A 142,913-nucleotide genomic window follows, 5' to 3' on the forward strand; every position below is an offset into this window, starting at 1 on the left:
AAGTGGCTGCTCCGCCCGGTAACACATAATACATTACCGCTAAATTAAACCCCCCCAAGCTAGCAAAATGAACAAAAAACAACACAGTGGATTCACGTTTATTATTATATTTAGAAAATAACAATGCCGGTTGTATCATTTAATTTTGTTGTATTTATTCGCCAAACCTTAAAGGCCGGTCCGTAAAAATATTGTCTGACATTAACCGGTCCTTGGCACAAAAAAGGTAGGGGATTGCTGATGTAGAGGTTTTCCAAAACGGGTTTCACTTTGAACAGACCTTGCAAGGATTCATCAAAGAAGTTAAGTCCTCGTGCTGTGCGTCATGTGCAGACGCTTCCTTCAAAATGAGACGCGTGAGTGCTGCCAGCATTGCTTTTGAGGTTGCAGAAGCGGAAGATCCGCTTGTCAGCGCTCAGACTATACACCGCACACTGCAACAAGCCGGTTTGCATGGCCATCACCCCAGAAGAAAGCTTCTTCTGAAGCTGGTTCGCAAGAAAGCCCACAAAAAGTTTGCTGAAGACACCCGTTTTAAGAACATGAATTAATGTGTACGAATGTCCTGTGGTCTGATCAGACTAAAATACACTTGTTTGGCTCAGATGGTGTCCAGCATGTGTGGTTTTCTTTTTTGAGGAGCACCAAGAAAATTGTGTCTTGCCTAAAGTCAAGCATGGTGGAGGTAGCTGCAGTTAATTGAGGGAAACCTGGATTCCAACATGTACTGTGATATTCTGACGCACAACATGATGCCCTCCCTTCAGAAACTGGGGCGAACAGCAGTTTTCTAACTTAATAACAAGCCCAAACACACCTCCAAGATGACAACTGCCTTGCTGAGGAAGCTGGAGGTGAAGGTGATGGAGAGTCTACAGACCCAAACCCTATTGAGCACATGTGGGGTATCCTCAAGGGGATGGATCCCAGCAACAACCTGTGCAGCTAGATAATGTTGCTCACACAAAATATTGACACTTTGGACACATTGTAACATTTTCACGAGGTGTGCGACTTTTGTTGCCAGTGATGTTGACAATAATGACTGCATTTTGAGTTATTTTTAGAGGACAGTGAATATGTACTGCTATACAAGCTGCACATTGACTACTCTAAAGTATATCCAATTTTTATTTCCTTAGTATTGTCCCTTGAAATAAAATGGTTGCTGAAATGTGAGTTGTGTACGCACTAATATGAGATACCGTAGCTCCTTACTCATGCATTCATTCTATCTGGCATTTTTCTCACTGTTTTAATAACTTTTTTCTGTAAAGTCGATTAAATTTTATTGAATTTTATACTGATCCACTAAAACAAAATCATTTCAAGAAATTTCTCCATATTAACTGCTTCAAAGGCCTTTTTATGTCCAAACAGACGCATTGTTACAAACTGTCCTGTTATCTATGCCTAGATGGTCATGTGTATGATGGCTTCCATGTTTAAAACAAAGCAAAGTTGCACTTATTTTGCTAACTTCCCCAAACCTATAATATTCTCTTACCATCATTACGCTGAAAAAACAAAAGCAGAAACTTGTATGTGCGTGTGCGCTCAAGTGTGTGTTTGTGTGTGAGTGTGTAATGCATGTATACAAATAGATTCTGAAAGATAATCCTGTCTAGATTCATTCTATCTTTTTTTTTTATATTTTTATCCAACTAGGAAGAAGCCCTTGCACAGTATGCCTGTATTAGGGAGACTGCATTTCCATAGTTGTATGAGTGAGTTCACCATGATTAAGTCCACTCAGCTCATTGCACTCTGGTCAGTGAACCTTATCATTGATTAAGTGTCCACACTGGGCTTAGCTCCCTGGTGTCAGCCCCAGTGAAGCTAGTAGTTTTACAGGCTGCTCCACATTACCAGGAAACGGTTGCCAGGGCTACCACTTATTAATATCTATCATTAACTTTGAGCACTGGGCTCATTTAAGGAAATAATGAAGGCATACACTGGCTCCTGGAAAGAATATGCTGACATTTGGGCACTAGAGCATGTCTGGGCTGTGTATGCATGTGTTTTGTTTCCTGGGACTGAAGGTTATCAATGTCATATCAAGGCATTGCCTGAAAAGGAAATATGCTAATACTATATTTATGAATTAACTAGGTTGCATTTAGGGAAATGATAGAATCATGTCACATTACTTTAGAAAGATTCTAAATGGATTTTCTCGGACAAAGAAACATGGTCTGTTCTTACATATCCTTACATGTGCAAAATGTTATATTGTTTTCTTTTATTTGTGAACCTAATCTTCTTTTCAGTTTTCTTTTTTCATGAAGATGCACAGTGGTACAGTAAGTAGTGGCTACTGTTTTTGTGAAGTTTGACTGTTCTTCCCATGTCCATGTTTCCTCTGCCCAAAGATGGTTTGGTGTACTCTAATGTCTTCCAGAGTGTGATTCCACCTTATATAGAGTGTTCCCATGAAAGTTGTTACTAACAATTAATGAATAAATAAATGAGCCTCATTCTCTTTATAAGAACATACATTGGACAACCCCAGGACAGAATTTAGCTAATTTCAAACTACTAAAAACATGTAGTCCCAAAATTAATATAAATAAATAAATAAATAAATAAATAAATAAATAAATAAATAAATAAATAAATAAATAAATAAATAAATAAATAAATGAGCACATTCGAATACTGCGGGACCAATTTGTTTTTAAACATATATTTAATAAGGTGTAGCCTTATTAGATACATTATGACACAGGACAGTGAACTGTACTATATATATCAGTGTAGACTGGCTTTGCTGCTCTAGTGAAAACATTGTCAATGTCGCTCTCTGTTGTTTACTTGTGTGTACTGCAGCTTCACCATTCCTGTTATTCTGTTTGCTCTAATCTCATCTTCCTAAACTGATCAAATGTAAACCACTAACCATCTCTATACACTTAATAATACCCCCACCTTTTCGTGGCATCATTCCACTTTACAGTATTTTTTACTAATTAATGTATATTCCCTGGGCTTAACCTCTCATTAGTGTTCAAGACGTTTGCGTAATGATATACACCATATTTTAATAACAGACATATAGAGTGGAATATTTATGGAACAAGCGTGCCCTCTGCTGGTGGATCCATGACACATTTGTGGTGAGAGGTTGAATCAGTTATAAAGCGGTCTTCGGTGTTCAGTCTTTCATGTCCTGTTTCTAGTCCTGTCATAGGTCACATACTAAGTCCTACAGAGAAATCTCCATAAATGCCATCACCAAGCAAAACTGTTAAATACAAAAGAGGGTTGAATGCAACCTTAATGATCTACTTTAAAGTTCTTAACTCAGTAACAAGCCACCGTTTTCTCTCCTGGCACCGCTACAGCTAGAGAAAACCCATACTTGTGTCTCAGATGTTCAGCAGCTATTGCTGTAATCTGTTTGTGCCACTACAATAAACTCTCCAGAGGCAGAGTCGAGAAGTGTAGATGAAAAGAAATGTATAACTGCTTCTCTTTTGAGAGCAATCATACATTTTCCTTTAGATTATTACTGAGCAGAGATGGCAAAAGTACAGACATTTTTCACTCAAGTAGAAGTACAGATACTCATGTTTTAAAATACTCTAGTAAAAGTTAAAGTACTGACTACACTTTTTCACTCAATTTAAAGTAAAGAAGTCTGGGCTCTGACATGTACTTAAAAAGTGGCAATTACTACTCCCTGTTTTAGTGTCATGCTGGTAACTGGACCCCACATCATATTAATATTAGGGCTGTCAATCGAGTAAAATATTTAATTGCGATTATTCAAATGATTGTCATGAGTAAACTCACGTTTAATCGCAACTTAATCGCACATTTTTTATCTGTTCCTAATGTACCTTAAATTAATACTTTCCAAGTTTTAAATGTTTTTAATCAACATGGGCATGGACAAATATTGATGCTTTACGCAAATGTATGTTTAATATTCCTGAAACCAAACTTAACATAGAGCATAAAGACAAAATATTCTTGTAAGCGTTTTAAAGTAATTATGTTTTTAATTATGTAAATGTTTTTAATTATGTAAATTATCAGGACACCAAACGGAACCTTTGCTATGTTTTCACACGGATGGTTCAAGAGATGACAGCAGAGAAACTGTACCTCTTTTAACTTTCATAAGGATTACATAATCAGAGAATATTTGTATTTGAACTTAAATGTCTACTTAAAAGTAGACTTCTCAAGCTTTCTATACATATATTTATTATGTCTGTGTGGCGAGTATTCACTGAGATTCAGGTTGTTTTATTTGTGTGTCTGTGAAGAGAGTAGACAGAGAGGCATAAAGCACACCCTGTCTGTTTGCTTTATTTTACAAAAGCACAGCATTTTGATTTTATTATAAGTATATATAAAAGAAAGTAGACCCTTTACACATTAGAATGATGTATTGCTTTAATCTGTACGATAAAAAAAAACAAGAGTCATTTAAGTTCGTTCCGGCGAAAAAATGCCACAAAACGCGGCGGCACGTTTGTCGACCCCCAAAGGGATAATTGTGTTCATCATGGCGGATTTTGGTGCGGATTTGAGACTCGGCGCATCAGTAAAATAAAAAGAAAGAAAGGATGTCGTTAAATAAATGTGTGTTGCGCCAAAGGTTTTAATTCTTTTATATTTTTATTTATTTATATTTTTAACACAAATGGTCAAACAAAAATGCCAGTACCAAACCAGTACCGTTAAATTAAAATGAATTTGCATTTTGACAGCCTTAATTAATATATTTATACAAAACTAATAAAAAATGTTGTAACCTAATGGCTGTATCCAGGCTGAACATCCATATAGAAAACAAGCAGAAAAAACAAGATGATGATGATGATGATCAGGTGATCAGGAATGTCTCTGTTCTCATTCATGTTTACATCACTGACTCCTTCTGTCTCATCCACATTAACACCATACTCCTTGTTGCCTTCTGCCTTGCTTGTTGTTGGCTTTGTAAACTAGTCTACACTACGTCTGTGGTGTGTGATAGCCAGGAAATAATACAGCAGTGGTAAGTTGAAAAAGCTGTGCAATGACAGGAAATCAGTTAATGGGCTGAAAACAGCGTGCAATAAGAAGGAAAAATATCAATATTTCACCAAATAGATTAAAAATAAAGTAACAAGCCTGTTCAAATATGTAAGAAGTAGAAACTACAGATATTTCTGTAAAAATGTAATGAGTAAAAGTAAAAAGTTGTCCAAAAAATAAATAGTGAAATAAAGTATTGATATCAGAAAAATCTACTTAAGTACAGTAACGAAGTATTTGTACGTCGTTACTTCCCACCTCTGTTACTGAGAGTGTGTTAAATAAGACTAATCATTTTTATCTGACTCTACATCAGGATCACTAAGATATAGCAGTTGTGCATTCTGCAGTGCGCATTGTAGCATTGGTTTTTTATTGCCTCCTAGCCCAAATATATGGAGGGTATAGTGCAGATGTGGCTGAGCGGGACAAAGTCCAGGATAATTCAACAACTCAACACTTCAACAACAGGAGCAAAGATGATATTAAGGAAATCACCAAACTACAGTGGACTGCAGACATGCAAGGCCACAGTTGGTCACTCTCCATGGCATGAAACCATGAAACAAGAATAAAATTCACTGCATTGCATGCATATATTTTGCTACACCCTTGGGCACTGTTAAACCTGGCAGCATAGAGAGAGAGAGAGAGAGAGAGAGAGAGAGAGAGAGAGAGAGAGAGAGAGAGAGAGAGAGAGAGAGAGAGAGAGAGAGAGAGAGAGAGAGAGAGAGAGAGAGCATGCTTTATATTGCAGACATGAAGTGGCAAAGTTCCACCCCCTCATCTATTACACATTATTCCTATCAAAAGACTCCTCGGAGTGCAGATAATATGTGTGGTGTCAATAGTATATAAATATATACACACTCACACCCTCACACAGAGAGACACTCCTGCCCTGCTGTCACTCTGTGTGTGGTTTTGCTTGGAGCAGATGGTCAAAAATGACATTCTCTGGATGGATTCTGGCTTTATGTCTGGTGGCGTTAAAAGGTAAAAAGAAAAAGTTATTAGTTTCAGTCATTTAGGCTTGACTGGAATTGGCAAATATGTGAAATGTAGTGTTTTTGGCTCTTCTGTATTTCTTTATGGTGTCCTGTCTTAAATAAATTTTTGTCTTAATTGTATTTTTTTTCCGCAAAGGCAGGATCCAGACTTTGCGTACTGACTTTGTGTATCTTTTTGACTGAGTTTTAACTTGTTGATTTTGCATTGTTGTTTAGAGTGTTTCTATGATTATTCATTCATGCAGGCGGTATTTCAAGAGTAGATTCAATCTCTCTTAAGGTGTGCATTTTTTATCTATTGGCTGTAAAAGGTCAAAAGAGAGATTTTGCACAAAATTGTTCATTAACGCATCTTGAAATTTTGCCATCTGTTGTCTGTCTTATATTTGTTGATTTATTCAGGCAAATAAATTTCTATGCCTTTAACTGGAGGATTTGTTTTTCACCAAGATAAACACTCTGCACACTGATGTTTCATAACAAATTCCACAAATTATTTTGAGGTCAGCAGATTCTAATTCTTAAATGTAATTGAAAATTGCAAAAATGTAATATGAAGGATTTTGAACATTCTTTCTGTTCTTCCAAAACATGATTAGTTCACTGAAAACTGCCCTGGCTTTGTCTAACGGTGAATAACGGTGTAATAGTGCAGCTGCTTGTATTTGTCACTGTTCTTTGCTACAATACAGGCCACTGGAGGCCCCTACTGAACCTAACTGCAGACCAAGTTGCACACAAGCCAGAGAAGGAAATAGAACGATGTAGCTAATTGCATTAGATGGCAGGATTTATATTGGTTTGACATAAGAGTGCTGCTTAGATTTTGCCACTGGTATTGACAATCTGTCAATACTCTTTTTAAAATAATTGCACTGTCAAATGATAGGAAGAGACTGTCTGTGCACATTCCAGATGTTTTCGTGAAACCTATTTATGAAAGAAAGGTATTCCATTTTAATGAGATTTAAAGTCTGACATTTACTAAGATGGTTATAAATATATTTATTCACGCTTTATACTACAATCATTATACAGTGCCAACCCTTTCTAAATACCGAGCAGCACTAACCAATATTTAATTTGTTTAGCGGTTCCCAATCACAGTTTTTGCTATATAAACAAGAACCAAATTAATTCAACCATTGCATGAGCCATCAATAATCTACTGATGACTGATGAATGGCTGAATAGATGAGTTGCAGTCAATGAATACAATTTTACCTTGAATGTTTATTGTGCTACTGAAAAGAATTATAATAATCAGCTGCCTTATACAGAGATACTGAAATGAGCAAAATTCTATGACTAAAGTGTTATATTTTCCTTCTTTTTTATCCTGTTTTGCTCCCAGAAAGTTGAGAGTGGGAATATGTACTAGACCAGCAGTCCAGAAAAGAAAATTATTACAGTCGCTATCGTCAAATATTGCATCAACTACAGAAAGTTATTCTTGAATTTCAGCAGTAGAACACTTCTATTTCTGTGGCTAAATATAACAATGCATGGATACATCAGTTAGGAAGAGGACACGGTATCTGATTAAATGTGTAACTGCGTATGAGTGGTAACGTTGGAAAAAATACCCAATTTGTCATCACTTCCTAAATTACTCACAAAATTCATTATCCTAAGCAAATAGAAACAATATACAAAAGTCTGAACCAGTCCTTATGACCAAAGCGGGTGTAGCAGTACAGGATTTTAGATGTTGATGCAGCTTTACTATGTTCATTCGTCCACACTAGGGTGCACTGTAAAAGGTTTACCAGACAGCATAATTTAGTTGGCAATAATGATAAACCAGTTAATTCTCTGACAATGTGTGTATCTACGTATGAATTTTTGTTAAAATTATTAGTAGATTCCTGACCCCTGTCAGTCCCGTTTTTATCTCCATGATGCACACAATAATCAGTAGCATTTACACCAACCACTTCATGTAATCAGTTTTAGATCAGATATTAATATATTATTATCACATAGATCAGCAAAACTTTCCTAAAAGGATATCTACAAATTACGCATTGGCTAGATGCCAGACTTCTTTTATTTATTGAAGGGGTGTTGGATGTCAGTGCTTTGTAAGTGTCAGTCAATGGATGAACCACTGTTATTTAAAGTGAAACCCACAGAAGCGGAAACAGCCGCAAGTACTGGCTAAGAACATTTATTGATATAAATGGCAAAGCAAACAATTAAAAATGGCAGGCAGGCCATTTGTGAAAGCGTCTTACATAGGGCAATTCATAAACAGCAATACCAGGGTAATTAGCATTATGGTAGTAGTATTTTTAAAAACAGAAATTGGCTACATAAATGCGGTTAAATTATTTTTCATAATATTGCCAACCTGTAGAAAGCCCCTTTTTAAAGTTTACCTGGGAGGGGGTTACTGGGGTATTTATTAATTCAAAAGGAACTAATAAATATGTGTTGTTGATGTGTGTCCCTCTTCATCCCATCACAGAGCAAAGCCATGCAACAAAAGCAGAGGGGAGAGCAGGCAGTGAAAGAAACTGCTCCGCAGTGCCTCCGGTATGCTTTCGCTCTCTTTGTGTTTCTCGTAATCTCTCTCATATATCATAGCACACAGTCTTTATCAGTGAAGCTGAATCTGACACAGTGAAGATAGGATCAATACACAATTTTAGCATTTAGCTGTAAGGTTCTCTGTAATGATTGAAATGGTTTTCTTTGCTGTCACTACAGTGTTTAGGAATATTTATATACTGAAGCTTTGCATTCTTCTGTGAGTTTTCAGGCAGTTCCTGACAATACATTTGGAGCACAACATTATAAAATAAATTATAATAGAATTTTAACAAAAGCTTGTATTCCACATATTGGTTTTCTACACTTTTTAGAGAGGAAATCGATTAATTCATGGCTCATAAATGTGTTTTATTTCATCCCAACCACTTTCCACTTGCCAGGGAAAAGGCATTTTTTTTCTAAGCTGAGAGATGACCAGGTTCAGGAGAAGAAAAGGCTCCATAGGCCAGCATGTGGACTACAACCTAAAATTTGCCTAAAAGTTTTATACAAAAAAAAAACAAATCCACCTCTAACCCATATTGGGTAGAACAAGTTAGGGATGTGTATTCTCTTTAATGCTGGTAATAGTGGCCATAGCTTGGAATTCCGATCCATCAATACCATCTGAGGTGCTTGAGCCATGTCCTAAGGATGCCAGTAGAAAGATTTAAACACTAAAACACGATTAAAAACTGTATTTGTAGTCCTAGGCAAAAAAGGACTCTCAGAAGGCATAGCACAGGTAGCCCAAAACAGAGATAGAGGATGATGTCCCAATGAAAGAATTAGTACATAAGCATACACTGATGACTAGATAAAGGAGTGACTGAGGACTTCGGACTGCAATTAACATGAACAGTTTTGCACTGATTGATACTTAAATATTGATTGACTTTATTTTTGGCTTGGGTCTGCCATGCTCATTTTTAAAGATAAATCTATTCAATTAAAATATATATCCTGAGGCTATTCATTTTTATAAAACTGGTTGAAATTGTTAAAATCCATTGTTCATTGTTAAAATCACTATACAAATTGAATTGAATTAAACTATGTATCTCTTAGAACCTGGTGACTGATGTTCTTAATGCAAAGGGTCAGCTGTACACTGTTTGTCACCATGTCTAATACATATGACCCACACAATGGCTAATTGGTCATAGAGCCAATAGAAGGGGTGATAAAGAATAAAAGTTTAGATATGTAACCATGTTCTATGAACACCAGATTACTCGTATTTCACTAAGTATTAAAATGTATTTAAAGTGCATCCGGAAAGTTTTAACAGCGCTTCACTTTTTCCACATTTTGTTATGTTACAGCGTTATTCCAAAATCAATTATTTCATTATTTTCCTTAAAATTTCACAAACAATACCCCATAATGACAACGTGAAAGAAGTTTTAAATCTTTGCAAATATATTACAAAATTTGGAAAAGCAAATGTAGAAGAAGATGAATGCAGCAATGTACAAAGACATACTTGATGAACACTTGCACCAGAGCCTTCTGGGATGACGGTTCATCTTCCAACAGGACAACGACTCTAAGCACACAGCCAAAATAACAAAGAAGTGGCTACAGGACGACTCTGTAAATGTTCTTGAGTGGGCCAGCCAGTGCCCAGACATGTCATTAATTATTTATTTATTTTAATAAAAATAAACCATATTTATTAATTTGTATAAAAAATAGAAAAGACGTTTCTGAAAAAAATGTAGTACACCTTTACTGTTTCCATTTAATTTAAGAGGCTTAGTTGTAGCCAATTGTTTCTAATCAAATGCCCCTTATTAACTGATCATCAGCAAGACTGCCCACCTCTATAAATCAATTGTTGCTGCCCATCAATCTGGCAAGAGATATAAGGAAATTTTTCAACAATTTAAAGCTCACAAACTACAGTAAAAACTTTCTTTCGGCTTCTCCCATTAGGGGTCGCCACAGCGGATCATCCGTATACGTGATCTGCAGGTCCAATCGGCACGTTTTTACGCTGGATGATCTTCCTAACGCAACCCTCCCCAATTATCCGGGCTTGGGACCGGCACTAAGAGTGCACTGCCTTGTGCAACCTTAATGGCCGGGTTAAAGCTCACATCCTACAGTAAGGAACATAATTTAAAAGTGAAATAATTTCAAGACAGTTGCCAATCTCTTAAGGAATAGATGTTCCAGCAAATTAACACCAGGGTCAGACCAATTTCTTAAAGAAAAAAAAAAGTTAAATAGTTACAACTCAGACGCTACATTCCTTAATTAGCATGTTAAAGGTGAAAGTCTATGACAGTACACTTAAAAACAGGATGAAAATAATAGTTTGTTTAAAAGGGTTAATATGTCGTTAACAGAACCTAGTTAGGTCTACATCTTATAATACATCTTATGGATTGCATGAAGGTTTTTTGAAGGCCATTTATTTATAGGATCAGAGATTAAATACTTCAAGTCAAGTTTATCTCTATAGCGCTTTTTAAAATGGACATTGTCTCAAAGCAGCTTTACAGAATTTAAGAATTATGGTGAATGATCTAACGTAAGCACTGGAATGTAAGATTGTGAGTAATGTCCTTTCTACAGTATTCTACAGTCAGTTGACGTTATGGAACCAGGAGCTACTGAGCAACTCATAAAATAGTTTAACATTTGAGATCATCATAGATCCAACACCAGTTTCTCTATGCCAGAGCCTTTAAACACTCAAAGAGGTCCAATGTTCAAACTCTACATAATGTGAAATCCAAATGGCGCTGGTACGTCCCTAGATGGTCGGGGTTGTTTGCGGGGTCGGCATCAACTTCTTTAAAGGTCCATAATCTTCATGAGGTGGGACATGACTGGAGCTGGTGGAACCTCAGAATGTTGGGTAGAGAAAGAGAAGCAGTGGAGAGAAATTAGCATAGCTGCTGTTCATAATATTAACAAGTTGATGATGTGCATGTGATCAGATGTACTGGAGCACAAGATTATAATATGTGATATGTGTTATGTATAGGACTCGCTAAAAATATATATATTTAAGGTTTTTAATCTGCACTTAAACTAGGAGAGTGTGTCTGAGCCCCGAACACAGTCAGGAAGCCTTTTCCAAAGTTAAGGAGCTAAATATGACAATGCTTTACCACCTTTAGTGCACTTTGCTATTCTAGGAACTACTAGAAGTTCAGAGTTGTGAGATATCAAGGAGTGTGATGGATTGTAGCATGTTAGAAGACTGGATAGATACATGGGAGCCAAACCAATTAGGGCTTTGTACTTAAGTAGCAATAGTTTGTAGTTGATTTTAAACTTAACAGGTAGCCAGTGTAGGGATTTAAAATATGTAGGTTATATGGTTATAACTCTGGCTGCTGCTTTCTGGACTAACTGTAGCTTGTTTATTAATGATGCAAGACAAACACCTAGTAATTCATTACAATAGTCCAGTCTGAAGGTCATGAATGCATGGACAAGTTTTTCTGCATAAGATATAGATACCCTAAGAAACATGTTATCTATATCTTATGCAGAAACATGTTATCTATTTCTGCATAAGATATAGATAACATGTTTCTTAGGGTATAGCAATATTTATAAAATGTCAAAAGGCTGTTTTTGTAATATGATTTTCAAAAGGTGATATGATTTTCAAAAGACAAGTTGCTGTCTAAAATAACTCCCATGTCTTTTACTATTAAACTAGTAACTACTTCACCAAACATTAATATTTTAGAATGATTTTTAAATGTCATATGTCAATTCATTGTCTTTTTCGTTGCAGTATTTACCTCCAACAGCTATTAACACAACTAGACGGCTATATGATCTTAGAGAGGCCATGAAAACACAAAACATCTCTGCCTATATTATACCTGGAACAGATGCCCACCTGGTAACCAAAGTTATCTCTTCTACTTTCTTTCTAATCTCTTCTTTTCTGCTTTTCTTTCTCATCTTTCTTTACTAATCTTTTCCTTCCTGTGTGTCTTTTAAAATTCCCATAAGAATCTATTTTTATAATAATCTGTTAATTATTAATAACGTTTGTTTTAGGGTTTTTTATATTGTGTTGTTTTGCTTTGTTTTTTCAGAGTGAGTACATTTCCCAGCGAGATGCCAGATTGGCCTGGATGTCTGGTTTCACTGGTTCTTCAGGTGTGTTCCTGTACAAGTTCTCTAGTTTTCACATTATGTTCTTCTCTTTACATAATTCCTGCTGTTTTGATCTTTAAGAGATATTAGATGGAAGAATTTGTTCATGGACTGAAGGGAGTGTCAATGCTGCAAGCAGCTCTGAATAGTATTCAGAGTTTCAGTGCTTTGTTACTTATAGACCAAGGATGTAATCAATAACAAACGCATTGTAATTATACTGCACGTGTCTGGTCCTAACTGGGACTAACACAAAATTTTTAAGATTAGTGTCATGGAAATATATCAATCTCATCAAGTAAGACTCAGGCTTGAATGAAATCAAACACTCTGTGAGTGTGAAAATTCCATTACACTAGCTAAAGCATACAAGTGAAGATATTTCAAAAGCTAAAAATAGATAATAATGTGAAATTACTGAAACCCTTAAATTAGACATTTAAGTGACAACTTTTTTTACTCAAAACAATAAACATTTACCTGAAGTACCGTATCCAGACGTGTATTATGATCTGGTTGAGATTAAGTGCGTCTACACGTGACAACCGGTAAAAACTGATCAAAATCTGGATGCCTACAATTACTTCCTTAGCGGAAAAGTCTAAAACATTTGGTCATACTATGTGCATGATGTTTAGCTTGTGTTTGGTGAGGGTTGGAGCAAGTTAATGGTAACCAGGGAGGTTATTAGTGTGCAATGCACTTGCATTGCCAGGTAAGACTGTATGTCTATGTTAATAATAAACTACATTGCTAACTGAATTAATGATGTAGGGAGTAAAATTCAAGGTTATAAATGGTGTACAACTTTTAAAAAATACTGGAGATAATACCAAAAAAAAACAGTGATTTGGAATCTTGGGAAAGAAGAGTCTGTGCGGGAGTTGTGAGAGTGTAGAGTGGGGATGAGATGTACTGTTTAAACCACTGTGGTTAATGTATTAGTTTAACTTCCGATATTCAATATTTAATAATATTACATTTTATGTTAAGGCGAAATTCAAAACGTTAACGGACACCATACAAAAAATCAAACAAACCACAGTTATTTAACTGTTAAAATTTGTCCGAAAAGCTGATCTAAACAGATGAGTTTTAAGGTATGATTTAAAAGTGGTCAAAGAGTCACTTTCTCGTATTGATTGTGGAATAGAATTCCAGAGATGAGGAGCAGCCCAGCTAAACCCCATACAGAAGCAGAATCTTGTACACTGTTTGATATTTGACAGGAAGCCAGTGTACATGATAAAGAACAGGGGAGATATGTTCGATGGAGGAGGTTCTAGTAATTAAATGGGCAGCTGAGTTCTGGACCCATTGAAGTTTATGAAGGAGTTTGTGAGGTAACCCAAACAGAAGAGAGTTACAATAATCAATGCATGAGGTAACTAGAGCATGCACAAGAATAGCTGTTGAATTAGTTGTGAGGAACGGACTAGGACAGTTAATGTTCCAAAAATGGAATTACACAGACCAAGTAATATTGTTCAAATGCTTTTCAAAAGACAATGTACTATAAAGGAGATTAGATCAATAGAAAGTAAGAAACTATTGAATTCTGACAAATTGGACTTGGTGCCAACCAGAAGAACCTTTCATTCATTCATTCATTTTCTCCCACTTATCCGTAATTCGGGTCGCGGGGGCAGCAGTCTAAGCAGGCCCCCGCCTTCGACTGCTGCCCAATCCTCACAGCACCGTCCCTTACGGTCCCTCCTGCAGGTGGTGAGCCCACAGGAAGCCAGAAGATCCTCTGTTTTTTAAATTGTAATCTTGAGATAATTTAAGATTAAATATTTAATATTAAATATCAAAAATATTTTATCTCTTTTATCTCTTTTAAACAATTCAAAAGAGAGGAGGAAAGACAAAAATTTGGGAATGAATCTGAGAAGCAACAACCTCTTTCAAAAGATTTTGAGAAAAAGGGTAAATTGGAAATTGGGCAAAATTATCAATAATTAAGTCTTGGCGTTATTACAGCAGCTTTCAAAGATAAAGGAACCACACCAGAGGTTAGAGAAGATTGTATGATAGCATTTACTATACTAAATCGAGAAGATAAGCAGGCTTTGACCAAGTGAGATTGAAGAAGATCTAAATGACAGGTGTAAGACTTAGATTGGCAAATAAGACCTGATATTTCATCAAAAGTTTGAGGTTCAAAACTATAAAATTAAGACAGAAGATACAGATACAGATACAGATAGATACAACAGATCACATGCTTTATTATTTTGTGACGAGTCAATTGTTGATAATGTCAATTTTATTATTAAAGAAAGTCATGAATTTATTGCAAAAATTAGAGTATAGATGATTTAAGATGATTTAAGCTGTCATGCTGTTGTAACCCAAGGTTCAGAATGAGTAAATTAGGCAGTCTGAGTTTTTAAAGGAGCAAGTGTATCAAGCACAATGTGTAATCCATCGTTATAAAGAAAGACCAAATCATCCAGAGTAGAAAAGGCTGATGAAATTCCATACGAGAGAGCAGATAAAGCAATGTTTCTAATATTCCGAAATAAAATGGAACGACCCATGTTATATTTTGCAACTATTAAGTTATCACTGAATGATATTAGCTTACGATCTGATATTGGCAAGTCCAAAGCAAGGCAGTTGGAAGGAGTTACAGCAGAGCAGCAAATAAGGTCAAGAATATGACCTTTACAATGAGTTGCAAATAAAGCATTTTTATACAATTTTTCTATGTGTATAATAAAGTCACCCAATATGATAACATTGTGAGATGTAAAACTCAGTTAAGTTAAGAAAACGGAAAAATCATCAAAAAACTAGTATTGCTCCTGGGTGAACGATTAACAGTGGCTACAACAGTAGGAACAGGCCCGTTAGTTTGTAGAACAGTATACTCGAATGATTTATACAGGGGCACGGTTATGGGAAAAGCTTTCCACTTCTTATTGTAAAGTATTGCAAGCCCTCCACCTCAGCCAGACGCACGAGGTTGATGGGTGTAAGCAAAGGGACAAATTAATTAAGCTGCAAAAAGTCATGTGGGTGTTGCCATGTTTCTGTCAGACAGAGGAAATCAAGCATATTGTTATTCAAAAGATCATAAATGAGGGATCCTTTGTTAAAACTAAGTGGTGATACCCCGAGCTCCTTGTCGGTGTCCGAACTGCAGTGATGATAAACCGATTGCATACATCATTATTTCCTACGTTTTTAAATGTTTGTCGATAGATTAGGTGAAATGTGTAGCCACAGTGCAGTGGAAGAGTGTGTAAGAGAGGGTTTTAACTTGTTTTTATATCATTCATATTAAATTCTAATTCACTGGTTTTAGATAACAGAATATCCTAGAGTTACTAGTCAGTATTCTGCATTCAGTGCTTTAATCCAAGCATCATGTTGTGGGTTTTTTTTTACATTTAAACACTTTAACTGTTAACACTTTAGCTAACCGGAAACATCCTAAGACCAAAGATGTCACTTCCCCAAATAAACGAATTAGTCTATAAACAGTGTCTTTTTCAATCTCAAGGCACAGCAGTTGTGACCCGAAACAAAGCAATGTTATGGACTGACAGTCGCTATTGGGTTCAGGCTGAGCGCCAGATGGACTGTAACTGGGAACTGGAACGAGACAGTAAGTTAAAGCAGTAACAAAACACAAGGTATTACAAGGGACTTTGTAACACAAAACAATGTGCTCTTATATGGTGTTCGTAATTAGAACTTGAGTCTTGCTTAACTGTACTGGAATACAGATTCTATCTCCAGGATCAGCAGCTGGCTTATCAAAAATCTCAATGATAAAGATTTTGTGGGCTTTGATCCATTTCTGTTCTCTGTATGTAAGTAACAACAAGCATACTTCTTCTTTGCTATACAATTTACATTCTTAAAAAGTGCACTACATGTACAAAATGCCACCTAATCAACCACTGCCTTTTGTCAACACAGACACATTTGATGCCTACAACAGTAACCTGGCTCCAGCTGCACTGGTGCTTACATCTATTTCTGATAACCTGGTGGACAAAATATGGGATACACGATCACCTCTTCCTCCTGATAACCTCACGCGCCTGCCTGATGACTTCACTGGTGTGTTTGTGTGTGTTTTGTGCTTACTATAATTGGGCGCTAAAGCACAGATAAATACTTGCAAACAATAAATCATATACTTTGCAAACACAGCAATAAAACTTGCTGCACACTATTATTCAATGTAACTATGTGAAATGGCTTTAAAGATAAGAGATATTATACTAGGGATATTGTTTATTGGTGCCTCTGTCTGGACCTTTAATTCTGAATAGACAGTAAGGTAATAAAGTGGCTGTAAAACAGTGTGCATTTTTAATGTTTGTGGACAGAGAGAACCTGGCAGATGAAGGTGGATCAGATACGGGCTCATATAATGAAAAATCCTTACAAGCCGACAGCTGTCCTGCTCTCAGCTCTGGATGAAACAGCATGTAAGAGATAGTTTATCTTAGTTTTACACTCCTTTTGCTGCTTTACACTCCCACTGCTGCAGTGCAAGAAGACTTTTTGTCTTTTCAGGGCTCTTAAATATGCGCGGTAATGACATTCCCTTCAATCCATTCTTCTACTCCTACACACTGCTGACTTTGGATGAGATATGGTAAATCTATTTCATTCCTATTGCTATTTCCATTCAGACCTTAATATTTCCTACATAACCTTTGCCCACGCTGCTGTTTTTTTTTCTCAAGGCTCTTTGTCCATACTAAAAGGCTGACAGAAGAAATTAGGGTCTACCTAAACTCATCTTGCACCTTGTCTCACTGCGTGCAGCTGTTTGAATATGAGACTGTCCAAGAGCATCTTGAGAAGTATCTCACTAAGCCCAATGTAAGAGTGTGGGTGGGCACAGAGTACACTAACCAGGCACTGTATGGGCTCATCACTCCAGAGGTAAGACAAGGCTCTGGGTGTGTCCAAGATTATCCACAGCATTACACACATACACAGATGCCCATTATATAGTTTGGGGAGAAGTTTATTAAATTCAGAATCTGAATCAGAAAGCCTTTTATTGATTAATTAGTATTTCATTACAAGGAATTAGACTTGCTAAATTTGCAAACACCACATTGCACATATCTCAAAACCTTTGATAAATCTAACTGCACTGACAAACACACTTTAAACAGGTTTCTTGTCAATTTAATTGCTTTCCCTATTTTGTCCTTAACCCTGTCCAGTGTGTTTATTCATCTATTAGATTTACACAGTATATCTATACTTGCATTTAAAATCCCTGAGTCTAACAGAAGATTTTACCAACAACAATTGGACAAAGTTTCTAACCTCTAGTGGCAAATAGCTCTCATTTTAGTTGCGACAAGTCAGAGGCCTGGAAAAGGTAGCCAGAGTCGTATCATTAGGAATGGGTACCTGTACCTAATTGGGTCAATACTAGACTACCGATAAGATTCAGGTACTGTTATTGATACTTATATTGTTTTATCTCTGTATACATGAACTCTGTATTCATGAACGATTTGTTCATTTAGAATGAGTCTTTGTGTGACTCAGAAGAACAATTAGTCTCAAAGAGTGATTTGTTAATTTTCTACTAGACACGCATAAGCATCGCAAAATCTCCATAGGTTTTGTACAGGAAACAGAACTGAGTAGTTCACACTCGACTCTTCTAATCCGAGTCGTTCTTTCATCACGTGATTTCCATATACGCTATGCAGTGCATTAAACAGGAAACAGAATGGAGTAGTTTATCTCGAGTCCACTGGTCCAATTTGTTCGTTCTTTTATCATGTGACTCCCATAGCCACAACACAATGCAATAGATTGTGGTTTTTTTAGTTCATTGTTAGAATACCTATGGTAGTTCTGTGAAAAAGAACTAAAGATACAAACCAGAAGATATAAGAAGTGAGCTACTCATTCTGTTTATCATAATTTGTCCTTAGCATTGTCATATTTGGAACTAGTCAAAGTTGGTGTATTTAGACGTGTTTGGAGATCTGCTTATTTAAAATGTAACATTTCAAATTATTTTTGATTAAAAGAAACAAAATGAACTAAATTACTTAAGAAAGGATCATTTTAATCAACGGATTTCAAAGAACCAAGTCACTAAACTGATCCTATCTTGTGTGATATCCATACGCTTTTGTGTGTGTGTGTGTGTGTGTGTGTGTGTGTGTGTGTGTGTGTGTGTGTGTGTGTGTGTGTGTGTGTGTGTTGAAACGTAAAAAAGTGTGGGCTCACTTTACAAAACTAAGCGACACCAGCGTCAGATGCAATATATGCAGTAGTGTATTAGTAAAAAAAAGAAGGCAACACGAGCGGCCTCTAGAGGCACCACGTGCTGTTTGGTTTTACACGTGAGACGGCGCGCTTGCGTGGAGAGCACTATATTATATTTATTATTTATATAATTATATTGATTAAATCATATATTTATAAATATTTCTTTTGATCACATTTAATTCAATTTTGTAACAAAGTTCAGTACTATTTTACATAAAGTGTTATGTTTGTTCTTTTTAATCCAGTATATCCATTTGAAAAAAACTATCGGGTGATTAATCGGTTATTAGCAAGTACGATCCAATTTAGCTATCGGTATCGGTAAAATCCACTATCGGTTGACCTCTAATTAAAATATGTTGTGCTGTGGTATGATGAGAAAATCTTTCTCTCTCTCTCTCTCTCTCTCTCTCTCTCTCTCTCTCTCTCTCTCTCTCTCTGTCTGTCTTTTTTAAATGTGCATTTGTAAACTGCAGTAATAAAATACCTTGCAATTTCAAAACTTTTTTACATTGTGTACTTTTGCAACAAATTATAGAAGGTAGTATCGATTAATACCGGTATCGATAAGCATTATCGGTATCTACCGTGTTGATAAAATAGAAAAAGATGCCCATTGCTAAGTATAATTGTCACTTATTTCAATGTTTTCAATTTTTTTTTTTATCTCAGGATTACTCCTCTTTTAGTACTCCTTTGCTAGATTAATATAGAAATGATTTTGTTCTGACTAAACTAGCATGTCAAGACAGACACTTCTTGCTCACACTGACCTAGAAATTCTCATAGTTAAGTAACCAAGAGAATTCCCATTTCTTAATTCCCAAGTTCACCTTCTTCAGAAAATGAGCATCACTCTGAGCGCTTGCACATTGGCCATCAAATTTCATTAACTATGTTTCCTGCTGGGCACACAATATGTCCACATTAAATAATTGTGCAAAAATATGTGCAGTCGGCTAGTAAACAATGCATTCCATCAGGAATCATGGCATTCCCCAGTTGTGGGCCTTCAGTGTTGTCCTGTATGAATCACATTTTGACATTGTACCATTTATTTTAAGCAAGGGCTTCCACTTACAGATTCTGGCATGCATGTATTGCATGGTTATGTTTATAGTACCATGTGACACTACAATTTACTTAAATTAAATTTTCACTTCCAGGAGAAGCTCCTACAAAGTGATTACTCTCCAGTGCTGACCACAAAAGCAGTGAAAGATGAGACAGAGCAAAGAATCCTCAGAGAAGCGCATGTAAGAGCATACATACTTACTCCTTACATTTTTATATAGTTTGCTCCTACGTTGTACGCACACTCCATCTGAATGTGTTTAGATACATTACTGCCTTTACATTGCAGAGAAATGTTTTATTGTGCTATAAAGCATAGCCTAATAGTTCTTTCAGATTGAACGCAGCAGAGCACAGCCTGAATAAATGCGCTTCTTATCAAATAACTTCTACCTTATGTCTTTTATGGCGATGTGCTGTGTTTTATATTCCAGGTATTTTATGACTGTTTTATCTCATAAAGGCAAAATTCCATTTGCCATTTTGAGATGACTGGCCAGCTGTACACTATTACTTTTTTAACCTGAAATCACTAACCGCATTCAAATGAATCGTTTTAATATAACTGCTGTGTATAATCTCATGATTGTATATTTCCTGTATTTTGTGGAAACTCGTATCTTTTGAAAGCAGTATGCTGTTGCATGCACATTTTGTGTTTTCTGGTCTGAGTGTCCTCACTGGCATGCTGTAGATAAGAGATGCTGTAGCAGTCATGCAGCTCCTTCAGCAACTTGAGAGAACTGTCCCTGAGGGCAAGGAGACAGAGCTTACTGCAGCACATCTCATCAATGAGTACCGCAGGTAAAATAACAGTTGGCAACAGCAGAATATAAAAGAAAATGCCATAGTTTCACACTGTGAAGGGTTTGAGTTCAAGGCTTTGAGCATTTCTTGCACTCCAGCCTTGTCAAATTATGTCTTCATGCACATCAGTCTTCAAGAACTGGTTTTGTGCCTTTTTGTTCAAGTAAAGGGAAGTAGTAAGCTTCAGCATACAAATACATCATATATTTGAGGTAACAGTTTAAGGAACACTCAAAAATCATATGAATTTGATAGTAAGGTGTACACAAACATTTCACAATTTGCATGTATGGCAAGAAAAGTGTTTAATTAGCACACATTTATATTTATTGCACCAGGAAGCAGAAATTCAGCAAGGGGCCAAGCTTTGAGACCATTTCTGCAAGTGGGCCGAATGCAGCTCTTGCCCATTATAGGTACAGAATTCACTGCAATGTTTTTAAATTATTATATTTAAATTATTTCTGTTTCCTTATTAAGCAACATTTATACTGAGATAAAATCCATTGTTTCTATTTCAGTCCATCGAATGAAACGGCAAGAAAGTTAACCATTGATGAGATGTACCTCATTGACTCTGGAGGACAGTACCTGTGAGTAAGCCTATAGCATATATAGCCATAATCCTGTTAATGTAACCAAACTGGGATACATATACAGTATATAATGTGTCCTTATTGTGTTATAGTGATGGTACAACTGACATTACCCGCACCGTGCACTGGGGTTCACCCACTGCTTTTCAGAAGGTATTATTTTTTAAGCTTTTAGAGAATCATTAGTTTTGTAAGCTACTATTAACACACAGAATAAACCTTTCCTCTGTTTATTCTATTTTTAAAGGAGGCTTTCACAAGAGTGCTTATGGGAAACATTGAAATATCAAGGACAATTTTTCCAGCAGGAACTAAAGGCAAGATTCTGTCATTTTAGTAAACTACTTGCTTTTCTCGCAAATATATCTGAATTTTTTCCAGTGCTCTCACTGATCTTAGAGAAACATCAAAAGAATGTTGCTCATCAGCGTTTTTTTTTTTAAGGTGTCAATATGGAGATGCTAGGGCGCAGAGCATTGTGGGAAGTTGGTCTGAATTATGGTCATGGTACAGGCCATGGTGTGGGAAATTACTTTGGAGTTCATGAATGTAAGACTTCTGCTTTTATTCATTCCAACTGTAAGATTACAGAGTGATTTCTGGGCTTTAAGGATTAAAATATGTGGCAAATATAAGAGCATTTTTTTATTTGGGTTAAAATGGCTTAACCTTAAAGCTGCCAATGCACGCATATACTAAGGTGTCTGAGAGAGAGAGTATAAAATTGTCAATCTTATTTTTGTACCTCTCTTCTACGTTTGACTGCCATGTTAACCTCCTAAATTTGCCTAAATGTCTAAATTTATAGTGCAATGATGTTTGTCTTATCTGAGCTATTTTGGATCTAACATCTCTGACACAGTGCTTAGTGTGAATTCCTATAACTGTTTGTCAGCTTAAAGGCAATATATTATTCATTATATATGTCCCATGACTATATATTAATTTTTGTATATCTAAAACTATGATGTAATATGTGATATTTATCACATTTATTTTGGTATATTATTAAAGTTTGCCATGTATGCTGCTTCATTGAGTACTAATTCCTGTCTGTATTTTTTATATGCTTTTTTTAATGCTTTTTGTTTAGGGCCTGTTGGTTTTCAGTCCAATAATATTCCCTTCCAGCAAGGCATGTTCACATCTATTGGTAAGGCATCAGAATAAACATCATCAGAGATCTGATATGAGATTAAAAAAATTTACTAAAATCCAAAAAACAGACCTCAAAGACAAAACTGGCATGTCATTGAAAAAATTACACTCATTGTCACAGAGTTTAGTTTTTTTCACTGTGGTTTTGAATCTTTTGCAGAACCTGGCTATTACAAAGTAGATGAATTTGGAATAAGGATCGAGGATGTTGCTGTCATTGTTCCAGCGAAAACAAAGGTAAGTTTCAAAGTCAAAATTGCAAATTAGTTAAAGAGAGGACATAAAATAGAACTGCTTGTTCAGATTTTAACAGCTTTGTTTTCTGTTGTTTTGTTGTTGTTGTTTTTGTCCAACTTTCCCAGTATGGCAATAATTATCTGACATTCGACACAGTGTCACTGGTCCCCTACGACAGAAAATTGATTGATACTCATATTCTCAGCACTGAACAGGTAACAAATCACTTGCCACTAATGATTAAGTTGTGTCAGTCAGATCTTTATTTTGTTGTTGCAAAGGCTGGCTTCCTTTGAAAGTCCCTTCTGACATCCTTCCCCAGCAAAGTATCTCAAGCATGACTGTAGAGAAGTGTATCTCCTGTTTGTCTTCTGACTCAACATTGGTGTCAAATGATTTTAAGGAAATATGTGTATTTATTTAGAATCTTATGAATACCTCATACAACATCAAGACAGAGGGAGGATAGATTTGGTAGAAGAATGTTGTAGGCTCTTTTAATTATAACTTAAAGCTACAAATCAATAAAATAGTATACTTTTTATGCTTAGACATCAGTCATTATTTATAAATTAATATTAGATTTTTTTTGTAACTCAATTACAAGATTTGGGATTCTGTGTGAAATATAAATAAAAAACAGAATGCAATGAACATAAACTCATATTCGAAATAGAACATGGAATACATTTCAATTGTTTATAATGAGGTAATATGTAATTGGACGGCTGCTACACATCTCAGAATGGTTGGGGTTGTGGCCATGTGTTTACCAGTGTGTAGCATCCCCTTTTCTTTGAACAAAAGTCTGTATATATCTGGAGACAAAGGAAGAGGAATGCTGTCATATTCATGTCTGATACATTTCATTAAGCAGGAAATGTTTTTTAATTGGTGAAAGATCTAGATTGCAGACAGGCCAGTTCAGCACCTAGACTCTTGAACTACAAAGCCAGGCCTTATGCAGTTTAGCATTTTTACTGAAATATGCAAGGCTAAAAAAGACGTCATCTGGATAAAAGCGAATGTTGCTGTTTTCAACACTGATACTCTTTTTAAACAGAATAATGTTACTGACCAGTAACCACTTAACCATATTGGTTGCAAAATGTTCCCCCAGCAGTTTCTTTTTAGAAACACATTTTTGAGACCTGTTGCAGCCACCAAATTCAAAATTACCTTGTTTTTTCCCTTACAATGTTACAATTCCTTTCCTTACTTTTGTATATGTTTTCTATGTTCTATCGTGAATCAAATATGGGTTGCAAACCTTTTTTTAATTGGGGATGTAAGTCAAAGAATATAAGAAAAATGTAGCTCACTATTTCTTCTGTATTCCTGTATAGCTCCAATGGCTAGATACATACTACCTAAGCATCCGGAATACGATGGGTCCAGAGCTGAAGAAGCAGGGCCTGACAGGGGTCTATAATTGGATGATGGACAATACAAAGCCATTCCTGAACACAGTGTCTTCGGCTTCCATCCCCATGATCTCGCTACTGCTGCTATTTCTGCCTATAACTCTACTGTAGAGTCACCTTCAAATATCGCACAGCTTTATTTTGCAATCTCTGAAGAATGTCACAAGAATTTACTGTAGAATCTGTAAAAATAAAGAATTACTCATACTATATACCACCAGTCTGTCCTAACATTTCTACTAGTGTGTCCATTAGTCACAGTGCTCCATCTTGCTCACTCCCAGTTCTTTATCACTTTTTGTATTACATTTTTTGTAGTTAGCATCAGTAAATGATCACTAAGGATAAATGAAAAAACATTTTACATATGCTTTTAAATGGACATTCATCTATATTCACTGTTCAGTGCCAGGAGGCATGCAAAACTGATGAGTCATAGTCGAAAAAGTTAATTCAGTATCTCCTGAGTATTTTTAGCACTTAACCTACCAACCTAAAATGAACAGAAATGTTTGTGCATGTTGGATATTTTCCAGTGCAGCAGAGCTTTTTGGTGTTGGTGTTCAAATCTAAAATTAATTGGGATTCTGATTATGTGTGTAATGAAGCTGTTTGCAATTCATATGTACAGAGGTGTACACCTACTAATCACTTAGGATTTGATTTTTATTAAAAAATGCATTTTTAAAATCTGCAGTGTCCACATCTGTGAATTGTTTGTGTTTGGTCTTTATATACATATTTCAAATCAAACACTTTTAGAAAAATAAAGTTTAGATCTAGATTCGTTGTTATGTTTAACCGTATAACCGTATTATGTTTGATCATACAACAATGTTACAAACTAGAATCTTAAATTAAAACCCATGTAGCTAAGAATACTTAAGAAGAAAGAAAGAAAGTCTTTACAAAGATCCTCTTAAAGAACCATTTTATATAATACATCTTACATGGAGATCTGCTGGCCTGTGTTCAGTAAAACACAACAGTGCCACTGAAGGCTGTGATTAACACTATGGCATTTATACATGCAGTAGATATGTCTAATCATGTGTTAGATATTATGGTGTGTAGGGTCTGCATTCTGAATATTTCCTGATCTACTCAACTCATTATTAAGTTCTTTATGATTATATCCATTGAGTCGTGTCAAGGAATTTTTTTATTTTTTTTAATTATGCAACACCTTGTGTCCCCAGCACTGATTTGAAAGTCCCCGCTGTAATGTAATGTAAACTATATTCATCAGACAGAGCGATTCAGTAGTCATATTTAAATGTTTGTTAGTGCTTTAATTAATGGGATGTGGGTACTGGACTCTGCAGGGCAGCAGATCCCCCGGAGCAGGATTAGGGACCAATATTATGTGGTGTTTGAAGTATAATTAAGATTGTAATCGAACGCAAAAACATTGATAAAGATAATGAAAGCTTTCTTGGAAATTAACATTTGAAATTAACATCTGAACCTAAATATAGCACATAAGACAATAGTAGAGACAGATATTATCTTAAATTTTCATGTATGTAAATTTTCTTGTGCCGGGCCTTCTCCAAGGCTCACACTGTAAGCTTTTTTTTTTTGCCTTTGCCTTTGCCACAAGTAAAGCACAAATACCACGGAAGGCCTTGTTGCTTGGCAACATTTCTACCAGAGTTGCAGGAAAGTGTAAATGTGGTTTTGAGCACGTCCGCTCTTCTTATGTTCCTCTCTTGCTTTCTTTCTTTATCTCAATCCTTTGTGCATGCTTCACTTGGCTTTGAACAACAGGATGAGATTGAATGTTTTACATGTCTTATATAAAGGCCATTAAGGTCAACAAATGCAACTTGTGTCACTATGCTGTTGTTGCAATTCTTTGTATACTGTACAAAGAAAGAGGAACTTTTGTTAGCCAAAAGGAGATGTTGAGATCAATGAGGTCATCCAGTTGTGCTCATTGTTGAAAAATTATCCACTGTCATGTAGGGTTTTTTTGTTTTTTGTCTTTTTAGTTTTTACTTTGCATATAGATAAAATATGTGCTTTATTGCCTATTGTTTACACATCAGATGTGTATGTGGATGACTATAAACAACCACTCATCCTGACATCATGTGGCCAGCCAACACAAAAATAACTGTACTAATTCTCACACACACACACACACACACACACACACACACACACACACACACACACACACACACACACACACACACACACACACACACACACACACACATATGTACTTCCTCTGTAGTTCACTTACACAGTTCTGTTCGCTATTTACCAAAAGGCAAAGCTCACACTGGAAAGGAGAGAATTGACAATACTTCTTTTGAATTAGTTTGTTCCATACTTAATTTTAGAAGTAGTTTTCACAATTCACAATGGCCTCACCGAACATATTTATTGAAAAGGGTGGTTTTAATGGGTCATATATTGTTCAGGTTACACTTTCTGTGGATGTGGAGGACACAAATTTTGCAAAGTTTTGAAAGGTAGTTTTCAATGCACAAGAATGACTCATCTCCAAACTTTTAGATTACCCGACGCTTCTTTTGTAATATGAATGCAAGCACTTTTCTTGTTCTGCTTTTCAAGCTTTAAGATACAGTATTTATTATATGAGCCTAAAAAGGTCTGTTTTGAGCAGATTAGGAGCAGAAATACTTTAATAACAGAAATACTATTTATTTCTAAAATAATTATCAACAATTAAACAAAATAAATACAAAATTATACCAGACTGTATAAGCAATCAACTTTCAATAGAGTGTTCCCAAACCCTTCCAGGTGCTGTGAATTAGATTTTTCTGTAAACCGATATAAACAACCTGTTTAACCAAATTAAACATATAGAAAAAACTAGTTCCTGTCTGGTCATGTGACTTCCCCTCATTCAGTGTTCTTCACTCAGCAGAGCAGAGCAGAGAGAAAGAAAAGAGCTTTCTGTGTTTCTTCCTCCTCTTGGCTTTGTTATTGGGTGACAGTAGAACTGGCAGGCGTTGGTGTAGCTGAGAAAAGTTTCTTACCGCTACAGCTAGAATTGTTCTCCTTAAGTAAAATCATCAACCTCTGAGCACAATGTTACGGCGGAGACCTTCAAATGCTTCAGAGAAGGAACAGGGTCAGGTGCAGAAAAAGAAGGTGAGAATGTGTCTTTTTGTTCAAGTAGTGTATCTCTGCTGGGGAGGCGGTTAATAATAAAATGATGCTCCACTCGAGATCCAACCTGGAGTTTTAAATGATCTGAATTGAATTTATAATAGTATACACTGCACATTGTATAATTGTATGATTACATTAAGTGAGAATTGGTAAAAAAGCAAACCGTGAAAATCTCCTGAATTTTAAGTGATCTTTACTTGAAATATCATATAAAGAGAAATTATGGTTTCATACTTTCTGAATGTCCTTGATGTGACCTTTAAAATAATTATGCAAGAGTTGAGCATCTTGCTTGGGTCAAAGGACTAAAGTACGACTAGAGAGTTTTTCTCATCACCATATTATTGTTCAGGTTGAGTTGCAATGGCCGTGCAGCATTTCCTGTAGAGACACAGAACGTCATCATACATCCTGAATTTATTCTTATCTCATAAGCTTCAGAGTAAGTTACTTTTGAGATTCATGAAAAGGTTTCAAAGTGACATTTACATTTCTGCTTAGAGCCGGCGTACTTTTATCTTTTTCATTTACTGGGAATCTTCACCTCCTACACGTAGTTCCACTAACCCTGTTTTTTTCTTTTTTTTTGTATTTAACCTCTTTTGTTTATCAACCACAAGTTTCAGTAAATAAAGACAACTGACAAAGCCCTGTATATATCTCCCTAACAACACTAAATATACATGTGCAAAAAGAAAACTATTTAAATTCACAGGATTTCAGCAGTAAATATCATTAAGTGGATAGAAGCATTATATGATAATTATAATAATTATAGTTTAGACATAATTCATATATATATATATATATATATATATATATATATATATATATATATATATATATATATATATATATATATATATATATATATATACACATAAAATGTTAACAAATGGCCTTAAATAAATAATCTAACATAAATATTTAAAACATAGTAATGCTTTCTGAGAACAGGATCGGCAGTTGTTCTGGTTTAGCATAGCGTGGTTTGGTTGAGATAGTGCCAGGCTTCATTTTCTTAGTACAATGTGACTTTGTCTCATATCTCCACCCAGCATTTTGTGCCACTTTTTTCTCAGTACAGGAAGTGTCAACGTCACTGCTTTTGCAAAACGTTTGCAGACCCATCCTGGAAACATTTTGCTCTGTATTGAAAGCAGGCTATGGCTTGCTTACTTTCTCACTTTGGCTTTGAAAATACACAATGTATATTCAAAGTTTTATGAGTTATTCCAAATAATGCAATGTACAGAATATGGCCCTTAATATAAACATGAACACAGGATATTTAAGCTTATCTGTCATCATTCTAAGAAATACACTTGACTTACCTCAGTGCTATTAATAAAGTGTCGAGCCACAGACTAAATGTTGCTATCATTAAAGTAATAGCTGTTGTGAGAAGAAAAGCCTCTCATAGCAGGTATGAAGCATTGAGTATACTTATTACAATCACTCCCATCTGAGTAAAATTTGTGTGTGTCAACAGTTGACACTCCAGAGGTCCAGTAGCTTTAAAGATTTCATGAAGCCAAAGCCATCCTCACCTGTGGTGAATCCTGAGCTCACACTGGAGGAGTCGGTAAGATTGCTTACAGATTAACTTTACAAAATAATTACATGGGTTTCCCAGATATAGATATATATATATATATATATATATATATATATATATATATATATATATATATATATATATATATATATATATATATATATATATATAGTAAATGTGATACAATATTAAAAAGAAAATGTGTGAAATGTGCATAAAATTAATGTAATTGTTAAAAAGTGAAATTCATGTCATTGTCATTCATTTCATCATGGTAGACCTGCGTGTTTGTTTGTTTTTAATAATTTTTTTAACTGAAATCAGCAAAACTCTTTGGAAAATGTTTTCAGCTTTGTTTTTAGTTTTTTAATCGGTTGTATACAGACACCAGAGACCCAATCACTCCTGTTATACAAACAAATACACATTCTTGTAATTGGACAAATAGTCTACAATAAGATTCAGGTTTTTTTGCAAATAGTTCAGTTGCACTTCAAAACGTACAGAAGAGTGGTCCCGTGTTGGGAGACCGAAACCATAAAAAAAAATGACATATAAACCACAATGACAATTTGAATTTTACTCAGGATATCATTCGCATTTTGAGCTAGCCAAGCATAGAGCCTGAGCAAGCTTCTGAGAAAAACATGAAAATCTAACACCCGATAGACAACTCTGCATATTGCATACTGAAGGGTTCATTTTAATGTATGATTCATCTTCAAACACAAAGCCACCTGGGCAGCAACTGTTTCAACAAACACTAGCATCTACAGCATTCACTTATTGCTCATAACGTCCAAAGAGAAGGTGACATACAGAAGAGCACATGCTTGTCACTGTGGTAATGATTTACTGGAAATGTGGCTCAGTTGAAACCGGTGAATCTTTCATCTGAATTGAGAAATGCGTATTTCTCAGTGCTTTGGAAAAGCAATGGTAAACCTCCTGAAAATGTAATAAGGACTGACAGTTCTAAATGGTATTATTAAATTTTACTGTAAAATTACAGCTGTGTCTTAGTCAGTGCGTTTAATGTTGATAAAGAACAAAAGTGCAATTTTTGATTGATAAAGACCAAAGGCATTTTGTCCTGTTTTATGTCATACACTTTGTTATAATTACATGCAATGGCAAAAAAAATATGAAAGGGGAAAAAAGTCAAATACAAAGTCAGGATGCTGTGAATATGCATATGAGACATGAAGGGATGAGTGGGCAGAAAGCGATCATGGTATTGATCACTCAATACCATGTGACCACTCTGACAACAGTTTAATTGTGTAATGTAAATTTGTAACAGTGACCCAAATGATTTCCCCGCTTAATTACAAAATACTTTTTACGTTGTTTTACATTTTTACATTTTTAAACTTGTGAAACTGACATAGTAAGATGATAGATAGATTTTTTTTCTACAAAAAAAAAAGTTTTTACCTGAAAAAGAATGACTATTTTGTGGAAGTAGGGTTGGAGTTATGGTTATAGACACAGTGAAAGTTTAGATTATTTGTTAAGGCTAGGTTAAACATCTACAAACTATCTTACAGAATAACCCTAAACATGTGTTGCCAAATTCCCCTTAGCTGCCAGAGAGTGAAGTCCACGAGAACTCAGAAAAAAACGGTGGGAAGCTGGCAAAGAAATGGAGGAACGTCATCAGTCGCACAATGACTCGGAAGACATCCAAGATGGTACAGAAAGTTCTTGCAGAGGAAGGGGTGAGTTTATTAAAGGCACAAATTAAATTGTCTGAATAGGTACATCTGTCCATTAGAAATAGGGAAGTCATATTAATAGCTAATGGGAAAAAAAAACATGCAAATTATTGATTATGTCTCCCCCTTGTGGAGGATCATAGAAAGTCCGAAGCAACCTGTATTAAAATATGTTGTAATACGTTTTAATTTTTAAATAAAGGTAATGTTCTTTTCTGCAGATTGAGAGTGGAGAAGATAGCTCAATGTCTCCAATATCCCCTAATGACTGGATTCCAGATCTGAGTGCTGGAAACCGGATATCTATGTGTTCCAATAGTTCAGAAGACACCACACATTATCCCCTGTGTCGTCAGTTGTCTGGGTGTAAGTCCTCACCACATTTTTATGACAAAATGTTACTGCTTTTCGTGATGCAGTGCTTCATGTTCTTCCAGGAACTAAATGTCACTATTATGAGTAGTATTTCCATTGAAAAAAAATTCTGCTGTTTGTACATAGGTGGGGACAGGCAAAGTTTGGACAGTGGCTTCAGTCAGAGGGACAGTATGGACAACACTTATAATGGACCATTTTGTGGCAGGGCCCGTGTGCACACTGACTTCACCCCCAGTCCCTATGACATTGACTGCCTCAAATTGCAGGTTGTTTTATCAAATAACAAACACTGGATAACAAATTTAATATAAATATATTAAACATTCTTTTGAATTCTACAAACTTGCACATAAATGTGATGAGTGTCTTTGCATTAAACAATATATTGTGCTCCCAAAAGAACCTCAAAGGTTCTTTAAATTGATAATACTAGTTTTTGGAAAAGGTTCATGTTGACTATATAACATTGAAGGAAATTCCAAATAAAAAAGCAAGCAGAAAAAGCATTTAAAGTGCTAAATGTAGCATTTTTCTTTCTGTGTATTATAATAATAAATTGTTTTTTTCTATTTTTTTATCACAGAAAGGTGATATCATCCAAATCATTGAGAAGCCACCAGTAGGCACTTGGACTGGAAAGCTCAATAACAAAGTGGGCTCCTTTAAGTTCATATATGTCGAAGTGCTCCCAGAAGAGAACACACCACCTCGGAGGAAGCGTTGCCACAGTCAGGGACAGTTCAATAAGCCCAAGCCGAAAAGGCTGGATGAAGTTTTGGAAAGGATTGGCCTTAAAGTAAGCGTCAACTAGCTGTGTGCGTGTGTGTGTACATAATTTCAAAAACGCCCTCATACTTACAGACTCAAGATAAGATAAACGTTCAAAAAAGAACTAAAACATGAAGGAGAAGCTGTCAATTATTATACATGTTGTTTCAAAGTACTTATATAAGTAGTAGTCTTTGTAATAGAAGTTTTCTTTTTTTTTGTCTAGGACCTTGAATCTCTTCTATCCATGCATGGCTTCCAAAGTTTGGAGGACTTTAGTGGACTGAAGGAATCCCACCTGAATGAGTTGAACATCACAGATCCTGAACAGCGCACCAAGATATTGACAGCAGCTGAACTGCTTCATGATTGTATGTCATTTCAGTTTCTTACTTCCTGTTATGTTTATTCCACCTTGAGGTTTTCCGAGTAAGCAACTCGCTGTTAACCATTAGCAGTCTTTCTAAAGAGTTGTGATGACATTCAAACGAGCTGAGAAATTAAGCAGAATCAAGAAGGCAACACCACAGATGTTAAGTTTTATAGCAGACACTTCCACAAAATAATCAGCTTAATTTTACTCTTCCCATTCATGTACATCATTAGCTCTTATTTAAATAGCCACATTTCAAGCTCTTCTAATTGAGCACACAGTTGGCCTGAAGCAAAGTGGTCATGTACATCTTATCACATTGTTAACTGCACAACAATTGCTGTTAATAATGACCACACTTACTCAAGAATTTATAGATGATCAACATTTAGGAACTGTTTTGGTGTGGTTATTGCAATAATCGGGTTTAAATCCAAAACCAGTTAATAAAGTCTATTGTCTCTTCTGCAGCTGAGGGAGAGTCTGATGAAGAGGCGGAGAAAGCTGAGGAGAAGGTTGACATGCCGCGGGACTCTGGTTGCTATGAGAGCACAGAAAACCTGACAAATGGGCGCGAGGAGAGTGAAACGGAGGCCAAAACAGGACCTGGTGAAGATAAAGATGCGGAAACAGAGACACAGCTTGACACAGTTGAGAAGAAGCTGCAAGACCTGACTGTGGAGGAGGAGTCCTGAGAGTATTGAATCAACACTGGAAAAACTCTATCGCTGTGCTTCAGGGACTCAATTTCCTTCATTGATGGAGCAGAAGTGTTTGTAGCAGCCCAACTCCCATGGCACACCTGCTTCCAATGTTAAGTCAAGAATGCTGAATTACAGGGACCATGAATATAATCTAATTTCTGTTTGATGCAGCAGAGGGCGTTTATACGGTCATCTCACTGTGAATGGACAGTGGCTATTTTTTTCTGCCATTCTGAGAAGATTCTTAGAATTTTTTTAATTGCTTTTACACAAATTTTATGCTGTAAACAGAATAAAAATGGACATTCACACTTTGTCTGTTGGTTATGGTCATACATTTATCTGACCTAAATTATGCTGTATAATAGATATTGGATTACTATATAGTTCTATATAGTAATTGAATAACTTTCTATATAGTTTCAATTATATTCAAAATATTTTAACTTTATAACTACTTGATCTAATATTTTTAAATGCCTTTTGATTATGAATGTACAATGCAGTATGTCCGATGTATTGTTATATTTTTCTAAACAACCTGTGACAAAATGGGATTGAAAGAGTACTGGCTGTATGCTTTATTACTGCCTTTGTCCTACACATGTCGAAGTACAATCATCCATTCCTGTATGTGTTTTTCTGTATAGTTTTTGTCATTTTTACTGCAGTTGCCAGCTTTCTGTCATATTTATGTTATCAATGTCTTGTTTACGGTCAACTATTTTGCAAACATTAGTAAAGAAATAAAAAAATTGGGGGAATAAAAAAAATAAAAAAAAAAGAAAAATGTACAGCACAAACAAAGTGCATCAGAATTGTTGGTTTTCCTGAAAAAACACACCAATAAATGTACAGTGAGGAAAATAAGTATTTGAACACCCTGCTATTTTGCAAGTTCTCCCAGTTAGAAATCATGGAGGGGTCTGAAATTGTCATCGTAGGTGCATGTCCACTGTGAGAGACATAATCTAAAAAAAAAAATCCAGAAATCACAATATATGATTTTTAAACTATTTATTTGTATGATACAGCTGCAAATAAAGTATTTGAACACATGTCTATCAGCTAGAATTCTGACCCTCAAAGACCTGTTAGTCTGCATTTAAAATGTCCACCTCCACTACATTTATTATCCTAAATTAGATGCACCTGTTTGAGGTCATTAGCTGCATAAAGACACCTGTCCACCCCATACAATCAGTAAGAATCCAACTACTAACATGGCCAAGACCAAAGAGCTGTCCAAAGACATTGAGACAAAATTGTACACCTTCACAAGGCTGGAAAGGGCTACGGGGAAATTGCCAAGCAGCTTGGTGAAAAAAGGTCCACTGTTGGAGCAATCATTAGAAAATGGAAGAAGCTAAACATGACTGTCAATCTCCCTCGGACTGGGGCTCCATGCAAGATCTCACCTCGTGGGGTCTCAATGATCCTAAGGAAGGTGAGAAATCAGCCCAAAACTACACGGGAGGAGCTGGTCAATGACCTGAAAAGAGCTGGGATACACAGCCAGGATAACCAAGGAGTGGCTCTGTAAGAAGCATATCAAGGTTCTGGCGTGGCCTAGCCAGTCTCCAGACCTAAACCCAATAGAGAATCTTTGGAAGGAGCTCAAACTCCGTGTTTCTCAGCGACAGGCCAGAAACCTGACTGATCTAGAGAAGATCTGTGTGGAGGAGTGGGCCAAAATCCCTCCTGCAGTGTGTGCAAACCTGGTGAAAAACTACAGGAAACGTTTGACCTCTGTAATTGCAAACAAAGGCTACTGTACCAAATATTACCAGACTTTCTCAGGTGTTCAAATACTTATTTGCAGCTGTATCATACAAATAAATAGTTTAAAAATCATATATTGTGATTTCTGGATTTTTTTTTTAGATTATGTCTCTCACAGTGGACATGCACCTACGATGACAATTTCAGACCCCTCCATGATTTCTAAGTGGGAGAACTTGCAAAATAGCAGGGTGTTCAAATACTTATTTTCCTCACTGTAATTATTAAATAGGGACCTGGAACGACAGCTGTGTGTATTTATTAATACCCACTAGTTATGATACATGGACAAGCAAAATATAGTAAGATATAGTATAATTTAATGAACATACATACACACACCAATCCAGCATGTAAAAAGAAGTGAACGGTATGAGATAATCACAGTGTTAATACAAAGAAAATAAAAAGAAATTATTTTGCAATGGATTATAGTGTATATATTATACACTGTAAACATATATTTCGAGCAGACCTTTAATTTTTCCTAATATTCAGTACATATTAACTTCTACATACAATGACTTGGCATTAAGACTGATTGTAGTTTGACAGGTCTCATGTGATTGATCACTTGAACCTTAAAATAAGCATAATGGGCCTAATCATGAAACAAGCAAACCTTCCACAGACAGCATTGCAGTGCGATCATCAAACAAATGAATCCTTCATACGACTGTTCACAACAAATTATGCACCAGAACATGCTGATTTGGTAATAAGAAACTGATCTTACTACTTTGTACAGAAAATCAAGAAGTCAAACGGAACTGAACAATCTTAAAGCCCAATCAGTAAATGGCACAGGTGCCTCTATTAGCATGGACTTTGCAAACATATATTAAATGTTCATATTATACATTTTAGTAGGTGCAGCATTGTTGGAAAGAGCCAAAGGCTTCCACTAAAGTATAACGAATTCCTGGTGCATCAATCGCTAACTGGAGCTTCTAAGTACAAGGCTCTACACAAACGTTCCAAATAAATAAAAGAGAATAAAATCAAAGTCATATGAAACATTTTCACAAAATCAGCCATTACATTTAAATTTGTGCATTAAAAAATGTTTTCCAACATGTCTGTGATTGACTTGGCATCTCTAAATGGAGCTCAAGCTGTAGTCATCCATTTACAGTTTAACCCCAAGCCCTAGCACAGGAAACATAAATACTGCACATTCTCTTCTTTTGATTCATTTGACACAAGTAGCCTTGTTATAGTGGTCAGAAGTATTCCAAGTGTAATTTTACATTAACAAACCCCCAACCCCAACCCCCACCCTCCCCGCCCCAATAACAAGACAAAAAGAAAAATGCTCTGACTAGCAAAATATATTGCACAGAGTTGAAGATACTGTGTATGTAGTAAATGGTATTTGAGTTTGTTCATCATTGTACACTGACATTCTTCCACTAGACATTAGCTTTAGCATACATAAAGGTACCTACTCTACCCTACATACAAATCAAACTTGTCAAAAGGGGAAAAAAAGGTCACTTACACAGATCACAGAATAACATGGGTTAAATAGGATGACCACCAAAATAAACTTGCATATTATATTCCCTTTATCTGACATCCCTAAGTCCAGCACTGATGAGTTATATATGCAGCATGAGATTAACAGATATGGAAGGATTATGAGGGGACAAAAAACATCTATACTGAGTTGTCATAGCAAATATGCTGCTCACCCAAAATATTTTACCAGGTAATGGTTGTAAGTGAAGGAAGAGAGGAGAAGAATGGTGGTGTTGGTGGTGATAATGACGATGATGAAGGCAGTATTGGACAGACCTCTCTTATTTCATTTGTTGTGTTAGGAAGGAGAACAAATCACCAGAAGTATGATGAGGCAATTTCTCCCCACCATGTACATTCACAGACATTCTTTCACTTCTTGTATCCACAAATTAACTATGTATATTTACACCATGTCTTGATTTGTTGCAGGTCAACATTACATTAGTTTTTACATTTGAAAAGTTATCACTTTAATACTCATTGTACATGATCTCATCTGTATAATGAAATGAAAATTGAAGGGTTTCTCTGCAAATGGCCTTATGTCGTCTGAGATAGTGCAGCTTTCAGATAAGGCACTGTTACTAGTGTCTGTCAACAAGAGGCCAACATGTATGTGCTGAAACGTACACACCCCTCGAATACAGAAAGTGTGTCCTTTATCACAGATTAATCGAAAACAATTTCTACACTGTTTGTGTTGATAAGAGTTCTCTGTAAAGCGCCACACTTTGGTGAATAATATTTAAGAAAACAAAGACATGTAAAGTTTAAAATAATGCAAATGACAATCATTAGTGTTTGAAAATGGCATCCAGTTGGCCCCTCTCTGCTGCTGGGACATAAATTCACCTGTTTGTATGCAGATTAAATGTAGTACACTGCTTTTTGTCTCTCTTTCAAATAAACACTCCTCCAAATGTTTGCGTTGCATAGGACCTGTTTCGCCAACCACTGCACCCAGTTCTACAGATGTTATGCATTAGATCAAATGAAACGTTCATTTATGAAAAATGGCCATTGAGAAATGCTGCTTGAAGGAAAGCATTGCAAGTAGACGATCAGCAAAACAGTCCATTTGATTTTTTTTGTCTATTGTATGGTTCTGCCATGCAGCGTTTCAGAGAAAGATTGAGAGCTCGTGATATCACCAGAGACCGTCGGCAGCAAAGCATTTGAAGTTCATATGACCTTCACCTGAACATGGACAGTGAGGAATAGATCCTGCTCTGATAATCAGAGTCTCTCTCAGAGCCTGCCATTCAGATCGTTCAAATATGCACCTTTATTAAAGAAACAGAGATTTGCAGCGGCGATCTAATGGGCTGATTCCTTGACAACGATGGGGGTAGGGCCAACTTTAGGGGATAAGTCTCTTGGGCTAGATGGTTTCTCTTCTTTCGGGGTGCTGGCTGTGTTTTTTTGGAAATTCCCAATTCCGAGTTTGGCCTCATCTGGAGTGTGTTCATTAGGAATCAGAGGAGCTGTAGTTTTCTGTCAAGAAAGGAATAATACAGTTAGAGTTGAAAGAATGTGACTTGCCCTGCCATATTCTTTATATCTAAACGAGGATGCTGACACGTGGCTAAAAATCTTAGATTACAGCCATCATCACTTCAATTGCATTACATCTGCAGATTTTGACTTAAAACCTTTCTTCACATTCTAGTTATTGCTAGATTTGATTACTGCAACACTCAATAGTGGCAGTGCCTCTGCAGAACAGAATGCTACCCTTACTAAGGCTTTCTGTTCCAGCAAGAATCCAATTCAAAACTATTCCAGGCAGCAAACAGCTTTGTACCACATCGTCTATGCGCATGTATGCCAAATCCTGTATATCAGCTTCAGGGGCCTGGTGTGTTTTTCCATTTTCATTCAACGCCGCACTACTTCAGTGTCCCGATTCCTTAGTGGTCTAAGGATTTTGAGCAGTCCTGTGCCCCTATTTCTTCCCACAGGTTTAAAGACCTTTCACTTTACACAGTATCTAGGACACCACTCGCATTTCACTTACTCGCATTACACCATCTTTTGTATTTCTTAATTGTATTCTTTTGTACAACTTACAATCTTTTGTTATTTTTATGCATACTTCTTGTTACCAAAGCCTACATTAGCATATATACAGTGCAACACTGTCTCTAGCTTCATTCATTGCAGATTCACCAGCTGCCTTGTGTTTTTGCACTTTCCCATACGAATTCCTGAATGTATTAAAACTTAACATGACATTACGGTACACTGAACTCACCCAAATGTAAAGTTGAGATCGTGTCTATGCTTTACATTTTTAATTTTTTTTTAACAATTTCTTACCTTTAGCTTGAAGCACAATGGCAAAGCAAATAAGATGCCAGGGTTTGACTCCCATTTAAAGAATATAAGTGTAAAAGGTCACCAGAATAAATTTTGTGCCTCCATCAGCACCAAAACCCCACAAAACAATGGCTCCCATTATCTTGTTAAAAAAGCACACTGACAAACTACAAATTCTAAAAGTGTTCAGAAACTTCCGGTGTAGGTCATACAGAAATATGTTTGCAAATGCTTGAAATGCAGCAGAGTAGTAGATGCTTTGAAGACTCACCACATTCACACCACAAAAATACACACACTTACTGTGTTAGGCAAGGCAGGAGTGTTTGTGGTGGCAGTGGCATCAGAAGCACCAGAAGAAGTAGAGACAGAAGGTTCTACAGGCATCACCCCTCGTCTGTCCAACACACTGAATAGACAGATAAACAAGAAGACAGAGATAGAGAGAAAGAGATAGAGAGAAAGAGAGAGGGCATGAGAGAGGATAAGTAAATGTTTCAAATGTGCACAGAACATTTAGACCATTTTAGATTTCTTCCAGTCATTATTATAAACAAAATCAGTAAAGTGCATACCTAGGGTAAGTGGGGCCACAGAGGACCTCACAGCAGTTCTTTATAATGTTCTTGTGACTGTATGGGTTCTGGATACGGTTCTTCCCTGACCACGATCCTTTAATCTGCACCATAAAGAAACAAAAACTTCATAAATGCTAGTTAAAAAAACCTCAATCCTGCCAGAATCCAACCCATTTATCAACTACAGTTTAACTACTGTTATTTCCGGACTATTAAGCGCACCCAAATATAAGCCGCACCCACTGAATTTGACAAAGATTTTTATTTTGAACATAAATACGCCGCACCTGTCTATAAGCCGCAGGTGCCTACATTAAAACTAATTAACTTTACACAGGCTTTAACGAAAGACAGTGCCTGTTACACGGCTTGTATTTAAACAGTAGCCTACCAAGAAAGTCATTGTTTACTGTATTCCTCCTTCCTTTCACAACTATTTCTCTCTGGAGCTTTTCTTTTGGATTCGTCGTGCGTTTAAAAATCACCATTGGTGAAGCTTTTCTTCCGATGCCGTGCAGCTCAGAACACAGGTGAAGTGGTTGTTTTTCATGCCCGGTTGTTTTCAGCATGACGAATGATTCGCATTTCCTGTTGACAGTCCGAGTAAGCGGCAGGTCAAACATCAGAGGAACCTCATCCATATTTATGATGTGGTGCGGCCCAATTCAGTGGGAGCACATCTGATTTAATATAAAGTATTTAATTGGTTCACCTGAACCCGTTCGGCAATTTCATTGGTCTAATGTTATGGGGCTCAGTTTTTTGTCTTGAAGCTTGTGAAACAGGGAAAACCCAGGAAAAATCCATAAATTAGCCGCTACGTTGTTTAAGCCGTGGGGTTCAAAGCATGGGAACAAAGTAGCGGCTAATAGTCCGGAAAATAGTGTACTTACAAAAGTTTAGCATCTTCTGTCAAAACTAGTTCATTCACTTCACTTTCATAGGAACTTTAACATTTTGGATATTATTCAAATACATAAGTTTGTTGCATGTTCCACATTACCATTTAACATTTAGTCCCCCTTTGCTGATATAATAACCGCCACTCTTCTGAGAAGATGGTTCACTAGATTGGAGTGTGCTTGTGGAGATTTGTGCTCATTCAGCCAAAAGGGCATTAGTAAAGTCAGGTACTGATATGGGGTTGGAAAGCTTATTATGATTCATCCCAAAAAAAGTTCACTAGGTTTGAGATCAGAGCTTTATAGTAGGCCACCCAAGATTATTCACATCAACACTTGTAGTTTATATCTTCATGAAGCTCACTATTGTTTACAAGGGCATTATCATGTTGGAAAAGGTTTAGGTCCCCTAGTTTAAATAAATGGAATTGAATGCTACTGCATCCAAAGACTCCTGTACGATTGTGTGCCTCCAACTTTATGGTAACATTTTGGGGAAGAAACACATATGGCTGTAAAAGTCAGGTGTCCATATAGTGTATATATTTCATCATTCTTTACAATGCAAAGATCTCCCCTATTACATCTGTAAAATATGTGTAAATACTGCAGAATATAAATCTCCTATTCTTTTAGTGCTTTTAGTTTGCATGTTCTAATGGAGGCTGCAGTAGAAAAAATCTTTTTTCCTTCTAATATGTTTGCATTTATTTTGTAAGTTGCTATGGATCTATTTTAAATTATGTTGCATTTGTATTTGTGCAGGACGTTGTACAACGCTGAAACTGAGTAACAATATGGCAATTTTTTTTATATAAAAAATATAAAAACTATGGCACTACATATAGTAACATGCAAATTTTATATTCTATATTCACAAATTACACTGTGTAGCATTTTTTTTTTTACATTCAGTGTGTCATGTGTGTGTGTGTGTGTAAGTAAAAAAAAGAAGGAAGTGGAAGCTGCAGAGGGTGACAGCTGTTGATGTGCCTGACAGTCCGAGGGTACCAGCTGTCACAGTGTCTGGATGTTCTGGCTGTGATGCTTTAGCAACATTTACCAGACAGAGTGTGAAGTGAGTGGGCAGAATAGGCAGGATCCCTGATGACACTGCTAACTCAGGAAAGCCCGGAAAACACATGGAAATTTTTATTTATTGAAACAGTTGTTCTTATATACAGTATATATATATATATATATATATATATATATATATATATATATATATATATATATATATATATATACACACACACACACACTTACAGATTATAAGAACTTGTGTGTGGAATTAATTAACCACCCTTTGGCTTTCATTATAAGCAAGTTTGCAGTTAATCAGATTTCATTCTTTTCTCAGGAAATTAAGATATAATGAATTGACAAAAAAAGTCAAATTTTATTTAAATAAAAAAATATATCTTTTTTTGTGAGCATCCTATCTCCAAAATATCATAAGTCGAGTGGTCATAGGTTGGGGTCTAACTGTATATTTAACATTAGTTAACATATTTATTAGTGATGCCTCATATCTGATTTCATCTCCAAATTATCTAGCAAATTTATCTACATACATTTTATAAAGTGTCAAAATTTATAGCACTTTTGTGATTTGAATATAGTGGGTTCCAGCCATGTGGACATTAAGGACTTGGGGAAATGATTATATAAAATGTATTATTATGGTTATTTATTATTTATATTATAGAACTATTGCCACTGCCAACAAGCAGCATCAACTGCATTTATGATTATTTGGCTTTATATTAGGCTTGTTTTCTTTTTTTTTTTTGGATGTTTCGATTGTTTAAATTTGAAAACAATTACATTTAAATTTGATTTGCTATTAAAAACTTTACAATTGTTTATTATGTTTTCAAGGGGTAAATTGTTAGAATTAAAAAGTCAATAAAACTAATAGCGGTCTGTGGTAATCGCATATTCATTTAAAGGACTAAGAAAAGATGCTCTGGAATTCGCAAAAGAGTGTTTTATTTTTTCTTCTTCCTTCATAAAAATTATTAATGAAGTTCAGGGTTTGATGACATGATGTAGTCTTAATGGCTTCTATTTTCTGCCCTGCTGTGTTTAAATTAGAAACAAGATTTCTTATGAAAAGTCTCTAAACTCCAATTGTCTGTCATAGCTAATGAATAATAAAAATAGTAGCTGCCCTGTGAGATGAATCCTCAGGCTCAGGTTTGAAGGTGCCCCCAGCATCCACCCTTTTTGGTGTGTGTGCCTGTGAGTCATCTGTTCCAATATCCAATCTGTATTGCTATGTCTATTATTAGCAAGATCAAATCCACATAGAAAAAAAAAACCACATGATTCAATGCACCAGGCAGGAATGGCCCCTACTGACAATGATTTTGTCTCTTTCTATGTCTCTCTTTCCCAGGCTGCTTCCATTCCACATTCTGAGCAGTAGCAGAGACAAAAGCTGAATAATCATTATAAATGTGTTATAATAGTTAAGTGTAAAAACCCAGTCCTATCAAGCTTTTGCAAACAAGTGTGCAAATAATGAAGTTGATTTCTGACTGTCAGGCCAAGGTGACACCTTAAACACCTCTGCGAGTCTGCCACAATTTAACGCACAACTGAATCTTTCCAGTCATGTGACAGGAAGCAGTAAGTCACACAAACATTTTTTAAAATAGTTTTTTTCACTTACATCTTCATTTGTGGTCTGATTGAGGGAGATCAGGTATGTATGGAACCCAGTCAGTCCCACAACTGACCAGAGTGTAAAGAAGCAGACCAGCACCTCCACCACAGTAGAGACAACAGTTAAGGAAAAACAGACAGGAACATCAATATACTGTACTTCCTAGGCTGCACACTGTATTATATGGTGCATACTGTTTACCCTACAGTTATCAGCGCACTGCAAACAGCTATAAATAGAGCTTATCTGAGAATATTCCATTTTACCTAACATCCGGCAATCTTTCTGGGCAGCAAAATAACTACTGGACTTTGCTCTTTAACAGGCTTAACATGTCTGAGACTCCTGTTGGATGTGTACAAGCTTTTCTGAAGCTCAAAAAATGCTGACATTCAAGGATGAATATCTGCACAACATGGTAATAAACCTGTTGATGACCATTTTAGCAAGAAAATTATATATAAACATTTCCTTTGGTTTATTTTTTCAACTATTCATAGTATGCATAGAGAGGTTATGTAATAGTTTTAGTGTAAGGATATGTCCCAGGGGTTTCTTTAAGAGTGTTCACAAATCCGGAGTCCACTGATCCTGTAGAGAACATGACACAGGAACAAATAGCATTTGACATAACCAGATAAGTATATTATGGCATACCTCCATTTTTTATTAGCTGTGATATTTAAGCTGCATTTTGACTTAAACTTTGATCACAATCTTTGGAATAATAAGCCGACTACAGCACTCTGTAAAATTCACTTGTTGCTTCTTGGCCCTCCTGATCTCTGCTCTCTCTCTTTCCTCCTCCCTCTCACCCTCACCCTGTCCACTCCCTTTCTGTATTTCAGTGGTAATAATCTAATGGAAAAGAAGATGAAAAGGAGGTCATGTTGACCAGCCCTTAACTATAGCCCCGTTTTTTAAAACCAACAACATGCTTTCCAATGGAGGCATGACCTTTATATTTTGCTCCCTCTTCCCCACCGGGTTTGCATTAGAATTTAATTCCCAATAAATATGCCATGTATGTAGATAACTTCTTTATGGTGTTTCCACAAAGTGTAAAAATTCCAATGGTTCTTGACACTCACGTAGTACTACATGGACGATGTCGAAGGTAAAGATGTAGATGGTCAGGAGGGAGAGAGAGAGTGTAAATAGATAGAAGTAGCGGTAATTCCTCTTCCCGACACAGTTTCCAACCCATGGGCAATGATGGTCGAAGCGATCTGAGAGAGAGAGAGAGAGAGAGAGAGAGAGAGAGAGAGAGAGAGAGAGAGAGAGAGAGAGAGAGAGAGAGAGAGAGAGAGAGAGAGAGAGAGAGAGAGAGAGAGAGAGAGAGAGAGAGAGAGAGAGAGAGAGAGAGAGAGAGAGAGAGAGAGAGAGAGAGAGAGAATTGAATCTTCAGTATGCTGTTTGAAGTAGGGATGTACCTACTGTTGAGCATCATTATCAAGCGAATATTCACTCTAAATGCTGGATTGAATTGAATGCAAATCAATAAAGTCACCTATTGCACTAGATTTTTTTATTTTTTATTCCTTATTTACTTATGCAACTCTGATTGTCTAGGAATAGTACCACCATATTAAATATTATTGGGAATATTGCCTATATGGAAATCTTTAATTTTAAAATTGACCAACCAACCATATTTAGAGTCAAAAACATGAACAAGTAATTGAATAAGAACAAAATTAAAATTCAGTGTCAATTGTCTGTATCTAGTAAGTGTCCAAAACAAAACAGGTAGTGAATATAAAGCATGAATATGAAGCATTACAGAGTATTAGTAATCGCTGTTTTAGTCATCCTATAGCAATAATAAAGTAGTTTCTTTTAGATTGCGAGCAAGAAGCATCTAAACCAGAATAGAATCACCGCAGCAGTTACTGATCGAAATCTGACCACAGGAATGTAACACTTTTTTCTTTTTCTTTTTTTTTTTGAGTAAGACACAAAAGCATGAAAAGTATCTACATATTATTTTTCAGTCGCTAAAACTACAAAAGGGAACACAAAACTATTAGAAGTGAACTTTGGTGTATTATGACAGAAATATTTTGGCAAAACCAAAAATTGTGCACAAGTAACTCAGAAGGCAGATACTAATGATAAACGATAATAGTATCAACAAAAAGGCTTTATGCTGGCGATTCCCAAATAAAATACAATAAAGACAAACTGGGTGTCATCTTTTACAAATATCTGCATCCAACCAAAAAAAAAGTCAGTATCAGAGGAGTATTGTGTATCAGCCTATACGCAGAGCTCATATATCAGAATCAAATCACAGATAGTAAAAAGGGATCAGTGTATGTCTGGCTCCGAAGCTTACTGGAAGCAAGAAGACAATGAAAGCTCACGTCTTTGTGGAGACGTGAACCTGCTCATGATAAAGAAAAGCGCAGCTCTAAACGCTTACATAGGCAGATAATCTTTTCTACAAGATTATCCCTGCAGGAAAAAATTAAAAAGAGAAAATAAAAAATATATATACTATGGATCTTAAAAATAATAATAAAAAAAAAACACTTCAGTAAAATAGCTTTGCTTATTACTTATTTCATACTCATCAGTAGACCTGGCCCCTGGGCACAATCGATGGCAAGTTCTATTCTCTCTCTCTGTGTGTGTGTGTGTGTGTGTGTGTGTGTGTGTGTGTGTGTGTGTGTGTGTCAGACAGTGCAGCAGGTGCACACAGCTCAGACAGACAGCCCTGTGTTCACAATGACTGTGCAAAGAAAAAAAAGGTATGCTTTCATGTAGACATTTCTTTACACACAGTGCATACCTCAGTTCTCAATATGTATACTTTCTACCTCACCTCTCATTGATGTAGGATTAAGTATAGTACCCTTATTAGAGGGGAATGTTCTCCATTTTAGACATATTCCACCAATGGAGAAAAAGGTTTTAAAAGCAGAACACAAAAACGGATTTCAATTAAACAAAAGTTTACACCACCTGTTTCACACATTACTTTCTATAATTTTGTTCACAAAAGACCTGCATTGGACAGTTGTTTTTTTTTTTTTTTTGCTATAAAATAAATTAATAATGCATCATGCCAAAAGAGAGCTCTTAGCATCACCAGGGACCCCATGCACTCTAACAACTGCCTGTTTACTTTGCACATGGTACGGTTTTCAGTCACGCACAACGAGCCCGAGGGACAGCTTCTACCCAAGAGCTGTCAAGTTGTAGATTTCCACTCATACCCAGACACTCATCTTTAGAACTGTTTAGTTGCTGGTTCATAATCACTTGCACATTGTCATTAAACTGCAACATTAGAATACTGTTCAGCCACTCAATCACAATGTCATTATACAATCAGAACTGGAATGTGTGATACTACGACTGACTAAACTGTAACACATACACTACATAGCCAAAAGTATGCAAACATCTGACAATCACATTTATATGTGCTTGTTCGAAAAGAATGGGCAATAGCACAGATATTCCCCCTTACTGTTGTAATAAAGTACAAGATCAGGCATAACATTAGGACCACTGACAGGTGAAGTGAATAACACTGATTATCGCTTCATCATGGCAACTGTTTTTGTGGGATGTATTAAGCAGCAATTGAACCTTTTGTCCTTAAAGTTGATGTATTAGAAGCAGGAGAAATGGGCAAGCATAAGGAATTAAGCGAGTATGACAAAATTGTGGTGTCTAGACAACTGGGTCAGAGCATCTCCAAAACTGCTGCTCTTGTGGGCTGTTTCCGGTCTACAGTTGTCAGTGTCTATCAAAAGTGCTTCAAGGAAGGAACAGTGGCAAACCAACAACAGGGTCATGAGCGCTGAAGGCTCATTGATCCACGTAGGGAGTGAAGGCCCTTTAATTATCTGCTGTTAACATCTTGGTGCCAGATACCACAGCACACCTTCAGTGGTCAAGTGGAGTCCTAGACGGGGCAGTACTGTTTTGGCAGAAAAAGGGGGACCAACGAAATATGAGGCAGGTGGTCATAATGTTATGCTGAATCGGTGTATCTCTCTATTCTTCTAAGGCGTTCCATTAGATTTTATCAGTCTATAGATTAGGACTGTGGGTTTTTTTTGTTCAGCCACAAGCACCACACACAACAGTAAGGTCAGGCACTGAGTCTAAGTGAGAAGATCTGGTTAGTATTCAGCACTCCAAATCATCCTAAAGGTGTTCAGTAGTGCTAGAGTCAGGGCCGAGTATGTCATAATTTACCTCGCTTTGTGTTCAATGGAGTTATTTTAATGAACCAATTTTAGGACTTTCAGTTCCAGTGAAAGGAAATCACAATGCTACAACATTCAGGAGACATTCTAAACAATTGTGTGATTTTAAGTTTTTTGGCAAAGGTTTGCAGATGAATCAGATATAGGTATGATATTCTAATGTCCACAAACATCCTGTATTGTTGTATGTATGTATCTGCAATGTTGTGTGTTTATTTTTTTTAATGTTGCACCAGAGAGAATAGTACGAAATGTTTATACCTTCATAGCATAGCGAAAATCATGTTTTTCTTTTTTAGTCAAACGTTGCTATATAACTACAGATGGCACGATCATCCCCTGTTTATAGAGTATGACTTTAAATGGCATTCACATTGCATCAAATTTTCTAGGGTTTTCTTATTTTTGTTTTGCACTTCATTTACCCCTTCAAGTGAGAAGCATGTGAGAGACATGTAAGGCTAAATGAACTGCTTGATCATATCTGTGCTTCAAAAACACTTGAAAAAACAAAAACACAAAAATACATCTGTAAGGAATTAAGAAACCATAACTTGAATATCTTTTCATAACCTACTTCTTCTTCTTTAGGCTGCTCCCATTAGGGGGTCGCCACAGCGGATCATCCGTTTCCATACTCCTCTGTCATCTACATCTGCCTCTTTCAAACCAACTACCTGCATGTTTTCCTTCACCACATCCATGAACCTCCTCTTTGGCCTTCCTCTTTTCCTCCTTCCTGGCAGCTCCATCGTCAGCAATCTTCTACCAATATACCCCATGTCCCTCCTCTGCACATGTTCAAACCATCTCAATCGCGCCTCCCTCACTCCAAAACGTCCTACATGCGCTGGTCCTCTAATAAACTAGTTTCTAATCCTGTCCATCGTCGTCACTCCCAATGAAAATCTCAACATCTTTAGCTCTGCTACCTCCAGCTCAGCCTCAAGACCTTTTAGTCAAAATATCTTTTTATAAACATTGTAACCAAATGTTCAAAAGACAGCCATCAAATCTATTGACAAAAAAAAAAAAAAAAAAAACTACCCAACAAAAATAATTCCTAAACAAATTCCTAAGATCAAGGTTTTTTTTTTTTTGGTAATCGCTCAACCAAAAAACAATAAACTAAATCTACTTTCAAAAAAATCTTAACTTTCTACTTTTAAGTAATGTTCTTTTGCTGGTGACTTTGATAAACTGCACACAAAAGTAAAGTGGTTTCACCTTTCCAACTGTTATTCAGCACCCATCTTGTGAACTAAAACTTTTAAATGGCTACTTTACTCATTGCACACACACACACACACACACACACACACACACACACACACACACACACACACACACACACACACACACACACACACACACACACACACACAAAACCCACCCACACAGTTGTCGCAGATGCTACAGTGTGAAGCACGAGGAGGGCGGAAGATCTTGCAGGTATAGCAGTACTTTAGCTTGACAATCTGGTTGTTGATCTGCACGTTCCTGATGCGGGGAGGAGGACGCTGTCCAGCCGGTACATTGCCATTAGCTGCCTCTGTAAAACCAAGAGAATCAATTTGGTTTTAATGTAGCTGCATTCACAAGCAGGCATGATACACAGCAATGCAATGCAACATGTACAGTTTATGAAATACACACAGATCTTACAGATGTACAGTTTAGGTCAGTCATGCACAATTAATTTTTTTATGAGGTATTATTATAAGTATGTAAATAAGAAGACTAGAGAAATTGAAAAGCTGGCAATTTTACAACAGACAATTAATTGTGTAATTCAGTAAATTCCTGGTTATTTCACACACAAGCGCACACATGCACACACTTCACTTGGTCAGCTGCTGCCTTCACAGTAGGCTTGGCACTATAGTTTGTGTGTAAATGACAGAAGATTTTGATTAGTGGTGCTCACTGGTTTTCTGTCAATGCTCTTGCAGTAAAGTGCTAACAGCTTAATGTTTACACAGGGACCAAGCTTTAAATAAATTGAGGTGAAAAAACAAAACAGCTCTCTTTATAAGCTACAGGCATGCTGATTTAAAGTCTATAGCGCATCTGTTCTCGGAGCCAATGTGTACACACTTTAGGGTTTGCATAGTAAATACTGACCTTCACAAGACTGAATGTGCAAAATCATATAATCCTAGCATATAATAAGTGTTCCAGAAGAACCTTTGGTCAGATGAATACAGGCTTTAAAAGCAACCCTCAGCATGATCCAGCATAAGTAAGTCTATTCATGGTTTTATATTTGAAAGCACAATAAAATCTAATACTTGCTAATTACTTTTTTGTAAACTTTTCTAGGGCCAAAAGCTTAACAAACAAAGCTTAGTGGTTTTCCAAAAAAAAAAAAAAAAAAAACCCAACAAACAAACAAAAAAAAAAAACCTCTCACACGTGTGCAACAAGGTTTGACAACACAATACAATGACCATGCCTTGATAGTATGTAGCCACACCTATTCATTGTGTTTGCTTGTGTTACTTAGTCATGGCCACATTGTAATGATCTCATTCTGATGCTGTTCTGAAGTCATGAATATGCTTTAGGATTCTGCTCTCATGTATTAATTAGCATTATGTATTACTCTCATGTATTAAAAGGCATTTCACTGCATGTCGTACCCTGTATGTATGTATGTATGTGTATGTGACAAATAAAATTTGATTTTAATTATTTTTTGTCAAAACAGAAAAAAAAAAAATCTCATGGTCTTCATGTTTTGAATTTCTTTAACTAGGGCACAACATGAGTAGACAAGTTTGTTTTACTATAATAAAAGGCATTTCACAAGGACTGTGAGTAACAATATTTGCAATCTTTTGCCAAAAAAAACCCATTGACCTATTAATGGCTTTAAATAAAACAGAGACAAAAATGAATTTTGCTTGCAGTGATAAACTCCTGTGTTCTGACGCAGCAGCTTTCAACTGGCCATAATAATACAAATTAAATCATAAAAAAAGAGAAAAAAAGGGAAGAAACCAGGATTCAGCTTCACATTATAAGTGCATGGAATAAAAAACAAGCCCAGATCCTACAAGGAACATTGTACTATTTAACAGCTCTGTAAAAGTCCAGGTTCCATGCAAATAGATTGCTACAATGGCAATGAGAACTAAATATAGCTAAACATTAACAAGAGATCTCATTTATCAGCTCTGTCATGTGAAGTGTTTCTGCGTTGTCACACCCACTCTTCCTCATAATGCTGAGAGGCAAAAGAAAGAGAGGATGGAGGAAAGATGAAAAGAGAGACATGCATGCAGAGGTGGGGGCAGGGTGGGGGTGGGGAGGATGAGGAAGATTCGACTGCAGACAGCACTAGTAAAGATGGGCGAGGCACAACATAGCAGTGCATGTGTATCACCAGCTCAAATCATAAGGTCAAAATATTATTCAATGTGTACCCACAAGTCTGTTCTAATAACAAGGTCATGGCCGAAAACAAATGTTTCATTACGCTCACCAACCGAAATTCCCCTCATCTTAAATGTGTGTAGCCAGAATTGGGCTACAACAGTTGCTTAGCAGCTTGTTACTAAGCAAAATAGCTAATTACCTATGGTTGTTTTGCAACTTCCTGCCATCAGCATTAAGACTAAATGAGAACACATTCAGTGATATAGTTTCATACTGTCACTTCACAGTCACTTGACATACTGTAATATATGCCACAAATATATTAAATCATTAAAGACTTAAGAATGCAAAATACAAATGTTAATATTAAAACCTTAAGCATCACCAAAAATGAGAATAATCTGCTTAATATAAAATGTGATTTTTAAATGAAACATCAATAAAGTTTATTTGAATAGCGCTTTATGGCAGTTTTAAGGCCCAACCTTTTTTGCACCACGGACCGGTTTATTGTCAGACAATATTTTCACGGACAGGCCTTTAAGGTGTGGGGGATAAATACAAAAAAAATTAAATGATACGATCTGCATAAAAACTGGTATTTTCCAAATATAATAATAAACATGAATCCACTGTGTTGTTTTTTTTGTTCATTTTGCTAGCTTGGGGGTTTCAATTTAGCGGTAATGTATTATGTGTTAGCGGCCAGAGCAGCCCCTTTAAGAAGGTAGTGGATGGAGGTAAGACATGTGACCGAGGCATCATGACATGCATCAAAAGTAAATCATATACAGATGTGGTGGGGAGAATCCGGTAATTTTCCAAAATAAAACATCATTCAGAATCAGATAATAAATAAAACGGAAATAATGTAAGTTATGCATTTTTCGGTGCGGCCCGGTAACAATTGACCCGGTCAATAAGTCATCTACATCACTCACAAAAGACAGTTTAGGTCATGTTTAGATGGCTTTAATTACGTTGTCCTATGTCACTATATAGATTTCACTGTGCTGCAAGTTTTGTATAGTTTGGGCTAGATTTGTTAAATATTTCAAAAATTTTTTTTGTTCTGGAAATATTGGTTCAATATTTGTACTGAGCATACGATTAGTGCCTAGGACAACTCTAAGACAATATGCATATGGGAAAGAAAATGAAAACCATTTTTCTATTCCATCCATCTTTTCCAGCCCCCTCTAAAGCCATCAAAAAGCTAACTTGTTATAAACCCTGCAGATCTAAATTGATGTCTTAAAAACAGTGCTTACAAAATGGCAAGAAATTGGCTTTGTGTCTTCTAGTGACTGGGCACATAAAATGTATTGCCTTTAATGTACACCTGAAAAGCCTAACAAAAATAGTTTAAGCTCTGCTAATAATAAACAACTAAATAGTTACCCAATATAAAATGCAATAATGAATTTAAGCACATGGGCTCAGAGCAGGAAGATTGACAAATGGTCAAGAAATCACATCACTGTCTGCATTTCTTGAAAAGGCTTAGGAAATGAGGCCTTTCGATTCCAAATCTTTAAAAACATTTATAGGTGCACAGTCATGCTCAATCACAGTAAAGTGCACAGTACACTTACTGCTTGAACTTTTTGTTTCTTGCATTTGAACTATAGTAATTTTGTAACTTAATAAATTTGTCTTGTGTTTTTCCCCCTTAAGTCCTCATAATTTATGTCACAGGCTGCTGGGAGGATTCACAGAATAAGAATTTTATTGAATAGTGTAACAGATAAATAAATTCTTGAATCTGGTGAGTAAATCATCATCCTGCTTTTGCCCCCAGAGCTTTTAGACATGCTATTGCCAACCTCATTATCCTCCCCTATGCCCTCTTGTAATCATGAAATCCTGAAAACACACTCACCAATCTCCATCTCAATGAAGTTGGCTTCCTCAGGTAGGGCACGGGGAAGCACGCCAGGGTCACTGAAGCTGGTCCTCAACAGCATAGCCATGACAAAGAGGAACAGAACCACAGCAAAGACAGGGATAGCTGCAGAAAGGTGGACAGCCAGGTACGGGCACCTACAAGGGTCAAAACACAAACACTGTGATCACAAATCTTTCTCCCATGGGACTTAATACAGTTTATACACAGATTCGATGTTGGAACATGCCAGAGAATCAAAAGATAACCTCAGATACACTGAACACACAACAGGATGCCATCTAGGCTCAACAATTCTGCAAAAGTAAACAGAGGAAATGTGTGCTGTATTTCTCCTGAGATCAAACAAAGCTGCACACACTGCTTGTATTTTCCACACCTCGTAGAACCATTTTAAAGTAGAAGCATTACTTTAATAAACAAATATCAGAATACTACCAGAATAATACCAGAATACAAAAAACAAGAACACAAATATAGGAAGCGTAAGTGGCTCTGATTCAATTTCACCTTGTGAATCAGTTTTTATGCTAAAAAGTGAATGGTACTGCAGGTGGTAGCCAGACATAATTGCTCTCTCTTTATACTTCCTGGCTATTTTTAATCTCTAGTTTTAGGCTTTTAATTGCGTCCTTGTCACAAAATGTGGCATGAGGCACAGGTATTCAAGAGGATGAAGAAGATACTGAGAGATAAACAATTACACAAGGAGAGCTAGACAGGGCCATAAAAAGGCAAAACCCAGAAGTAAAACCATTATCTGTACCTTTGTGCAAGGAGAAACAGGAGGAGCACTGCCAGAGCCCTACGAAATGACCTCCAGTAGGTTAGTGGTATGTATGTTTCTGACCAAACATGACTGAGCACATGTGACAGACATGAAAGAGTATGGAAATGCCATGGGAAATGTTGCAACGTCTGCAACATCATGCAGGAAGACCGGATTGGTCGTGGGTCAGTGATGGTCTGGGGAGAAATATCTCCTAGCCCCCCCCACATTCTAGCCAGTGGTACCTGCAGACTATTATGTACCAGGATGAATTCCTCAAAGACAAGGTCACACCTTATGAGTGAGCCCAGGGTTTCTCTTGGCACATGACAATGCTCAGCTTCATGTGGCCACAGTGTGAAGGCAGATTCTGGATGACACTGACTGGCCTTCATGTTTCCTAGACCTAAATTCAATTAAGAACCCTATATATATATATATATATATATATATATATATATATATATATATATATATATATATATATATATATATATATATATATATATATAAAATGTATGTATGTGCGTGTTGTGCTGCTCAAGTCACAGGTTAGCATGACGTTAAGATAGCACCGCTGCTTGTGAAATGGCAGAGAGTACAGATCAACTGGCAGCAGGAAAAATTCTTGCATCCCAAGTCATAGATAAAGGTGAAACATCAGCATGCTAAGCAAAAACTGTATATCCTCATCATGTGAAAATTATATAGAATAATTAAGTGCTATTGTTTAAACCGTTTGTTTAGAAACTTTAAGACAGTCAAACTGGATCTGTTCTGTCATGACTTGTCTACTACAACATTTAAATGATCTGTTTTTAAATGTGATTTACTGCAGCTTTACTATGTTCAAATGCTTGTTTTCAATGTTTGCTATTTAATTTATGCATGTATCATCTAATTATTATACTAAAATAAATAAATAATATATTCTAAATGCTTGTATGTCACAATCATAGTTATATGCAGGACACAATTTGCCGTGAAATTACATTTTTTTTTTTTTTTTTTTAAAAAGAAGAAAAATCTTGAATCTTAAATCCATATCGCAATTGTTAGTGGCTAGCCACTTTTGGTTAAGCGCTATTATTTATTCAGCATTTGTCCAGCTTCAAGAATTCCTTTTAAAAGGAGAAAATCCTGACAATTCTGCATATCAATGGAGTGAATAAATAAAGGATGGAAGGAATGAAGACATTTGTTAAAATATGCTGAAATAAGTAGAACAGTTCAGTAGATATCTTTTAACAAATAAATATAAAACACACACACACTTGCATATACATCTGTTTTACCTAAATGGGGTTTTGCAATTCTTTAGACATGCAAGTGTGTGTTTTGTATTTAATTATTAAAAGATATCTACTGAACTGTTCTACTTATTTCAGCATATTTTAACAAATGTCTTCATTCCTTCCATCCAAATTTAAGGATTTATTCCACTATTCTAATTCGCTATTCTAATCCCTAAGCATTTTTTAGAGCCCATTTGGCTGGGTTGCAGTGGAGGTATTTAACTTAATAAGTAATATTATTATCGTAATAGTAATATAGTAATATTGTTGTTGTTTTTTTGTGTGTGTATGTGGTCACTGCCTGTCTTCACCAGCAAAATAATAAATTGGCAAATTCCCACTCTTTCAACTCTTTCCTTATGTTCAGGGAGTAAAAACTGTCTAATTTTGTCTAGCTGTGCACTTCCATGTTTACTGAGCATGTTTCACCCATTTAAGCAAAAATAACAATTGGAACAAAACTCATGGACGACAAAAAAAAAAGTCTCTTTACTGTCAATACAGCACTGAAGCTAACCAATACTGTTGGATAATCTTTTACCACATTTGACAACTGAAATTGTGTAGCTTCAAATCCTAATAACAAACCAGTGTCAATTTTAAACCTATTAATTAGCAGAAAATGTGGAGATGGCGGCGTATTTCTTCATAGCAGATAAACATTGCCATTCTTCAGTCATAGCTAGGAGTGTGTTAAAATCTGGAATAGTGAATGGTAAGGCTAGGGGGTTACACAGAAGAATCTGAGCAGATCCCATTATTTTAGTGGGCAACTTGGGTGCTATAAAACTACTTCCTCATGCTCAGTACAAATTCGCCACTGCATTGAGCTATTAATAGAGGACGCTCGAGTCTCCTCCCACTTAGCTGCATGTGGAGTGCTCCTGCACTACTAATGTATGAGCTGTATTTTACTGTTATCGTCCTTGCATGGTGAAAGTTTATTTCACATGCTGCGATAAACACATCTGCTTCAAATTCATAGGGAGTGGATATCTAACTGCTTGCATTTAACATAGATCCACACTGATGCCACACCATAAAGCTTTGCAGCTCTTTTCATCAATCCAATAGGAGCATTGGCAGCCACTTCCTCGCTGTGACGTTACGTTGCTGGGCAGCTTGCCTTTTTCGGCTGCTCTCTGACATGGTGCCAAGTCCAGCAGATCAATTCTGCTGGGTTTCAGCACAGCAACAGAGCAACAGGGGAAAACAGCAATCCACATAACAACATAATTTCCCCATAGGCAAGTGGAAATGAGTTTAACAATAAGTTGTCGCAAAACTGGGTAGACAAGTGTGGTACATCAGCATAAACGATCTACGGCATTTAACCAGTGAGACAGGTATGGTCTGTTTAGCTGGTGTTGCTTTGTCACCAGGAATGAATTTAAAAGGGAGAAAACAAAACAATATATCCAATCATTAAAAAAATTCCACTGCTATAAGACAACACAAGGGACCAGTGGGTGTGTTAGTGTGTTAGTATGTGTGTCTTTCTTCTATACCATCATCGTCCTGGTGACTACTATGCACCTCAGACCAGCTTCATCATTACTTCCCATCACAGCTCTAAGCTTCTTGTACCCTCACACTCCAGTGCATATGATAGTGCTCCAGCAATCAATAAAAATGATCGACTATTAGATTAAAACTTCATTTTTTTTTCTCCACCCAAATTATGAATCACTGTCAACCATGACAACCATCATTTGCTGCTTTTAAAGACACATGAAGCACTTAGCAGGTTAGAAGTCTCTCTCTAAGACTATTGTCCCTCAACTGCAGTGCAACAGAAAATTGGTTCAGATTTTTCATTACAGTCAAATGGTCTAGATTAGGTGAATAATAATATTAATAATAATAATAATAATAATAATAATAATAACAACATTAGCATAAACCCCTTATCACAGTCTCCCAGCAGCACAGTCTGGCCACTTATCCCCCTGTCAGTGGGGCCTTTTTTTCTCTAGTTGCTCTTTATAAGTCAGTAGATTTTACTTTTGGTGTTTATCCCACACAAACATACACTCTTTATACACCTGTGATGATGCAGAGTTGGAGAGAGAGAAGAGAGAGAGAGAGAGAGAGAGAGAGAGAGAGAGAGAGAGAGAGAGAGAGAGAGAGAGAGAGAGAGAGAGCGTGAGAGAGCGTGAGAGAGCGTGAGAGAGCGTGAGTGGAGGGGGGGGGGGGGCAATCAATACTACTGCATTATCAGGCTGCTCTGTGGGTGGTTCAGTACAGATGCTTGGGGTGGGGGTACTTAGCCATCATTACCAACAGCCTTCTAGAGGAGCATCCGCTATTGCACTAGGGAGAAAGGGAAGGGTGGGTAGGGAAATGGCTGTTTGACGCACAAAGAATGAGTACGATTCGTAAGCACAGGGCACATTCATGGGTTAATTTAAGAGAAAGGAAATCAACCTGCTATCAATAAGGCAAAAAGACAATATAAATATATTGTGCATTACTACAGTCGAATTGGTTACTGCATTGCACATTGCTAAAAATAAACATTTATGAATTTAATGTACAAATGTAAAGGTTTTATCGCTTTTAAAAAGCATAAATATGTAAAATAGCTTAAGAAATTTGGCCAAAAAAAATTTTTTTGATAAAAAATCCATTCAAGTGATTTGAGATTGTAACAATACACAACCTGTATTATAATTATATTTAGTTTAGCCAAATTATAAGGGCATCAACAAAGTCCAAAATGTCCTTTTAATCTGATGTCCTTCATTCAAACTCCTTTTAAAAGCCTAACCCTCTAAAGGAACTTTCACACACTGTGCAACATTGTGAAGCAGCAGGAATTCAGTTACACACCTTAATTCAGACCGACAAACTTAGCACTACCTACACTGACTGAATTTATAGCTTTGATCCTTTGCTACAACCAACCTATTTGGTCTGTTATGTTGAACAAGCTTTACCTTCATGAAAGCCAACTATTACGTTTTTAAATACAGGTGGTAGAAGTGCGATCGAATGAAAATCTTTATAATTTTGTAGAACAATGCATCAAAAAAAACATAGTGTGCATTTCGAAAGACAGATCGTAGATAGTACCATACGTGTCATAGTTCCAAGGTTCTGGATTACAGTGCTAAACATTTTGTTCAGTTTTACACTGGGTTTTCCATGTTTAAATGTAGATGGAGTGGATACTCTAAACTCTAAATGTGTAAGCAAGTGATTTTTGTGATGTCTTGTGAGGCATTGGAGTCCCTTCCAGGATGTACTCTTGCCCTGTGGCCTCTGTTCTGGACTTTAGGTTCAAAGTAACAGAACAGAATAAAGTGCATGCTGAAAATAAAAGGAAGACTAAAATAAATAAATGAAGCAAAAAAGCTCCCTGTGAAAATCTTATTAATCAGTAATCCAGGTAGAAGACCTGGAAATTGAAAAGCAGGATGCATTTTTTTAGCACAATTCTTCCTGTTAGCCCCTCACTGCTTCTTGCTTAGCATTCCCAATATCCGGTAGCTGGCAATGAATAGCTTGTTGACATTCTCTATTTCATACTTAAGTATAATAATAATAATAATAATAATAATAATAATAATAATAATAATAATAATAATAATACCTCCCCTAACAAACACAGACATGCAAACACAGACAGACACACTGTACTGGAATATTGTTAAACTTTGAAAGCTTATTTTGTTAAATTAGCTCATATTTCAAGTAGCATTGGTTAGCTAGCTACATAATGTCTGGTAGGATCACTGTAAAAGGATACCAGAGTAAACTAAAAACGGCCAAGCCAAGCCTACTAAAATAATGATCTGTTTACACACAAAGCAAGTTTTCATGCCCTTTAATCTCTCTGGGACTTATGGTGAGGATTTAACCCCTGGCACTTCTGTTGTTTATACCTTTACTTGACAAATTCTTTTCAGGTCAATTACTATCATTTTCTTTGTTTCATGTTAAGGCTATTTGAGATCATGAGAGCTTGTCAGCAAACACTACTGGTCAATTTCCAGCCCATGATTACAAAATACATCAATAAGACAGAATCCTATGCTGATCTCTTACAACACCATGCTAGCACTTTGATTGCTGCTTTATATGTAAAACATATTCAAGTCTGCAGACACACAAACATCAGAATAAGAAAAATATGTGATCTTTGTGACTTTGATAATGGCATGCATACTGGTCTCCCCTTCATAGCCAAAATTTTGGAAAAGGTTGTAACACAGCAGTTATGCTCACACCTACTTATGAATAACATTTTTTAAATGTATCAGTCAGGATTTCGGCCTCATCATGGCACAGAGACGGCGCTAGTTAAGGTGGTAAATGACCTGTTATTGGCCTCTGATCAGGGTTTTGTCTCTTTACTTGTTTTGCTCGACCTTAGTGCAGCTTTTGACACCATTGATCACACTATACTACTTGCTAGACTTGAGAACATTGTTGGAATAAAGGAAACAGCTCTCTCTTGGCTCAGGTCTTATTTGACTGATCGCTATCAGTTTGTTGATGTAAATGGTGAGTTCTCCACACTCTCTGAGGTAAAGTTTGGTGTTCCTCAAGGATCTGTCTTAGGCCCTCTGCTTTTCTCTTTATATATGCTGCCTCTTGGAGAAATTATTCATAAATATGGTATTAGATTCCATTGCTATGCTGATGATACACAGCTGTATATTTCAGCAAAGCCAGATGAGAGAGATCAGCTTAACAATGTTGAAAAATGTGTAAAGGACATTAGACAGTGGATGCTCGATAACTTTCTTCTGCTAAACTCAGATAAGACGGAAGTACTTTTACTAGGACCACATGCAGCTAGAAGCAAACTTTCCGATTACGTAGCATCTCTGGATGGTGTTTCTGTTTCAGCGTGTACGGCTGTCAAAGACCTTGGTGTGATTATTGACCCGAGTCTTTCCTTTGAGGCTCACATGAATAATATTACCAGGATCGCCTTCTTTCACCTTAGAAATATTGCTAAAATTAGAAATATGATGTCATTACAGGATGCAGAAAAACTAGTTCATGCTTTTGTTACTTCTAGATTAGACTACTGTAACGCTTTACTGTCTGGGTGTGCGAGTAGGTGCATAAATAAGCTTCAGTTAGTTCAGAATGCAGCAGCAAGAGTCCTCACTAGATCTAGGAAATATGACCACATCACCCCTGTATTAATCAGTCTACACTGGCTCCCAATCAAATCTCGCATTGATTATAAAATACTACTACTGACATATAAAGCACTTAACGGTCTCGCACCGCCGTATCTGAGTGAACTTCTGTACCAGTATGATCCTCCACGCCTACTTAGATCAGAAGGTGCTGGCTATCTGTTGGTTCCTCCAATAATGAAGATTACAGCAGGGGGCAGATCTTTCTCTTATAAAGCCCCGCAGTTATGGAACAGCCTTCCTATCAGTGTTCGGGACTCAGACACAGTCTCAGTGTTTAAATCGAGGTTGAAAACATATTTATTCAGTCAAGCCTTTAATCAGTAGATTTTTTCTCAGGTAAAGGCTCAGATCTGGAGGGAACATTGATATAGAGTGTTTAGTGAACTGGGATATTTGTACGCTGTCGTCCCCTCACATTTACGCGTTCACTCAGGTTTGTTGATGGTGGTGTGGTGGGTCGTCTTTTATTCCAGAGATCCCTCATGTCTGTGTTGCCTTCTGGTTCTCCCTTTTAGTTATGCTGCCATAGCGAGTCTTGCCGGAGTCCAAACTGCACAGTGACATTAACTCTCATGCAACAATAGGTACACTTAATAATCCATATCCTTCTCTTCCTGTCACCCTCTTCTCTCTCTCTCTCTCTCTCGGTCGAGTTAAACATGCTCCTGAGGCTCCAGTGACCACTGTTCCTGCCCCTCTCCCCTCCGTGGATCTTCCCACTTCATCCAGGCCTGCCTCTGGATAGTGTTCTCTTTGACTGGAGGCCACTCTGTGCAGCTGGGGAAGGTTTGTCATCAACGCCTTGGGTGGTTCCATGAAATTCCGGAGTAAGAACGGGAGCTTTGAGGATGGATTGGACTGTAGTTGATGTCAACAGTCTCCTACACTGACTCAGGAATACATTTCGCTTTTGATCATCATCACTGTACCCCGCAACATTGTATACCTGCCACAAATTGACATTCGGTGTAACCCAGATGAGGATGGGTTCCCTCTTGAGTCTGGTTCCTCTCAAAGTTTCTTCCTTATTCCATCTCGGGGAGTTTTTCCTTGCCACAGTCGCCAGTCGCCACCGGCTTGCTCATCAGGGACAAACTTACTCATAAAGAACATATTCATTTTTAAATCACCGCATTATCTGTGTAAAGCTGCTTTGAGACAATGTTCATTGTTAAAAGCGCTATACAAATAAAAATGAATTGAATTGAATTGGTACCTGATGGGCTGAAAAAAAGTTTATTAAATTTATCTAAACTGTCCAGGGGTACAACCTGATGTGGTTATCTGCTGTTGTAGCACATCCACCTCAAGATTCAAAGTTTTCTGCATGCTGAGATGCTTTTCAGCTCAACATGGTTGTAACGTGATTAATTGAGTTACTATGGGCTTCCTGGCAGCTCTACACAATCTGGCCGTTGTCCTCTGAACTCTTTAATCAACAAGGCATTTCAACAACAAGGAACTGTCGCTCACTTATTGTTTTCTTACACTATTGCCTACAATAGAGACTGTGGTGCGTGAAAGTCGCAGGAGATCAGCAGTTTCTGAAATACTTAAACCAGCTCAACAGGTAGCAATATCCATCCTACAGTTAAAGTCGCACAGCCTACAGTTTTTCTTCATGCTGGAGTTTGATGTGAATGTTACCTGAAGTCCTATGGCTTGTTGATTAGATAACTACTTTAATTTGCAGCTCCCCAGGTGTTCCTACTAAAGTGGTCTATTAGTGTACATCTTATATCTTAATTATAAAGTGTTTCTGAAAATGAATATGTACTACAAAAATACTGCCAACAATTTGCTTGGTATTGAACAATACACTAGAGCAAATTGAAGATATTGTATTGTAAATGCTACCCTATTAGACATTGTGATCTCTCATAAAGACCTTTGCCAGTGTCGTTTCTTTGTTTGCGTTACAGCAATCCCATTAAAATGAAAAGGCAGAGTGCACCTCGCAAAGGACACCACTGCGTAACTGAAGTGTGTATTCCCTTTGAAGAGCAGCTGCAGTCTAGTCTTTTACTAGACAGAGAGTTTTTGTTATAAGTTTTTTGTTTGCTTGTATTTTTTTTTTTTTTAAGGCACTGACATGGCAGTTTGGCAGTGTAGAATTAAAATGTAACTTATAATGGTGTAGATTGTCAGAAAGGCAAGATGCACAATGCCTGATCCTAGATAGAAAGTTCTTCAGCAACTATATTATTTACAGAGCAAATTACTTATATATAGAACAAGGGTAATATTCAATTATGTAAAACAAGGACTCTATGATTTCAGAGAAAAGTAAACGGAAAGGTTTTGGCATGTATTAGCCATAACAGGGATTGCATCATTTAACAACAAACCAAATCTACCAGGAAAGTGCAGAAGGTCCACCTTTCAACAGAGCAAACCTAAAATGCCTATGGTTTTATGAAGGGTGACATTTTCAGCAGTTACTGTTCACAGAGGAACAGGTAGACAATGGAACTGATTGATTGTCTGATAAATTAAAGAAAAGGCTTTAATGCATGTCGAAGTTTCAGATTGATAGATTAAAAGTGGTTTGTGAACATAAGAAACCTTTTTTTTCTCCATGTTACCATATTTACCAATTCATATCCTCCTGCTGAGCAACAGAACCCATTAAAAAAATAATAACCTAAATATTTACATTCAGGGAGATAGAGGTCATCAGGAAAACAGCTACCTTCTGTAAAAATCCATTTATGATCTGAAGGGAATTACAGCTGGGTGGAAAAGGAAGTATTTAGCCTAAATTTCTTCCACGGAAGCGCAGAATGAAACAAATGCTCTGCCAGGAAGGGGTAATATTTCACCTCCAAAGGCCTGAATTATTTCACACATGCCCTGTTCACTGCAAAACTCAACATTGCACCATATAACAATTAAATACCTGTAGACAGAGGGGAAGAACAACCGAAAATGAATGCACTGCGGTTTGGGGGACTGTCAAACTGATAGTACAGCAGTAAGGAGCAACAGAGTAGTAGTTATATTGAGTAATACCGAGAAGCGTCACAAGAATATACAAAAGCACAGTTTTTAAACGGACTATTCTATCTGACAGAAGACGTAGAGAGAAACAGAGAGACTAAGTGGTGCATTGCTCTTTAATCTGTCCCTCTGGGCTGCCTTGCTATGGAACATTTCAGGCACATAAACCAGTCTGATGGGAAATGGCCTAACTTTGTCCAGGATAAGAAAAATCACAGTGGGACACTCAGCTTAAAATTTTTAGTTTAGTGTTTCTGCATATAAACATCAAAATCCATTAATCCCTTATGACTAAAGTCAACTAATATAAAACAACTGGAAGCATTTTGCTGGAATGTTCTTATTTAATTTTATTCTTATAAAAGTTTTTATTTTATATTAATATGTTCTGTACTTCATTTGGCGAGGACACTTTGGAGGAACATTGTTCTATTTCACTGTGTATGGTTGAAATGACAATAAAAGCTTCTTGACGACTTATTTTGGGCTGCTGTCAATCCGTTAGAGCAATGGTGATGGAGAAGGGTATCCACCCAGCACTTCATGAGTCCTATCCAGCCCACTTGCAAAAATATCAACGCTCTTTTTTGCAAGATTTCGTATGTGTTAACTGGAAGACATATACCTCATACAACAATCAGTGGAATAACAATAGAGGTGTGACCAGTTTTAAAAAAAAAATCAAAAACCTGACTTCTGCTTTCGCATATTACAATTTCTTTCATATGTGATGATTCAAAATATCCTCATCTAACTACATATAATATTCATCAACAACAAACAACTGGTCACGTGTTACACATTTAAATATGTATAATACATACATGTAATTAATGCATAATCCAGTTGATCTATATGTGCTTCTTATAGGCTTTATTTAGTTTCCAAAAGTTGATATTTAATCTACTTACAATGTGCTAAGCCTATTTTATCCCCTGAACATTACCATTAGTCCACCATAAAGATGCAGCACATTTGACTCAAATAGCTACATAATGGAACGTGTCAAGTTACACTCCTAAACTGTAGCTTAATATCTGTTATCTTTTCCCCATGAGGCATAGTTAACAGTAAATCCAAGGTGAACACTGTGTACAGTAAATACCCCATTAGCCATGAGAAAACCCTACCTGACAAATAGCTGTAAGCTATATATAAGTTTTGTCACATACACAGAGAATACAACTATATCCTGTACACCCCAGAATGATCACAGTGAGGGCTTAATGATGTGTGCAAAGATTAATATACCCAATTTCCGCATCCCTTTAGTTCGTTATAAAAATAGAAGTGTACGTTAAAATCTCAGCAAGATTCTTTTATCAGATGTGCCTTCGTAGAGAAGGATCGTTGGAACCACCGCCTTGTAAAATGAGAAAACATTATGGAAGTGCTTAACAATACCGTTTCATATGCCCATGTGCTGCAAAAGCCTGAAGAGCAGCTTGAATTGTAGCAAATCAAAAAGTGGTTTCGTTAAGTTGTGTACAATCACACATAAAGAAATGATGATGATAGTAAAGGCAAGCCATTTTTTAGGACATACCATACTTCTGGAGGCCGAACATTGCGAACAGAGGTACAAGTGGATGTACTGAATATACTTTAAAAAATAATAATTTAAATAAAACAAAAGGGTCAGCATTGCTGTCAGTAGTGGTCTGAACATTGGATCGCCTTCTTTCACCTTGGAAATATTGCTAAAATTAGAAATATGATGTCATTACAGGATGCAGAAAAACTAGTTCATGCTTTTGTTACTTCTAGATTAGACTACTGTAACGCTTTACTGTCTGGGTGTGCGAGTAGGTGCATAAATAAGCTTCAGTTAGTTCAGAATGCAGCAGCAAGAGTCCTCACTAGATCTAGGAAATATGACCACATCACCCCTGTATTAATCAGTCTACACTGGCTCCCAATCAAATCTCGCATTGATTATAAAATACTACTACTGACATATAAAGCACTTAATGGTCTCGCACCACCGTATCTGAGTGAACTTCTGTACCAGTATGATCCTCCACGCCTACTTAGATCAAAAGGTGCTGGCTATCTGTTGGTTCCTCCAATAATGAAGATTACAGCAGGGGGCAGATCTTTTTCTTATAAAGCCCCGCAGTTATGGAACAGCCTTCCTATCAGTGTTCAGGACTCAGACACAGTCTCAGTGTTTAAGTCGAGGTTGAAAACATATTTATTCAGTCAAGCCTTTAATCAGTAGATTTTTTCTCAGGTAAAGGCTCAGATCTGGAGGGAACATTGATATAGAGTGTTTAGTGAACTGGGATATTTGTATGCTGTCGTCCCCTCACATTCACGCGTTCACTCAGGTTTGTTGACGGTGGTGTGGTGGGTCGTCTCTTATCCCAGAGATCCCTCATGTCTGTGTTGCCTTCTGGTTCCCCCTTTTAGTTATGCTGCCATAGCGAGTCTTGCCGGAGTCCAAACTGCACAGTGACTTTAACTCTCATGCAACAATAGGTACACTTAATAATCCATATCCTTCTCTTTCTGTCACCCTCTTCTCTCTCTCTCTCTCTCTCTCTCTCTCTCTCGTTCGAGTTAAACATGCTCCTGAGGCTCCAGTGACCACTGTTCCTGCCCCTCTCCCCTCCGTGGATCTTCCCACTTCGTCCAGGCCTGCCTCTGGATAGTGTTCTCTTTGACTGGAGGCCACTCTGTGTAGCTGGGGAAGGTTTGTCATTAACGCCTTGGGTGGTTCCATGAAATTCCGGAGTAAGAACGAGCGCTTTGAGGATGGATTGGACTGTAGTTGATGTCAACAGTCTCCTACACTGACTCAGGAATACAGTTCACTTTTGATCATCATCACTGTACCCCGCAACATTGTATACCTGCCACAAATAGACATTCGGTGTAACCCAGATGAGGATGGGTTCCCCCCTTTTGAGTCTGGTTCCTCTCAAGGTTTCTTCCTTATGCCATCTCGGGGAGTTTTTCCTTGCCACAGTCGCCACCGGCTCGCTTATCAGGGACAAACTTGCTCATAAAGAATATATTCATTTTTAATCACCGCATTATCTGTGTAAAGCTGCTTTGAGACAATGTTCATTGTTAAAAGCGCTATACAAATAAAAATGAATTGAATTGAATTGAACATTGGGTTGATCTCGAAACATGTCTAATATTTTCCAAACCAACCCAATGATGCTTTTTGTTCCAGGATATTGTATTACTGGGACTGACACAACAACGGCCATGCGCATAAACACAGGAGACAAGCAGCATTAAATCATTCCAGCATCATGCACATAAGGTTTCACATAACTTGACACCAGAACCTTCTGTAGAATTTTTCAGAGCTTGCAGCTCTCATATGAGTATAGAAATATATCAGAAATGGAGATTAGCTGGGTCGGTGCCTATTTAACGTCAAAATCAACCTGATGTCAAAGTAAACCAGAAGCAAAATGAGCGGCAGAAATGATCAATAATACTGTATGCATACATTTCTATCAGGGCGGAGAAAAATCTAAAGATGCAACACAATGTACATCACATCTCAGAAAGCCTCAGGTTGACAATAAACTTGTTTCTATCGAAATCTAATGGTATTAAGCAGCACAAAGGAGGTAACATACCAGGCCCTGGTGTCGATTGTACTATGTTAGGTGATGCTGCAACCTGCCGTGGTCAGGAAGCTTAGATTAGGCCACACCATGCTTACAATGAAGGAGGAAAATGTATTTTATTGAGATAACTTACTCGAATGCGAAGAAGAGAGAGCAGGTCCCGATGATGAGAAAGAGGGTGAGGTAAAACACTCCTTTCTGTCTTGCCATCATCACACGGCCATCGCAGCAGAAAGTGTTCTTTCCTGGCAGCTTTTCCCATTTTCGGGTCATCTTTTTCGAAATCATGACGGCCGACATGGTGATAGATTTTGTATTTATTTATTATAACTAGTATTTCAAAACAATGATTTAAAGGTCCTGTGCTGTCTTGTCTTTCTCACTAATCACTGCGGGTTGCGATATGAATCAGTGGCTTGTAAAAAAAAAAAAAAGGAAACAAAGCAAACGATGACAGCCTTCAACACTTCAAGTCTCAATTTGGGAGCTTTTTCGCATTTTCTTTCTCACAAACCCAACATGTTCGTGGATTCACATGTTCAGGAGGCTTTCGGACATCCGAGCAGTTGCTCCTCAGGGTTGTAGGACATGCGGCGATCAGGCTGTACGCTGTGGATCCCTGCCTGGCTTTGAATCCTCAGTTGGTAGTGTTAAATGTTTAGGGAAATCTAACACAGTCCTCTTCCAGCGACACGCATTTCCCATGCCAGTGCTCCAAGGAGTCCGAAAATCTCGTTTAATAACAATACTGAAAGAATTGAAACAGATCCTTCAGGCACAGCTGGAGACTGGACCTTGACCGACTGACATTCATGTCATGTCACTTATTAGCGCAGTAAACATGCATCATCCCGTCCACATACTGTGAATACATTTACACTCACAGAGATCTTTTTTCCCTCAATTAGAAAGTGGACCAGGCTCCAGAAACGCTAAAATGAAAATTTGTGATAATGATGATGATAAATTACTGATTGATCAGTACTCGCGGAATTTTCTGCGCCAGGCGGAAAGCAGGATTGTGAATGGGAGCAGGAAACACGCCTAGATTGAAGCGACTCATCTTAAAGGGCCAGTGCTTTATTGAGGCTCCAGGAACAAAGGAAAAGCAAAAGCCATTTCATTTCCATCCTGTCACAGAGCCCTATTCAAAACACCAACAGTATTTTGAATATTAGGTGAAGCCATCAACTCCTTCCACGGTTGCTCTTTTTTTTGTTTTGTTATTGTTGTTTTTTAACCGCTAATGGATCATTTATATTTTCAGTATATATTTATAAATAAAATGGAGTATTATTGCACTAGACGTACAGATTTATATTAATAAAAGTGGTACTGCATGCAATAAAATAATACACGTGCAATACCACTTTTATGAATCTAAATATGTACTTTTTTGTGCAATTATATTTTATTTATTTTATTTATAACAAATAACTTTTATACTTATTCTTTTTTTTGTTATTTAGCTTTTTTTTTTTATTTCCATGTGCAACTGGAAGCCTTGTCACCAAAACAAATTCCTTGTAAGTGCAAACATACTTGGCAATAAAGCTCTTTCTGATTCTGAAAATAATTAAAACATCACAAAAATTACAATGGTTTTCATTACAAATACAATCGCAAACAATCAGTGTAACCTATTAAGAGCATGACTATTAATCTTTGTGTACATCATTAAATGCCCTTCAACTAAAAAAACATACATACACACACATATATATATATATATATATATATATATATACACAGTGAGGAAAATAAGTATTTGAACACCCTGCTATTTTGCAAGTTCTCCCACTTAGAAATCATGGAGGGGTCTGAAATTGTCATCGTAGGTGCATGTCCACTGTGAGAGACATAATCTAAAAACAAAAAAAAAATCCAGAAATCACAATGTATGATTTTTTAACTATTTAGTTGTATGAAACAGCTGCAAATAAGTATTTGAACACCTGAGAAAGTCAATGTTAATATTTGGTACAGTAGCCTTTGTTTGCAATTACAGAGGTCAAACGTTTCCTGTAGTTTTTCACCAGGTTTGCACACACTGCAGGAGGGATTTTGGCCCACTCCTCCACACAGATCTTCTCTAGATCAGTCAGGTTTCTGGCCTGTAGCTGAGAAACACGGAGTTTGAGCTCCCTCCAAAGATTCTCTATTGGGTTTAGGTCTGGAGACTGGCAAGGCCACGCCAGAACCTTGATATGCTTCTTACAGAGCCACTCCTTGGTTATCCTGGCTGTGTGCTTCGGGTCATTGTCATGTTGGAAGACCCAGCCACGACCCATCTTCAATGCTCTAACTGAGGGAAGGAGGTTGTTCCCCAAAATCTCGCAATACATGGCCCCGGTCATCCTCTCCTTAATACAATGCAGTCGCCCTGTCCCATGTGCAGAAAAACACCCCCAAAGCATGATGCTACCACCCCCATGCTTCACAGTAGGGATGGTGTTCTTGGGATGGTTCTCATCATTCTTCTTCCTCCAAACACGTTTAGTGGAATTATGACCCAAAAGTTCTATTTTGGTCTCATCTGACCACATGACTTTCTCCCATGACTCCTCTGGATCATCCAAATGGTCATTGGCAAACTTAAGACGTGCCTGGACATGTGCTGGTTTAAGCAGGGGAACCTTCTGTGCCATACATGATTTCAAACCATGACGTCTTAGTGTATTACCAACAGTAACCTTGGAAACGGTGGTCCCAGCTCTTTTTAGGTCATTGACCAGCTCCTCCCCTGTAGTTCTGGGCTGATTTCTCACCTTCCTTAGGATCATTGAGACCCCACGAGGTGAGATCTTGCATGGAGCCCCAGTCCGAGGGAGATTGACAGTCATGTTTAGCTTCTTCCATTTTCTAATGATTGCTCCAACAGTGGACCTTTTTTCACCAAGCTGCTTGGCATTTTCCCCGTAGCCCTTTCCAGCCTTGTGGAGGTGTACAATTTTGTCTTTAGTGTCTTTGGACAGCTCTTTGGTCTTAGCCATGTTAGTAGTTGGATTCTTACTGATTGTATGGGGTGGACAGGTGTCTTTATGCAGCTAACGACCTCAAACAGGTGCATCTAATTTAGAATAATAAATGTAGTGGAGGTGGACATTTTAAACACAGACTAACAGATCTTTGAGGGTCAGAATTCTAGCTGATAGACAGGTGTTCAAATACTTATTTGCAGCTGTATCATACAAATAAATAGTTTAAAAATCATATATTGTGATTTCTGGATTTTTTTTTTGATTATGTCTCTCACAGTGGACATGCACATACGATGACAATTTCAGACCTCTCCATGATTTCTAAGTGGGAGAACTTGCAAAATAGCAGGGTGTTCAAATACTTATTTTCCTCACTGTATATAAACATTAAGGTGTCCAAATGGTCCCTACTGACAGTTCCATAAAAAACATAGATCAATCTGAAAACTATGTGTATCAAACTGGTAGCCCTTCACATTAATTGGTACCCTAAAAGTAGCTCTCAGTTTCAAAAAGGTTGGTGACCCCTGGTATAGAGGATAGTTTGTAAATTGTATAGAGACCTTAGTAACACCTTTGTATATTATGTGCTCATTCTGATAAAATACAGATTCCCTTTTCTGCCTTTTCCTGCTTTCCTACACTTTTAGTGTTTTCTATTGATACATCCATTCCAAATCTTTGCGGCTCATGCAGCCTATTATCAAAAGGGTAAACATATTGTTTTAAAAAAAGAAATAAAGTTTCCAGTAAAGAGAGACATTTATTTAACATGAAGGTATCCAGTCAAATGTAGATTAAGTTTTCCAAAGAACAAAGTGTTAAAAAATAAAGTATGACGTTTCGTTCATTAATGAATTCACACTTGCTGTGGTGTTTACTAATGCAACACTTAGGGACATGATATTTTTAGAGAATAATTAACCACCCCATCATTATTTTCTAAACAGCACATCCAATTATCTTTTCTTCCTCACTTCTGCAGCGACTCAGTCTGAACAGTTATCATGCCACTGGTTTTTATACACCTGTATGCACAAGCATAATTATTCATGGATAAAGCACATTAGCAGTTTCATCAAATAAGTTATAATGAAGCCAAATGGAAATTAGTCATTTTATAATTGTGGGTTAGGCAAATGTAAGTCTGATTTGTGTAGTGCATTACATTACTGTTATTTATAAACCACTTTCTCATTATGTTTTGCTGCATTTATTTTTCTGCATCCCTCTCTGTCTTGTTTTTGTATTTGTTCTTCTAATCCTTCTCTTATCTTACTTGTGAGGCATCCTTTTTGTTAGTGTGTTCATTGTTTTTTTGGGTTTTTTTGATAATGAGTTTGCAATGTCATTGTATCTGGTAACTTTTAAGTACCACAATTTAAAAAAGGTTTAGCTGAAAATAAATGCAGTCTGAGACAATATGGTAAAAATTGCTGTAATATTTTTTTGTTGTTGTTCTTTTTATTTATAATAGTTTGTAATGATCACCAGTGTAAATATTGGTAGTGTGAATATGGTTATAGAGGAAATTGTAGTGTTGGCAGATAACACACACTGCAATCACTCAGATATATTACCTAGAATAACAAAGTCCACTAAAGGTGGTAGAGCATTCTCACATTTGATGTGTTCGGGGCTCAGACACACTCTCCCAGTTTAATTGCAGATTAAAAACGTATCTTTTTAGCCAGTCCTACACATAACACACATCACATATCATAACTTTTTGCTTCATTACATCTGATCACGTGCACATTGTCAACTTGTGCTTGTTAATATTTTAAACAGCAGCTACAATAATTCCTCTCCACTGCTTCTCTTTCTCCACCCATCATGAGGCATCCTGAGGTTGCGCCAGCGTCAGTCATGTCCCAAGATCATGGACCTTTAAAGAAGTAGATGCCAAACCCCGCATACATCCCGACCCATCTAGAGACGTACCAGCATGATTTGGATTCCACTTCATGTGGAGTTTGGACACTGGACCTCCTTGAGTGTTCAAAGGCTCTGGCATGGAGAAGCTGGTGTTGGATCTATGATGATATCAAATGTTGAGCTATTTAATGAGTTGCTCAGTTGCTCCTGGTTCCATAATGCCAAATGACTGTAAAAGACCGTAGAAAGAACATTATTCACAATCTTACATTCCACTGCTCATGTTAGTTCAACATCTAGGGGAGTTTTTCCATCCCACAGTCACTCAGGCTGCTCATCATGGATAAATACATATCATTCAACTTAATTCTTAAATTCTGTAAAGCTGCTTTGAGACAATGTGCATTGTGAAAAGTGCTATAGAAACTTCACTTGACTTGATCTAATCTACTAATCTATAAAATGGAAGCATCAAAATGTTTTCTGCTGACCCAGAGTACAATGTTTTTTGTATTAATATTACTATATTTACAATCTATTTCTGTAATTTAAAAAAAGTGACAATTATTCAATAAAACTGCCAATCACTGAATAATTCACATATTTGTCACTAGGCCAACATGTTTTGCATCAAAAAATTATTTAAAATCTTTTTTTTATTCATAATCCATAGGCTTGGATGATATAATTAAGGGACAACAAATATTTTGTAATTTGTTAAAGCATTATACATAAGCATTATACATCAGCAAAATATAAAACAGTATATGAGTGGAACTACATTTATTTTAATTTGAATAAAATAGACTTTTATACACCAACCAGGCATAACATTATTACCTGTAAAGCTCAACACAATCATTCCTCAGCACATGATTGAGAAGTTGAGCCTACTGGGCCTGAACACCTCCCTTTGTAACTGGATCCTGGACTTCCTGACTGAGAGACCTCAGTCAGTACGGATCGGGAACAGCATTTCCAGCACCACCACACTGAGCATTGGGGCCCCCCAGGGCTGTGTGCTCAGCCCACTGCTGTTCACTCTGCTGACTCACTACTGTGTAGCAATGCACAGCTCGAATCATATCATCAAGTTTGCTGATGACACGACCGTGGTGGGTCTAATCAGCAAGAACGATGAGTCAGCATACAGAGAGGAGGTGCAATGGTTAACTGCCTGGTGTGGAGCAAACAACCTGTCTCTGAACATCGACAAAGCGAAAGAGATGGTTGTGGACTTCAGGAGAGCACAGAGCGACCAATCTTCACTGATTATTGATGGATCCTCAGTGGAGATCATCAAGAGCACCAAAATCCTTGGTGTTCATCTGGCGGACAACCTCACCTGGTCACTCAACACCAGCTCAATCACCAAGAAAGCCCAGCAGCGTCTCTACTTCCTGAGAAGGCTGAGGAAAGCTTATCTCCCTCCCCCCATCCTGACCATGTTCTACAGAGGGACCATTGAGAGCATCTTGAGCAGCTGCATCACCGCCTGGTTTGGAAACTGCAACGTCTTGGACCGCAAGACCCTACAGAGGATAGTGAGGACAGCTGAGAAGATCATCACAGTCTCTCTCCCCTCTATTACAGATACATACACCACACGCTGCATCCGCAAACACACAGCATTGTGGACGACCACACACATCCGTCACACACACTTTTCACACTCCTGCCATCAGGAAAACGGTTCCGAAGCATTCAGGCCGTCACATCAAGACTGTGCAACAGCTTTTCCCCGCAAGCCATCAGGCTACTTAATACACAGAACTGAAAGGGAACTCACACACACACACACATTCAAATGTGTGTTATCAATCTGTACAACCTGGACTTAACACTTAACACACACTCATCACTCATCTCAATCCATTCCACCATCATCTATTTATTATTATTTATACTTGACTGTACTACACTCTTAACTGCTGTTTTTTGCACCTTTCACTGTATTACTGTTTACATGCCGTCTTTTGCACCTTTGACTATTATATTGTTTACATGCTTTTTTTGCACCTTTGACTTTATTATATTATATTATATTATATTATACTACACTGTTTACATGCTGTCTTTGCACCTCTTGACTGCTGCTGTATTTTTGCACTACATTGTGTTTCTTATATTCACTCCCGGGTATAGTTTTTACAGTTCACAGTACTGTATAACCAAAGTATACAGTAGGTTTACTGGTCGGCGCTATCTTGGTTTTGTGTCTTGTCTTGTAATGTCTGTCTGTACTGTTTTTTGTCTGCACTGTTCGCAATAGGTTGCACTCGATGCACTTTATGTAGCTTGTGTTGTGTTGTAGCTTTATGTTGTTGTTTAGTGTAGCACCAGGGTTCCGGAGGAACGTTGTCTCATTTTAACTGTGTACTGTGTACCACTGTGTATAGTAGAAATGACAATAAAAAGCCTCTTGACTTGACTTGAGCACTGATTATCTCTTCATCATGGCACCTGTTAGTAGGTGGGATACATTAGGCTGCAAGTGAGCATTTTGTCCTCAAAGTTAATTTGTTAGAAGCAGGATTTGAGCAAGTTTGACCAGAGCCGATTTGTGTTTCCTTTATGCAGTGGTTAGTATCTATCAAAAGTGGTTCAAGGAAGAAACAGTGGTGAGCCAGCGACAGACGAGCTACTGCAGCACAAACCACTCAAGTAGTTAAAGCTGTTAATGTTGGGCAGTTGAGTACTGTTTTGGCAGCAAAAGGGAGACAAACAATATTAGACAGGTGGTCATAATGGTATCCTTTAGGACCACCAATGGTGTTCCGTCCTTGGACCACTTTTGATAGATACTGACCACTGGAGACCGGCAACATCCCACAAAAGCTGCAGTTTTGGAGATGCTCTTACCCAGTCGTCTAGAAATCACAATTTGGCTCTGGTCAAACTCACTCAAATCATTACACTTGCCCATTTTTCCTGCTTTTAACAAATCAACTTTGAGGACAACATTTTCAACTAACAAGTGGGTGGGATAACTTTTACTTCACTTCATCATAATGTTATAAAGTCATAATGTTATGGCTGGTTGGTGTATATTTACCAACTTAAAAATTTTAAAGAAAATCATTTTAGGTAAAAATTCAGGAAAATCATGTTTTTTCTGTTCACCCTGTATACTCTATATATTTCCATTAAAAGCATTTTTATATGAATACTTTTGGAATATTTACATTCTTCTTCTTCTTTCGGCTGCTCCCATTAGGGGTCGTCACAGTGGATCATCCGTCTCCATACCCCCTGTCCTCTACATCCGCCTCCCTCACCTTGTCTCCAAAACCTCCTACATTCGCTGTCCCACTAATAAACTCATTTCTCCTCGTCACTCCCCAATGAAAACCTCAACATCTTCAGCTTTGCTACCTCCAGCCTCACCTCTTGTCTTTTACTCAATGCCACTGTCTCTAAACCATACAACATTGAAGGTCTCACCACCGTCCTATAAACTTTCCCTTTCACTCTTGCAGATACTCTTCTATCACAAACCACTCCCGCCACTCTTCTCCACCCACTCCACCCTGCATGCACTCTTTTCTTCACTTCTCTAACACACTCTTCATTACTTTGCACTGTTGACTGTCTGTGGTGCTCTTCCTTGGCATGAAACCATACTGTTGCTCACAGATAGTCACCTCTTCTCTCAGCCTGGCTTCCACTACTCTTTCCCATAACTTCATGGTGTGACTCTCAGCTTCATTCCTCTGTAGTTACTGCAGGTCTGCACATCTCTACTTCTCCATTCCTCAGCCATCCGCTCACCTTCCAAATTCTTGTTGAACAATCTGGTTAAAAACTCCACTGGCATCTCTCTTAAACATCTCCAAGCTTCTCCATGTCATCTGGTCCAACCGACTTTCCACTCTTCATCCTCTTAATCGCTGCTCTCACTTCCTCCTTATTAATCCTATCCTTTTCCTGCTTCACCAACTCCACATCATCCAGCCTTTTCTCTCTCTCATTTTCCTCATTTATCAGCTGCTCAAAATACTCCCTCCATCTTCTTAACACACTCTCCTCACTAGTCAACACATTTCCATCTCCATCCTTTATTGCTCTAACTTGCAGTACATCCTTCCCAGCTGCCTTGCCAATCGGTGCAAATCCTCTTCTCCTTTCTTAGTGTCCAACTTCTCATAAATCTCCTTATTTGCCTTTTCCTTGGCTTTCACCTCATCCCTCTTCACCTGCTGCCACATCTCCTTGTACTCCTGCCTACTTTTCTCATCACTCTGTGAATCCCAATTCTGTTTCTCCAACCTCTTTCTCCTTATGCTTTCCTGCACTTTCTCATTCCACCACCATGTTTCTTTGTCTTCCTTTCTATTTCCAAATGTAACACCAAGTACCTTCTAGCTGTCTCCCTAATCACTTTATGTTGCATCTCCTGCATAGAACATAGTCCACCTGTGTGCACCTTCCGCCACTCTTATATGTCAACCTATGATCCTCCTTTGTCTTAAAATAAGTGTTCACCACTGCAATTTCCATCCATTTAGCAAAATCTACCACCATCTGCCCTTCCACATTCCTCTCCTTAAGGCCATACTGACCCATCACCTCCTCATCACCTCTGTTCCCTTCAGCTACATGCCCAAATCACCAATCTTTCATTCCTAGGTACACCATCTACCACTTCATCTAACTCAATCTAACTCACAACCACGTGTGGAGCATAGGCACTGGTGACATTTATCATCACCCCTTCAACTTTCAGCTTTACGTTCATCGCCCTATCAGAAACTCTCTTCACCTCCACTACACTCTTATTGTACTCTTCCTTCAGAATCACCTCTACACCATTTCTCTTTCCATCCACACCATAATAGAACAGTAATTAACCCACCTCCAATGTTTCTGGCCTTACTCCCTTTCCACTTGGTCACCTGAACATACAAAATATCTACCTTTCTCCTCTCCATAATATCAGCTACCTCTCTCCCTTTATCAGTCATAGTACCAACGTTTAAACTACACTTCTCCTTTCCCTGCTGTCTCTGTAGACATCTTCCTCCTCTCCTTCTCCTCCTTCGTTGATTGTTAAAACAAGAAAAATATGGTCATAAGAAAAATGCTTCTTGTACTGTTTGATTTCCTAGAGCAAGATTTTTCTTCATCTTTATTTCATAATATTTAGTATAAAGCATGGAAAATACAAAATACATTTTACATAAATACCAAATTTAAGTGCATCCTGCATACAATTTATCCAGCTAAACATGTTTGAGGAAGATTTAAATTGAACATTTGATATAACTTTGAGTTTTGAAAACTGAAAAAAATAAACAATTCTCCATTATTTTATCACTGTATTTACAGTGGTGTGAAAAAGTGTTTGCCCCCTTCCTGATTTCTTATTTGTTTTCATGTTTGTCACACTTTAATGTTTCAGATAATCAAACTAACTTTAATATTAGTAAAAGATAACACAAGTGAACACAACATGCAGTGTTGAATAAAGGTTTTAATTATTGCGTGAAAACAAAATCCAAAACTACATGGCCCTGTGTGAAAAAGTATTTCACCCCTGATAACTGGTTGGGCCACTCTTAGTAGCAACAAATGCAATCAAGTGTTTGCGATAACTTGCAATGAGTCTGTTCCAGCGCTGTGGAGGAATTTTGATCCACTCATCTATGCAGAAATGTTGCAATTCAGCCACATTGCAGGGTTTTGAGCAGGAACCGCCTTTTTATGCTCATGCCACAGCATCTCAATAGGATTCAGGTCAGGAATTTGACTAGGCCACTCCAAAGTCTTTATTTATTTATTTATTTTTTCTTCAGCCATTCAGAGGTGGACTTGCTGGTGTGTTTTGGATCATTGTAATGATTTGATAATTAACCCAAGTTCGCTTCAGCTTGAGGTCATGAACAGATGGCCGGATATTCTGCGTCAGGATTTTTTGGTACACAGCAGAATTCAATCTCTTTCTTATAGTGGAGTCATGAACACTGACCCTAACTGAGGCAAGTAAGGCCTGCAGTTCTTTTGGATGTTGTTGTGGGGTCTTTTGTGAGCTCTTGGATGAGTCGTTGCTGTGCTCTGAGGGTAATTTTGGTTGGCCGGCCACTCCTGGGAAGGTTCTCCACTGTTTTTGCCATTTGTGAACAAAGGCTCTTGCTGTGGTTCGCTGGAGTCCTTTTCCAGATTGATAGATCTCAATTACTTTCTCATTTGTTTCTGAATTTCATTGGCTCTCTGCATGATGTCTAGCATCTGAGGATCTTTTGGTCTCCTATTTAAGAGATTTCTTGATAGCAAACAGGTGTGGCATTAATCAGGCCTGGGTGTGGCTAGAGAAATTAAACTCAGGTGTGATAAACCACAAATTTAACAGGGGGAAAACACTTTTTCATACAGGGCCATGTAGTTTTGAATTTTGTTTCCCCTTAATAATAAAAACCTTCATATAAAAACTGCATGTTTTGTTTACTTGTGTTATCTTTTTCTAATATTTAAATTAGTTTATGCTTATGTAATATTTTAATTAGTTCATTAGTTTGATGATCTGAAACATTAAAGTGTGACAGTCATGCAAAAAAAAATAAGAATTCACAACACTTTTTCACACCACTGTATTCAATATTCATTTGAAATGATTTAGAAAGGTATGTTAATAGAAAACTGGGATGTGTGACATGCTTTTATTTTCAGAATAACATTTTGAAGTGTAAGAAACAATACATTATACAACTGATAATTTTATTAGAAAAATACCATATACAGGAGTGGGTGGAGAAGAGTGACAGGAGTGATTTGTGATAGTAGGGTATCTGCAAGAATGAAAGTGAAAGTTTATAGGACTGTGGTGAGACCTGCGATGTTGTATGGATTAGAGACAGTGGCATTGAGTAGAAGACAGGAGGTGGAGCTGGAGGTAGCAGAGCTGAAAATGTTAAGGTTTTCGTTGGGAGTGACGAGGATGGACAAGATTAGAAATGAGTTTATTAGAGGGACAGCGCATGTAGGATGTTTTGGTGACAAGGTGAGGGAGGCGAGATTGAGATGGTTTGGACATGTGCAGAGGAGGGACATGAATTATATTAGTAGACGAATGCTGAGGATGGAGCCACCAGGTAGGAGGAAAAGAGGAAGGCCAAGAAGGAGGTTAATGGATGTGGTGAGGGAAGACATGCAGGTAGTTGGTGTGAAAGAGGCAGATGTAGAGGACAGGGTGGTATGGAGACAGATGATCCGCTGTGGCGACCCCTAATGGGAGCAGCCGAAAGAAGAAGAAGAGAAGTCTAATGTAATAATATAATGCATAATAATTTATGCAATGTTAATGGGACTGTTTAATACCTCCTGGTGTGATGCATTCAATAAATTAAAAATTTTTACGAAAACAACAATAAAGACTGAACGCTTACTGTACACACTGCCTACCAGTAGATGGGAGCAGCACTGTGCGTCCACTGTTTAACATCCGGAAGTCGGAAGATTTTAATTGTTCCCCTTTTTCTTTTTAAAAATATAAATAAATATGCATTATAGTTTAGATATATGTATGATATAATGTGTATTATTTGTCCGACCTTGTTGTATTAGTAAACACGAAACTCCGGTCTGTCGGCTTGTCTGACCGTCTATTGTACTACATATCCCATAATAAAGGGGGTGACGTCACGAGTGAGCCGTCACCTCTTTTCTCTACATCCGCCTGCACCGGATCACGGAACTAGAGCCTATTTATTTTCTCCAGTTTTAGCTGATCGTAATGAGCTCGAGTAAATAAAAGGTATCAAGTGTAAACACACCCACACCTACACACATCAAAATCCAGGAAATAATTCAGAACGTGAAGGTGAAACTTTCTAGCTACCTGGGCAGTCAGTTCTACATAGAAAGGTAACTTGTTTATGTGCTTCTCTTTTTAATGAAAGCGTTGCTGGTTGTAGGATTGTGTTCGTTCTGTAACTCGATCTGCTCAATCAACCTCGAAGATACTTTAGGACTAGTTTTTGTAGTTTTGTACATGTCCATGTCAAGTATTTTTAGGATTTGATGTGTGTGATCTGGCTGTGAGCTGTCGCATTGTTTTTAGCTGACATTCTGATAGTGTACACAATATACAGCAATACTATCATATACTAACACTCGGTTTTTGAGCTGATGTAGTAACGCTGGTCTTCTATACATTCACAAAGTGTCGAATTATTATTAAAAAGAAACTCCCATGATATGCACCATTTTTTCATTTGTATGATATTTTTGAGTGATGCCCAATACTGATTTTTGTACCTTCCTTTGTGTCTTCAGGATCATCTGTTAAAATGTTGTCTGAAGGAAGTTCGTTTTTCAAAGGCATGCTCCTTGGAGGTGTCTTCTGTTTGTTTTTGTCACTTTTCGGCACCTTTAGTCCAACAGTTCCCCTTACCACGGAAGACCAACATCATCACCATCATCTCAAACCCCTCAGCAAAGAGGAGATGCAAAAGTTAAGTGAGACTCAGATGTCTGTTCTTGCCCAGCGAGTGCGAGTGTATTGCATTATTATGGTTACACCGAAGCTCTTGTTGTACTGGGCGGCTAGCAACGACACTTGGAGCAAACACTGCGATAAGTCTGTTTTCTACACCTCTGAATCATCTAAAGCCATGGAGGCGGTTGATCTGCAGGAAAAGGACGAGTGGGTAAGGCTGCGTAAAGCGATCACGCATGCGTACGAGCATGCAGACGGCCTCCGCTGGTTCTTTATTGCCCGGCCTACAACCTTCGGTATCATTGAGAATCTTAAATATCTGGTTCTGAATAAAGAGCCCAGTCAGCCCTTTTACATTGGCCATGTCGAAAAGTCTGGCGAGCTTGAGTACGTGGAGTATGACAGTGGCATTGTGCTTAGCTATGAAGCTGTGAGAAGACTTGTTGAAATATTTGAAGATGAGGACAGGTGCCCTGAGCAAGGTTACAGTTTATGGAAACTGAGTGAAGAGAAGCAGCTTGCTGCTTGCCTGAAGTTCAGTGGCGTGTTCGCTGAGAATGGAGAAGATGCTCACGGGAAGAGTCTCTTTAACAAAAAGAGCGTGAACACGCTCATTTCTGATAGCATAAAGCAGAACCCTGAAGATGTAGTGGAGTCGTGTTGCTCTGACATGGCCATCACGTACAGTGGCATGTCCCCAAGCCAGATGCAGGTCATGATGTACGGCGTGTACAGGCTGAGGGCGTACGGACACAACTTTCACGACTCCTTGACGTTTTTACCTCCAAAGAACTCAGACAATGATTAATCAATAACAATGACACTACTGATTTACCAAAACTGTTGCGTGATGAACGTTGCTAATGTTCACATTGCCAGAGGATCAATGCACCACTGTAAACTGCTAGTTTAAAGAAATGCGGTACACAAATATTTTTGTCGAATAAAGTTTAATAATGCTCTTGGTTAGCATTATTTGATTTAGTTTTTGGTGCCAAGAGACTGCTGGACAGGTTGTAATGTACAGTATAACTTTCAGAATCCTGTGTTTGTGTGAAAGGACACATTTCTGTCTCAACTTAACTTGGTGAAATGTTTCTTCTTTTCCTCTTTGATAATTGAAGCAAATTTTCACACTGCACCCCTGACCAGGTAAAGGGCAGTTACTAAAGAGAATAAATATTTAAGAAGTATTTTTATAGCCAGGGTTAGAAACTAAATCTGCTCAAAGACATAAGACCCAAAGACATGTTAGTAACAACATACATTGTTTACAGTAGTGTTGTATAGTATATAATGGATGAATGAATTCATATTTTTGAAATGAAATATTGTCTTAAGAACTACGTACAGCAGCGATTAGCTTCACGTCATTGTTTCTGGACTTGGGTACATTTAAAGGACCATATGAATCAGAAATATTTGTCTTTATAAAAAATAATAATTGGTGTTTTTAGGAGTGTTGAATCAGGGCTATAATGAAAGTGATGCTTTACTATTGTGTTTAAAAAGCTATGTTTGTTTGTGGGGGGTTTTGTATGTGAATATAGTTCTATATTTGGGTAAAAAGATGTGAATTAATGGGACATTTGGTTCTTTTCATTGGATTCGTCTAGATTCATTTGATCATTGGTTTCTGATTATAAGTGAAAAAACATGATGAATTTAAAGATGTTGGGGTTCTAAATGATGTGAAATTAAATTTTTTAATTTGCATTCATAATTTACAAAAATCATAAAGATTTTGTGTTTGCGGTGGGGGGACATGGCAATTTGTTTAGTTATAGTTTCAGAATATACCATTTGAAAAGTAGATTGGATCTGAAATTGAGCATATGTTGTATATTTTGTCTTAAAATATGGCAGGAAAACATAACCCTCTTTTGTAAGTGTTATTTTAGAACAATACCATTAAGCTATTATTGAAAATTAATATTTAAATGAATATTTAGATTTTCACAGATCCAGTGGTGGACAGTAAGGAAATGTTTTTACTTTGTTATTGTACTTAAGTACATTCAAGTATTTGTATTAGTGTTTTCAGTTTTAGAAACTTTTACTTTGCTACATTTTACATGCAGAATCTCTCACTATTTACTTCACTAAATTTCAGAAATACAGTCTGTTTCTTGATTCTTTTCAAATGAACACTTGTACTGCTTTAAATGAAAACCTGTCGCGAGGCCGCAAGCAAAACCCCACAGTTCTCATGAGAGTTAGTATGGATTAAGGGAACTCTCACTGTGTGCCTTTAACAATAGAAAATGCTCCTTTATAAGGTATGATGTGCCAGAATTAAACATTGTATATCATAAATCATTCAAATATAGCTCTCATAGATCATTATTACTTTTGATACTTAAGTAAATTCAAAAGCAAGTACTTTTCCTTAAGTAAAAACGTAAAAGCATTACTTTTACTGGAGTAAGCAGGTGATTCATACTCGATACTCATACTTCATCCACTACTGAATAAGAAAAAAACAAATGTATTACTGATATACAAGTTGCCACTTTACTACATAAAAAGCATTGGCCAAATTATCACTTACTATTCAAGTGTAAAGGAATTCCAAAGGACTGCCACTGCCCAGATGTTATAATGGTGATATTTCATTAACACTAACCTAGTAATATGGGGATGAGTGTGTGTCAGAAGTATGTGGACACCTGACCCATTTCATCATGACAATATCCCTGTGCACGAAGCAAGATCCATGAAGATGTGATTTTCGAGTGGACGAACACTAATAATCTTGTGGTTGAATAAGTGAATTTCCACAGCCAAAATCTAGTGGAAATCATTCGCAGAAGAGTGGAGATGGCAGCAGGGGCATATTAAATGAGATGTGTAAAAATCACAAAAGGGTGTGATGGTCAGGGGTCCTCTAATATATGGCCAGGGAGTGGGTTTAAACCACTGAGAATATTTAGAAAACTAAAAAGATCTTAACAATTCTCAATAAAACAACCTAAATCAACTAATTTAGCAGCAAATATTAACTGTAATTATTTTAATGTAATTGTTAAACAATGATAATGCATATCTCTGTAAGCCCAAAGTCTAACTGTACACCTACATATTAGACTAAAGAGGAGATAATAAGGAATAATACACTCACATCCAGTGTCAATATTACTGCTGTGAAAAAAATCTAACAATAACCTTAGCAGCATGAATGGACAATCATTACAAACATTGCTGATATTTTTTATTTTTTTTGCATACCCTTTGGTATCGTATATAAGTAATAAATATATTTAAATGAAGTATAATGTGTTAATTGACCAAAAAATGAGATCCCAAAAAGACAACTTTACACTGCTGTTTAGACTCTGGAGAAAAAGTGTCATACAATAAAACACTGATGTATAAAAAAAAATATATAGAAAAAACACCAGTTCAGATTGGCTTGAATGGGGGTTTATTTAGTGCACTAGGTTTAAGATCTTCAGCGTGGTTTGCCGACGACATACAGCAGACAGGCAGGGAATGGTGTCTGGCAGTTCAAAGATTCTCATAACATACAGCTGTTTTATGGTGGTGTTACTTATATGTCTTCATGTGCCACAGTCCATCATTGAGATAATGAACGTTCTCGATCCCGATCCCCTTGTTGACCTTTCCTCTGTTTTTAGGCATAATAATAATAATTATGGTTATTCAGAATATACCACAGATTACAAAACTTTATCATCTTGAATTGCATGTGGGTGTTGAGGTGAGGAACAAAGGTCACTTACATGTTGTCTGCAGTCATCTTCATCACACCCACGGAGAGCGCATGCTGCTTGCCTTCTGCCATTATCGCCTGACAAAAAGACTCAAGGATGCAAATAATCTCTTATTCTGTGACAAAATGAATAAGTAAAAAACATTTTTATCTTAACTGAAATATTCTGTTTTGCGTTTCTGTTGAAAGGATACAACTACCGTGTCCACGTTAGCAGGGTAGAGTTTTGCTCCTGGTGACGTCAGACCTGGGCACATGATATTCGCTCCACTCAGAACAAACTTGATAGCTCCTTTATCAACTTGTTGGTGTGGAAGTATGAACGGATCTGTAAAATAGTAGATATTCTGCATACATCAAAATAAAGTCTGCAGAAACCCTGCGTTAAGCATTATTTTACTGCTTTACAGTGCATCGGGAAAGTATTCACAGCGCTGCACTTTTTCCACAATTTGATATATTACAGCTTTATTCCAAAATGGCTTAAATTTATTTTTGCTTCCTCTACAAATACCCCATGAATACAACATGAAAGAAGTTTGTTTAAATTCTTCGCAAATTTATGAAAAATAAATAAAAACAGGAAAAAAAATAAATCACGTACACAATTCATAAGCGCTACTTTCCCGATGCACTGTAAATAAATAAATTAACATCCTGTAATATTTCAGTAGAAATCAGTACTTTTTTAAGGTATGATGCATTGAAGGGGTTTTCCTTCTTGTTATAAAGCTTCAAATCATCTTAAGCTGTAGAAATGGTGCTGAAAAGTTTGTGAATGCTGTTTTCCTAGTTACTAGATTTCTGCAGTCTGAAAAGTAGATATAGAGCACCCAATGTGACCAAGTGTAATATTTTTGTCTAACTGGCTTCTCTATTTCTCCTATAAAAAATAAAAACCCTGATCTTGTTTTAAGTCATATTTAGGAAGACACACTATCAGGTTGTGACCAATTTGCTTCATTTGTTTAATATGATCAAACAAATAATGCAAGTATAATATATTTGATTTGGTTTTGTTTAATTGGGTTCACTTTTGGGTCTGGTGCAGAAATATAAACAAATTCTATAGGTTTCACAATTTTCCAAGCACCACTGTATATCAAATTCCTACCAGAATTGTAATTCTTTTCTAATCAGAGCTGTGTGAAGAATAAAATTACGGGAAATCTACGAAAAACAATCATGATGTGATGACCCCACACAAAGCACCTTTTATTGTGGACAAAGATGATTAAAGCATTGCGCACTCTTAAAAAATCACTCCAATTATGATTAAAAATGCTGTAGAATGTCCACAAAATGAGTGACTTTCTGCTATTATTCATGTTAAACAGCTATTAAAAAAGGTCCTTCACCAATATCTTTTCATTTCTCGGTCTTGAAGTTCAAAATACAAATAAAAATGCACCTTACCATTTTACCATGAAAGAAAATGTACTGACTCTCTTAAAGTGCTGACATTAAAGACTACTTCCAGAAATGCTCAAATGTGACATGTATACTTGTATTATGTCTCTACTTTTTTATATATTTGCACATTTATTTTCTTTGCAGCTCTAACACAAAGTTTCCCACTGCAGGATGAATATAGGTATATCTTATCTTTAAAATCTTGTTACAGAAAACAGTCGGACACTTTTCCTTGTTTGTAACGGCATATTTTTCATCTATTTATTTTTTAGATTTAGTTTATGTAGATACGATCCAAGATACAAGTCCCCGTCACCTTCTGACTATTCAGAATTGGGAATTCAGTAGTTAATTCTGTGTTAAATAAATAATAAACATCGATTTGCCTTTGTGTTTCTCATCAATCTGTGCTGATGCGAGGCGGGGTATTTAAGGTTTACATTTGTGCAGCAGTCGCAGGGTTGGGTAGAAAGGTCCTTCTCTCTGCCTGAAGAATAGCAACTCGCCATTTACAGTCAGAATTTCAATGTGTTCATGGCTGCAATAGTAAACAGAATACTATATAACTGAGACATCATCTTAGACACAACTGATGAATTCAGACAAATAATAAAAAATAAAAAAATAATTTACAAATATTCAATTTCACATACCATCTGACAATTTTGACAGGATCCTTTTTGGGCATGATTTGATTGAGCCATGGGTCAATGTCAGGGAACTGCTCAACAAGCTGGTTTTTAATGCCTTTGATTACAGACGTCTTTAGCTGAATGCAGTTTGAGACATTTTCTTTTTCGTCAAACCTGGATGAGCAAATAATAAATGAACAGGAATGTCTGGATTATTCAAACAAATTGTTAGGGGAAAAAAAGATCATGCAGGAGTGAGAGGCTGCCCAGATAATATATGATAAGACCTTAACACTAGCCTTATATGTTATGTCTCTGTTGTGCAAGTGTTGATATGAGGATACGCTACTGTTTATCTCTACACAGTTACTGGAACATATACAGAGCAGGAAGTAGAAAAAGGTGGGAAGGTGTTTATTCTTGGAAAGTATTCCTTGGCATGTCAATAGAAGTCAAGTGTCTGAGTTATGATTCTGGTTTGCAGGAGGGATCGTTAAGAAAGCTTTTTCTTCAAAATCGTAGAGCTAGATTAGCTCATTTATAATATATGAATATGATATGAATTGACTGAATGAATCATTTACGCTGTTAATTTAGTTTCAATCTAAAACGAGATCGAATCTAAAGACAATGACTCTTTACTACTAATCACTGGTACGATAAAACAAAATATCAGGCTGTCTCTGAAGCACTTAAACACAAATATATTTACCCATCCAAGAAACTTTACGTTAACCATAACTAATGACTGTAACACGGGATTAGCATTGAAACCTCCTGGCTAGCTAGCATGTAGCCTGCTTTTATGAACTGAGAGCAGGTAGTAAGCTGTAAATGGAAAATAAAAAACAGAAACATACTACACAATACACATGCTTCCGATTTCAAAAGTTGTATCCATCTGAGCATCAATACATTCACGAAAATATTCGTTTACACGCATATGTTAATTAGCTAACTGTTACTTTATTATTTAAATAAGAAATCGAGTTAGGCATAGCCCATTCTTACTTTTTAAACATTCTGATGGTCGTATCGTTATGTGTCGTGGCGTTTATTATTTATAAAAAAAAAGGTAAGGACTCAACAATGAATAAAGAACATAATACAGAAGATATTCAATGAAATTATCGAGTCGGTCTTCACGCCGTGTCGTGAAGCAGCACAGCGCAGCAATCTTTACGGCAGATGCCTTGTCTTTGCGACAGTCGTTAGCATTTTACGGCAACTCAAAATATGAGCAGCGATGGGCTGGGTTACAACCCTAACTTTATACACTCAGGGATTCCTGAAACTATTAACATAAGCCCCGTAGTTATTTTATAAAACAAATCCAGCAATTCGAACATTTGGCTCAGTATTTAACAGTGTAGAGACATATTCTTATACATTGTATTTTAACAATTTGTTAATTTTTTTAGAAAAAAAGTCAAATATGAAATTATTAAAGGTATTAATAAGCATGTGTTATTTAGATTCAGCCATAACACAAACCAATTAACCATAATAATAACATTGATTATCTTGTTACAATGGGTTTGCAATTGCATTTACCATGGTTATGAGAGCACAGTTGGATAAAAAAATTATATATATATATATATATATATATATATATATATATATATATATATATATATATATATATATATATATATATATATATATATATATATATATATATATATATATATATATATGGATGGCCAGGTGCTTGTGTGTCACTTAACTGAGAAAAAGATGGCAGTATGAGAAGAAAGCATAGCTGATAGAGGCTCTGGGAAATGTTCTGCTGGAAAACCTCACGTCCTGGAATTCATGTGGATGTGACTTTGACACCTTAATATTTCTCGCTGAACAAGGACACCCCTTAATGACAACAGTATTATATAATAGCAGTGGATTCTTTCAGCAGGATAATGTGCCCTGACACAGCAAAAATAATAAAATAAAATATGTTTGAAGAATATGAGAAAGGTTTTAAAGTGACTCGGTGTCCATATTCCAATCAAGCATCTGTGAAATGTGGTACACAAACCAGTACGAACCATGGAGATCCTGCCTCAGAACTTACAGGAATTAAACAATCTGCTATGAACATCTTGAAGTCAGATACCACAGCAGACCTTTAGCGGTTTTGACTCTTAAAGATCTTAGTCTTCACAAAATCAATGTTCATGTATAATTCTTTTAAAAAATGCATTTCTAAATTGTCATTAAAAAAAAAAAAAGGTAGTAGAATAGAAAAAGGACATGATCATGGAAACACAGTTGTTTAATCTGAAGCAATAAAAACAAGCAGATGTATTCAGACAGGGGATAATTGTCCACTTATTATTTATCAAAACACTATAATCATACAACTCTATTCATCCAGTGATGCCATACAGGATGTTCTCAGTGTAATATGCCAAGGAAATACAAATCTTGTAAATACTAGGAGATTGTAACTATGACACTGCTGTGCTTCTATACTGTTCAGTGTTCGGAAAGAAAAATTGTTCATTGGCATTATTACATTTCTAAGTAACTTTAATAGACGAAGTTTACCCTCCAAATGCAATGAAACAGAATTTTTCGCAAGAAAGCCATCCTTAACATTTTTGCAGTTTTGTCCACGTCTCATCTTAATCTGCAGTAATAAATCCATGCCCAAGATAGGTTGCAAGGTGTGTGTGTGTGTGTGTGTGTGTGTGTGTGTGTGTGTGTGTGTGTGTGTGTGTGTGTGTGTGTGTGTGTGTTTGTAAACACAAAATGAAACAAAAAAATTCTGGATAGACAGGACCAGATGTATTGACAGATTTAGCAGCATGAATTAGTTCTAGAATATAACGAGTGCTTGGTTTTATTTATTTTGGCACAGTTTAAGTACTTCAAAATTGTCTCAAGCCTTTTGCCCATTTATAAACAACCTGTGACCTCTTCTAAACTCCAGTAATGGAGCTTGATTCTCTTTGTATTGATTCCCCATTAAATATGTAAAATCTGTAGTTTTAAACGTTATACACTCATGTTGCTACAGCACTCAACAAATGTCATTTTATTAGCAATTTTCTTTTTCCATTTTTCCTCCACACGAAATAATGCACAGGATACACAGTCAATTAAAAGTAAACGTGACTTAAAAATAAACAAAAAAAAAAAAAAAAAAAACTGACTTGGAACAAATTCTGAAAAATAAATACACTTTTCATTCAGTAAATAATAATAATAAAAAAAAAAAAAACATGAGGGTGGGAGTCAGGTATCTGAGATTGTCCAATTCAAAGAGAAAAACTCTGACACTGAAGAATATATTTCTTTTAAATGGGCATGCAATCCAGCCGAGAACATACCCCGGAGAACAATTTCCATTCAATTGCAGGTCACTGGGTTAAAAAGGGTAAAGATAATTGGAAAATTCTGTCCCACATGTGTATTCGGAACATCCTCCTTTTTCTTTTTATTCTCCACTCTTTCCTTCCTTCTATGCATTGCTCGCACTCTCTCTAGGCCACATAGTTGTACTGATTGGCGTTCTCCTTGTCTCTTTCCATGTAGTCCCTATCAATGAGTGACTCTATCCTCTTCTTCAAATCAGCAGGCTGCAAGGCAGAGACAAAAACATGGCATTAATTTGCATTCAGCTCCAGAAGTATTTGGACAGTGAGGCAATTATTCTAGTTTTGCCTTTGCATACCACCAAAGATGTGATTGAAGTATAGTCATTTAGCTTTAACACGTTTAACAAACGACATGATTATAGGACATTCGACCATTTTTAAATACCAATAATATTGTTCATTAGGAATGTAATGGTTCAAGTATTCGGACAGAACCGTTTCATTACAGGACTTTCTGTATGGTGCACATGTGCACCGAACGCAATCCTTGTTTTACGTGCACTTAAAGCGCAGTGTCATTGTGACTACTCGGTCCGTACCGTGTGCGTAATCACTGACGCTTCCTGTCATCGCCAACATTTTTACAACAGCGATATGGATTCTTTTGTGTTTTATGTACAGCCTCAAGAATTTCTCTTAAAAGGAGAAATTTCGGACAATTCCGCATATCGATGGAGAGAATGAATGAATGAATGACGGATGGAAGGAATGAATTCATCTATAAATAAATAAATTTAAAAAATAAATAAATATGTTGTGTTTCTTAAATGCAGACATTTGTTCAAGTATGCTGAAATAAGTACAATAGTTATTCTAATAGTAATAGTCCTGAGAAAATTTCATATTACATGTAAGAATTGAACACACAAACACACATGTATTACCCAAATGTAGTCTAACAAATGTTATGTTAATCAATATTATAATATAATTTTATTTATTCTACTTTCTTTTTTTATATATATTGTTTATGTAAACCAAGCAGGTTTTTATTAAAAATTGTTGTAAAAAATTTCATGTAAACTGGACATTCACAAATGTTAATAATTTTGTGTACCATTTTGTGCACCCCTATTGTTAATACTTTGATGGAAATCTGGAACTACTACGTTTTCTCCCTCTCTTTTTTCTTCAGCTGGGGCTTGTTTGTTGGTCTTCATTGCCTTCAGTATGTGAAAAGTACACTCAGATGGATTGAGGACAAGTAGCTAATTCAGCTTTTTAAGAACATTTAATTTATTTGCTTCAAGGTTTTGGGTTGCTTTTGCAGTACGTTTGGGGTGATAAACCACCTGTATTGTGAGGCACCTTCTTACCGGTTTGTAACATTTGACTGAATTGGAGTACAGGTTGCCCCCGACTTACGAAATAGATAGGGACCGCTAAGTGTTCGTAGGTCGATTAGAGTCGAGAAGAGTAAGACTCTATGATGCGTTCAGAGAAACCCTAAGATAGGTATACCAAGCAATAAATTATACATATTTCTTTAAGATAAATGCAGTCAATGCTTAATCGATATTACAAAGGTGTATATAATTATTTTACTTACCTTAATGTGCAGTAACTTCTTGCTTGATGACACTGGAATTTATAGTACAGTACATAGAGTACTGTTTAGGGGGAGGAGGGTGAAGAGGAGTTGGATGACATTCCTAGAGGATCATTAACAACTTCTTCACCCTCTGTTTGCGGCGTTGTGAAATCTGAATAGCGCGTGCGGATTTTGAAAGTTTTAAGATTTTCTTTGGGGTTTTTTTGTTTGTTTTTTTGGGTGCCCGTGGCAGTGTTCGTATCTCTGAAAATTCGTAAGTTGGGGGCTGACTGTATATAGTATATCTTTATATACTTTACAGTTTATCCAGAAATATTAATCACCAATCACAACATCAATAAACACCACTGACTCAGTTCCATTGGTAGCTATACTGACACTGCTATATCGTGATACTTTGGATCATAAGTGCGCCTTTCCTTATCCATTCTCTTCCTATCATTCTAGCAAAAGTGTCGAAAGAATCTCGTTACAGGACTGGGCAGGCTTTCAATGTATCCTACCAGTCCTATATAGTCCTTTTTTGCTTCTGTGTTATCAGCTGTTTGCATCTTGAGATAAACCCTCTGTATTTACATTCATAAAGGTGTTTGTTCATTGTAGACTTTGATAATGACACGCCTACCTCCTAAAAATTGTTCTGTAACTGGTCAGTGTTGTAAAAACTGATTTCCTTCTTCACATATTTTGGATTTATTATTATTGCATGTAAAAAAAAATTATTAAAGCACATGATTAAAACTGAACAAATTTCTAATCCTCACCTTAACAGGGAACTTGAGTTGGTTGTAAACCTCAGAGACTAGGAGGTTATGGCTCAAAGTCTTTCTCATCTTCATAATTCGAACAATGGCGGCATCAATCTGGTACTGCCGGTCCTGGAAAACACGCTCTGTAGTGCTAGCTTGTTCCTCCACCTGTAATCGTTCATAAAATAAAAAATGTTTAGTACCCTTCAAGAAGAGTTTATTTTCTGATTTAATTGCTGGCTACAGTACCGTTTCTTTCATCTGGATCTGGTTGATCTTAATCCTGAAGAGCTTGTGCTTGAAATCATCATTGCAGAAAAACTTGTCTCCATCTTCCACCTCTTTGCTTTTGGGGATTTTGGTGAGAACCCTTGCTTTGCCACAAGCCAGGGACTGGAGGGTTCGCCTTAACTCACTGTCCTCTGTACACATTAACAAAAAATTATTATTTGCCTTATTTTATTTTGAAACATTATTTTATATATAATATTATTATATAATGTTGCATTGCTCTGCTAATCAATAGACAGCAGATTTAGATAGGATTAGAATATTCACCTGAATGACTATTTTGAATAATCTTGGTACAACTACAGGCTTTATTTAGCTAAAATATGTGTCTGTATTGCAGAAATCTCAATTATAATTCTAGTATTTTTTAAGTCTGTTTACCTCCAAAAGTGAGAAAGAAAAATGCTTTTGATTATTCCATTCTGGCTGTAGCATGACAACCGAACTGAATAGGCGTATTCACCCATCTCGCTAGAATATGCAAGAATCCCTAAATATAATAGAGTTAAAATGATTTCCTGAATACTCGAGTAATTCTAATAGGAAAAAAAATCATCATTATTTGCCTCGATGCTTCGTTGAGTCTTTTTAACTAGACACGGAGTATTGTGTTTCCCCACTAACTATTATCACTGATGCACCACCCGCTAAACTCTGGAGCGCTCTGGACAGGTAAACATAGGAAAAGCTGCAGAATGAAAAATGGAGGAACGGGGAGAAAACGGCGAGGGGCTAGGAGAAGATTCATATGGAAGCCCATTTCCGGCACTTAATTCTTAGGTTTTTTCCTCTCACAATTCCGACTTTTATTTTGGCCAATCGGGCAGAATCGCCCCCTCTGTAGCGCCAGAAAGCTTTACACATTGAAAATGAAATAAACTACAATCCATAGATCACATAGTATCAGAATCAGAATCAGGTTTATTGGCCAAGTGTGTTGACACACACAAGGAATTTGGTTCCAGCTGTTAGCTGTTATCAAACCAATCCTCAGATTCCTGGAGAAAACAACCAGCTCTGGAGACGGAACAAGACCGATGAAGCAGATGAGCCTCATTCACACACCAACAGCTTCAAATTTCTGGCCAACAACATGGTTATCGATGGATGCACCAGAAATGTTGGATGTTTACGAGCAATAAATTGCAAATGCAAGAAATTAATTGGAATGTGAAAAAATAACTTGTTATAGCGAAGGACAAAGCCAGAATTAGGCAACCATTTTTTTATGTGCTGGAAACGGGCTTCCATAGATACAGCCCACGGAAAATGACAAAGTTTCCAAAGTTCAAACTTATTCAGAAAGATTTAGGGTAAAAATGGTCGGTCTAGACCCTGAATGCCTAGACCTCAACTTTCAAAAATTCCATGTTCTAATTTTTGATGATCGTCTGTCAAAAATTATCTTTTGAAAATTATCTGAGCTGCCATTTAAAACACCAGACAAACACAACCCATTCACAGTCATTTTAACAAATGAGGATCACCCACCTATTCCTGTGGCCAGCTTGATCTCTTCCAAGGAAAATTCTTCTCCTTCATTAAACATCAGCAGAACTAACGTCTGAAATAGTGACACTTGAAGCTCTTTCTTCCCCTTTGGAAAGTGAGAAAACAAGGTTGTCATTGAGCTACTTTCACTTGCATAGTTTGTTCATTATAAATACCAAAACTACAAGCTAAATGCTACTGATTCATAGAAATCATTCATCACTTTAAGCCCAACCCCATAATATGTGCTTCAAAAGTGGCATACCTCTTTGAACTCAGCTTTTAATACACAATGCCCTAATGTTGATTGCCACTGTAATTTTCTTCCGCTGTGCTTGCCTAGGTAAAAGGTTTTGAAAATTTCCTGTAGCCGCACCATCTTGAAGGAGAAAACAAAGAAAGATCACACTAAATTAGAATTATTGATAAGTTAATTGTAATACAAAGTAAAAAAAAAAAAAAATCTTCCAAAATTTGCCAAACAAACCTCTGGAGGCAGATGAACTTCCATGGGGACATATGTTGGCCAATACCCCATAGTGAGAATGTTCACAGTCAGTTCAATGTTACCTGGGATATTTTGGCATTGCATGTACTGAGGTGAAAAAAAAGGCGTTAAGGTGCAATGTGAGCACTCAACCAATCAACAAATCTTAATAGTATATTTTAATAATCTATTACTTGTTTGAATTGCACCATGATATCTTTGGAGAGCTCCATGTCCTTGAACATTCCTTCCAATTTACTAGTAAAAGCTGCTCCACATTCTAAATAAGCAACAAAAAAAGCAATCCTTAGTCACGCTGTTCAAAGGTATGATTTATAGCTGTATAGTCTGTAATCTACAGACATGTGCAGCAGTTACCATGTTTCAACTTCGAGAGCATCGACTTCTCAGCATCAACGGAGGCACTTTTTCCGACCAGCAACCTCTTTGCCAGGTCTTTTTTGTAGAAGGCCTCAAACACATCTTTGCCTATTAAACAAAAAACATCAGATGTTATAATAAAGCATGCTCTTTTTTTGGGGTGTTTGGGGCGAGGGGGGGTAGTGCAATGGCAAAGCTATGGGTGGGCCAAGCTATGTATTAGCCCACCCACTTCAAATTGTAGCCCACCCGATCAGAAGTTAGTAATTTTTCAAAACAATGTTTAAAATCATTTAAAAAAGAACAATAAATATAAACAAAAGTTGAATGTGATGCGTTCATTTTTGTTCGTCCTGCCCAGAACGTTGTCTTTATGAAGAAGGTCATAAAGTGAGATTTGTTTGCGAAGTTGAAAAATATGAACCGGTCGACACTTTAAAGCAGCCGAAACTGTTTATCCCAAGTGCTGAAAGTTTAACGCTGAATTCAGGCCGTCAACAATTTTAGGAAAACCGCATTGAAATTCTTCACCATGGTATGAGACGTTCGACTTCGCAATACAGCACAGTTCACAATGCAATTATCTGTAAACTCTCTTCCACAGAATGGATTTTAAAAGAAACAACAACAAAAAACATCAGAGCCAGGCCTGACTGATGCCTCTGGATAGCAAAGGCTGCTTATAGACTATCCGATGGTAGAGGTACAGAATTTGATCAGTCAAATAAAGACAAAGCAATTGGGTCTTTTGTGGAAAGAAATTCGGTACACATAGAAAGTGTGCAGAATATTCAGAGAAAGTGAGCAAACATTAAAAGGGCGGATTTGGAATTGTTCCATTTGCTTTCAATTTGGTACAATAAAAACTTTCAAAAGGATCTCACCATAAATAAACCTGAATATAATCATAATCTTGTCCAGCATTTTCTCAAGTTCTTCATCTGTGGCTTCCTTATTCCCCGCCCGCAGTTTTGAATCCACATATTTCGCTGAAAGAGATTAATGGCAATTATGGTAATATTCACTCAGGAATGCTGCTACAAACTTCCAAACTAGACAGTAATTTTTAGGAATTTCTAAGGATCTGACAATAAACCAGTATGAGCTCAAGCTCAGGAGAGGTTGCTATAAGAGGTTCTTACCTATGAGCTCTGCAGGTTTGTTCGGCCGCTTGTTGATGAATGTCTCAAAAGCTTCCTTCATTGCATTTACAAACTTTTCATTTTTCATGAAGCATATCTCGATGATGAAATCCACTTTATCCTTGAAGTCCAGCAGCTCCTGCACCATTGTCTTGTCTTTCTCAGGATTGATAACTATTGTGCTACCAAAGGCCTATAGCATAAAAAATATCAGCATAAAGAGGAAGGATTTTATTTTTAATTAGCTAAAAACTCCTAGATCTCTGGGTTTTTTTTATTGAGTATACCTTGATATACTCAATCCAGTGCTGCAGAAGGACCTGCACTCCACCTCGAACACGACTGAACAGCTGATACAGCAAAGACAAATCCTGGATACGATTCTCATCCAGCAGATGATTCAACCCTAGCACACCATGACAAATACATTCAGCAAAAAATAGTTACGTTTTCTCTACCAAGGAAAAAAAAGATTTACATCTAATTTAGCCCAACAGTGTAGAAAATATCACTTTCATTTTTTTTTTTTTTATCTTTCGGATAGACTAGTACCTTTCTGAAGCGTTGCAGTCAGATGTTCACCAAGTAACTGCTTCTCCACAGTGGCAATGAGGGGTTTTCTAAAACAGATCACACCAACAGCCAGTCACAAATCCAACATCCCTACGTAAAGAAAATATAAATTTTTTGAAAACTCATTATGAGTTTAAGCATTACTGTGTGCTCTGGTCCAAATATGTGATGACCCTGTCAGCTTCCTCCTCCAAACGTTTGTTTACATGATGGAGATACTCTGGCACCTTCAAAAGAAAAAAAAAAAGGATTTATTATTTATTCATTATTTATTTGTAAGTGCAGATTTTATACATGGAATTTGGTGGTCGGTTTATTTTTAATTAGTTACAGCATGTAGAAGATGTCACACAGGAATTTGAAATGCTAACAAAAAGTGTCGATTCAAAATTGACACATTATATTTAATTTAAATAATAAAAATAAAAAAATTTTTAAATATAAAATAATTTTTAAAAAACCTGTTGGAATATTCCCTATCTGTCTGTGCTCTTGAGCTTTTACGTCTTATGGTTGTCACTAACGTCACTAAAAACAAGTAATAATAAAATCAGACTTCTCAAAATGTTTGCAAATTCGGCAAAATAATAGTTCATTTTAGCTTCTGCAAACATTCACACACAACGGCTCTAAAAGGCTTATGAATAAAAATGCAAAAGGTGTCAACCATGTGTCCCCACAGTGTGTGTAACTATGTACTGTTAGCATAAACATAAAACAGTCTTAGCTGCAGGAAACAGACCAATTCTGCTCACCATTTTACAAAATAATGCTCTAAAAGCTGACATTGTAAACAGCTACATCACCTCTCTTTCCTGTATCAGCCTCTGACCTTCTGCAGCATAAAGGCAATTTGTCTCCTCCAAAAAGCGTTGCTCAAATGAATCTTGATAAATCTGTCAAACATTTACAAAAATATAAGGTACAGGAAACATAAAGGTATGAATTGTATGAGTTTAGAAAACTGTATGAAAAAAGGTGGATATACAAATGAAATGAATTGGGAAAACATCAAGGATGAACTTTGAATTAAAAATAACAATTGCCATTGATTAAAGATTAGGATAAATAAATACAAAGAAAGATAGAAGGGTGTCCAGACAGGAATAGATAAACCATGAACCGAATAGGTGATAGAAACAGGTTTGAGATAGAGACTGGGTCTAAAACAGTTTTATATGTTATATAGACAAATATATTGAATCATTAGAAACAAATGTTAAATAACCAGTTGTTGAAAGTTTAAAATGCAGTAGTCATAGGGCTAATAGTGGAAACTGTACCATAAAATAGAGCATGCAGCACATTTCTATTTCTAATTCCAACAATAAAATGTGTGAATTTATATAGGAAAAGGATTAATCGGCTTTAATGTGGCTCGTGCAATTAAACTAGACTCTGAATATTACAAGCAACATTACAGCACCTGTCAAGAGTTTTGGAAACACCTAGTCTTTTTATATAACAAAATAATAAAAGGCCAAAAGCACACACACATTTTTGTCTCTAACAAAAGAACACAATTAAGATGGACAATTGGAGAGATGATGTTACCAGACTGCCTCAAACCCACAGTCAGAACGGAGGTGGAAGCTTAATGGTTTGAAGATGTTTTGGAACAGGTTGAAAACTTATTCCAGGTGAAAGGAATACTGAATGGCTCCCATTCCACATCTGTACTACAGGACCTAACTTCACTATACAACAAGACAATGACCAGAAGCACCAGAGAGCAATCAATCACCTGGAGTGTTATCTGTAATGGAATGGCCTGCCCAGTCACTACACCAAAATCATTTTATACTGCTTTAGGGAAAGCTGAAAGTATTATCCAACTAGTGAAGAACACATGTGGCAAGTTTGACAAAAAAAAAGCATGGCAAAGTATTTTAGCTGTTTATACAAACAAACTGTCTGAACGCCAAATTTGTCTAAAGATGTTTTTCATGCTAAGGGATGATTTTCCAATAAAAATAAAGCATACACTCTGTACATTTATATATTTGGTTTTTTTTTGTCAAAATAAATTTTCATACTGTTACATGATCCAACTCCTGATTTGTGGAATGCTAGAAGCATCACCAACTGACAAAGCAGACTTCGTAGACACCTCATAGTACAACGAGTTTATAGCTATGAATCACATGCACTTTAATTGTCCTTAATCCAAATCATAGTTGCAACCACGTTAAACTCTATCACCACTGAACACACCTACATCAAGTCAACATTGGCCATGTCACCCTGCACTGTGAGTCGCTGTACAGTATGTGTGAATGTAGCTTATGAGTGTGCTTTATTTCCACAGCTAGTTTGTGTAATGGTTTAAAACACAGGGCCAAAATGCAGTACCCAGGAAAAACTATACAAAGAAAAAGCTTGTACCACAGCACTGCTTAATTCTCAATTATGATTAACCTGGAAAGTTTCATTTTAAATAAAAGCATGGCTCTGACAAATATCTTAGCAATAATGCAAATCAGTTTTATATAAATGCTTGTTTCTAGAGTAACAACTTGTTACATAGTGGCTGAATCAGATTTTTTTGTCTGATGCTTAAATATGGATTTTTCTTTTCTGAGAAGACATTTGGAACTAAAATTAAAGTACACCCTCTTTTAATTCTTTAACCTTTCGGGACATAATAAAAACCATCTAGTCATGTGTTGTTTATCTGAGGATGTATTCACCTGAACAACACAACATATTACATCATATTTTTACAAAAATTAAGCCAAAATGGAAGTTTCATGTGTGAAAAAAAATAAGTCTACGTTATAATTTTATAGCCTGCAGAACCACCTTTAGGAGCAATATCCTGAAGTAATTGTTTATGGCTTTACCAGTCTTTTACATCATTGCGGAGGAACATTTTCAGTTCATTGGGGTTAGTGTGCATTTATTTATGCTTAGCTCTCATAAGACCCTTCAACTGAATATAAGTTAGGTTGTGGTCTAGACATTGACTAAGACATTTTTAACACCTTGATTCTGTTCTTTTTCAGCCAGATTTGTGCGTGTGCTTGGGCTTGGGATCATTGTCCTTTTGCATGACCCAGTATCAGACAGATGACAAGATGTTCAGGTCCTGTGGCCGCAAAACAAGCACAAATTATGAAACCTCATCATAGTGAACATCATAGTGCTTGACAGTTAGTATGAGGCATTGCACAGTCTGATCCTGGAGAAGATCAGCAACTGTCATAGATGTTGCTACTTGAAAATAAAGTTCCTTTCTAGAATGATGGCCATTTGTTTGGAATTTGGCCTTATATCCGTTTTCAGATTGAGACTGATAGGCAGCCACAATTGCTTTCTCCAAGATCATTGCTGATGTCATCATCTGACTGCTAATTAGCCTCTTAAATCATAATTTCTTCCCAAACTGCTTTTCCAATCTGGCTTTATTTTTTGTAAAATAAATAATGACACTATGTAATATGTTTTGTTGTTTATTTGAGCTTGTATTTACCTCGTTTTAAAACCTGCTTAGGTTTGAAAAAATGAACAGAATGACCAGATCATTTTGATTATACCTCGATACATACTTAGCGTTCTGGTAGGACTAAGTGGCCACTGGTAAGCGTGCAGGCATGCGAGCAGTGATTTCAAAGTTTTTCGTTCTTGTTTTCTTTTGCAGTTTCTGACTGAATCAGAAAAATGAAAGTTGGTGCTTATAATTGCTATAACTCAATTGTTAAAAACTGACTTGTTGCTTGGACATTCCACAGCATTAAAAGCAACAAAAAACTGCCAAAACATGACATTTCCTTATTTTAATACAATTCCTAATTAATATATATATTTTTTAATAATAAATAATAACCTGCAGCTGTATAAAAGAAATAACGCACTTCAGGACATAAGAGTTATAAGAAAATATGCGGTTATAACGAAATACTCAATTCTGCTTCACATTCCTGTCAGACATATTTAACTGTACAACCTGAAGCGTTTCATTTCTTATCCTTCACACATACAGATCGAGGTTAAGTATTACCTGTAGGTCAGAGAGCATGCTCAGTAGACTCCTTAGCAGAGAGCGATCTATAGCCTCGCCATTGCGTTCTCTCTCTATGAGGAGCAGGATCCCATCGATTGTCTTGCTCTGTACTTTCCAATCACTGATGATGTAAAAACGAAACAACTCCAGCCCCATGTCCCTGAAGATATAAAAAATATGATTCAATAATTAATAACTTACTCATTTAAACAATAAAAAAAAGAAATAATAATAAAAAAAGAGTACGTGTAAAGTCTTTTTTCTTTTAGTTTCCAGCAAATAGGAATACATACCAGATAGATGGCAGCATTGAATTTTGTAAAACATATGTACGGTCCAAAAACAAAAATATACTCCTAATCATGATCTGGTCAAATAAAGCAAAGTCAAGAAGAGAAAGAATTACACTGTTGCATATAAAAACAAAGCCAAGTTTCTAAGAGTAAACAAAAAAAAAAAAAAGAACATGAATAATGCAGTAAAACAAAAAATTATAATACAATTAGTTTACATTAAATAAACACCACTGTCCTGCAATATAGCAGCGCTATAGAAAAATCATGGGGATAAATTAATCCAAATTCCCAGCTTTACATTTGTGACCATTAAAAAAATACCAAAGTGGTGGTATGAGTAAATAATGCCACCAATACACATTAGTGTTGTATATTACACATAGGTACAAACAGAACATGCTTTTCAAGTGGCATTATTACAGAAATATTTACAAATATTTACAAAATAATCATTAAATTTAATGGTTCAATTTCAAGGTAGTTCTCTTACCATCTGTCTGCAGTGGTCTTGCCAACATTTGTCTATTTTCTTTAAGAAAAGCACACTGTCCAGAGAGTCCGTAACAGCAGGGTTAAGAACAAATAGGCATCCTCATCATGTCAAATGTAAATGTAATGTCAGGTCAGTCAAAATTGAGCTAAATCTGGTTTCATATTACAGCTTGTGTTTCATAGACTTCAGATTTACTTGTAAAACAAGAGGTACAGCAAGATTTTGAACACAGCAAACTGTGCAGGATCAACACGCTGAAAAGGATATTCTCGAAACTCATCGATTTGTGCCTTGATGTGGTCTTCGCATACCATCCTTAGCTGCTTATACAGCTTGGCCGATATCTTATGGGAGCACAAATTCTCAACAGCCTGAAAATATATGGAGAAAATGGCAACGTGTATTAATGGGGAAACAAACAAACAAACAAAAACATACTGCATAGTGTTATTAGAATATGCACGATTCTTGCAGAAAGGGTCATGTTATAGAAGAAAAAGCAGTACTGCCTGAACAAGGGCATCACTGTTAGGGCCTGTTTAACCAGCAAGCTCACACGAGTCTACAATACCAAACACTTATATTCCCACCTGATAAAGCTCTTCCAGATTGTACTTTATTGACGTGCTATTCTGTATGGCCTCCACTGCTTCCTTCAACTTCTGCCATGTCTCCCGTGTGTAGTTTTCTGGCAATTTGGGCTTTTCTGTCAAAATACAGAATACAAGCTATAATATAATAATATGACGACAGGTCAATTTCACCAAATAATAATACATTCCTGACTCACTTATTGAACTGGGAAAAACGTATATAGAAATCTGCATGCTATGATTAAAGAATAATCAGGAGTCAAAATGTAGCATCCAATATACTGAATAATGGGATTAACTTTAATATGAAAAGCCTGGTTTGATTTTCATCATAAATGTGGATTTCTAATGAAAAGGTCTTGGTGTCATCTCAAATCACTTTTCATTAAAGCATATTTGGTATAGGTTCTGATACTTATATTTAAGGTAAAACTTCAACTTATATGGTAAATAAGTACTTATAAAGCATCTAACGCAACACTACTTGAGACTCAGTGTCCATGCTTTAGATTTATAAAGAGTGTCATGTTCTGACGTGACAACTGTTTACGTTCAGGTTCATGTCTATAATATTAAACATGAATGAAAATGAAAAGGCATATTTTCAAAGCGTCAAGAAAAAAAAGACATGGCGTAAGAGGCCAGTGGGTTTTTTTTTTTGGTTTTGTTTCGTTTTTGTGGAGAAGAGGAGAAGGAGGGGGGGGTCTCTTTTACCCTTAAAGTTTTTGATCACAAGTTTCTTAGCAGCTCCAGGTTTGCTGTTGGTGAATGTCGCCGAGCCGGCGGATTTGGTGAGTCCGTTCGCGTGGCCGGAGAAAAAGGCGCTTTTCGCCTTGGAGCACGACGCTGTGGGCGACTCCTCTGCCATCTTCACATCCAGTCCTGCGCACTCTGAGCGCTCCTCGAACCGTAACTTCTTCTGGATGTGCTGCGCCGAGGAGGACGAGCAGGACGCGGCTCTGGTGGATCTGGGAGAAGCAGAGACGGAATCGGTGTCCTCCTCCTCCCTGTCCGAGCTGTGAATCTTCCTCTTCCTGCACGGCGTGAGACTGCTGTCGCTGTTCACATCCGAAGCCGCTGCCGCCGCCGCTTTGGCCTCTTGGCTTGGCGCTGGGGGATTAGGGGAAGGTAAACCTGTTGGAAACATGAAAAAAAGAAATACCCCCCCAAAAAAATATATCAAGTAGGTGATCTGCTAAATGCTGCGCTCCTGGAAGTGCTGCTGGTGAAAGGGGTTTCTATAGTCCTTTGGCCCTTAGTGTTGGGGGGATAATAAATCCGAAAACCCAGCGTCCAGTCACTGTTTCGCATTAAAGAGACAATAAATTGAGAACTGTAGCCCTACTTAGAGCCTCTCTTTTCTTGTTATTGCTGGCAGAGGAAAGATGGTTGATTACTGCTTCCTCTTGGACACAAGCTTGTGAGATCCTTCAAACTGATTCCAATTCATTTCCGTCCACTTCACACACCACTGTACTCGGTATTAGTTCGGTCTGTATTTATATTTTGTTTCATCACTATATGGCCGTTTTATCTTTAAAATAACCCCGATTATATATAGTTGTGATAAACTTTACAGGCCGATCCGTTGACCTACCGGAAGTACTTCCTACGCTGTAGTGGTTAGCCTGTTAGCTCCGTGTGTTAGCTCAGCCGCTGCTCTGTACGCGTGGGGATTTCTCATGATCTGAGTTTGCCACCAGGGGGCGCACGAGACCTGTTTCAACCGTACAGCGTGTATTTGAATTACAAACACAGCAGTCATCAGAGAATCACATTCAATACAGTGAAGGAAACAGCATGAAAAGGGCTTTCGTCTGTTTACTCACATTAAATTATTTATATATCATATGTATATACATTGTGCATACCTTTTGTAAATACAATGTACATGTTTCTTATTGTAAATGTCTACATATTTAATATTTCTCTACATATACTGTGCCTTACACACATCTCGCTCAGTTTTACATTTCTCAAACTTTTTATTTTATAAAAAAAATTATATTAAGTCTGTCTTTTTCTCAGTATGTATACATACATATATTTATTTACTGTATATTTGCATATTTTTCTGCACTTGCTGTCTACCTGTATTATGCAGTAATAAAGTTGTTTACATCTATCTATCTATCTATCTATCTATCTATCTATCTATCTATCTATCTATCTATGTTAAAATTAATTACTAGTTATCTCATGAGAATCATGCGATTGCATTAATCGTGATAAAAATGTTAATAATTGACAGCCCTAAATATATATATATATATATATATATATATATATATATATATATATATATATATATATATATATATATATATATATATAATTGTTTATTTTTATTACTTTCAATTGTTGACATCCACACCATTAAAGAACAATTGTGGAATTATTTAGTAAACAAAAGTGTTAGGAACCTGAAAATATGTTTTATATTTTTGACTGTCCAAGGTAGCTACATTTAGCTTTGAAAGAGATCTTGTTTACACTCTTAGCATTCTCTCATCAGAATCATGAGGTTGTTACCTGGAATGGTTTTCCAACAGTCTTGGAGGAGCTTTCAGAGGTTGAGTACTTGTTGGTTGCTTTTCCTTCACTCTCAAAGCATCTCCAATGAATTTAGATCAGGTGATTGTGGAGGCCAGGTCATCTAATGCAGCACTCCAATGCTCTCCTTCTTGAACAAATAGCACTAACAGAACCTTAAGGTGTGTTTGGGATGGCATTCCACTGCAAAATGCTGTGGCATTCATGTTGGTTAAGTGTGCCCTTATTTTTTAAGTCACCAACAGCATCACACCTCCTGTTCACCCTCAGTCGAAGAGGGCAAAAGTCCACATATCCTTAAATCAAGTAGAAGTATAGATATTCGTGATTTGAAAGACTCTGGTAAAAATCAAAGTACTGACTATACTTTTTCACTCAAGTTAAAGTAAAGAAGTTTGGGCTCTGACATGTAATTAAGTAAAAAGTAGCCTTTATTCCTACCTGTTTTAGTGTCACACTGGTATTTGGACCTCACATTATATTAATATATTAATTCAAAATAATGTACATTTTGTTACATAATGAATGTATCCAGGCTGAACAACCATCATATAGAACACAAGCAGAGAAAAAATTATGATCATCAGGAATGTCTTTGTTCTCAGTCATGTTTACATTGCTGATTCCCTCTGTCTCAACCACTTCAGCCATACTTCTTGTTGCCTTCTGCCTTCTGCCTTGCTTGTTAGCGCCATAGTCGAGTCTACAGCTGTGGTGTGTGATAATCAGGAAATGATACACCAGTGGAAGGTGGAAAAAGAAGGCCCCAATGACTAGAAATAGGTTGATGAATTTAAGTATCATGTCAACAAATAAACAAGGTTTATAAATATAATAAATATAAAGTACAGATATTTGTGTAAAAGGTTTTATGAGTGAATGTACAAAGTTGTGAAGTAAAATACCAAAAAAGATACCAGAAAAATATACTTAAGTATATTAACCAAGTATTTGTACTTCACAACTTCCCATCTCTGCTCTCAGTACGTTAACAAAGACAGGGCGTTTAGAACAAAAATAAACAAATGTGGACAGTTTTCCACTGTTTAATGTCCATTCCTTGTGTTTCTTGGATCAAGCAAGTCTCTTCTGCTTGTTGATTTTCCGAAATAATAGATTCTTTGACGCAATTCGACCATGAATGCTTGACAAACCCAGTCTTCTCCAAACAGTGAATGTTGAAAAATGTCCATTTGACCTTTCGATGCATCTAATCTTTAAATCGGTGGTTTCTGAGGCCGGTGATTTTAGAAAACATGTTCTCTTTAAAAAACAACCTCTTGGTCTTCCTTTCTTGGAACAGTTCACATGAGAGGCTGTTTCATCATCGCATTTTAATGGTTTTAATGGTAACTATATAATTTCTAACCCTAATATGGATTTGTGCAGTAGTTGTATTAGCTGTAATAGGGCTAATGACCCTGTATTTAACATTTTTTCTGTATAAAACAACTAATGGTCTAAAGCACAGAAAGACGGCAGAAATGTCACAAATGAACTTTTGACAAGGCATATCTGTAAAAACCAAATCTCGTGAATATGATGAGAGAATGACCCGAGTTTGGCAAGTTGTCATCAAAGCTCAATGTAGCTACTTTGCTCAATCCAAAATATAAAACATTCTGGGTTATATAACACTTTTTGTTTACTACATAATTCCATATATTTTTGATGTCTTTAGTATTAATGGACAATGTTGAAAGTTATAAAAAATAAAGAAAACTCACTGAAGCAGAAGGTGTGAAACTTTTTTTTACTGGTACTGTGCGTAAATATACTGGTACTGGTCTCCTTACGCTGTTGTCTTGTGTGCAAACGAACCTGGTGTCAGCTGTACTAATACTAATAAATTATTATTGATAAAGAATCGTTTTGTAGTTTATGTGTTTCATAAACATTTGTGAGTTACACATTTCCCTCGTATATTGTATTTGCCGTGGTATAAGCAAACAGCCACCTAGATTTACACGTGACACAAATATGAAAAAAATATATATATAATAAAATTATATATATATAATATATATATAATTATTTATATATATATATATATATATATATATATATATATATATATATATATATATATATATATATATATATATATATAATAAAATTATATATATATATATATATATATATATATATATATATATATATATATATATATATATATATATATATATATATATATTAATCCCTCTCTGTGGGGAATTTGTGATACATGGCAACACGACTGCCTGTCATGTGACGTCCTATCAGCTGGGCTGATTTTTCAGGCTTTTTATACCGCCTGCTCCAGTGCTCAGTCAGGTTCAGCGCTTTATTTTTTAAGTTCACACACGTCGGAGTCTCGGTTTTCTGGGAGCTGTGTGGCGAAGTAAACGTGGAAATGTTGCCCTGCGTTTGCCTGTTCGTGTTGCTTCCTTTGTGTGGTAAGTAGACGTACATTTTATTTTGAGTGCGCCATTGGAGCAACTTTTTTTTCTAATTCCAAAATTTGAGGCCCGGATGTTAACAAGCGAACCCGCTTCCCATTGTTTTGATAAAGCAAATTACTTACTGTTTATATACTGTTGAATATTTAGTTTTATTAAGACATTTATTGGTTAAAACTGTTTGCTTGCACTATAATTTCGGTAGCTTAAGTCTGACGCATTTTGATCCACCGCTAGTTAACGGTTTCTACTTGCTAGCTGTCTCCTCTGAACACCAAAAAGGAAACGAAACACTTCGTTCCCAGTGTATTATTTACTCAATTACGCTAAATGAATTTAAGATGGATAAATTGTGTTTTTGGGGCATTGAAATAAAATGCCATTTCGTTGTGGTGTAGGCTTCTGAAGGACACGTGACCGCTGCACCTTTTCCTTGCATGTCTTCATCTGACACCATGTGACCAGGGGCGCTTGTTATACGAGACACCTTTTGTACGATGCCTCAAGCTAATCATTATATCGTGACCTGGCTTTAATTTTCATCTAAACTTATCACCTGTGCGTGAGCATTTAAGTATCACTTGACTGTAAAATGCTTTCCGTTTTGAGGCCAGTTAATCTGATCAGGGCTTCAAGCCTCAGCATGACCAAGTGACCACTGTGACCAAGGCCCTAAATTCTCTCTGCTCCAGGGTGGCTGTATCCTGGCTGACCCTGTGCTCTGACCCTGGCTTCCTAACAAGCTGGGATGTGCAAAGAAAGCATTTTACTTTTTGTGACTCTTGTTTCCTCTTTTCTAAAGAGGTGTACTTATCCTTTTTTTTTCTTTTTTTTCTTTTGGTGGTGACGGGTAAAGCAGATAGTGAAGTTAATATTTGTGCCCTTTCACTTTCCTATTTAAAAAATTCTTGTCACTTAAATATCTAATTTGGACTCCATGAAGACTATTGAACTAATCCAGAATATCACTCCTGTTTGCATGCCTGCTGTGAAATCATTGGGGTTTCTCCAATCCTGTGACCTAGTTTAGAGAAAGCAAATCATGAGATCATTAATACTTCCAATCATAGATCATGTCTTAATCTGATGCACCTGATCCTGCTAATCAAGGTCTTCAATGTATCAATGCCAGGTAGGTTGTCTGGGGAGGAAACAATTCTGACCTGAAATCAATGGCCCTTATTCATGAGGTGTTATTTGTTAAATATATATAACTACAATTGGGCTTTTGTGCATTGATTGGGGTGGATCTACCTTTTTGGGTTCTTCAGCTTGAAGTTTCATCTTTATAATGTACAAACATTTCACAGTTGGGGTGTGGCGGCTAATGTGATTAACATTTCTCTACACATTTGCAGTTCGTGGACAGGCTGATGTGCTTCTGTCAACACCTTCAAAGAGCTTGATATTTCCTACTGATCAGCCAGTTTTGGAAGATACTGCTGCTCCTTATGTCCCCACTACCACAGAAAGCTCTGCCAATGCTGTAACCACTCTCAAGCCACATGTGCCCAGTTCTACAACTTCTCAGCATGCTCCAGACAGGGATTCAACTCGAACCATTGTGCAATCTACTGCTACAACTGTTACTCTAAACATTCCACCTGCCCCTTTGCCCACCAGTGCTACAACGGCCCTGCCAACCCCTTTGCCTACCAATGCTACAACGGCCCTGCCAACCCCTTTGCCCACCAATGCTACAACGGCCCTGCCAACCCCTTTGCCCACCAATGCTACAACGGCCCTGCCAACCCCTTTGCCCACCAATGCTACAACGGCCCTGCCAACCCCTTTGCCCACCAATGCTACAACGGCCCTGCCAACCCCTTTGCCCACCAATGCTACAACGGCCCTGCCAACCCCTTTGCCCACCAATGCTACAACGGCCACCACTCCAGGTCCTACGTCCCCACCACAACCCACAGTTGGTGATTATGTTGTCCGGGCTGAGTGGAACTCCTCTGCATGTTTAATGGCAAAGATGGGCTTGCAGTTTAGCTTCAAAATGGTATGTGTACATAAGGCACAGTTATGACCTGTTATAAGCCAGTGTTATGAATTTTTCACATGAATTTTCTTAACATGTCATGTGCATTGTGTTCTTAGGGTGACCACTTTCAGACAGTAAATCTAGACCCAAATCCTAATGTCACCAAAACCAGTGGAATTTGTGGAAACGGTGGCTTTGCCACACTTGTGCTGAAATCAGACAGCATAACTGTCCAGTTCATCTTTGCAAATGTAAGTATTTTTGTTTATAGACCTGCATCTGTGTACATTAGCCTATTTTGTATTTGCAAATTGGCTTTATCTCTTTAGCCTAAATTAAACCTGTGCCAGCCACTCCCAGCATTTAAGGTTGTTCTGTTGGTCCACCCAAAACTTACTGAATATTTGATTTCTTTATAGCAAACAAGCAAATTCTTTTTGAGTGCCTTGAACTTGACTGTGACTGATGGAAGCGGTAAGTAATTCATAAGTACAGAAGTGCATTTTCCTTCAGTGGTTGTTTTGAAGTGACTTTCTTACACCTGCTTTTTGATCACAGGCACCACCTTCTCTGATCAAACTGGTAACTTATCTCTATGGGAGGCATCATTGGGGAGCTCATACATGTGCAAAAAGGAGCAGAGCTTCAACATCTCAGATGCCCTAATTCTGAATACATTTGAGCTACAAGTTCAGCCGTTTGAAGTCATGAATGACCAATTCAGCACAGGTAAGATTTGGTCACTTTACATTAAAAAAAAACCTATGCCATTTAATCATTTTCCATGCTTGTGATTGGTTTTTATGTAATGTGAAATTGCAGCCTTTTTATTTTATTTTTTTCTGCCTGCAGCCCATGAATGCTCAGTGGATGACAGCAGCCTCTTAATCCCAATCATTGTTGGCGCAGCTCTGGCTGTCTTGATTCTCATTGTAGTGATTGCATACGTGATTGGTCGACGAAAGACCTATGTTGGATATCAAACCCTGTAATAAAATCCTTGAATCACAAATAATACTTAATTCAGGTTCTCTTATGTGATCCTGGGCCAATGCAAATGTTAACAATTTCATTTGCCTAGTGCTGCAATGTCAATGTTCTATTGGTTAAGGTAATGACTGATTTGGCAGCTTTTTCAATTCTGTGCATCTGTTCCAGAATCATGTGTATTTTATCCCCTGTGGGTTTTGTTTTTGGCCCCATCTTTCCCTTTCTGTAGTATTAGAAGCAAGTGACATGCCTTATTTCCTCCTCAACTGGAGCACTTATGTTTTATGACTATTGATTCATTGCCCTTGTATTATAGGAGATTGGTCAATATTCTGATGGTGGGGCAGTTCTATACTTCCATAACTTAACATTGGATGTTACACTTGCTTCTGCTACAGTGATTAAGAATAGGCATAATTAAATTGTCAAAGACCTTGTTTTTGTGTGGATTGGTGGGGAAAGAATTGATTGTATGATTGGTGTAGTGGGAGGTAAGTTGCACAATATACTTCCAATGTCATTACCTTTTCAAAGAAATTGCTCTTCTGTCAGTTTTGGACTAAAGGCTTTGAAAAGGGATGGCCAGCTTCTCAGTTCTCTGTACATAAAAGAACTGAACTGAGTGGCGAGGAATACAAAAAAAAAATGCTGCCTATTTCGCCTCTTAATTGCCTTTGCTGTAGAATCAATTCTTAGTGTTGCTTTTACTGTTTTCCCAACCTAAAGTGCTATACTAGCTTCACAATTTAAATGCTGAATTGTTGCTTAGAATAAGTCTTTTATTTGATTTACTCAAAGAAAATACTATAATTGCATGTACTTAAGTTTTTTTTGACTAGCTTTGTGCACTTTTTTTTTATTTAAATGAGGATTTGAAAAGTGTAACTTTGCAAATTGTGGGAACAATGGGGGGGGGAGTGCATGTAATCTGTCTATTTTGAGCCCTGAACTTTGGGTTGGAACATTGAAAAGCAACACCGATTGCATGCTGGGGCACTTTTTCTTTCATGGCAAAGGCATAAGCACAGGTGAATAGGTGTAATTTTTAATGCCTTGTTATTTGTTTATAACCAAAATGGCACAGCTTTTTAATCTTGACTACCTTCATGTTGCTCATTCCATCTGCTATCATCTGCATCAGATTTCATGTTGCTGAGAATCGCTTGTACATGCCTTTTTCTTTCTCACCTGATTGTTAAACTGCTGTTTGCTAAACGAAGTCTGATCAGTGTGGTTTGGTCCAAGTCTGATTCATCCCTTGCTTAATGAAGCGTGTGGAAGAGTTCAGAAGATCTGTCAAATTTCAAGCTGTCTTCGTTTTTGGCAATGTGATTTCATAAAAAGGGAATTCTGACTCATTGTATTAAATATTTAATAAATTCTGGCACCCTGTCATTGAAAACTGGTCTTTTTTTTATTTAAAAATTGGCTTCATTGCATGTTTATCTGTAGGTTCATTGAAACAGACCAACAGCAGTCTAAATGCTAGAGCTAATGTTGGCATATCAATTATTGTAAAGATGATTGAGTCGGTATTTCATCATTCTTTTCACACGTCATGCTTTTCTTTCTTAGCTGAGGATTGCAAGCCTGACCAAGCAGAAAATTTCATCGTGCCTATTGCAGTTGGAGTCGCCCTCATTGTTCTTGTCCTTCTTGTCTTGGTGGCTTATTTCATTGGACGACAGAGATACAAAGTCACTGGCTATGAACAGTTCAACTAAATGCTCCTTCGATTTTTAAATGCCAGCTGTACACTACATCTTCATGCATCCTGGATGCCAGTGTTTAAAAAGAAATCTAAGCTATGTCTCCACTGTAATGTGAAATGTCATTCTAATAGTATTTAATGCACACAGTACTTTTTTTTTTTTTTTTTTTTTTCCCCCTTTGAGCCAGCCCTCTGATATTGCAATTTTGTGCATCCTTTATTCTATATACCCTAATCTTTTCTCTTCTTTCCTTGGCAGTGGAGGAGTGCTTTCTGGATACTGATTTAAGCTTTGTTGTGCCGATTGCTGTCGGCGTGGCTCTAGGCTTCCTAATCATCCTTGTGCTCATCTCTTACCTGGTTGGTCAGCGGAAGAGTCATACTGGCTACCAGTCCGTATAACTCCACCCCGCCAAACAACTGTGTGCAGCTCTTGCCGATTATCTTGCGCTTCTCCTGTGCTCTGCTACCTGTTCTTTCTCCACGCTTTGGCCGATCTTTAATTTCAGTCCTCTTACTACTTTAACCTTCTCAAGTACTTACTGCTTCTGTGAAGTCCTCACTTTTGTTTTGCTGCCTGTGTTAAATTTACTTATGATTTGCTGATGGTTCTTCCCATTCTGAAGAGGCAGCATGCCAAGCTGCTATACAGCATTGCTGAGTCGGACGCTGTCAAATTAATCCCGGCCTTGCGCTGAATGTTAAATGCATGGAAAAAGAAATGATTGCTTCCGTAAAAAGGTTATCTATTTTTCTTACATAAAGAATCTTTATCATTCTGTGCTCTATTAATTTGCTGAAATGAACAAATACATTTTCCCTTTTGATGTTAACGGCCAGTTTAACTTCTGTACATTTGGCACACGATCACATGGTTGTCAAGATAAATGATTTAAGGAAGGAAAAAAATCTGGCACTTCTCACACCTTCAAAGAAAAAGGGACACTAATATTTTGCGTGTTTGTAGTTTTTCCTCAGCCCACTCTCTCTTCCAGTATGGACTAGTTGCAAATGATTTTTTTTGGGTCAGTTAAACAGAAGTGCTTGTTAAATGTATTTGCCCATTTATTTGCTTACAAAGTAAAAATACTCCATCTGGCAGTGGACCTTCATCTACTAATGCAGACTGGCAAATTTGTGAATTTAAATACAGACTTGGAAAACTGCCTTGGTTTCTTTTTATTAAAATTTTTTTTCCCCTTCTCTCCTCCCCCTTAAATATTGTCCCCTTTTCACTTTGTTCCTTACCTTCACTGAAAGTTTCAATAAAATGCCTGATTTTTGCTATATTGCTCTCTGGTGTGGTTTTTGCATCAGAACTGGTGAGCCAAATCTTGGTACCTTTACCAGTATCTCATGATGTATACAGCTGACATAGCTTTTTTTTTTTTTTACATTAAACAATGCAGCTCTCAATAACTTGGACAAAGTGTTTTACTGTAAACATTTTAGTGCAGAACAGGACGATTTCTAAAATCCCATTGGCCAAAGCTTTGCATGGTTTTGTTTTCTGATATTAAATAAACACATGCTTCATTTAGTTAAATCTGGTCCATCTTTATTTAAATTTTTCAATCTAGAATATTAGGAGTGCTTTTTAAAAACATGAGGTGGAAACACTCGACTGTGGTGGAAAAACATTGACTGCGCTCAAAGAAACACCAACAAAGAATTTACTGTCCATCTAACCATCACAGTTAATAACTAATTGTACCATGTCAATTATGCAAATACAATTAATAAATAATACTGTTGATATCCTTCTCACAGAGAACCAAGCAATATCGTATGTTTCACCTTCAAAAATGAGTTGTGTGAGAGGGAGAGAGAAATTCTGATCTGGATTCATGTAAAATGTTTAGAAGTGGTTTCATGTGTTTCGGTGTGAATTCAACAAATCATTTTGTATAGTATCTGATAAACCTCAGTTCACATTTTAGGAAAATACATATTTACTAATAGACAAAATCTGTTTAGTTCATGATGTGTAATGCTAAAATATAAAATGATTTCATGCCATATATATTTTTTGTAAAGTAAAGCCAGTCAAGCTTGACTACGCGTTTAACGTAACCCGAAGAGAGAAATCATCTTGAACATATTGTATAATCAAGCTAGATTTTCTTAAAAAAAAAAAAAAACTTTAACTGTAGTTAAAATGGCATCAAACTGGCATTCCCCCCCCAGTAGTATGTACTGCATGTTTTTCAGATAAAGTGATTTCTGGTAAGAATAAATGCCCATTTTGTTCTATAATTTTAAATAATTTTGCAATTATTTTCTATTTTCCCTTTGCCTCTGGTTTAGTTTATTTAGTCATAAAGTGATTGTTAAACAATGAATCACTTGTATGGCTTAAAAGTTAAACATCTCTTGATTTGTACACAAAAAAAAACATAAAATTGACTTTAGATTGAGATGTTTTAGTAAACTGACCCGAAACCCAACACTCAACCTCTTTACTGTACAGTGTATATCTACATTTGAATAAGTTTGGCTCAAAACCTAAATTTGTGATTTTCTTTCCACTTATTGTAGCAAATATTAATGTATGATGAAAATAATTATACTTCTACACTATTCTAAATATTATATACTGCAATGTTCACTCTTCTTAGTAGCCTACTGGGGCATTTTTTGTTTGTTTGTAAGCACAGTGCTAAACACAGATGAAAGGCACAGTGGTGGGAAAATGGGTAAAGAAGGTACATTGGACTAATTTGAACCATAATGTACACAGACGTTTGTTTAGCCCCGCTGCATTTCTACTTCTACACTACGCACCGACTTGTAGATTAAAAGACACACTACCAAGGAAGCGGTCGGTGGGTGAATCGTTGATTATCCCCTTGCCGTTTAGCTTACATTGCACGTGTAGATGAGTGTCGAGCTGGGGATTTACAAAGCGAACAGCCACCAGAGGAGATGTGTAGTTTACCTGTACACAGCAATACAAAATATTCTATAATTATGTCATTTTAACTATAAATTCTTCTAAATTCTAATTAATTTTATAGTGTACTATTATATTGATTAATAAAGCTTACATTTTCCATAAAGGTCTAAATTTATTTATTTATATATGCACACACACACACACACACACACACACACACATATATATATAATAATTATTTTTTTTTTTTTTTTTTTTTTTTTTTTGTGTGTTTAATTAAGGTATTTATGTATTGTGTGTATACTTACATGCCTGAGCTTCCCATAATAAGGATAATACATCAAGTCAAAAATATTTTTGGGATAGAATTCTACATCTCCAAGCACCTCAGGTGTCCCTTTCTGAAAAGACAGTAAGAAATATAAAAATTAGAAGTTTATGCACAGAAATCTGTGCATGCTCTCGCTTACTGACTGCTCAAGAGCTATGATGCACAAATTACCACCAACAATTGCAGCTTAGTATAATCTTTGTAATACATTACGTACTTTAACACCACATGTCACATTGACTGGAGTACCTTGACCTGGTAGATAACCGAGAATCTAGATTATAGCAACAACAAACAAAAAAAGCCTCATTATAGTCAAGGTGTCAATAAATCACAAAGCAATCATGAACATGGTCTACATTTTGTTCCATTTACTTAATTTCTAAAAATAATTTCCCCTTCCTTTATTTATGGACTCACTCGGTTCATTCTGAGGATTATGCAGGGCTTTCCATCAGCGTAGCCAAAGTCTTTTTGCTCCATGCCTGAGCATGGCCCAAGTAAGGACCTCTTAAACTGGCATGCTTTCCTCTCAGCGCTCTCCTCCAGGCTTTCCTGCAGGAAGTATGTGTCTTGCTTGCATTCAATGTTACGCCTCTTCTGAACTGTGTCATCATAGGCTAGAGATGCGGTGCGGAGAGGAAGAGGGAGAGGAAGAAGGAGAGGAAGAGAGAGAGAGAGAGAGAGAGAGAGAGAGAGAGAGAGAGAGAGAGAGAGAGAGAGAGAGAGAGAGAGAGAGAGAGGCATTAAATAAACCACACAATGACTAAACACCCTGTCAGGCCTCTCAGTCAAAAGAATCAGCACAAAAGTGAGGCCCAAGAGGCACAGTGTGACTGTGCATAGCGTTCTAAAGGGATTCCCTTAGCTCTCTTTCTTTAAACCTGAGCAAAGATGCCACAATAAAGAATGGCAGACAGGGAAGGAGATTTGTATGTGCGAACTTTAAGGAAAAAAAGAGAAACGACTTCACACCAAAAGCGCCTTTAAAACAACACTTACGTTTCAGTTGTGCCTCCAGTGCTCTTGCGTATTTCTTCCAGGAGCTGCGATCAGAGGCATTAAATTTCATTTCAAATCCATGGGCAACATCTACATGCGGAAACATTGTCAGACCTGTTGATTTAAAAGGGATTTCATTAAATTCATTTTTATTTGGAAAAATATAAATATTCTGATAAGTGGAAAATATACAACTGAAAACTTTTTTTTTTTGTGCCTGTTTTTTTTAACGCAGTAGGTATAAAAAATTTTCTTTTAACTGAAAATTACACTAAAGTTCTAATCGAGTTATTTAGATTTTTACTTTTTGAAGGGTCCTTGTTTGGTCGCATTATTAATTCACTTTTTATAAATAACTATTATTAAAATTTTATTATTTATCTCATTTAAATATTTTCTGAATATCATCGTGTTCTTCTAATGAATGTTTATTTTGTTTATTGCATTAAATTGGGACTCCGGCTGTAAATCTGAAAACTCCTGATTTATACGAATGTGATTTTCTTAAAGCATAAAATTGATACCTGGAGGCATCACACGATCATTGTAGGTCGGGGCATAAGGACTGATGGACCACATGAGACAGCACATGCAGCCACCAAACATGGCTGCCAGGAAAATGTACAATGCAGAGTAGAAAAAAAGAATGAGGCCTAAGAGGAAACAAAAAAGAGTAGAAGAAAGGAATCAATAAAGATTTTAAGTTACAAATACGTCTTTGATTCAAATGGTTAAGAATTTGTTAGATTTATATAATTCTTTGTTTTTGTCTATGCTATCCCCTGAATCAGATTCAGAAACAAAATAAGGCAAATTAGCCATCTACCTGACTGTGTACTTTTATCATGCAGATGGTTTGCACGTCTGAAGCTTGGGCTGTATTTGCACACTGAGAAAATAAGTTTGAATGGAAACAGACTGTGGCAATTGTGTTTATTTTTAATTTCCAATTAAGGGTCTTAACAGGCTCAAACGGAGACTAAATTAAACGGCTTGTCCTGCACAGGCATTTTTTTGCACGGCTTGCCAGCGCCATCCCTGTCCCTGCGCCACAATGGGCTTTCTGTTCAAGCTCAGTGAGAATTCTTCCAGCTGTCCTCTTACTCAGGAACACAGTGAACCTCCGGTTGCCATCAGAGTGACGCTTTTTAGCCACCGTCCAGAGCCACCAGCAGCTCCAAGGAGCCCGATCACCCCACTTTGGCATTGTGAGGCCTCTACACACTCTTCTACACTCTCCTTTCACAAGATTCACATCACAGGCTGCGGGAGGGGGGGTGGAGGGGGGTGGGCTTCCCCCCTGCTCACACATCTTGCCAAACCAGTCCATTTGATCTGATCCTGAAATGCTCTGCTAAATGGAACCGAGTTTATTTCAATCAGGTCAGTGTGGTTTTAAAAATACTATATTACATCGGCATGAGACAGAAGCACTACTGCGGCTGCTCATTATATCAATAAGAATGTCATGAGAATTCAGCCTGCCTAACCAATAGGGATTTGATGTGTTGGTGGTAAACCTCCATAGGAAGTGACTGTTGCCAAAAAAAAGTCCGCAGCAGAGTTCCTGGGAGACAAGCACAATGCAAAGTGTGTTGGTGCACTCGGGATGTGAGAGTGTATTCTTTTTTAGAGTTTGGTTAGTTTTTCAGAATAGGAATGTTATTCCTTGCCAGCAAATGGACTGCGACAGTTGCTCTCCCGTTGCGAACCATTCCCCAGGCAGTCTGTTTTTGTCCAGATTTCTCCAAGCTATCTGCGCACCTATGTAAACACTTAGTTCAGACCCACACAGTGACACATGCACACACACACGCATTTGCTTTCCCAGCGGAGTGTGCAGTGGCATGGACGAGCGAGGCATAGTTCAAAGCCCCCTCTTGTCTCATCATGACCCAAAAGCCAATCCAAAATAAGGAGCAAAAACAATAAGCTGCGCACTCACTTGCCTTTACTTGTTAGACATTGACAGAACGTTGCTAATTAAAGCTTTTTGTTTTGCCCAAGCGTATTCTAGAGGTGAGCTCCAAACACACTCACTAAAACAAGTGCTCATTGTTTTGCCACTTGGGTCATTAAACAGATTCACACACTCAATCACACACTTTTACATTCTACTCACTCCAGCTCTTTCCCGATCGCCCCATAAACTCCTTGGTGTCGGGGTTCCACAGGTATGTTTTCAGGGCTTCTATTTTTTCATGCAGTGTCCTCTTGGGCTTTGGCTTGGGCTTCCATCTCTCAAAGTTGAGATCGTCCTGCTCCAGAGGCTGGTGCTCCACCAGCCCTTCCTGCTCAACCTCCAAGGATTCAGCCAGCCCATGGCAGTGTTTATGCATTGACCCAGCACGCTATTATGAGAATAAAAGCATAAAGTAAAGTACAGATTATTACAAGTTACATTTGGCAGAATTATTTTCTTAAGCACAAAAAGCAAGCCCTAGAGATATCAATCCAATCCAACAATTTCCCTACGAGATCAATAAAGTATTCTGATTCTGATTGATGATTCAATATTAAACTCTACGTCATGTAATTCCATGCACCTGCACTAAATGAAATCCTTACAAATCACAGGGGACACAAAACTGACCAGAACAGTAAAGTAATGATTTTTTTTTTTTTTCAGTACCATTTCAGTCAAGTGTTCTTGTGAATGCAACTGAAAGCAGAAACAAGAAGGCTGACCCTGCAGACCCCCTTTGGGGCAGGGAGGATAGGGGGTTAATGTCCCCCCAGCTGCAAAGGAGAGCAGGGTCATTTTCTGTCCAGATGTTCTCAGCACTTTCGTTCTCAGAACAGAGTCACGGCACACACTGAGACCTCCATCTGACCACAGCAAAAGCGCCTCAAACCCCCATGGAGCAACTTTACCCACTTGGTCTTCTTTTTCTTTCTCGACTTATCAAATAAGTACAACTTATAACAACTAGTAAATGATGACTAGAGCCATCAAACTGATTAAGATAGGGGTTAAATGTACATTATTCTAAAACAGCATTTGACTGCATGTCTTTGGTCCCAGACAGATAGAACATGGCTCAGTGCCCATGTAAAATAAAGGATAAATATTTTCCCATCAGTGCTCATGACCCAAAATGGCAAAGATGCAGCGTGTTGGTGGAGTGTGTTTGCTTACCGCTTTTGGTGCTGAGGGTTCGAGCTGCAGCTCCTCAGCTCCTCCCGCAGTGTTCTCGGCTTCCATGCTCCCTTCGCTGGAGAACAAAGGCACTTGTTAAACCAATCACACACACCAGCGGCCCAAAGCCTCTAACGCGAAGTTCAAACCCGCCGAGATAAAGTTTGGGTCAAGCCAAATGAAGTGAAGTGGGGGAAAAAAAACAACAACTTTCACAGCGGACTAAGAGTCTTAAAAATATCCACCAAAGTAAAGTTTGAGCCAAGGCAACCAAAAAAGGCCAAAAAACACTTTCAAACTTATTAAAAAAAAAAAATACAAAAATTAATCTTCACGGTACCGAAAAGTAGTTCTGTAACGCTGAAAACCGAAACGTCGCATTGACACTGAACGACGGGATCGATTTAACCGAATTAATCGAATTAATCGTTAAAGGTATTTGGATATCATTTAGTTGTTCCTCTTAGGGCGGGCGGAGAGCGCACTCTGAGAAGCTCCCTGCAGCAGGGCCAGCATCCTAATGAATGAGGTCCACACTGTGGAGAGAAAGTGGGGGGTGGGATAGAGGTTGGAGGAGGTTTTCTCTCTCTTTTTTTTATCCCCGAAGAGTTTTTTGGCTGAAGCGAGGATAAATACAGTATTCCGCACACGCACAAGTGCACTCTCAGTCTGAAATGAGACACGGCCAGATGCCGTGCTGCGTTAACGCGCGACTCTTGGCTCATCTATGCGCGCGCTCTAACAACCTCTGCAAAACATCTGTTCTTCAAAAACTACTGGATTTTTACTTGAGTGTAAATAACGTCCATAATGATTTTTTTTTATTCCCCTTTTACCCAAACGTGCATTGAACACATAGCTCACCATTGAAACCTCTGGGGATCTTCCCACTTCAGACTGAAAAAAAAAGTTGTGGCCCCAGTTGATTGTAATAAATTGCGCTACTTGTCAACGGTTTAAATATTTGTATCCCAGTCACGTTGTAGTCCTTTAGCTTGTGTGAACCCGCTTACATGAATGGAAATGTCGTCATGGAAAATTCGTTCTTCTTTTTTTTCCCCTTCCGCGTTTTTATTTATGAAGAGCACGTAGGATCGCACACACACACACACACACACACACACAGACAGAACTTTCATGAAATTAAATCCAGTTAACTCTTAGTCTATATCAAAAATAGAACATACATTTGCAAAGTCTGTAGAGCATGCATTGCTTTACCACAGCAGATTACAATCTGATCTGCCTTCTTGTGGCCCATTTTGTCTATAAAACATTTTTGTTTATAAAACATTAGTATTTGCAAATAGATCCCAGGGTGTCCGTGCTATTTTTGATAACTTCTGATTTAGGGCTTACGAACTCTACATTACTCTGTTTAATACCATATAGAACAGAGAGAGAGGTTTTAAATCTTGACTGGTTCAATCTGTTATGTGGACATCCAAATATATTTTGGAATGACCAATACTCAATTTGCCCACTGTGTGGCGCTCCTGAGTAAATGTGTATCAACTTGACAAGCTTTTTGTGCCTATTCCCTGTAATAACTGCTAAATAACTGCAATCATTTGCATGAAATAAAATTAAGACTAACCTAATGCCTTTTAAAAAACAAAGCAGCTGTCCAACCTCATTTTCCTTGCCAGAGCCAATCTAAATCTCTTCATTCTCGTTTGTATTAAGTTAAAGGTCCATAACACTCACATTTTTAAAGTCAGTGTTTAATATCAGGTTGTCTAACAAATAGTGTAAAGCTCCATAAAGTTCCTGTGGAGGGTTAAAACTCATGAGCCATGAAGATGGATCTGGATTGTAATTGATATAAACAGTTTGCTATGAAGGCTTAGGACTTCAATCACCATGAATAGTTTTACAGTCAAGTCTCCTTCAGTAAACAGTTGATTATCTCAACAATGAAGGAATGGACATTGGGTGTCACCCACATGAGGATGGGCTCACTGTTGAGTTTGGTTCCTCTCAGGATTTCTGTCTCATACCATGGCAGGATGATTTTTAACATACAGGCACTGTATAGCAATGCTGACCTGAAACATAACATCATATATGTTTACAAGTAACATTGGCCTGAGACAAAAAGTGGCATAAAATTTTAGCGATTGTCCAGCTGGTTATAGAAGCCGATTGCACATGTTAGTACTAATACAATAATAACTACAATAACACAGAACACAATCAGACCCATGTAGATAATCATATTACACACTGGCCTGTGACAGAAAGTGATAAACTTAGAGACTAATTTATAGAACTAATTTAACTAATTTTATATCTGGAATCTACAACTCCAAATCCAAAAACGTTGGGACGCTGAACAAATTGTGAATAAAAAAAAATGCAATAATTTAAACAAATTCAAACAAATCTCATAAACTTATATTTTATTCACAATAGAATATAGATAACATATCAAATGTTGAAAGTGAGACATTTTGAAATGTCATGCCAAATATTGGTTCATTTTGGATTTCATGAGAGCTACACATTCCAAAAAAGTTGGGACAGGTAGCAATAAGAGGCCGGAAAAGTTAAATGGACATATAAGGAACAGCTGGAGGACCAATTTGCAACTTATTAGGTCAATTGGCAACATGATTTGGTATAAAAAAAAAAACTCTCAGAGTGGCAGTATCTCTCAGGAGTCAAGATGGGCAGAGGATCATCAATTCACCCAATGCTGCGGAGAAAAATAGTGGAGCAATATCAGAAAGGAGTTTCTCAGAGAAAAATTGCAAATAGTTTGAAGTTATCATCATTTACAGTGCATAATATCATCCAAAGATTCAGAGAATCTGAAACAATCTCTGTGCGTAAGGGTCAAGGCCAGAAAAACATATTGGATGCCCGTGATCTTCGGGCCCTTAGACGACACTATATCACATACAGGAATGCTACTGTAATGGAAATCAGAACATGGGCTCAGGAATACTTCCAGAAAACATTGTCGGTGAACGCAATCCACCGTGCCATTCGCCGTTGCCGGCTAAAAAAGAAGCGATATCTAAACATGATCCAGAAACGCAGATGTTTTCTCTGGGCCAAGGCTCATTTAAAATGGACTGTGGCAAAGTGGAAAACTGTTCTGTGGTCAGACAAATTAATGTTCAACGTTCTTTTTGGATAACTAGGACACCATGTCATCCGGACTACCCTAGGATAAGGACAACCCAAGTTGTTATCAGCACTCAGTTCAGAAGCCTGCATCTCTGATGGTATGGGGTTGCATAAGTGCGTGTGGCATGGGCAGCTTACACATCTGGAAAGGCACCATCAATGCTGAAAGGTATATCTAAGTTCTAGAACAACATATGCTCCCATCCAGACGTTGTCTCTTTCAAGGAACACCTTGCATTTTCCAACATGACAATGCCAGACCACATACTGCATCAATTACAACATTATGGCTGCATAGAAGAAGGATCCGGGTACTGAAATGGCCAGCCTGCAGTCCAGATCTTTCACCCATAGAAAACATTTGGTGCATCATAAAGAGGAAGATGCGACAAAGAAGACCTAAGACAGCTAGAAGCCTGTATTAGACAAGAATGGGACAACATTCCTATTCCTGAACTTAAGCAACTTGTCTCCTCAGTCCCCAGACATTTGCAGACTGCTATGGAAAGAAGAGGGGATGCCACACAGTGATAAACATGGCCTTGCCCAACTTTTTTGAGATGTGTTGATGCCATGAAATTTTAAATCAACTTATTTTTTCCCAGTTTAAACATTTAATATGTCATCTATATTGTATTCTGAATAAAATATTGAAATTAAAAACTTTCACATCATTGCATTCTGTTCTTATTCACAATTTGTACAGTGTCCCAACTTTTTTGGAATCGGGTTTGTATTTATAGTTGTCTGGTTTGGTTCTTTTAAAAACCTATTAGGTATTAGGTCTTGAAATAATTACTGGTGGCAAATTAACTGATTTTATTTCTCCCACATAAAGCACATCCTCTAATAATAATAATAATAATAATAATAATAATAATAATAATAATAATATTAATAATAATAATAATAATAATAATCCCAGTGGGAATGCTCGGTTCTCTGTAAAACCAACAAAAGGAGCATTTGGTTTGAATCCAAAACTCAATAAATAAATTTAATTCCGGATTGATTCTAGTGTCAATTTGAATAAAGCCAATTTCTGCAAAATAGGCTTAAATAACGTGCATACCAATTGAATTGTTGGATTATGTTCATAAAATAAATTTGTGCTTAGGTGTAAATGGTTTTCTTTTTACACTTAAAGAGGTCACTGGCTACAAAGAAGAAGTAAACACTGAATCTTGGATGATAATTTGAAAGAGTGCGATGTACTTTGCTTTATTGGGGAGATTTGATAGTTTGTTTGTTTGTTTATTAATAAATGAAATCATCTTCAGCCATCTTTACAAACGTAATACAAGATAGCGGGTGTGATAATATTGTTAAAATGTGGCAAACTTATCAATAACGGCTAATATTTATTTTCTAATAATATCTAATTAATAATATAATACTTCTATATTTATATATTATACTATTATAATATTCCTGACGATAAACATGTTCTAGTGGTCCTGGTTGTTCTGTCAGAGGAAGAAAAAAAAAGCTCACGTGCGGAGGGTTCACACAGCGCATGCGTAGAGGCTGCGTTTTTGGACCAAAACACGAGGACGGCAGTGAGTTAGGTGAGGACGGAGGAGCTGGACGGAGCGCTGTGAAAGCTCAGTCGTCACGTTTGGCAAGTCAGAGAATGCCGCGGCAAGCAATGGCGCCCCATCATTTAAGCTTTGTCTCACCGAGGGGTTTCATTTTCAGTCTTAAAACATAAATGCAGTCCATGCTAGAGATCCTCCAAAAATGCCAGCGGGAGTGAATGCGCAAGCTGCCGGGATCCATATGTCCGATGCTATGGGTACGTGCAAGGTCAATGCTGTTCAGCTGGACGGCTTGACTTTTGTGCGAATGTAACCTTATTTTCGGTTATTGTAACGAGGAAAAAAAAAAAAAAAAAACACATGTACTCGACACCATCTGCGTGTATGAATGAATTACCGATGACCTCGCTTAGAAAATCGTGCGTTGTTTGATTGCATGCATTGAGCAATAACAATTTCCCGTGCAGGATTCACTGTTTATCTTACAGTCCTGTACGGAGTACAGTACGGAGGATAACACAGATCTGTTCTCCTGGTGTCTCCTCTAGTGTTCCTTAATATTTCATGTGTTCATTTAGAGAATAACGGAACCTTGTAGGTGTGGCGGTGGATGTTAATGCTGACAAATGAAATCCTGCCTGCACTCTGTGTTTTAACTGTACATACACTTTGCATTCAGAGCAACTTGATGTGCTTTAATCCAAAAAGAGTCAAAGTGTTTTCCAATGCAATGAACTTTAGAGCCAGAGGTCAGGAAGAACGTTTGAAGTACTACATTTTGAATCCTTGTTTAGAGTAAAAAAAAAAAAAAAATCTTGTAAACAATAAAAGAAAAAAGTCATCATTCATTATGTCATTTATAATTGATAACTACGCAAACCAAATGATTTCTCAGATCAATATGGCTTTTAGTTATCAGCCGGACTGATGACAATGGTGGTATTGGAGACAATGAAAACATGTATAAATAATTGTACTGAATTTAATTCTAGGCTCTTGGGGGCTGGAGTAATCTTAACTGGCATGTGCCTTCAGGTAAGCTAAGCATTTTCAAGCTATTGACCTACTTATCATCCTTATAGGGTCTTTCAAGAGGAGGAAGAGGAAGTCCATCACTGTGACTGCGATGTTGTTTGTAGTGTCCATACTTATTCTGGTCTTTGGTTTGGCTGCCACCACAAGGACACAGAACATCACGGTTGGAGGCTACTATCCTGGAGTGATTGTATGTAATCATGGGTCTATGCATTTAAAAATTCATCTTACAATGCTAAAGGAGTTATTCAAACAAATATAAATTAACGCATTTAATGCTGATGTCTCAGAAGCATTAGTCCCTAGTGTTCTTTTGTGAATATCTCAGAGAGGGGAAATCAATTTACATAAACTGACTGTGGAACGTTTAATAAGGTGAAATACCTTTATTTTTGTTAAGGTACAGCTGCCATGAGCTACTTAGGCATTGACTAGTTAGAATTGGAATATAATGGTACTTGAATTTGCAGCTTCAGACCCTCCAGAAAGCTAAGAAGACAACAAAAGTTGTTGAAAAAGTAATTATACACTGGTGGAAATATGAATGAGTGATACATCTCTGAGTCAAGTGATAAAATCAGTAACAGTGTTTGTCCTGTTATTTTTAGCTCGGTTTCGGCTCTTTTCTCGGAATCATTGGGGCTCATTTAATAGAGAATAAGAGGCAGATGGTAAGAGGTTTTCCATTACGTTATTTTTTTTTTCATATCAATTTCTCTGTTTTTTGCTCTGCATCATACAAATAATGTTGTGTTATGACAATGACACAGCATTGTTCCTTAATGAGAAAATCCACAGTTCTTCCATTCAGGTGTTTGTGGTTTAACTTGTGCTGTTAGAACAGAGGAACAGTTCAGTTCAACAGTTTGAACAATAAAAAATGTTCCAGGGACTCTGTTGAGATGCACCCATAAATAGCTCTGTGTAAGAGGAGTAGGATTGGAGTCCAGGCAGGAAAGTATGGGAGAAAAAACTGCAGAGCAGAAGAAATAGCAAGTGCAAGTGTTAACTGGGCTCAATGCAATGCATGGGCATAACTGAATAAATTGCATTGTTTTTAAGAAGTTGAAGCTGCTAAAAAGGGATTAGCCGATCACTTATATAACATTTACATTTTTGAAATATGTGGTTGGTAGAGTCGACATGCAGTACCTTTCAATTTATTGTTTGCACCATGTCTGGCTCCATGGAGCTGTCAGTTGTAGAATGTGGTATGTCATTGGGAGTGTTCAGGTCCCTCCCTCCAGCAGAGCTGCATGTACCGCAGGAAGAATGGGATGACGTGAAAATGAATCCTCCCTGTTTCTGAGGAGGGAGTGCTCGTTCACAGGGATCTGGGCACAAAGCCAACTAGGGGGCACCAGAGAAGGGAACTAATTTACTTTCATCATATCCTCTACAAAGGGCTTCATACTTAATGACCCATGACTGCAAGCTAGAAGATACATCAACTAATGCCACTGCAGTCTTTATTAGTTTTCACTAAAATACACAGAAGCCAGGATAATTGATACATCTGTTCAAAATAGATCCAATAGTCCGAAGTAAATTAGATTTTCCTCTATTAAGAGAGAATGTCATATATATATATATATATATATATGTGTGTGTGTGTGTGTGTGTGTGTGTGTGTGTGTGTGTGTGTGTGTGTGTGTGTGTGTGTGTGTGTGTGTGTGTGTATAAAAATATGAATAAATGTTTGAGTATTTCACTGCAATTGTAAGACTATGAACTACATATATCCTGCACTGTACAGTAAATTCTTTTGTGTTGCAGCTGGTAGCTTCCATCGTCTTCATCAGCTTTGGTGTGGTGGCTTCGTTCTGTTGCGCTATAGTGGATGGCATTTTTGCTGCGAGACACATAGTGAGTTATTCTATTTTTGCTATTTCAAAAAGGAACTTTTGGGCAGCATACACTATTTTTCCATTATCATGTGCTTTTTTTTTGGGGGTGTATCTTCATCCCACAGGACCTCCGACCTGTTTATGCTGGTCGATGTGAATACTACTCCAGTGTAACAGCCTTTGATGTGGATGTGAGTTCATTCATTACCTTATGACCGTATAAAAATATTTTATCTTATAACAACCTAAATATTTGCACATGACTGTGGTTCTTACTTTTTTTTTTTTTTTTTTTTTTTAGACAAAAATGCAGCATTTGTTTTTCAGATTTTTAAATTTCCTTTTCTTTTTAGGTTCACTGCCAGACAGCATCACGTGTGCCATGTAATCTGCGTGTGAAGAGTAGGACATGCTACTGCTGCGACCTCTACAATTGTGGAAAGTATGTAGGAAACCCTTGACGTCTTACCTTTTTTTCCTTTTTTTCAAGATAGCTCCTAAATGATATACAGCTATCTTTGCTTTATCTAGTTGTGTTACAGTTTCTATTTGCTTTCACCCTATTTTTCCTTTGAGCTTTGTTAGTAAAGACCACCTGTGTTTACTTATGTTTCAGAGAGCATCCTCTTTTGGGACTTCAGAATAAAGATGTTTTGAAAAAATTTAGGAAATCATCCATGAATTGGAAGTAGGTTATTTTTATTTTTAGCCCCTTCGAAGGCGATGAGTGTTGTGGTTGAAGTACTCAGTGTGGCTGTGTAGAGCTTGCTCCACTGGGAACATATGGAATTATTCAAATCAGCTAAGATTAGATTTTTTTTTACATGGTGCTTCTTGTTGAAGCGAAATCTGGGTTCCATCAACACATGCAGCTGCAAAGTATCATAATGGAAGTGTAACTCATTTGTGGTCTTAAGAACCTCGTAGGCCAAAATTTGTGGTTGTATATATTATTATGTTGTTTTGGGTTTTTTTTTAAGGATTTGTTCTAGCAGTCTTTTTACTTCAATGATCTTTATGCATGATTTTTTTGTTGTTGTTGTCGCTGTATTTTATTATTGGTAATATTGTTGATACAAACTCATTTTATAAATCTTTTGCTGAAATGCTGTTTTCTACACCCTCCGATAGCCATGTTGATCCCAGAGGAGGCTACCACGAGTACACAGAAGTGCACAGTTGCCAGGACGTCGTGTACCTTTACCACCTGTTGTGGTCTGCGACCATTCTCAACATCATCGCGTTCTTCCTGGGTATCATCACAGCAGCAGTGCTTGGAACCTTCAAGGACATGGTAGAGTTTGAAATTACCTATTTTATGCCGCTGTTAATATTGAACGTGCTTTGAATGTGTACCCTTGTGAAGGTCTCCAGACATAGTGGTCCACTATGAAGGAATAATTCATTCAGAGATCCATTCCTCTGCATTGAACACTGTATCCAAGTCAGGGTTGTGGTAGATTCATTGCAACAGTGGAGAGGATGTTCTAAAAAGGCATAGAAACCTGTGGGATATAGATTATTTTGGAAACATTTCTGACCTTTTGTATTTTTGAGCATTTTATCGTGTTATTGAAAGTGGATTGAATTGATCTTTTTGGCAATTAACTTGCACACAAGTGAAAACACGGGGGGTCTTTTACTTTAATTTATTAAAAATGTAAACCTATTCTTATACTAAGTGTTTAGACCTTTTATTAAAGGCTCTCCAAACTATTGATTTTCTTAACAGTGCCTATCAAACTTTTGGAAACACTTAGACTTTTATCGAATTTGTGAGACATGCATGTTTCATTTGTTTATATGCAACAAACAAGTTAAAAGCCAAAAGCACACGATAATTAGAAAGTGAATGACCGGAAGATAGTTTTGTTTACAGATGAGTCCAAAGTTGGCATTTTAGGCTCCAACTAAAATTATGTTACACCCACAAACATGGAGGTGAAAGCTTAGTGGTTTGGGGTTGTTTTGGAGCAGGGATGTCTGGAGAAAAGAATACTGAAACAACATGGCTACCGTTCCATACTTTAATGCCATACAATTATGTCTGGATTACGGCTAAATTGAACTAACTTTACCATACAACAAGACAGTTATACGAAAGCATACATTCAAGCTCTGTAAGCGTTGTTTAGAGAGCAAACGGTCAGCTGGGGTGTGATCTTGTCATGGAATGGCCTGCCCATTCACTGCACCTAAATCCCATTAAACTGCTCTGAAACTAAAACTGTAAGGTCAGAAAGAAATATCCAATTTATGAAGAAAACCTTTCGCCACTTTTTCAAAAGACATGGCAAAGTATTTCAGCTCAATGTTCGGAGAAACAAACTGTCCAAGAGTATGTAAAGCTGTTATTCATGAGAAGGGAGAATTTTCAGCGAAAATTAAGTTTAACATTTGTATATATTTTTTTGGTCAATGTTAATCTTCATGCTGCTAAATGACCTAGTTTTTTTTTTTGCATAAGAAACATGCATCTGTCTCTCAAAAACGATTAAAGGCTGTGTGTTTCCAAAAATTTGACAGGCCCTGTATGTCTCAAGAACTTGAATGTAATCCATCTATGGCAAATACAACTGATTGGGCATAATATTAATATGGGGGATCTTCTTAGTGGCAGAAATGGGGAGGTGGATCAACATTGACAAAAGGGTTAATACATTCAAATTTGGCACAGCACAACATTGGCCTAAAACATTCAGGCAGGACTATGCTGGATTGGCATCAGGGCAAGTCTCTGAATATCCAGATTGGCCTAGCCAAAGTCCAGAACATAGAATATTGTTGCAGAGATCAGATGACCATTCACAGACGCTCCCCCTCTTTTTTTTTTTTTTTTGACAAAGCTTCAGAGTATCTCATATTAAGAATGCATGAAGCTGACTAAATCTGGGTGTCTATCGCACAGTAAAGTGTGCAAAATGTTGATGGGTCTGAATATTTTCCAAACTCCCTATAAATAAATGCACTATGCCTATAAGGATTTGCCCATATGGGCATGATGATCAGCTGTCCAGCTTTTACTATAATTATAATTTTTTATTTTTAATGAACAAAATAATAAACACAACACTTGTTTTTGCCCCCATTTTTTATGAGCTAAACTCAAAGGTCTAAGACTTTTTCTATGTACACAAAAGGCCTTTTTCTCTTAAATATTGTTAACAAATCTGTCTAAATCTGTGTTAGTGAGCACTTCTCCTTTGCCGAGGTGTGGCATATCAAGAAAAACCAGTCAGGATCTGATGTGACCACCATTTGCCTCACACATTTTGCCCTGTACAGTGAAAACCGGGATTCATTCGTGAAGAGAACACCTCTCCAAAGTGCCATCGAATGTGAGCATTTGCCCACTCAAGTCGGTTACGATGACGATCTGCAGTCAGTTCGAGACCCCGATGAGGACGACGAGCATGCAGATGAACTTCCCTGAGATGGTTTCTGACAGTTTAGCAGAAATTCTTTGGGTATGCAAACCCATTGTTGCAGCAGCTGTCCAGGTGGCTGGTCTCAGACAATCTTGGTGGTGAAGATGCTAGATTCGGAGGTCTTGGGCTGGTGTGGTTACATGTTGTCTGCGGTGGTGAGGCCGGTTGGGTGTACTGCCAAATTCTCGAAAACGCCTTTGGAGACGGCTTATGGTAGAGAAATGAACATTCAATTCACAGGCAGCTGCTCTCGTGGACATTCCTGCATGCCAATTGCATGCTCTCTGAAAACTTGCGACATCTGTGGCATTGTGCTGTGTGATAAAACTGCGCATTTTAGACCTGTGCAATAATCAGAATCAGAATCTTGATCTGTGACACCTGTGAGGTGGATGGATTATCTCAGCAAAGGATAAGTGGTCACTAACACAGATTTAGACAGATTTATGAACAATGTTTGAGAGAAATAGGCCTTTTGTGTACATAGACAAAGTCTTAGACTTTTCAATTTCATCACGTGAAAAATGGAGGCAAAAACAAGTGTTGTGTTTATAATTTTGTTCAGTATAATTAATAATCCGAAGCCTGTGTGACAAAGTCTCAATAAGATCAGATTAAAAGAATTTTGGAATAATTAAATCTATATTTTTTTTAAGGTGCCAACTGCTGCCACTGACACATGTGAATCAGATTCCCACGCCACCACAGCGGCCCCTCAGACTCGCACCAGAACCACCTCCAACTCTTTCTACAACACTGCCCCCTGCCTGCCACCTTATACTGCCTATGACCTCCAGGTAATTCAGAATTTTCTTCGTATTGTATATTTGCCACAATGCTGAGCAGGTTTGCTTAAAAGTACTTACAGCAGCCAACAAACAATTGTTACAGACAAACACTGCTTATTCCTATATTAGTGCCATCAAGCCAAGTTTATTCATTTATAAGTTCAGTCAGCCCTGATATCACCTCTAAAGACATTTAAAAGGGGCATGGTTATTGGGTTAATGGGTTAATCGGGATGTTAGGGATGGCTTTCGAAGCTCATTAACTTGGATGAACTTTCAAAGAGCAACTGTAGCTGTTCATAGTTTTGTAGCAAAGTCATGTCTTGTTTCTTTGTAAATTGTTTTAACAGACCCTCAGCGGGGTCTTATTTGCAGATGTTGCCCATTTTGAGGCTCAGAAACTGTATTCCTGGCAAAAAACAAAATGAATTTACCATTCCCTCTGAAAGTATTGGAACAGCAAGTACAATTCTTATAAATAGTGTGTGTGTGTGTGTGTGTGTGTGTGTGTGTGTGTGTGTGTGTGTGTGTGTGTGTGTGTGTGTGTGTGTGTGTGAAATGCATGCTCAATTATGTGATGGTTTGGTGACTTGACCAATACATATTGGTCATAATGGAAAGAAAAGGGTTTCTTTCTCTCTACCCATGTCATGGACACCAGGCATATCACACAGAGAAACTGCTTTCTTTTTTTTCATTCAAATCAAAGTGTTTTAAGGACTGTTGGCCAGAATGCACCAGTGTCCCCTCCCCACTGCTGTGCTGGAAAATCAGAAAGCAACATTATATAAGAAAATGACATCAAAATGCATTTTTAAGTCAATTATGGAAATGCTTCTTTCCCAGAAGCCATTCCAAGCTTATTATGCTGGTCAGCATCTAAAGCACCAAACCCATTTTTGTTAAGTTTCATTGTTTTGCTGTGGTTGCTATAGAGATGTAAAGAGATCCTGAATGCTTGATTGCTGCATCACAGTCCTACTAATCTTGGTGTATATTTTTTTTTAAATGAGACCATTTCTAAATTATCCATCAATTTTATTGTCCTCCCATCGGTATGCTTGCATGTAGCTGATGGAAATATTGCAATTTCTGGAACTTTACGCAATATAGAGGTTCTATAGGATCTGTAAATGCGTAATTCTCCGATATTGCAATTAGACTTACAATTAGATATTGCTAAATAAAATCATTTCTATTTCAAGCTGTTTGATTTAGCCAAGTCCAGCATTGGGAAGTAACTGAGGGTTAGCCATATTAGCGTTCACTTTCCACATGATCGTATGCCAATGAATGAATAAACTAATGACGTTTGTCATTTCAGGGCTCCAACATGTTCCCGGACTCTTCTGGCCTATCTGATGACTCACAGTCTGGAGCCAGTCACATGTGGCCCACAATGATCCCTCCACGCTATTCTCCTCCTTATTATCCACCTGATGATAAACCTCCGCCATACAGTCCTTAAAGGACGCCAAAATCGTGGTCACATTGACAATATGCTCTAGTATTTGAGAGGTACATGGGCATGCATACATTTTAAAAAAGTTCCTGCTCTTGTGGACGATCACTACACAGGCAAGTCCTGCTACGATGTGATATCTGCTGAATAGAATCAGATCACCGCTGCAGTAGAGAACCTGGAGGTTCATCTACGCAGTGGAATTTCTACAGTTTAGGTTCACTAGGCAGCCTCACGACTTCATGCTTTAACCAACAGCAAGACTGTTCACAGATATGCCTTAAAAGTGTCATTATGCTCATGTCATGAGTGTTTCCTGTGGACACAGTGACTCTATTTTTGTCTCACTTCAGCCGAAGAGGGATGAGGAATCTTGTATGTATGTATGTCTGTCTGTATTGTCTTGTTCATTTGCACTTTATTTGTACCTGAATTTAACGGCAAGACATCCAACTACATAATCCTTCCATCAGTTCGGGCAGCTAGAAATAAGCTTGTGGAGCCCAAAAGCGTACTTCTAATATTCTCTCTAAGCAACATGTAAATCATGGTCATTTTATTTAGCACCTCACCCAGGTACAAATAATACGTTCAATCACATGCAGTGTAAATATCCTCTTCCTGGTGTGTGAATAGTCCTATTACGATGAGTAGATAAAGGAAACAACCCATAACTATAAATAGATCTTTACATCACCTCTGACAATCGTCTCAGGTTTGTAAAAATGGAATTGCATCACTCGTTTAAAGGTGTTGACACCTGAAATATTTCAGTATATTAAGTATAAAACATACAGCGACAGTATAAACTACACATTGTCTGTACACAAGCTTTGAAGTACAGGAACAGTTCATACTGCCTTCTCTTAGTATACATTTACTCATATCTTAAAAGGTGTCTATTCACTGTGATTAGTGACGAGTCTATAGATTTAGATGTACTTGGTGTGCTTTTTTTATTATAATTATTTTAAGTAAATGTACAAATCTGTAAGCAAAAATCTGTAAATGGCAGAGAAAAAAAAAAGAGCAGGAATCACATACAGTCCACTCTGTGTCTGTTAAAAATATATTTTATGTGTATAAATAGGACCTTTTTACTGCAGAGCTGGACAAAAAAAAAAAACTCAACAGCCAACAATGTAGACCATCGCCTTCTGTATATTCTATCACACTTGCTATTTTATTCAACACCATGAACAAGGAATGCTGGAGAAAAATGTTCACGTAATTGACAGCAATGAGAAATAAGTACTCTAAGGTTTTATTTCACATTGTACAGCACTAAGACCTAATAAATATAGTTGAACAAAATAGAAAACAGTTAAAATGGTCTTTAGTAGTACAAATATTTGTTAATATGCAAGAGTAACAAAAGGTTAGAGCACTCACTTTCTGACTGGTGATATTCTGTCACATGATCATCCTAATGTCCAAACCATTACCTTCTAACTACAATACAATGGAATACATACATGTATATGTAAGGAAGAAATATAGAAAAGCACATGGTTAAAAAAAAATAATAATTTTAACAAACAACGAAAACAGCAGAAAATGATCTATTAATCACCCACCTACACTTAGATAATGGTCTGCTAAGTAGATACTCAACCATTTTACTTCGTTCATTCACAACAATTCATGAGTACACTCTTGGTGGGAATGACCACAGCCTTATATGGCCAGCATATAAATAAAAAAAAAAAGTACAATATTACAAGTGCAATCTGCTAAATAATGGACATATTACTAACATTCACAAACGTCTCCCAACCTTCTCTGCATCCAAATTATAAATACAAAAATGTTCTTTATGCTAGACAAACAAAAACCCCGAAACGAATCCGGCAATATGATTGGTCTCTTTAATGGAAGCAAGTGCATTATGATCTATTGAGATGTCATTATTATTATAAAAGCCCCAAATCACTACAATTGTGTGTGCAGAATGTTTCGATATTTCCTGTTCCGAATTCTAACAATGAATCTGCACGTTTGTCCACGTTTTTTTTTTTTGTGCTGCTATTAAACTGTGTGGTCACTTGCAGACTTTGAAGACATTGTGCTCTTAGACTTAAGTCTGTATTTAATCGAAACGTTAAAGTCTTGCCAAACTAGCAATACCGCAAACTTGTTGGATATGATTCATGTGTAAAAAGAGACTTGCAATGTTACATTTAAAACAAACTGAACTGAAAATCTGTATGCATTGTTCAAACTCATGCCATTTCCCCACTGGCATCATTTTGCTTTTCCACACTTCTTTCACAGATTAAAGGTACAACATGAAGTTTCCTTGGCGTCCTTATTGCAACATTGCAACACATGGCTGATTCACATGATTCATAATAAAGTAATATCCACAGTCTAATTAATGTAAAGAAGAGGAAAAAAAAAAACAGCATCCCTCAGTTACCCCGTCTTTTAACTACTGTTTGTTTCGTTTGAGTTTAATCAAGAAATGTATCCAGATATTTGTTGTAGTACTGCCAAGCTTAAAAGCATTAGAGAACTGTAATTAAGAGCTACAGAATAAATTCAAACACGCAAATCGGACAAAACACTCGAACCCCATCTTGAATCACAAATGTGTTCAATTGACTCACTTTTTTTTTTCCAGTTGAATCAATGCAAGAATGTATTTCTTTGAAAGCTGGAACATTAAAAGGCACATAGCATTCAGCAGTATGAACATGCCACCTCAGTATGTTTCCGGTATGACAAATTCAAACTCTGTCGTGTTCTCTACATTCATTTGGTTTGGGGAACGATGAGGGGGTCCAGGTCGTGCATGAGCCCCTGGTCGATTGTGCGCATCGGGTTCGACGAAGATGTCGTCCCAGTTCAACATTTTGCTCTGGCTGGAGGGGAGTTCCTGATTTGTGAAATGCGGCCTGGCCGGGTTAACGTGCTGCACAATCCCGTTTTCGTTGATGACCGGAATCCCCCCGCTCTCGCCCGAGACGAAAGAGTACGGCTTGAACTGTAGAGTTTTACACGGCAGCAAGCGGTACAAGTTATTATCCGCATCGTCCTTCTCCTTCCTGCCTGAGGGGTCTTGATTGTGCATTTGTTTGCAGTGCGAAGACAATAACTGGTAGTTGAGGAACATTTCATTACACAGTAAACACTGGTACCTTCTCTCACCTGTGTGAGTGATCTCATGTTTGGTTCTGTATTCGGCCAGAGCAAATACTTTGTCGCAGTAATGACACGGGTACTTCCTCTCCCAAGAGTGTGTGTTAAAATGCCGTCTGAGGCTCGTCAGACACACGTAGGGACGCTTGCACACAATACACACATAAAAGGTCTTTCCGTCCATGATAAGTTCATAATGATCCTCTTGCTCCCCTTTCCCTTTTTTCTTGCCCCGAGGCGAGACAACGGTCTGATTAGCTGCACTGTGTACTGAGGTCTGCGATTTTCGTCCGACGGCGGGTCGAGCTTCTCCTTCACCTGAACACTCTTTCACAGGAACAATGTCATATGTGTTTTCCCCGATGTTGGCATAAACCTTGCATCCTGATGACAGCGAATCAATTTCTGAAGCTTTATCTAACGTGATGGTCTTCTTGGTCAGAGCAGCATCTAGCCCAGTTCCATTACTAGTGCCGAAGACAGGCCTTACATCAGACAGTCTGATTTTGCCCGACTGATCAGGTGACTGCTCCAACAAAACCTTTTTCTTCTGAACGCCAAGAACTTCCCTGGGTTCCAGAGGCAGAGTGGTTTTAAGTTGTTCAGGGGAAATACTTTTCACACATGGTGGGGTGGAGGGTGCACTCTGAGTAGAGGATCTTGATTCAGAGGCCCTAACGGAATCACTGATGTTTGGGGATATATTGACAGCTGCAGGGATTGCACGGAGTTGTGGGTCGTCTTGGAATTTCTTTGGTACTTTACTTTCTGAAGGGGCCGTGCTTTCCTCATTTTGGGCTTTTCCCTTTTCAGGATTCTTTTCTTTCTCATTAGTGACTTTTTGTCTTTTAGGCTCTGGTCCTTCATCCGCATCCAAATCTATAACCTGAGATTGCTTCTGAGCTTTCGGCGCTTCCAGCTGCGAGACAAACAGAACGTCGTCGTTGTCTTGATCATCTCTTTCGACGTTGCCGCTTACCATTTTGAATTCCTCGGCCGATAACGAGAACGACTCTGTAATGATCGGCATATTCACTCCGCTTTCGTTTTTCTCGGCGGCATCGACGCTGCTTCCGTCTCCTTCTTTTGACAAGCCGGGCAGCCCCTTGACTTGGGAAAGTGGGGTCGCAAGATTAGCAATGAACTTTACACCCAAGTTCTGACCAGCGCTGATAAGATCTTCGAGCTTGTCGGAGCGAATCCGATGGATTTTCGAGGTGTATATGTAATTAAGGATCTCTTCGAATATGTCCGCCTTGATAAAATTCAGCTCAATCACTTGTCCTGCGACTGAGAACAGGTGGCGAAAGTAGGTGCTGGACGCCGACAGCATTGTCTTGTGTGCCCTGAACTTGCGATCCTGTACGATTATGGTCACGTCGCAGAACAGACCGTTGTTTCGCTGCTCACTGATGGCCTCCAGCAACGACACAGGAAACTGAGTGTCAGTTACTGATATCAGCTTTAATTTCGACATCCCTGTGAAGAGAGTGATGGAGGCACAGGAACGTCAAGCTTCTCTAAAAAAAAAAAAAAAACCTCAAAATAATATTTTACAATATTTTTTTTCGTGCACACTACAGCACAGGGATGTGTAAATTCCTGCAGCTGGTGGTCTGTGCAGTATGTGAATGGTTTCTGTAACTAGTAATAAGCTGTTCTAACAAAGCCTCTGGTGATACTATTAGTGGACGATAAACATTTAAAAATATAATATTGATCAAACATACGTGCTATCGTGAACTCGTTTTTATTATTCTATGATCCTGCTCTTTTAGCTAACAAGTTACAGTGATTTAAATTGGTGAAAAAACAGATGCAATGAATTACGTTCCATGCAAGTTTGGTCACGATGCGTGCAGGAAGTGCAGCAGTAATAAACGGATATTTTCTAAGCGTCTCTATTAATGCGTTTACTTGAGTATGAACTCACAAAATAACACTGAATCCACTAAAAAACACCAACCACAATGACTCGGCTAGCTCCCGAACGCTCAATTCATCTCTCCCGGTTGAACGCCAGATTGCGGCCTACTTACGCTAACACGGCTAACCTAGCTAGCAGGGTGTATAATACCAAGCTAGCAGAGAAGACTTAGCCGTCACGTTATTAATGGAAGAACAGATCTAATCAAACATGTATTGAATGTTACCGATGTTTGATTGTGTACCTGCAGTGCGACGCGTTTATATCCAGGCTTCTGAAGTAATAATAATAAAAACACCGCCACACAAACACACACAATGCCGGTGTGTAACAGCAGACAACAAAAAGTCTGTTGTTGGAAATGAAGGAAAGCTGCGACTCTCCGCATAACCAACAGGAGTCGCAAAATAGCGGCCGCTAACATGTGCCTGCTAAATCCACCTCAATAATCACTCATTACTGATGATGTGCTCGTCTGTCATCTGCAGCGGAGGGCAGAGTGGTCAGTCACTGGTCAGTGTATGGAGGTAAACGTTATTTAACCGCATTTTATACAAATATTAATAAATATATAAATAAAGATACGTGACCAAATAGTCACATCATCTGCATTGAAAACTATTCATGTGGTACAGTTTGCTATGGATGTACCTGGTACGGTACGGTATGGGTTGGTATGGGATGGGATGGGATGGTATGACGCAACCACCCGCGTGCTTTTGTTTTCGGTTTGGGTTGCCAGGTCTGTGCGCAAAGATAAAGGCAACCCACGAGCAGTCACACGAGATCAACAATGCAGCTATACTGCATACACAGTAACTCCAGTAAATCTTCATGCATTACGGGGGGGAATGGAAAAGAAAAAAAACAGTTTTTAGATTTCACAGTTATCCAACAGAACAAGGAGCCAAAAACTACAAAGGAGTGTCTTAAAAAAAAGAGAGAGAATGTTTATGTTCATAAAGTTGGCATGTGTAACTGCATACTGAGGGCTCAATACTTTCTTATTTTTACTTTTCATATAACTCAGAGAACACCTTTATTCTTTAGCCTTCAAAAGGAGGCTAAAGGAAGAAGAAGGAAGATATAGGCAGGGGGATGTAAAAGATTTTCCAAAACATTTGATGTACCAAGGATTACAGTGAAAGTTATCACCAACAAAGTGGAAAAAATGGGGAACCACGATAAAAAGGACAAGACAAAAACTAATCTAAGATAATTAAATACCATGAGATCTATGGCATCATTAAAAGGCCTGCAGGAATATGTGACAATATCTTATATTTGTTTTAAGTCTTGGGTACAGAGTATGATGGCTAAACGCAAACCCCTTTTAATAAATAAAAAAAAAAAAACTCCAAGTAGAGACCTGCACTGGACCCACGGGACCAGACACAAACAAACAAACAAATCAAGCAAAGCGCCAGTCACAAGTAAATTACCAAATATAAATCCAAGTATTAGCAAAATAATAAAAAATGGTGGCACAGCTTTATAATCTTAACAGATTTCAAGCACTTTGAGGATGAAATAGTACGGATATATTGCTAGACTTCATTTTCAAAAAAACATGAATATAGGAATTTGACAAATATATCTGCTATGATGAATATGCGATTTGGCAAGCAATAATAAAATATTAATAATAAAGCGTTAATCATATTTGCCTTCTTCTATGTTACAGAAACTAAACAATACATCCTTAAAAAATTAAGAAAAATCTAAAAGCAAGCTACAGGTTATAAACTTAGAAAATTAAATCCAAAATAATTGTGTATGACGACAATCCTCAAAAATATAAAGAGCAGATTCATTAGGGGCACCACAAAAAGGTAATTGGTGACAAGAGGTCATTGTGGATTATAGACGGGCCGGCAATCACACTCACGCTCCCATTCACATCAACGGAGCTGCAGTTGAGCGTGTACCCAGCTTTAAGTTTCTTGGAGTCCACATCTCTGAGGATCTCACCTGGACTCTGAACTCTTCTATCCTGCTCAGGAAGGCACAACAGCACCTGGTTTTTTTTTGAGGAGACTTAAAAAGTCCTGTCTGTGCTAGAGGATACTGGAGAACTTTTACTGCTGTACCCTTGAGAGCATCCTCACTAACTGCATCTCAGCATGGTATAGCAGCTGCGCTGCTTCGGAAAGTAAAACCCTTTAGAGGGTGGTGAAAACTGCCCAATGAATCATCTGCACTCAGCGTCCCGTCTTGGAGAACATGTACAATAAACGTGTACAATGCAAAGAATGAGGGGCATCATCAAAGCTACCTCTCACCCCAACCATGGACTATTCACCCTTCTCTCATCGGGCAGATGCTACAGGTGCCTCAGAGCCGCACTAACAGACTAAAGAATAGCTTTTTTCCTGTGGCTGTTACTGCACTGAACAGCTGATTCAATACTGCATTGTCACTTTCCACTACACATTTCTTTTTGCACCATCCTTAACTCACTTTTGCACTACTGTACATTCCACCCATATTTATACTGTATATACTGACGATATATATATATATATATATATATATATATATATATATATATATATATATATATATATATATATATACATACATACATACACACACACTAACCGGCCACTTTATTAGGTACACCTTACTAGAATCGGGTTGGACTCCCTTTTGCCTTCGAAACTGCCTTAATCCTTTGTGGCTTACATTCAACAAGGTACTGGAAACATTCCTCAGAGATTTAGGTCCATATTGACATGATAGCATCACGCAGTTGCTGCAGATTTGTCGGCTGCACATCCATGATGCGAATCTCCCGTTCCACCACATCCCAAAGGTGCTCTATTGGATTGAGATCTGGGGACTGTGGAGGCTATTTGAGTACAGTGAACTCATTGTCATGTTCAAGAAACCAGTCTGAGATGATTCGTGCTTTATGACAGGGCGCGTTATCCTGCTGGAAGTAGCCATCAGAAGATGGGTACACTGTGGTCATAAAGGGATAGACATGGTCAGCGACAATAATCAGGTAGGCTGTGGCGTTGACACGATGCTCAATTGGTAGTAATGGGCCCAAAGTGTGCCAAGAATATATCCCCCACACCACCACCACCAGCCTAAACCGTTGATACAAGGCAGGATGGATCCATGCTTTCATGTTGTTGACGCCAAATTCTGACCCTACCACCCGAATGTCGCAGCAGAAATCGAGACTCATCAGACCAGGCAATGTTTTTCCAATCTTCTATTGTCCAATTTTGGTGAGCCTGTGCAAATTGTAGCCTCAGTTTCCTGTTCTTAGCTGTCAGGAGTGGCACCCAGTGTGGTCTTCTGCTGCTGTAGCCCATCCGCCACAAGGTTCGATGTGTTGTGCTTTCGGAGACGCTCTTCTGCATACCTCGGTTGTAACGAGTGGTTATTTAAGTTACTGTTGCCTTTCTATCAGCTCGAACCAGTCTGGCCATTCTCCTCTGAACTCTGGCATCAACAAGGAATTTGCGCCCACAGAACTGCCGCTCACTGGATATTTTCTCTTTTTCGGACCATTCTCTGTAAACCCTAGAGATGGTTGTGCGGGAAAATCCCAGTAGATCAGCAGTTTCTGAAATACTCAGACCAGCCCGTCTGGCACCAACAACCATGCCACGTTCAAAGTCACTTAAATCACCTTTCTTCCCCATTCTGACGCTCAGTTTGAACTGCAGCAGATCATCTTGACCATGTCTACATGCCTAAATGCATTGAGTTGCTGCTATTTGATTGGCTGATTAGAAATTTGCGTTAACGAGCAGTTGGACAGGTGTACCTAATAAAGTGGCCGGTGAGTATATATATATATATATATATATATATATATATATATATATATATATATATATATATATATATATATATATATATATATATACAAACCCGATTAATACATACAAACCCGATTCTAAAAAAGTTGGGACACTGAACAAATTGTGAATAAAAACAGAATGCAATGATGTGGGAGTTTCAAATTGCAATATTTTATTCAGAAAACAACATAGATGACATATCAAATGTTTAAACTGAGAAAATGTATAATTTTAAGGGAAAAATAAGTTGATTTTAAATTTCATGGCATCAACACATCTCAAAAAAGTTGGGACAAGGCCATGTTTATCACTGTGTGGCATCCCCTCTTCTTTTTATAACAGTCTGCAAACGTCTAGGGACTGAGGAGACAAGTTGCTCAAGTTTAGGAATAGGAATGTTGTCCCATTGTTGTCTAATACAGGCTTCTAGTTGCTCAACTGTCTTAGGTCTTCTTTGTCGCATCTTCCTCTTTATGATGTGCCACATGTTTTCTATGGGTGAAAGATCTGGACTGCAGGCTGGCCATGATGTTGTAATTGATGCAGTATGTGGTCTGGCATTGTCATGTTGGAAAATGCACGGTCTTCCCTGAAAGAGACGATGTCTGGATGGGAGCATTTGTTATTCTAGAACTTGGATATAACTTTTAGCATTGATGGTGCCTTTCCAGATGTGTAAGCTGCCCATGCCACATGCACTCATGCAACCCCATACCATCAGAGATGCAGGCTTCTGAACTGTTTTTGACCTATAGAGATTAAACCGGCAACGGCGAATGGCACGGTGGATTGTGTTCACTGACAATGTTTTCTGGAAGTATTCCTGAGCCCATGTTCTGATTTCCATTACAGTAGCATTCCTGTATGTGATGCAGTGCCGTCTAAGGGCCCGAAGATTATGAGCATCCAGTATGGTTTTCCGGCCTTGACCCTTACGCACAGAGATTGTTCCAGATTCTCTGAAACTTTGGATGATATTATGCACTGTGGATGATGATAACTTCAAACTCTTTGCAATTTTTCTCTGAGAAACTCCTTTCGGATATTTCTCCACTATTTTTCGCTGTAGCATTGGGGAATTGGTGATCCTCTGCCCATCTTGAGTCCTGAGAGACACTGCCACGCTGAGAGGCTCTTTTTATACCCAATCATGTTGCCAATTGACCTAATAAGTTGCAAATTGGTCATCCAGCTGTTTCTTATATGTACATCCGGCCTCTTATTGCTACCTGCTCTTTATGAAAAAGAGACCGAATTCTGAAGTTACGTGCTGAAGTTACGGTTCCCTACTGGTGTTGTCAGTGGGTCTAACAAGGTAAAGTATTAAGTGATTTTACAGTCCCCCTTAGAAGCATAACAACACCTTTAGGAATAGTCTCCATAACTATGGAGAATTCCCTAGAAGTTACCAGGAAGTAAAATTTTTGGAGAAACTCTGTATAATTTAAAATGAGTTAAATAACTGAGCAACATGTTATAATTATAATTGCAACTCAGTAAAAAGGTAAAACAACCTAGTTTAGAAAAATAATAATTTGGGATAAAATTCCAGACCAAATTCAAGAAATCAAGATCATTGAATCCCCACATTCAATTGTATTCATTATTACAGATTTCTTAACATAATGAATTTTGTTTTTCCAAACAAAATTAAAGAGGATTTTATCAATTAAATGACAACCTGGAAATGCCCTCAGCCTCTCAGGGATAAGTCTCTCTGCAACCACAGATTTAATTTTTTTGGGCCTTTACTTTAATAGGTTCAAAATTCAGGATACACCTATTATTTAGATTTTTATATAAATATGTAACTTCAACTTTACTTGGAATTCGATAAATAGAGTGTACAATACAATCTATAATGGTGATTAATTCACATTTATCTATGTTTAGGTAAAGACCTGAATCTGCAGAAAACAATTTTATGAGATCAATTGCTAGGAGGATTTGGAACCCAGCCATTATAGTTACACAAGCCAGTGCACTCTTAGTGCCGGTCCCAAGCCCGGAAAAATGGGGAGGGTTGTGTTAAGAAGGGCATCCAGCATAAAATCTGCCGAATTAAATATGCGGATCACGATTTTAAATTTCATACCAGATCACACAGATACACAGATATTGTTAGCCAACAGGGTACTGGTGGTAATTTGGCTACTGTTGGCCAAAGGAGGAGAAGGAGAGGAGGAAGACGTCTACAGAGACCGCAGGGAAATAAGAAGTGTAGGAGAGTGGAGGTTGGGGTAGGCACTTTAAACATTGGTACTATGACTGGTAAAGGGAGAGAGGTAGCTGATATGATAAGTAAAAGCTACCTAACAGCAGAGAAAGGTAGACATGTTGTGTGTTCAGAAGACCAAGTGTAAAGGGAGTAAGACCAGGAACCTTGGAGGGGGTGTGGGTGGAAAGAGAAATGCTGTAGGGGTGATCCTAAAGTAAGGGTACAGTAAGAGTGTAATGGAGGTAAAGAGAGTTTCTGCTAGGGTGATGAACGGGAAGCTGGAAGTTGAAGGGATGATCATAAATGTCATCAGTACTTATGCTCTACAAGTGGGAGTTTTTTAACTCCCTTTGGAGGGAGTTAAAAATCTGTGTTGCTGTGTAAAACATCACTGTTCTAGAGGAGATCTGCATGGAGGAATGGGCCAAACTAGCAACAGTGTGTAAAAACCTTGTGGAGACTTACAGAAAACGTTTGATCTCTGTCATTGCCAACAAAGGGTATATAACAAAGTTTTGAGATCTTTACAAATCAAACAATGTGATTTTCTGGAATTTTTTTTCTCATTTTGGCTCTCATAATTGAATTGTACCTATAATAAAATTACAGGCCATTCTCATCTTTTTAAGTGGGAGAACTTGCACAATTGGTGGCTGACTAAATACTGTACCCCACTTTAGATGGATTTGGGAAGCATCTCTTAAAAATAGGGGGCCAACAGACTAATAATGCTAATAATGATAAGCTATATACATTTCCTGAAGAAATTTCCTTGTCGAACTCTTCTAGATAACCTAAATCTAAGAGAGGGGCAATTGTTCAAGTTGATTGAACCAGTTCCATTATTGTAAAAGGTTTTAATTACTTTGAAAACTTTTATCCAAAACCAAATCTATTCGAAGATTTAATATTTAATTGGTGCTCCGAAGAGTCAAAAGCCTTAAAGAGACCAAAAAACAGAATAAAGCTG

The 142,913-nt window shown here is 37.3% G+C and overlaps 10 protein-coding genes across 19 annotated transcripts; 5 read left to right on the plus strand and 5 right to left on the minus strand.

Moving 5' to 3' along the window:
- The first annotated feature begins 5,842 nt into the window (after positions 1 to 5,842).
- Positions 5,843 to 24,975, plus strand: xpnpep2 (X-prolyl aminopeptidase (aminopeptidase P) 2, membrane-bound). Of its 2 annotated transcripts, none has more exons than XM_083560298.1 (21): positions 5,843 to 6,030; positions 8,515 to 8,582; positions 12,343 to 12,453; positions 12,653 to 12,716; positions 16,225 to 16,329; positions 16,451 to 16,537; positions 16,647 to 16,790; positions 17,063 to 17,164; positions 17,253 to 17,334; positions 17,426 to 17,627; positions 20,159 to 20,245; positions 20,758 to 20,867; positions 21,209 to 21,286; positions 21,392 to 21,463; positions 21,559 to 21,619; positions 21,714 to 21,783; positions 21,911 to 22,015; positions 22,560 to 22,619; positions 22,785 to 22,861; positions 22,987 to 23,076; positions 24,208 to 24,975. In XM_083560298.1, the coding sequence occupies exons 1-21, from the start codon at positions 5,982 to 5,984 to the stop codon at positions 24,394 to 24,396; spliced, it is 2,013 nt and encodes a 670-aa protein (XP_083416424.1). In that variant the 5' UTR covers positions 5,843 to 5,981; the 3' UTR covers positions 24,397 to 24,975. The 2 variants fall into 2 exon arrangements, with proteins under 2 accessions (XP_083416424.1, XP_083416423.1); XM_083560297.1 differs by having other exon boundaries at positions 5,844 to 6,030; positions 20,156 to 20,245.
- Positions 24,976 to 27,161: 2,186 nt separating this feature from the next.
- sash3 (SAM and SH3 domain containing 3) lies at positions 27,162 to 33,570 on the plus strand. Its single transcript, XM_083560404.1, has 8 exons — positions 27,162 to 27,417; positions 28,931 to 29,023; positions 30,583 to 30,717; positions 30,936 to 31,080; positions 31,216 to 31,358; positions 31,676 to 31,888; positions 32,087 to 32,231; positions 32,705 to 33,570. The coding sequence occupies exons 1-8, from the start codon at positions 27,355 to 27,357 to the stop codon at positions 32,926 to 32,928; spliced, it is 1,161 nt and encodes a 386-aa protein (XP_083416530.1). The 5' UTR covers positions 27,162 to 27,354; the 3' UTR covers positions 32,929 to 33,570.
- A 1,452-nt stretch (positions 33,571 to 35,022) lies between these two features.
- zdhhc9 (zDHHC palmitoyltransferase 9) lies at positions 35,023 to 67,143 on the minus strand. The gene is made up of 10 exons (XM_083560403.1): positions 66,933 to 67,143; positions 66,182 to 66,796; positions 52,206 to 52,366; positions 48,336 to 48,494; positions 43,808 to 43,945; positions 43,259 to 43,307; positions 42,723 to 42,825; positions 39,138 to 39,241; positions 38,866 to 38,971; positions 35,023 to 37,737 (listed from the first exon to the last, which is right to left on the minus strand). The coding sequence occupies exons 2-10, from the start codon at positions 66,346 to 66,348 to the stop codon at positions 37,561 to 37,563; spliced, it is 1,164 nt and encodes a 387-aa protein (XP_083416529.1). The 5' UTR covers positions 66,349 to 66,796; positions 66,933 to 67,143; the 3' UTR covers positions 35,023 to 37,560.
- Positions 67,144 to 78,314: 11,171 nt separating this feature from the next.
- Positions 78,315 to 81,461, plus strand: c1galt1c1 (C1GALT1-specific chaperone 1). Its single transcript, XM_083560449.1, has 2 exons — positions 78,315 to 78,767; positions 79,179 to 81,461. The coding sequence occupies exon 2, from the start codon at positions 79,193 to 79,195 to the stop codon at positions 80,147 to 80,149; it is 957 nt and encodes a 318-aa protein (XP_083416575.1). The 5' UTR covers positions 78,315 to 78,767; positions 79,179 to 79,192; the 3' UTR covers positions 80,150 to 81,461.
- A 1,287-nt stretch (positions 81,462 to 82,748) lies between these two features.
- mcts1 (MCTS1 re-initiation and release factor) lies at positions 82,749 to 86,320 on the minus strand. Its single transcript, XM_083560483.1, has 6 exons — positions 86,131 to 86,320; positions 85,141 to 85,293; positions 84,928 to 85,025; positions 83,269 to 83,402; positions 83,085 to 83,152; positions 82,749 to 82,969 (listed from the first exon to the last, which is right to left on the minus strand). The coding sequence occupies exons 1-6, from the start codon at positions 86,139 to 86,141 to the stop codon at positions 82,888 to 82,890; spliced, it is 546 nt and encodes a 181-aa protein (XP_083416609.1). The 5' UTR covers positions 86,142 to 86,320; the 3' UTR covers positions 82,749 to 82,887.
- A 1,056-nt stretch (positions 86,321 to 87,376) lies between these two features.
- cul4b (cullin 4B) lies at positions 87,377 to 102,192 on the minus strand. 2 transcript variants are annotated; one of them, XM_083561414.1, is made up of 20 exons: positions 101,268 to 102,192; positions 100,551 to 100,666; positions 100,228 to 100,331; positions 99,958 to 100,027; positions 99,465 to 99,538; positions 99,169 to 99,331; positions 95,975 to 96,064; positions 95,313 to 95,395; positions 95,148 to 95,215; positions 94,883 to 95,001; positions 94,596 to 94,788; positions 94,338 to 94,442; positions 93,451 to 93,561; positions 93,267 to 93,352; positions 93,073 to 93,180; positions 92,851 to 92,964; positions 92,586 to 92,691; positions 91,053 to 91,225; positions 90,819 to 90,971; positions 87,377 to 88,703 (listed from the first exon to the last, which is right to left on the minus strand). In XM_083561414.1, the coding sequence occupies exons 1-20, from the start codon at positions 101,698 to 101,700 to the stop codon at positions 88,608 to 88,610; spliced, it is 2,565 nt and encodes an 854-aa protein (XP_083417540.1). In that variant the 5' UTR covers positions 101,701 to 102,192; the 3' UTR covers positions 87,377 to 88,607. The 2 variants fall into 2 exon arrangements, with proteins under 2 accessions (XP_083417540.1, XP_083417541.1); XM_083561415.1 differs by having other exon boundaries at positions 88,145 to 88,703; positions 93,282 to 93,352.
- A 3,136-nt stretch (positions 102,193 to 105,328) lies between these two features.
- Positions 105,329 to 111,522, plus strand: lamp2 (lysosomal-associated membrane protein 2). Of its 2 annotated transcripts, none has more exons than XM_083560402.1 (6): positions 105,329 to 105,541; positions 106,903 to 107,552; positions 107,651 to 107,785; positions 107,954 to 108,008; positions 108,093 to 108,263; positions 108,387 to 109,926. In XM_083560402.1, exons 1-6 carry the CDS (start codon positions 105,499 to 105,501, stop codon positions 108,524 to 108,526), a joined length of 1,194 nt encoding a protein of 397 aa, XP_083416528.1. In that variant the 5' UTR covers positions 105,329 to 105,498; the 3' UTR covers positions 108,527 to 109,926. The 2 variants fall into 2 exon arrangements, with proteins under 2 accessions (XP_083416528.1, XP_083416527.1); XM_083560401.1 differs by lacking the exon at positions 108,387 to 109,926 and adding an exon at positions 110,100 to 111,522 and having other exon boundaries at positions 105,344 to 105,541.
- A 249-nt stretch (positions 111,523 to 111,771) lies between these two features.
- Positions 111,772 to 118,149, minus strand: atp1b4 (ATPase Na+/K+ transporting subunit beta 4). Of its 2 annotated transcripts, none has more exons than XM_083560411.1 (9): positions 117,811 to 118,149; positions 117,604 to 117,679; positions 116,587 to 116,815; positions 114,989 to 115,117; positions 114,465 to 114,578; positions 113,883 to 114,082; positions 113,680 to 113,736; positions 113,440 to 113,532; positions 111,772 to 113,173 (listed from the first exon to the last, which is right to left on the minus strand). In XM_083560411.1, exons 2-9 carry the CDS (start codon positions 117,667 to 117,669, stop codon positions 113,012 to 113,014), a joined length of 1,050 nt encoding a protein of 349 aa, XP_083416537.1. In that variant the 5' UTR covers positions 117,670 to 117,679; positions 117,811 to 118,149; the 3' UTR covers positions 111,772 to 113,011. The 2 variants fall into 2 exon arrangements, with proteins under 2 accessions (XP_083416537.1, XP_083416536.1); XM_083560410.1 differs by having other exon boundaries at positions 117,944 to 118,140.
- A 4,075-nt stretch (positions 118,150 to 122,224) lies between these two features.
- tmem255a (transmembrane protein 255A) lies at positions 122,225 to 132,365 on the plus strand. Of its 5 annotated transcripts, none has more exons than XM_083560419.1 (11): positions 122,225 to 122,306; positions 123,359 to 123,501; positions 123,782 to 123,829; positions 123,920 to 123,982; positions 125,088 to 125,177; positions 125,284 to 125,349; positions 125,512 to 125,600; positions 125,775 to 125,846; positions 126,290 to 126,452; positions 129,243 to 129,383; positions 130,699 to 132,365. In XM_083560419.1, the coding sequence occupies exons 1-11, from the start codon at positions 122,255 to 122,257 to the stop codon at positions 130,840 to 130,842; spliced, it is 1,071 nt and encodes a 356-aa protein (XP_083416545.1). In that variant the 5' UTR covers positions 122,225 to 122,254; the 3' UTR covers positions 130,843 to 132,365. The 5 variants fall into 5 exon arrangements, with proteins under 5 accessions (XP_083416545.1, XP_083416544.1, XP_083416547.1 ...); XM_083560418.1 differs by having other exon boundaries at positions 122,250 to 122,533; XM_083560421.1 differs by lacking the exon at positions 125,775 to 125,846 and having other exon boundaries at positions 122,250 to 122,533.
- On the minus strand, positions 131,992 to 136,589 carry zbtb33 (zinc finger and BTB domain containing 33). 2 transcript variants are annotated; one of them, XM_083560326.1, is made up of 2 exons: positions 136,149 to 136,445; positions 131,992 to 135,497 (listed from the first exon to the last, which is right to left on the minus strand). In XM_083560326.1, exon 2 carries the CDS (start codon positions 135,452 to 135,454, stop codon positions 133,541 to 133,543), a length of 1,914 nt encoding a protein of 637 aa, XP_083416452.1. In that variant the 5' UTR covers positions 135,455 to 135,497; positions 136,149 to 136,445; the 3' UTR covers positions 131,992 to 133,540. The 2 variants fall into 2 exon arrangements, with proteins under 2 accessions (XP_083416452.1, XP_083416453.1); XM_083560327.1 differs by having other exon boundaries at positions 132,078 to 135,456; positions 136,149 to 136,589.
- Positions 136,590 to 142,913: the final 6,324 nt, after the last annotated feature.

This window comes from Silurus aristotelis (genome assembly GCF_946808225.1).
Source record: "Silurus aristotelis genome assembly, chromosome: 14".
Taxonomy (NCBI): Eukaryota; Metazoa; Chordata; class Actinopteri; order Siluriformes; family Siluridae; genus Silurus; species Silurus aristotelis.

Excerpts from the sequence above, each read along its gene's own strand:
- sash3 (XM_083560404.1), top strand. The coding sequence starts at position 27,355 with ATGTTACGGCGGAGACCTTCAAATGCTTCAGAGAAGGAACAGGGTCAG. Across the intron at positions 27,418-28,930 it reads GTCAGGTGCAGAAAAAGAAG|TTGACACTCCAGAGGTCCAG; the intron begins GTGAGAATGTGT and ends GTGTGTCAACAG. Across the intron at positions 30,718-30,935 it reads AAGTTCTTGCAGAGGAAGGG|ATTGAGAGTGGAGAAGATAG; the intron begins GTGAGTTTATTA and ends TCTTTTCTGCAG.
- cul4b (XM_083561414.1), bottom strand. The coding sequence starts at position 101,700 with ATGTTTCCAACAGGTTTACCTTCCCCTAATCCCCCAGCGCCAAGCCAA. Across the intron at positions 100,028-100,227 it reads CAAATCGATGAGTTTCGAGA|GGACTCTCTGGACAGTGTGC; the intron begins ATATCCTTTTCA and ends CCCTGCTGTTAC. Across the intron at positions 93,353-93,450 it reads GCTCTCGAAGTTGAAACATG|AATGTGGAGCAGCTTTTACT; the intron begins GTAACTGCTGCA and ends TTGCTTATTTAG.
- tmem255a (XM_083560418.1), top strand. The coding sequence starts at position 122,479 with ATGCCAGCGGGAGTGAATGCGCAAGCTGCCGGGATCCATATGTCCGAT. Across the intron at positions 125,601-125,774 it reads GACCTCTACAATTGTGGAAA|AGAGCATCCTCTTTTGGGAC; the intron begins GTATGTAGGAAA and ends CTTATGTTTCAG. Across the intron at positions 125,847-126,289 it reads AAATCATCCATGAATTGGAA|CCATGTTGATCCCAGAGGAG; the intron begins GTAGGTTATTTT and ends ACCCTCCGATAG.
- zdhhc9 (XM_083560403.1), bottom strand. The coding sequence starts at position 66,348 with ATGTCGGCCGTCATGATTTCGAAAAAGATGACCCGAAAATGGGAAAAG. Across the intron at positions 42,826-43,258 it reads CTTAAAGAAACCCCTGGGAC|TGTGGTGGAGGTGCTGGTCT; the intron begins ATATCCTTACAC and ends TGTTGTCTCTAC. Across the intron at positions 38,972-39,137 it reads TGTGGCCCCACTTACCCTAG|TGTGTTGGACAGACGAGGGG; the intron begins GTATGCACTTTA and ends CTGTCTATTCAG.
- mcts1 (XM_083560483.1), bottom strand. Across the intron at positions 83,403-84,927 it reads CCTGCGACTGCTGCACAAAT|ATCCGTTCATACTTCCACAC; the intron begins GTAAACCTTAAA and ends ACTATTTTACAG. Across the intron at positions 83,153-83,268 it reads CTAACGTGGACACGGTAGTT|GCGATAATGGCAGAAGGCAA; the intron begins GTATCCTTTCAA and ends TCTTTTTGTCAG.
- zbtb33 (XM_083560326.1), bottom strand. The coding sequence starts at position 135,454 with ATGTCGAAATTAAAGCTGATATCAGTAACTGACACTCAGTTTCCTGTG.
- c1galt1c1 (XM_083560449.1), top strand. The coding sequence starts at position 79,193 with ATGTTGTCTGAAGGAAGTTCGTTTTTCAAAGGCATGCTCCTTGGAGGT.
- atp1b4 (XM_083560410.1), bottom strand. The coding sequence starts at position 117,984 with ATGCGACGTTTCGGTTTTCAGCGTTACAGAACTACTTTTCG. Across the intron at positions 115,118-116,586 it reads GCGATCGGGAAAGAGCTGGA|GCCTCATTCTTTTTTTCTAC; the intron begins GTGAGTAGAATG and ends GTTTCCTCTTAG. Across the intron at positions 113,533-113,679 it reads ATGTGACATGTGGTGTTAAA|AAAGGGACACCTGAGGTGCT; the intron begins GTACGTAATGTA and ends CTGTCTTTTCAG.
- xpnpep2 (XM_083560297.1), top strand. The coding sequence starts at position 5,982 with ATGACATTCTCTGGATGGATTCTGGCTTTATGTCTGGTGGCGTTAAAA. Across the intron at positions 20,246-20,757 it reads GAATCCTCAGAGAAGCGCAT|ATAAGAGATGCTGTAGCAGT; the intron begins GTAAGAGCATAC and ends GGCATGCTGTAG. Across the intron at positions 21,620-21,713 it reads CACCCACTGCTTTTCAGAAG|GAGGCTTTCACAAGAGTGCT; the intron begins GTATTATTTTTT and ends CTATTTTTAAAG.
- lamp2 (XM_083560401.1), top strand. The coding sequence starts at position 105,499 with ATGTTGCCCTGCGTTTGCCTGTTCGTGTTGCTTCCTTTGTGTG. Across the intron at positions 105,542-106,902 it reads CGTGTTGCTTCCTTTGTGTG|TTCGTGGACAGGCTGATGTG; the intron begins GTAAGTAGACGT and ends ACACATTTGCAG. Across the intron at positions 107,553-107,650 it reads TGCAGTTTAGCTTCAAAATG|GGTGACCACTTTCAGACAGT; the intron begins GTATGTGTACAT and ends TTGTGTTCTTAG.